The 144179-nt window shown below is 41.4% G+C and overlaps 1 protein-coding gene and 1 long non-coding RNA gene across 7 annotated transcripts; one reads left to right on the forward strand and one right to left on the reverse strand.

Moving 5' to 3' along the window:
- The first annotated feature begins 41450 nt into the window (after positions 1 to 41450).
- On the forward strand, positions 41451 to 119682 carry ntng2b (netrin g2b). Of its 6 annotated transcripts, none has more exons than XM_023155198.3 (25): positions 41451 to 42270; positions 43574 to 44332; positions 59395 to 60038; positions 88291 to 88469; positions 89537 to 89566; positions 90496 to 90684; positions 99266 to 99379; positions 99553 to 99675; positions 99992 to 100087; positions 100260 to 100373; positions 100508 to 100612; positions 100800 to 100904; positions 101037 to 101129; positions 101219 to 101320; positions 102254 to 102334; positions 102439 to 103683; positions 104863 to 104943; positions 105128 to 105223; positions 105384 to 105461; positions 105579 to 105674; positions 107990 to 108082; positions 109222 to 109296; positions 114007 to 114174; positions 117902 to 118036; positions 119139 to 119682. In XM_023155198.3, exons 2-25 carry the CDS (start codon positions 44114 to 44116, stop codon positions 119360 to 119362), a joined length of 4485 nt encoding a protein of 1494 aa, XP_023010966.3. In that variant the 5' UTR covers positions 41451 to 42270; positions 43574 to 44113; the 3' UTR covers positions 119363 to 119682. The 6 variants fall into 6 exon arrangements, with proteins under 6 accessions (XP_023010966.3, XP_014269038.3, XP_014269039.3 ...); XM_014413552.3 differs by having other exon boundaries at positions 41452 to 42270; positions 101034 to 101129; XM_014413553.3 differs by having other exon boundaries at positions 41452 to 42167; positions 101034 to 101129.
- A 22763-nt stretch (positions 119683 to 142445) lies between these two features.
- Positions 142446 to 142974, reverse strand: LOC143419720 (uncharacterized). The gene is made up of 3 exons (XR_013099733.1): positions 142822 to 142974; positions 142595 to 142744; positions 142446 to 142513 (listed from the first exon to the last, which is right to left on the reverse strand). It is a non-coding gene; the product is annotated as an uncharacterized LOC143419720 (long non-coding RNA).
- Between the last annotated feature and the right edge of the window lie 1205 nt (positions 142975 to 144179).

Consider the following 144179-nt stretch of genomic DNA (forward strand, 5'->3'; position numbering starts at 1 on the left):
ACGAAGGAAGATCTGAGGTGGAGAAATGTCTTGCGTTTGATTAAAGAAGAGGGGGATACACAAAGGATAGGGTTGATCAAAAAAAATGGGCTGCTAGTTCCTCGTAGAATTAACCTGATAAACATACTCTTGAAAGTCTTGAAAGCTCTCCAAAGAAATGTTACCCAGAGACACGATCCTTTGAGAAGTACCCAGGGAAGCATAATTGAAAGTTTGCCTTTGTCTTTTTCTTCATAATCACCACTGCAGCTATATCAAATTTTGTGGCCATAGCTTTGGGCGACACTTGAGAGACCTCCAGTGCCCCGGCATTACCGCCCGACCCTGTCACAGTCAGCGCTTCTGCATAGAGCACTGCTCAGCATGTCACATAACCTGCAGTTCACCGTGTATTTGTTTTTTTGCATGCTCATGTAGATAGATAAGAATATATCGCCAAAAGTATTCACTCATCTGCCTTCACACGAATATGAACTACAGTGACATTCTTAATCCATACAGTTTAATATAATGTCAGCCCACCCTTTGTAGCTGTAACTGCTTCAGCTTTTCCGGGAAAATCACATTTGTGAGGTCGGACACTGATGTTGAATGAGAAACCCTAGCTTGCATTCTCTGCTCTAATTTATCCTAGAGATGTTGTGTCGGGTTGAGGTCAGGACCAGTCAGGTTCTTCCACCCCAAATTCGCTCATCCGTGTCTTTATGGACCTTCTTTCGTGCACTAGTGTGGAGTCATATTGCAAGAGGAAAGGGCCATCTTCAAGGTGCTTCCACAACGCTGGGAGCGTGAAATTTTCCAAAATATCTTGGTATACTGAAGCATTAAGATTTCCTTTCACTGGAACCAAGGGGCCGAGTCCAACTCCTGAAAAACAACCCCACACAATAATCCCAGCACCACCAAACTCTACACTTGGCACAGTACAGTCAGACAAGTACCATTTTCTTGGCAAGTGCCAAACCCGGACTCATCCATCAGATTACCAGATGGAGAACTGTGATTTGTCACTCCAGAGAACACGTCTCTACTGCTCCAGAGTCCAGCGGTAGTATGCTTTAAACCAATACATCCAATACTTTGCATTGTACTTGGTAATGCAAGGCTTGGATGTGACTGCTTTGCCATGGAAACACACCCCATGAAGCTCTCTATGCACTGTTTTTGTGTTAATCTGAAGACCACATGAAGTTTGGTGGTCTCTGCAGAAAGTTGGCGGGCATTGCTCAATATGCCCCTCTGACCCCACTGTGATTTTACGTGGCTTACTACTTTGTTACTGAGTTGCTGCTGTTCCCAATTTTTACCACTTTGTTATAATACCACTAACAGCTGACAGTGGAATATTTGGTAGTGGGAAAATCTTCCGATTGGTTTAGCTGGACAGCTGGCATCCTATCACACAAATGTTTGTAGAAGCAGTCTGCATGCCTAGGTGCTTCATTTTGCGCACCTGTGGCAATCCAGTCTCACATTAAAAAAAAGAACTGATGATGATGGTGCTTGATGTGATCGATAGAAAGACAAGCAGATAGATTGATAGATTTAATAATATGTCGTCGATACTACTGTTTGTACCACCACCTTAAAAAACCTTGAATGTCGGGCACCAGATGCTGCCACAGATTCACTGGCCTTGCAAGATAATAAGGCCCAAACTCAAGCTGACTGAATCGGGGGAATGGCATTTATAAATTACTATAAGACCTGAATTTCAAAATGAATCCTGAAAGTATTCGATTTAAGATCAAAAACATCAGCATGGATACAAAAAAAGGTAAAACTGTAGCCTTTTAAAATGTTTATATTGCATAACCAGTGAGATGATCAATTTAAAGTCAAACGACATTACTAATCTACAGTGCAATAAGCGTCAAGGCACCTGCCAGAAAGTGTAGCTGGTAACCAGTGAGCACTGTGTCCCACATTATGCTTTGTATCATTATTGAAACAGCATCAGGGGCGGTGGGTGATAGGTGGAAGCTGTGCTCATGTAGTCCTCACCATCCTTTGTGTGGCTCTGTGAAACTCTACGCCAGTTTAAACTGTTCACAGTCTGACCGAGCCAAAAGTGAAAAAAAAGAAAAAGAAAAGAAAAACGAAAGAAACAGTTGCTACAGCACCACATTGGCTTTGAAACACACCCCTGTCATCAGCCATTACGAGGAAATGCACCAGCAAAGGAAGCATCAGACTTCAAACAGAGGAACTGTGATCAATACACAACAGCGTGACAAAGATATTTTTCTTTCCCAGAGAGAGCTGATAAAAAAGACACACAGATATGATTCAATCTCCTCAGCACATTTTGCAAGTCCAATGAATTATACAAACCAAAAATAATTTGTTTCTCCATGAAAGTCCTAGAACGACACACATGAGAGTTTTGTTTTTGTTTTGTTTTTAATTTGGTGACACTATCTGCAGAATTTACTTTCCAAAACAGCTACAATCCTTATTGCAATTTTTTAAAGCTTTGGCTAAGATTTGGTCTAGTATAGTAAAAGACCACTGAGTTGCCTTTTGGGATCGGCTGGGACAGACCGTGAATTTGAGGAGCGGTTAAGAAAATGATGACTTTAGTTAGATTTAGGTCAGAAAACATTGTGACTTTTGTGTTAACAACAACTGTGAATCAGTATCAAAATCATGTCTGTTTTGCTGATAGTATGTAGCAGCATGTGGTTAAACTTATCTCACACTATATTTTGGGGATGGGGAGGGGCTAACAACTTGAGACTTTACATAGAGCAGGGCGATATGACCAAAAATATTTATCATGATATACATTTGAAAATTTGCGATAACGATATAACTGACGATATAATTGACACCAGACAAAATACTTTACAACTCCTCAACTTTATTAGTGCAAAAAAAAAAACCATCAATGTATTTTCACTTAAACAAGCAGCTGTTTTTATATGTGCATTAAAGTTATATAAAAATGTAACATGTATGTATTTATAAATGTATTTATATTTAAAAGTGTAATACTGTAATTTTCTGCTGCTCATTCCTGTGCAATATCCCATCTGCCCTCCCGTCATATTTCTTGTCAAGATTTTCTTATTTAATCACTAGTGTACATATATTTATATTTATAGATACATATATATTTAGTCATCTTTTCTCTTTTACCACGTCTCTCTAATTTTTGCTCCTTACTATTTTTCTATTTTTTTATTATATTTTCTTCTACTGTATCATGCTGCTGCGTGAACTGCTGCTCGTCAAACACATTTCATTGCAATGTTGACCCTGTGCTAACTTGCATATGACAAATAAACTGAAAACTAAAAACTAAACTAACAGTGCAAATGCAAATTCCTCGCTGACAGTTTAACCAAAAGGCATTTCCAGTGTTAATTGGCCAAAATATCCTCAGCACAACCATGTATAATAGCCACAAAACTTAAAAAGAGGTTATACACACACAATACGGTAACATTATGTTGAAGCACAGTACGTATCACTCCGCGAGGCTCCGCCTACGATAGCCGTAATGCTCCGACAATCCATCAAGCGGTGCGGCTTCGTAGCTTAGCTAGAGCTGGGCGATATGAGATTTTTTCATATCACGATATGTTTTTTTCATTTCAGGTGATAACGATATCTATCACGATATAAGCCAAATAACAATATTTGTAAGATTTAAATGTGCCGTTGCTCACAAGTAAAATGTGAAATAATCAGCAGCTTGTTTTTATTTAAATATTTATTTCCCATAATAAGTTCAACAGGGTAGATGTACTTAAGGAACATGAGACTTTTTCAGATAGATAAAGGCAAATATTGCAAACTACACAAAAGGCAGCCGCTAAAGCGTTTAAGTTTCAAAATAGAACAAACGAAACAGACTAAATTGTCAATTCCACTTAGAAACAAAATATTAATTCTAAAAATAAATCTTAGTTTGTTTTACAGAAGAACAGACAAAACTGACTAACTTTTGTCAATATCAAATAAACTGAGAACTAAAAGGAAATTCTCAATCTCTCCTTGTTGTATAGCTGAGCTTTTCAAACAGTTTTAACAGTTACTTTAGTCTGACAAAAGCCGAATGACGAATTAGCGCTTCCAGTCAGAGACTGAGGCTACGTCCACACGTACACGGGTGTTTTTGAAAACGGAGATTTTCCGTTTTCGTTTTAAAAATAATCCCGTCCACACATAAAGGCAGAAATGAAGGAAAACGCTGCTATGAACATGCCAAAGCAGCAGGTGGCGCTAGATTCCTAACCGTGCAGAAATGTTGGCCAATCAGAAGTCTAGAAGCCTCGGTGGGAAAAAGTAAACAAAGCTGGGGCATAGAAGCAGAACCGAGTCGTATGTGTGGAGGGACAGTAACTGTGTGTATATGTAAGCATTTAAACACTGCAGAGAGTAGAATTAACAGTAACAGTATTGTAGAAATTCATTTCACCGAAACAATAACGTGGCGCACAGTGTGACGCATGCACCAGTTTATTGTATTTCCAGACTTGCTTTCGGCACAATTTACAGTGCACGCTACTCTGTTTTTTGTCAGACTTGAAATAGCCGAAATACCTTCACACTACGGAACTTCTATGGCTCTTCCGTTCGACAATCTCTCCGGCATTGGAACCATCATCTGTTTTCTCTTCGGTCACGCTCGTTTGATTTTTCTAGTCGGCACACTCATTTCCTCCATTACCCGCTGGCTGCTTCCCAAACAAACACACGTGCGGCTTGGCACTTGTGCTGTAACAAGTCACGCCACGTGACGCTGCGGCTGTGATTGGTTCGGCTCTGCGCTACTTAATTTGGATTGGCTGACCTTTTTTTTTTTTTTTTTTTTTTTTTTAAGAGGACAAGAGCGGCGAGGTCTATCGCGATAGCTTAATTTCTCTATCGAGTAAAAGTTATATCGCGATACATATCGTTATCGTTCTATCGCCCAGCTCTAACTTTACAGATACCTTCCTAGGCAAAGTATGGGTATGCTACACAGATCTCTGGTTCAGAGCCCCTCTTTGCTTTGGTTTTTGCTCATATTTTCTCCAGACAGAACGGCCTCCTGCCCAGCTGAAGGGAAACTACATAAAAAGCCAATTATCCAAGAGAGTCAAATTCCCATAGTCTCCTTTTTTGATACCCTGAAGTAAGCCCCACCTGTGGAAGCCCCCACACTCCTCTCTGTCCCAGCTACAAGAAAGAGACAAAGGGCCCTTTAGCTAAGATGGCAATATGTATAATGGGAATAAACAAACATGACAGGAAATGATCTGAGAGTATAATTATTACCATGTTGTACATTCTGCAAAAATAAAGACAAGCTGCTGGTTAGGACCAACACTGGCACTGAATCCGCTGCAGCTGCACCCCCTGCTCTCCTCTCCCCTAGCTCTCCCTTCTTCTTCCTCCACCTCTTTCTTTATACTTGGTATGAGGCATCCCTACAGGATTTCTGTGCTTTCCTCTCAGCCTGTTTTGTTTGTTTGCTCTTATTTCTTAAAACACACTGCCAGACTCTACAAGACAAGCCAAAGACTCGGACACTGTGATCTGAAGTCTGGTGGCTGAGTCCAAGGACCAGTGGAAGACTGAGCCGGAACAAAGCTGACCACAGATCTGAGTAATGGAGCATTTAAAGGTGGTACAACAGTTTCGTTCCAGGATTAACTGGCCAACTTGTGGAGGTCACACTTGGAAAGATGGTGGAGACATGAGTTTAGTGTGGTTTTCTATGTTAAAAGCGATTAGGCCAAAATACACAGCAGCCATACAAATATCTACGCATAGATATGTGGGACTAAATTTGCCTGCGTATATTTTTTTATATGTAGTATGGGACTGTGTGAGTGAGACAAGGGGGAGGGGCGGATGTGTAGGGGAGTGCAATGGTGCACTTGATGTCTTTATTATGTGACGTGGGGGGGGATAAAGCAGGTGCTTACACGGCTCAGCACTTCCCCACAACCGTGCCAGCACCGGGAGCAACCACACATCCAGTCCAGTGTTAATCACCATGTTCCCTGCCATTTCACTTGCAAGCATGCCTGCTCTCACACACGCACACACAGGCACACACAATGAAAAATACAGACACACTTGGGGCGCCCCAGTAGCCTGCAGGGAAATCGGGGGCTAATCCGACAGTGATCTAGTGACTCTGGAGAGAAACCTCTTGCACACAGGAAAGTTGCTGGCTTAGGGCTGAGGAGCGTGTATGTGTGTTTCTGTTTTAGACGGCAACTGGGGACAAGACGTGGACTTGGAACCTTTGACTGGGGATAGCTTTATATTTGCACTGCTGTTGGGATTGTTGTATGGACGGTAATTAACTATGAACTGGGTTCGAATGATTTAAAAAGAGGATAAAATATGTTAACTAACAAAAGTTTACAGTATAGCAATGCTAGTTTTTTCCCGGTGGTCACACCTGGCAATACAACAAGTTTTATCATTTCAAGCTTGAAAGTCAGCCTCAGCCTGAACTCTTTTAGGCAAGTTTTCTTGTAGTTTCTTGAAGTAGTCTTCGGGAGCAGTTCTCCGGGCTTCATGAAGAACATTCAAAGCTCTTCTTTGGATTTTTGTTGCCTTTTGTTTCAATCTCTGTTAAGACAATCTCACACTCCTATAATGTTGAGGTTTGGGCTCTGGGGAGGCCAATCAATGACTGATAGAGTTTCATTCTGTGTTTTTCTGCCAAACAAATCCTTTCAAGACGTTGTTGCATTTAGGGATTATTCATAAATCCACCAATTATGACAAGATTCTCAACACCTCTGGCTGAAATGCAGCCCCAAACCATGACAGAGCCTCGGTCGTGTTTTACAAATGGCTGTAGACCCTCGCTATTGTACCTGCCTTCTGAACTCTCCGCATACAAACTGATGATGATTTCAACCCAGTTTCAAATTTGGAATCATCACTTCACAAGAGCCACTGATTTTCAGGCCAGTTGTTGTAATTTGGGATACTTCAGCCTTCCTGAACAGACACCGTTTCCACTGAGATGTCTTATAAAGCTTGTCCACCACTTTTTCAGGTTTCACGATGTTTTTAAGGATGCACTGCACACCATGTTGAGAATTGCCAAGTTTTCATCTAATAGTTCTCTAAATCGTTGATGTAAAAATGCTTATTTTTTCTGTCAAACTGCGTTATCTTTGGATTTTTACGGGAATCAACTAAAGAAATTTTGGGTTTTGCGACAAGTAACAAAGTGCTTATAGATAAAATGTAAGATAAGATAAGATAACCTTTATTAGTCCCACATGTGGGAAATTTGTTTGCTGTTTGCTATCTTTAGAGAAAACAGTAACTGATCTTTTACTGATCTTTTTAGGTTTTTATACTTTAATGATTCATACTGTAGGGCAGTGTTAAGTGGATTAACAAACAAACTAAAAAATGCTGTGGAAATGTTTTTGTTTGTTTGTTTTTTAAAACAAGGACCAATACAAAGACTGGATTGAAAATAAATGAAAAAGCAGCTAATGTCTAAAGAAGAGCATTGAAAGACCTTCAGAAAGCCTGCAGAACTTGACAGCAAAATATAAATTATTGATGGGTGACTCAAGACTTTTGCATCATACTCTAAGCAAAATGACTGAATGTTTAATTCATGGAGGGAGACATTCTGTAAATCCCAAGAAACAGCAGGATCGGTGGGTGAAACAGGAAACGAGTGCACAACTGTCTATAACTGAAGTTCCTTTAATGGTCACTTGAAGCTTGCTCCAAAAGCACGTCAGTCTCTGTAAAGTCATATGAAAATTCTCATTTTTATAGAAGAAGTAAACTTCCAAAATCTCAAACTTGAGGATTTAAACCTGTAGTAAACAATCCCAAAGATGAGGTCAAAGTACGTATCACTTAGGGACTTAGGAAGATGTATTCTTCCTAACTTCTTATCAGTGTAACATATGATCTGGGGGAAATAGTAATATTTGAAATGTGATCACCCCGTTTGTGAAAGTAAACCCTCAAGAATGATTTTATTGGCACATTTATCATATAAGCACATCATTCAAATCAACTAGTTTTGTAGTTAAGCAGTCAGTTCATCTTATACATAAACCCATGGGTAGCTCATCAGGACTACTGATAAATTAAAGCTGCTGGATAATGCCAATAGTTTTATGCTATTATTACTAAAATCTTAACTCTAAACTGATGATGGGGATAAATTAAGTTAGTGAATCATGAAAGTAATTTCGATATACCATCTGGGAACCATGAATATTTGCACAAAAAGCTGGGTGGATCCAGAAGATATCAAGGTATTTCACCTTATCAAGTGGCAACTGATCTGTCAGTGGTAGTTTATATTCTAGGGACCTTCAATGAATGTTGTCACAGTGATGACATAAATGACCCCAATGAACAGGAACAGCCAGGGGACCATCACAATCAGGGATTCATCTATCTGAGACCACGAATGTGTGTATAAAATTGAATGGAGATTCAGTCAACAGTTTAATATTTCAGTCTGGATCAAAAAGGAAGATTTCAACAGATTTCAACACTCCTTCATAAAAGCAGCGACTTCTGCGTATGTCTATGTTGTGCGTGCGTGTGTTTCTGTACATAGACGGCTCGCATTACTGGCAAACATTACTGTAATCACAGGAAGTGAAAAGAGAGTCGGGTAACAGGGGGGGAAAAGCAAACTCAAACAAAATAGAAATAGACAAAAGATTATAGAGATCAACCAGATATAAAACAATAAGAATGCTGGCAAAAAAGAGAAAAGGATGGCAATAAGAATGAAGCAGATATGTGGAGAGAGCTGAAGCAAACAAACAGTTTGGACTCTCCTGGGAAGGATCTGTTCATCCCACACATATCGAGGGATGAAAGAGAACAAATGTTCTGGGGCCCACATGTCACATAACAAAGATCGGACCGTGCCACTGCTCCATCGGATCCCTCTGAGCTTCTATTGTTAGAGCACAATTCCCACGGGATCCCGAGGAGAACGATCACGAATAAGCCACTCAACATTTAGAAGGTACAGCGTGAGAGACTCCAGAAATCTACTGGCAGAATATATTTTCACCTGGCTCAGAAGGAGAAGAACAGGTGGAAGTTATTAGAATTACTGGAGATGTTCCAGTGAGCCATAACATTAATTGTATCTTCATCTGTTTTCAGACACATTTTGAGTTTTCACATAAAAACAAAGCTTTAAACATGGTACATTTGAGGAAAATGGGCTTATGGTTAGATTAAAAAGTTATGGGTACCCAAGAAGAGGACCTGCAGCTCAAGAACTTAACTGGGTAAGTTGAGCCATCTGAAAAAAAAAGGTTAAGAATTTGAATGAACTAGATCTGATAGTATTAAAATAGTCTGTGGATTTTACAACTTGTGTAACGTGAATAAATATGAGAATGTTGTGACAAGCCAGACATGGAAACCTTAAACTAAAACAATATTCTACACTTTTTGATGACCACGAACTTAGATTGTTTTTTAGCCAACAAATATTACATTGAATACTGAACACTTTGTAGAAAATGGCTATTTAAATTAGCAAAACAAGAGTGATGTTTCAAGGAGGCAAACAAAAACTAGAGCTATAAGCATGTCTCTGTCCAAAACTGGAGCAACAGTGGAGCCGTTCTCCATTTTTCTTGTATAATCATGTGGATTAATAGCTCTTAACTTCATATCTATGAAATATTATGTCTATGATTCATGGATAAGTGTGTTCACATGCAGTGGCACACTCTACTGCTTTGCTAGCGGTTCTGAACAAACTTAAGGCATAGTTGTTCATGCATCCCTTTAAGCAATCAGAATGTCAGAGAAGTAATGGTAGCTCATTGGCTTGTGATTTGTCACAATTCATAGGTAAGTGCCTGTAAAATAACAGATATAACCTTAACCTTGACATAAAATTGGATGATGACCATATCAGTGTCAAAGTTTGACTAAATTCTGATTGATGCTATAGGAGGAGTAGCAATTCTTGTAAATTCTGAGACGTTGTTGGATGGATGGATGCCTCGTCATGGCATGTGCTCACTGGTTCTACACTTAAATGAGGAAACTATAGAAAAGATAAGCCTCTTAAAGTCACTGTGAAAACTTATCAAAGATCAGTACAACACGTTAAGTCCTTCAGTATGTGTCAGTTGCATTATTTCCACTTGGTAATGCCCTATGACGTCATAGTGCATGATTTTTTTATAGGTCGGCAACTCAAGTTGCGCAAGCAATCATGCAGAGTAAGACACAGAACAGTACTGTTCTCTGCAAAAGAACATATTGCATAAACTTCAACAAGCTATTCATAGTTTTCAGTCTAAGACTGACACAGGGATCAGAAGGGAAAGGCGCTGTTGCATCAGGGCTAACACCAAATGCACCAAAGAAAGGCAGCACAGGCCTGTGACGTCTATTTGATCATCTTTGTCTTCTTCCTGTGGCTGTTCCTTTCTCTTAGGGTTCGCCACAGAAGAGGATGCTATGCCTAGGATCTGATTCTGTGATGGAAACTCTCTGCATGCCCTCCTCCACTACATCCATGAATCTTCTCTATGGTGTTCCCCTTTTTTCCTTCTTTCGAAATCTTTTGTCCAATATATCCACTATGTCTCATCTGCACTTCTCAGCCTTGCTCTAATGTTGTCTTCAAAACAATCAGCCTGAGCTGTACCTCTGATGTACTCATTTGTAATCTTTTGTGAGTTGTCTGTTGACCCCAGGTATTTAAACTCATCTACCATCACCTTGTAGACAACCTGTCTCACATGTATTCAGTCTTGCTTCTCATGACTTTTATTCCTCTTCTCTCCAGAGCATACCTCAGTCTCTTGTGACCAGGAGATATTTTATTTTGTATTCTTATGATCACAGTTATAATCAGAAGTATCAATCATTAATCATTTACCATTGTTGAACCAGTTGACAGAATAATCTTTGAACCATATCTATGTTAACATTAATCTACACAGATTATCAGTACTTTAATCAGTCTATTGTTGTTCTGTACTATTCATGTTATTTGCTTAAAGCTGTTTCACAGTTCTGTAACCACTCAGAAGCCTGTGGGTCCTGCTGGACCCTGCCTTAGTTCTATGTTCAGTTCTGCACGTACACAGGCCTTTAAAGTACATGCACGCTCTTATATAACACATGCATGTGTACACACACACTTAGTAAGAATAGGAGGGTCGTCTGAGGACAGTTTTCTGATAGATATACTTTCACAATAGACACGAATAGATATACACACCACACGCACTGGTTTTCTCTGAGTGCTGGGCTGAGTGGAAACATCTGGAGGCCTTATAAGGAGAACTTGTGGAGTGAGGGGAACTTCCTGAGTTCTGAGAACTGACTGATACTTATCATGTGACTTGACGTCATCATTGTAATAAAAGCCTTGTGAGATGCTTGTTCGGGGGAGATCGGCTCTAAAAGGCTTGTGATGCTCATCTTCCCCATATGTACATATGTATAATAAAAATCACTATTCTGACATCTACTGAGACCATGCAGTCGTTTGTCTTCTCCTCAAAACTCGAATCATGACACTCTCCAGGCTCTCATATACCTGCTCCTTATTCTCACTACAGATCACAGAGTCATCTGCAAACAACGTAGTCCACAGAGACTCCTGCTTGACCTCGTCTGTCAGCCTGTCTATCACCACCGCAAACAAGAAGGGACTCAGAGCCAATCCCTGATGTAATTCCATCTGGTAATATCTTAAAAGAAAAACACCAAAGGCAGCTGAACTTGTAAAATGAAAACAGCAAAGTCCCTGCCAGAAATCCCTTTGCATTCCAAATATCTCGTGGAGAATTCTTCCTTGTACCAATACTTGAATAAAAGCAAAACTAAATAAATAAATAAAGATACATTTTAATGTATTCCTGACTTGGCTGGGTCACTAATGCTGCTGTTTAGAAGGCTTAGTATTGCCAAAGTGTACTAATTAGTTCATATAAGCTAGATACCTAATGTTGAGCCACTGGGCATAACTTTTAGAGTAACTGTAACTGCAGTTGTGATAAGGTGGTAAGAATTTAGTTAGAACCATAGAAGATAGATGCTAAAAAAATATCTTGTAACACACCAAATTAAAATTACAAATAATTTCCAGTGTCAGTTCAAATTCCCCAAACATGCCAATAAACCGAAGTGGACAACGAAGCATTGGTACCATTTCCAGGCAGGTCAGGAAAATGTTGTTAATATGCAATGCCACTAACTTTACACTTTGCTGGAAGGGTAGAAGCTGTAAGTTAATGTATCCACATACTGGGTAGTGTGGTGACTGTCATGAACTTGATGATTTTAAACAGAACATGATGAACAAAAACTGAATATTGTCAAGTAACCAAGGGCCACTTCAAACACGCGTCTTAGCAACACGATAGTCAAAAGGTGGCCGATCATAAAAGCATTATCATTGATCATCCTTTGAAATGTGAGAATTATTTTCACTTAGAGTGACTGAATAGAGTCCTGCTCATTGATACCCAGGATTATACGAGATCACTAAAGAACATTAATTTAGGCTGGTAAAGAGAGTTAAGAGTTACAAAAGAATTTGGCAAATTAGTTACAGAGACGTCAATAAAGCACAATCTACAAAGAACTGTGTGGATGTGAACAATTTACACACCCACACAGCCCTTTAAAAATTCTCCCTGTAGGTGCATTAAAACATTCTCCTGAGATTTAAGTGTTAGCTAAAGTTAACTTTCATGTTTGCCTATCGTTTGTCTCCCACACGTTTTCTGACTACAAAGTTAATCAACAAGGTGTTTTCACCACGGAGATTCTGACAAAGCAGAGAGACCACAAGCCAATCTTATATTAACGATAGCTGCAATCCATTTAAGAGTTCAGTTTCAGCACTCTGCTATTATTCACAAATAATTACTATACTGACTTATTTTAAATTAAATCATGTAAAGCTTTTAATAATGCTTACTGACCCTTTGTCTGAGGTCTGTATAAATAATGTCGCTATTGAGTATCCATTCTTTTATATCAGTGGCTAGATGAAGCCACCAAGTCCAGTATCATCTGATAATAATAGATAATAAGTAATATTAAGTTGGACTGTGGTTGTGGTGACTCAGTTTCATAGTCAGCAAACCAGGATCAGGATACCTGAACTATACCTGAACAGCTACATGCATTATTTACTAATGAGTGATAGCTTGAAATGTCTGGAAAAGGTCTGCCATTTTCTTCTTTACTACTCTTTAAAAAAGCAATAATAATAGGACTAATGATAAAACTAACAATATGTTGATAATTTTATTTTAAACCCAGATGTACAAACCCAAAATGAAGATCTGATGGGTCTAAGATGCTGAAAAGTAGGACATTTTCTATTAAACACAAAAAAACATGAATGCATGCATGCATATAGACTTCCTGTTTAAAAGGAGTTTTTCCTTTCCACTCTCGCCAAATGCTTGCTCATAGACAGTTAAAATTGATCTGAAAATGTCTTTATTCTATCATAGTGTGTCTTCAGTTTAGGTTCAAGAGGTGGACCCTACAACAGAGCAATGTTTATCTATATTTTCTATATCTTTAGTACAACAGCCTGCGAGCTGCAGTATTCATCCATAGTTTATGGTTCTATACTTCACTGAGTGTGTAGTGTTTTTTTCTAGTGACAGCAGATGAGACAACACATCATTCAAAAAGGAGCTGAGGAGGATTTTAGATGTGCAAACACAAAGTCTTTCCAGGTATGATTAAAGATAAACATTGAAAAAAAAAGATTAATGTTTGGGGGGGAAAATGCAGATGAACTGATTATGGATGTGAATGACAAGTGGTGGACAGGTGAGGAACAGCAGAGACAGAAAAAAACAACCAGTAAAGCCGGAATCATGATAACTAAATGATTTCACTTTGGTACAGATCAGTGAGAAAGTTTCTATTTTTAAAAGCAAATTGCTTCAACCTACCAGTGTGCTATTCAGAAAACAATGACTAGGCTCAAAAGCTGTCAAAAGTCAACAAAACCAGAATAGATTTATCAGAAAATCCTTTTGCCTTTTTTGACACTGAAAGGAGAGAGAATATTAAGATTCATACAGAAACTTCCTGAATAATACCAAATCTAACATTGCAGAGGCTCCTAACCTTCAAAAACCTTCTTAAAAAAAAAAGAAGAACAAACAAACTGTGAACTTGAACACAGAGCACAGAGTGACACAAAATTTAAATGCTTATGAAATATCAACCGCAGTCTCCGTTGATGACCAAACTCAACGGTGGAAGGTTAAATACCTAACCTGTAATAAATAATAGCACATAATTAATACAAAAAAATATTTCATAAACTTAGAAACGTTTAAAGGATATTTATATAACTGCACTTAAAATAGGTTTTCACATCCTGAAAGAATAAAGAAATGCTATAACATGTCAGAAATACAGTGGAGATTTGAGCAGATGTACAGACGAGCTGAGGATAACATCATTATCACTTACAGGATTCTGAAGGGAGTTATCTAAATGCTGGAGGTTGAACAACAACCTGCAGCCATCTATTCAGGTGTTTGGAGCTAGAAAAACAGTGTAAAGACAGACTGGGGCAAATAACAAGAAAAAAAAAGAAAGCAACCTGAGTGATATAGGTGAAGATGCCTATCAGTCAAACAGACTCCCATTTTAACAATTCCCACACTGATATGGAATACTATATTATTGATGGTGTGCTTGAATTTGAGTTTTGCACACTGAAATCCTGCATAACAGTCGTGTGTATATGCAACTGTGCTCGATGGATTGATATTATAAGTCTGAGCATTCAGGTCACTGTCTGTGCTTTCAGTTCTGTTCCTGCAAACACTCACAAGCTGTAAGGCAGAAAAGTACATGCACGAGTGTGTGTGTGTGTGTGTGTGTGTGTGTGTGTGTGTGTGTGTGTGTGTGTGTGTGTGTGTGTGTGTGTGTGTGTGTATTCTCAGACAGGTTTACTCCATGGTAGAGTCTTGTCCTGAGCTTTGCACACACACAAAAAAGTCAATATACTTTGAAGTGACTACAAACGTTGCAATTGGCTGTACGCTTCAGAATGGTGTGATGTGGCTGTGAAACAGCCAGCCTGCTGCTACCTACAGATCTTGGCTCGATCACAGACTTCACACTAATAACATAACTGAGCGAGATAAAATGACCCAACCAGTTAAATCTCATGTTATGTATAAGTCTCTAGACCGATGTGAAATTGGACAAAATTAACAGTTTTTTTTTTTTTTTTTTTTTGCTTGTTCGTTTGTTTTCCCAGAAGTCCTAAAATATCACATTAAATGTTAATGGGAGACAGAAGGATGAAGAACATCATAAATATGACATCAAAACTGGTACGGACCACACCGTGACTGCACAAAACATCGGCACATCTGTAACACTAGTATTCCACAGGTTTGGTATTGAATGTACGTTTAAATTTTTCAGCTCTTGGAGTTACGGATTACATGGAGTCAGTGTGGAGACTAAACACTAACAAAGCTGAATAATGAAGAAGGAGAGCAACATATTCCTGTTCTCAGTAGAGTGTTGCCAGGACGGTTGGAATATGAAACCACTTGCAGCCAGTACAAAATGTGGTAGAGTATACAATGCTTTGCTACAACATTTGGATTGAGAACCTTTATACTTGCAAAAACTCCATCGTGTCTGTTGTTGTTTCTGAGGATAAAACACAAAGGAAGTTGAGCCAATAACATGACCGAGAGCGCTGTAGAAGAGACAGCAGAGGAGTCATTGGTGTTGTAAGAGGGAAAAAGATACAAGGAGCCTTTGATTGGAAGAGTCACATCATTGCCATTCACTCTACAGCAATGGAGCCTCACAAACATTCAGAAAGTTAGCAATATAGCTGTGCCATAGAGATTTAGCAGTACAGAAGTTTGAAATGCATTTTTAAAAGGTAAGATGTTAAAAAAGAGGGCTGTCTGTTATCAGCACACAATCCAACTGCCCGCTGGCAGGTTCTAGCAAAGTCTGACAGGACTCTGACTCACTTGAGGTAGCTGGCTAAAAGTAGTTTTAGCCAGAGCCCTCGAGTAAGTCAGAGACACAAAGTACATTCAAGTGCAGTCAAGAGAACAAGGACATTTAAATATGATGGCTTACAGAAAGATGGTGAGAATGAGGGAGGACTCCGACCTCATGGTTCTGTGGTTTCACTCTCTCCTTTTAGCTGTGCAGGTCTCACAACAAACATATTGATCGTGTTTACATTAATGGCTACGTGGGGAGCAGCAGAGGAGAGGCCGGCCCTGCCTTTGCTGCAGTCGAGGAGGGCTAATCTTACGGCCAGACCTCCACCCACTGTCTGCTTTATTCCCATACTAAGTGGACAGGAAAGGTACACCAACAAACACCATCGCCTCGCATCTGCATGCTGTGGGAAAAAGATAAATCCATGCATGCAGTACTGTACACATGCTACACGTACACAGAGACAGAACAGAAAGATGAATGAAAAAAAGACGAGCCCATACTCATGAGAAGAACAGCAGGAGAAGTGCTGCACACATGCTCATTCAAGCACAGGTAAATTACAGCACATAGTCTGGTAAACTGTGACCCAAGCAGACAGGCTTAAAAGCATGAAGGAAATCATCCAGTTGTGGTGGAGCGGAAAAAATAATTGCACGAGAATCAATGTTCTTTGTCTCGGTCTAATAAGGGAAACATCAGGGAGTGAGGGAAGAAATGCTTTAAAATCCTGAAAAAGGCATACACTGAACCCCCGCAGCGTGCAGCTACTGTAGGGCGTTGGCTCTGACGGTAATTAACAGAGTTTCCATCCGATGGCACTGGGTCCTGATGAGCTGTAGCTCACATAAAGGGCTTTTGATGCAGAAAAAAAAAGGCAACAAGTTCCCCACCCAATAAAATAGTCAGAGGTTTGATGCATGGTTACCAGTTAGTGAAAACACAGCTTCCAACTAAATGATCTGATCAGTCAGATGTTTCATATGTCCAAAAATCACCAAACAGAGCTTTACTGGTTTTAATGGGCTTAAAAGGAATTCTGGTAGACTTAATGGATGTTCAGCTGTGATATATATTTTAAAGCCTATTAGGCTAACATGCAAGCTAATGATCATATGCTTAGCCATGCAGCAGGCATGGAGGAGCAATAATTTGTGTGTGAAATATCTGACTCTTTAATAATGACTAAACACTTTTCCTGTGTTAAAGCACACCAAGTCAGTAAAATCACAGGCTCCACACACTGAGCTGAAAGACTTGTCAATGCTCTTTAAAGGCGAGAGGAGCTCCGGAGTTTGGGTGGTAAGTTTCACTGCATTTCTCCCTGCGAGTGATACATTTCACATTACACACTAATTTAATCCACTGATAATTAGCTGGTCTTCCAACCCAGAACCCAAACAGCACTGGGAGACCCTGAGTGATATACAGAGGAAAAAAATATATTGTGCAGTGCAGTAATTATATGGAGCGATTGATATATTGTATATGATACCTTTTGGGCTGGTGTTTGCAATATGCTAAGAAGGTCCAATAAGCAAGCAGCAAAATAAGCCACATTAAAATTCACTGAAACTGAAACCAAAGCCATCAAAGTTGGAAAATTCAGCAAAGTTTTTCATGAAAGTTTCTGCTGAAATGAGAATGTTAGATGAGCTGCTTGGAGAGTAAAACTGCAGTAAGATGAAGAGTTGTTTACATCCTGTTTTGACTGAGGGATTGATTATGCTTGCTTTTCCTCTAATTTCCTCTAACGTTTTTCTTCTTAATCAAATTCTTCTCGTCTTAGGCAACAACAACTTCGAGAAATTGTTTGGGGATGAATCTGTTACCAAAATATCTTAAATATACATTTATTATTATTGTTTACTCAGATAGGTATATAGATATATACTTCTAAATAATCCTTACATTTAGGAAATATCGAGCAAAAACGTTACCTTTGCTTTACTTTTTTAATGTATTTAAATTTTTTACATGATCGGTTTTGCTGTTTTTTTGTCTTGTTGTGTCTTAACTCTTTTGAGCCTCTTGATTTGTAATGTTTTGTGTTTTCGATGCATTGATTAATATGACAACGGTTGTGGGTAGCAGTGCAGGACATAGTGGGAAAGCGCATAAATACACATAGAAATATAGCATAAATAGTTTCCTCCAGCCTCATATCCATTTCCCTTGGATCGCCACTGCTGACCTCATGACCTGTTAGATGTAGAGCTTCCAAAGACGCAAGCCTCATTACCCAGACTCCTCTCTGGCGGAGCGGGGTCTTATTTACCCCCGAGGAAGGACAGAAATAAACAAAGACCACCACTGATTGAGTGATGGAAACAAAACACCACTGCAGTAAAAGGTTACGATGCCCGACATCCTGTTCAGTGCCCACTGGCTTTCAATCATAAAAAAAGAAACACAATGTCGCTGACACTGTCTCAATTCTGACAAAAATGTCAGCCATAAACAACATTTACACATGTTAATTATCACAACAGCCATGTTAGAGTGTTAGTTATGGGTTACTGACTGGTTATAGACAAGCCGTCATTAGCAGTGAAAATGCACAATGTTCCAGCTATCAGTGTGCCATGTGCTACATCGGTAAATCAGTAGAACATTGGTAATAATTAAGACAAGTACTTTAAAAAGGCATACAGGCTCATGATATGGTGAATGCTTTTCCATTAGAAGACAAAGAGAAAGTTTGTGATGTTGCTCTTAGAGTCCACAGAGGGAGGAGGTCAGGGTGGTTGATGGGTCAACGAAGCGATCACCTTTAATGCAGGAATGCACTTAATAGTTTCCTGTTTCTGTCACTTTTGCTTTCTTTTGACAATTACCAAAGAACCAAAAACCCAAACGGCTCAAGCCTTTCCCCAACTTTGTCTGAAGCAGTGGTGGAAAACTAAAATTTTGAAACTCAGGAAATATTATACAGCTGCTCAAAGGTTAGCAGTCACTTTGACATGTCCTTGTACTTTTTGTGAAATTGAACAGAAATATTATAAATGATGGTTAATGATTAACTGGATCACTCACCATCAATCATTTATACAGGCACACAAAAGCCAACAACCACCGATCCTAAGTTCAACAATGTGTTTCCTCTGATAGTTTAGCATGTTTAAAAGTCCCTCAAAAAGAATTCCAGTTTAGTTGGAAGATGTAAATATGGTTCTTCCAATTAAAGAAGTCCCAAATAAATTTCACACCTGACCTGTTTAAAATGATTTCTGTTTCATTTTCCCACTGATTTCTTGCTCATTTAGAGCTCCCTTAGAGTTTTCTTTGTTTAAAAACAAATAAAACCACCAGACAAAGTTAAAAGTTGACAAACTCATCATCTAATTCAGACCATGGTAAACAAACTAGGTGTGAAAATGCTATAAGAAATTAGGCCTGTTACACGCGGCAAAGTGGAAAAAAGGATCTCACTGAACGGTGTATCTAAATCCCATCACAGAACATCAAAAACTGACTTTAACCAGAAAAGAAGAAAGACGTGTGAGATTCCAGAGAACAAACAAATAAAAGGAAAAGCACATCAGAGCCTCAAAGGTCCTCCGGTGGCAGCCTCGTTGATAATACCTTTGTGGGTCATCGTGGGACAAAAGCTGATGCTACAGGCATTCAGCTGGTCACATTTATAGTTTTTTATGTCTGTTTGAGGTCTACGTCCTGATCTGTGATCAGCCCGACCCTAAACTAGCCCTGATGCTATTGAAATACATGCTTTATTTTCATACTTACATTTCACCCTCCCCCAAAAAAGTCCTTTTTGTCTAGGCCTTTAGTAATCATCAGTGAGGTCTTAGATCTCACACGGTTAATTGGTGTAATTGTACATAATCGGAAAGACCTTCAACATAATAGACTTGTGTAGGGTAATACCAAAACACAGGCATTGTTGTTGCTGAGAGCTGGCCTTTGTGCAATAAAAATCCTCATTGAATAATGATGTTTATGTTGATGTGTCCATAAATCAGAAATGATCATGTACAATATTTTGGATCAATTAGCATAAATAGTCCACAAGTGTGAGTCTAAGTTTTCTTTGGATTTCTTTGTTTGTGGCTTTGTTGAGAATCTGTTCATACTCAGAGATTTGCCAGCAGACAGAAATTAAATCTCACCAATCACTGTTAGGGATAGTTTCTTTCCTGTTTTAAAAGATGATATTGTGAGATCTCTAAGAGCTGCTGTCACTAAACAAAGGCACCATCTCCTGCTGGTGAAATTGATAGGCACTATTTGTAGCTATATGAATGAAGAAGAGCATCCACAGGTGACATCAGGGGTCAGCGTGGCAGGAAAAACCTCCGGGTGTGACGAGGGCGAGGTTGGGTGAGCAAATCAATGAGACGAGAAGCTGGTATTGATCCTGCTTGGATTTATCCCCCACGCCCCTCCAATGTCAACATGGAGCGTCAGTATGAAGAGGAGACTGCACCCTGTTTGCCCTGAGAGCACCGGGATAAATCTCGGTCTTTCTTCTGCAGCTCATTTAGTGAAGGATATAATGGTGTGAGTAGGCTGAGAGACTGTTAGCAAACCATTCTGTTGAACAGACTGTAAATCTTTTGTCCTGCTCTAGATCCGGCATCTATTTGCTGAAAATAAAAATCTGAGTTATGAATTTGAAGTGGGCACACGAGCGGCTGTAGCGCATGCCAAATAATTTGTTCGCCGTTGGTTACATGAAATTTGCACATTCATTACCTCCAGCGCCACGTAGAAACCACTGTTAGTGCGAAACCACTTCATAAAACACTGATGTAACAACCATTAGGATCAATCAATAACCATCACCATTAAAAGGAACAACTCAATAAGGAATCGCAGTGTTAAATGAGGAGTGCTCAATCTTGTCTGATATAAATAGAAAATATAAACATAAATAAATCAGTTGGTAGTAATTCCCATGACATCAAGAGAGTAGAATCGCAACCTGTAAGATGAGAAGCCCCTCTTTAAAGGGGCACTACGCTGTTTTTTTACATATCAAAGTCCTCAAAAATATTCTGAATATGAGGAGAACTCACTGAAGGAGGCCACGAAGGAGCTCTGAAAGGACAAATTTAACCAGATGAAAGCGTCAAGGTTATGTCAACTTTCAATGCTTCAAGAATGAAAGCCTGCATTATAAAATGGTGTGTGGATTTACAAAGAAGATAATGTTTTGTGGGTGGACAGGCTTTTTTTTTTTTTTTTCAATGTACAAATTTGACAGATGCGAATCTGGAGAATGAATCATACTGAGGATTAAAGGTCCAGATGTCAAAGCGTCTGCACATGCTACTACCTCTCACAAGCCTTTCCAGACTTGAATTGCAATATTAAACTTGTTAAAGCAGGAGTGTCAATCATATCTGGCCCACTGAACGGCTTTGGACAATGTGAAGGAGGACTTTTAACTGTAGACTTTTAACTGTATTTTAAGTTTTACAGCTTTTTGTATTGATCAAGATCTCACCGATGGCAGTAAATAAAGAGTTTCCATTTTATAATTATAGGGCAAACAAAGGGCTAACAGAATCTTTTCTGGAATTTTACACATTTATTTCTTACCGTTTAAGATGTAGTGTTGAAATCGCACTTCTTTTTGTTATTTTTAAACATTGCAGTGATTAAATCTGTCGTTAAACTTCTTTACACAGACAGAAAGGACAGCTTCGCTGGTCCGTTTATCATACAGAAAACACTGTATCGCTTCATCAGCTTCAGTGCAGTTGTCATGTCTTTAACCAGTCCTTTTGATTTATTTATTTATTTTAATCACTACGCCTTTGATTCTTACATCTTCTTTATCAGTATTTGAAGGTTGCTGCTGTAAGCTACCACCCCCAGTTTTTAATTTAATTTTCCTGACATGTTTTGCTACACCTTATCAGTAGGGGGTGCCGCAGCACCCTCTGCACCCCACTTCCTGTAGCCATGCATGACTGTGCAAAAGACTGACGAACTTTGATTTTTGTGTCTTTTGTGATGCGCTCAACTCAAAGTGAATTACTTTTTAAAGCACCCTGAAAACACTTGTGTTACATACAATACATGGTGTTGTGTATCAGTAGATCCCTTGCAGCAGATCAATATACAACAAGAACATTAATGACATAGTAGCTCATTTGCCACACAGTCCATAAATGTTACCCTGACCTTGACCTTGTGTACAATTTGGGTGGAGCTAAGATAGGTCCCAGTGCTCCCATGACCCGGAAATAAATAGACGGGAAAAAAATGGCTGGTTGGCTGGAACTATTGGATGGATGGACTCATTAGATGATCATTGCATGTAAGTTTTATAATTTTCATACTGTAATAGCAGTCCTTTGGTCAGATGAGCTTATGTCATTTTCAGATCCAAAGTGTTTTAATCAGGTGGCGTGGTGGTACAGTGCTTAGTTCTTGCCTCACACCAATGAGGTCCTGGGTTTGAATCCAGTCTTTGTGGAGTTTGCACTCTCTCCCTGTGTCTCCATGCATTCACTCCAGGTACTGTTGCTTCCTCCCACAGTTAAAGGACAGACATGGCCCTTGAAATCTTCAGAAAGAAAGTGTCCTTTTCCACTCATATATGTGAAACCCAAATCCATTGGGGAGTGTCATGAGAATGACAGCAACAAGGCAGGCTCAGCAGTGTGTGACTGAGTCAGTAAACAATGAGATCAGCCTAAAGTGTGAGAGAGTACGTGAGCACTGCTCGAGTGTCTGCTTTGGTCATGTCAGTGAGATTTACCAGCAGGGCAAAATCCTGGCAAGAGCCAGTACACCTCTACATTTGTTGAGGTCGCCTTGTTGACAGATAGGCGAGCAAACAAGTGAGTAAGGAGGAATGAGGACGCGAATGACTAATCAAATAATCCAGTGAGTAAAAAAGGTGACAGAGAGGTCGTCTTTGTAACTGTAACCTTGAGTGGCGACAGACACTTGCGGTGTTGAAGAGTGGAGTGAGGAGTGTGTGAAAGGCACCTCCAGAAGTTCTCATCGATCACTGGATCATATGGGAGCTCTGAGGAGGTTCAGTCGAGCTGCAGCTGACGAGCAGAAAAGAGGCCACTCACTGTAAAGCACCTGCACAAATGCACAAATGCAGTGCATCTCACAGATGGATACAGCTTTAACACCCCTGTACTGCTGCATACACACAAAAAACAGAAAAATAGACAGTGACCAGGTCCTTCCACACACAAATCCAAACACACACTCACTACAGCAGAATGTGTCTGCTGTCGGCCCAGTGTGGGACAGGACACCAACCGGGCCCTCCACAAATGCTGTTAATCTCAGACACAGCACCTTGTCATTGCGTGTTGCAAAGAGAGGATGTGTGATGTAGAAAGACGAGCGCCTGTGTGTGTCACAGCGCTTCATTTGCATCTTTAAGCGCTACCTCTCATCAGACTTCCTAGGACTAAATTACACAGAGGTCTACATCTACAACTGTTTATGTTAGGAGTAAAAGAAATAAAAATAAAGCTATAGTACAAAGAGGTAGATGTAGTGCTGATACCTCTTTAATAGTACCTCGGTATATGGTGGTTTCTGGGAATGATGTGAAATACATTTCAGGGTCACTCCAAGGTTATATCTGGTTTCCCTGGTGGGCAAACACCAGATGTAAGTGAAAAGAGCATCTTTCCCCAAGGTAGGATGACTAACTAGGAGTTGCTAGGAGACCATGATTGGTGTGTGTGCGTGTGTATGTGTGTGTCTGTGTGTGAGCGACACAAGTGTGCATGCTTGTGTGTGTATGTCTTCATTCATTGTCTGGAAGGCCCATCTGTTTTTTTTGTTTTTTGTTTTTTTTTTCCTTGAAGAAGGAAATGTGTTCATAGTGACAGGTGTTTTGTAGTCGGACAGAACATATGGGGCTCACTGGTGAAAATGCCACGAAGTACATTCATCTAAACTTTTAAACAACACATGAAAGAAGAGCAAAACAATCAACAGTATTTATAAAAATGTCAAAAAACACAGTTAGTTAAACATTTGGCTGTGTAGAGTGGCAGATTATATCCAGGAGAAGGCAAATAGTCAATGTGTTAGATCCAAACTCAAACCAGATCAAGACACAGCGGACTGACTGTACAAACAATACAGGTGGGCTCAGGGCACAGTTAGGAAAGGCAAATCAGCAAATCAGAGGACATCCAAAGACAGGAAACACATAAGGAAAAGCAATTATCAACTTAAAACAGGAAGTTGAAACAAGGAAGACAGGAGGTACTAACAAAACAGAGGCAGAAAAAAGCTCGGAAACACTGGGAATACTAGGAAAAATAATAACATTACAAACACAAGAAAGAACATCATCAAAATCAAAGCAGTGACAAAAACTCAGTAATCAATAACAAAAAAACCCAAAATATATGGATGTGATTGGTGAACTGTCTCTTTAAGGGAAAAACCTCCATCTATATTCTTATCACTGTTTGTCCCTGTGTGCTAGTGATTTTAAATATCTTCTTATAAGTTATGTAGTTATATATCTTATAAGATATTAGCCAGCTGAAGAAACCTAATGCACAAGCAGCAAAAGAAGATGAACATGAGCACTGGGCTACCTTCACCAACAGGAGTTGCTTGGCTATGGAGACCCATGGTATGAAGCTCGCGGCTCACACCGTTTGTACTGATGTTAATGTCAGAGGAGGTTTGGCCGGTTAGGCGACAACACTCTGTAACTTATCGAGGTCTGAGTTGCTATGGTTCCTAAATGCTCCTGCTTTGCAATAATACCACTTAGAGCTGATCATGGAACATCTAGGTGTAAAGAGACAAGCTGTCTGATTGTTAGCTTTCTATCACAGCACCACACTTGAAATCAGTGAGCACTCTCGAACGACCCATTCTTTCATGAATGGATGTAAAAGCAGACTGCATAGTTAGGTGCTTGAGTTTATGCACCTGTAGCAAAGGGACCGAAAACTGATTATGGGCTTTGCTAAAGTTTGCCAAGGATGCATAAATGTGAGTCTTGCACAAGCAGGTTTTTACAGAGAGAGAGAGCGACAGAGCGAGAGATGAGGCCTTTCCTGAACCTTTTCCAAACTCCACAGGCTGCCACGATCAAGGGTGTATATTTTATCAAGGTCTGCCAGCTAGGCTACTCTCACAGCCCTATCCTCTGCCAAAACACAAATATGGAGGGAGTGAGAGTGAAAGACTGGGAGAGTGTAGAGAAAGTTGGGGAGACACAAAATAGAAACAGAGGATGGAGGAGAGTATGATTTGACACCGTTCATTTGTGCGGTTCACACAGCAGATTTCAATCCAAACCGATTGCAGATTAAGTGCTTTTTTTTTTTTTAAAGGATGGCACGTCATGTCAGCAGCACCCCTTTGAACACTGCGTGGTCATGGACTAACATTGTTGCAGGAAATGAATACGGCAGCGTCGCTTGCTGTGCTACATGCTGTTATGTGCGCGAGTCTATTAGCCAGGACAGCCTGTGCTATTGTTATTGATGCTCCTATTTAGGTAGACATAATTGAATTCCAAAATACAATATCAGTCATTCATCACATTGAGGGTTGACATTTCGATCAGATTATTGATGCCCATTCAAGTGAATTAAGAAAAGTGGGGGGAAAAAATCAAACGTACATATCGAAAATGGCTAAAAACACGATTAGGATTTCTGTTAGAAGCGATAAGCGGTAAATGACGTCAGTTGCCTGACCGGCTTCACTGCCTACACCCGTAATCTGCATCCGTTTGTGAAATAAATGTTTGGAGCTTATTCACACTAAGTCACATTTCAAGCACGGCTGACGCGCTCTGGCCATTGCTGAATCAGTGATGAACTCTGACTTCAAATCAGTCACACCAGGAAAACAGAGGAGCGGAAGAAAAAGTAGGAGGGTCAGTTGCTCAAAGTTTCAAATTCAAACTAGTAAAAATCTGATGACCTTTGGAAGTCTAATACTGAAAGTGAAATATAGGCTGCTACATAGTTTTTTCGCAGCCTCTGACAAATGCTACACTGTTCGTCTTTCATCTTTGACTCCGAGGCGGTTTGATAAATTGAGTGGGGCCTTTTTTCTTCTCTTATAGTGCAGTGTCGATTAAAGGTCTATGTTTTTTCTATATCGATAGCCTCTTATAACGGTGAATGCCATATTTGAGATGCCCTATTGATTGCAGAAGGAGGGATTTGTCTTTCAGCTTGGCCCTGCTTAAACTAGTTAGAAAAATGGTCTTTGCCTCTAAAATGCTCTGGGAGTTTAAAAAAAAAAGGGTTAAAACTCATCTCAAAGACACGAAAAGAGAGGGAAGGCCTGGCAAGGACAAAGTATTGATCCTCTCCTGGGTTTACTGCCGGCGTTTCATACAGAGGTTCATAATTTCCTTTCAATTGTACATCTCTTTCTCTGTCCCACCCCCTGCGTCTTCTGGCCTCTTTCTACTTCTGTTTGTCCTAAAATGTGACCGGAGGTGTGAATTATGTAATCCCAAATGCTTGTTGTTCACCTCTTAAGTGTGAATTAGTGTTCTGGCCCAGTATGAACTGATTACACATCTGTTCTTGTGTTTTGGCACCACGACAGCGTTACTTATGCAGCTTGGTGTCATGAACTGGCACACGAATGACACACCAAGTCATTTTGTGTGTTACAGCTTAGTCACACTAGTGTAAAAATAGTAACCTCCTTGCAACTAGGAAAAGATGGTTGTCTGGCAAATGTCTTTAATTTTTCTTTTTGCATTCAGCAACCAATTGCAACACGATGATTGCGCAGGTCAGCGGGAGGGAACAACCAGTCTCTAACCAGCGCAAATAATCGGAGTCAGTCTGAGCTGATGAGCACAACCTGTTGGTTTCTTTGCAATTGAGGACTTGACTCAACTAGTTTCCAGCTGGTTATATTCTATTTATATTACTACAGGGAGTGCAGAATTATTAGGCAAATGAGTATTTTGTCCACTTCATCCTCTTCATGCATGTTGTCTTACTCCAGGCTGTATAGGCTCAAAAGCCTACTACCAATTAAGCATATTAGGTGATGTGCATCTCTGTAATGAGAAGGGGTGTGGTCTAATGACATCAACACCCTATATCAGGTGTGCATAATTATTAGGCAACGTCCTTTCCTTTGGCAAAATGGGTCAAAAGAAGGACTTGACAGGCTCAGAAAAGTCAAAAATAGTGAGATATCTTGCAGAGGGATGCAGCAGTGTCAAAATTGCAAAGCTTCTGAAGCGTGATCGTCGAACAATCAAGCGTTTCATTCAAAATAGTCAACAGGGTCGCAAGAAGCATGTGGAAAAACCAAGGCGCAAAATAACTGCCCATGAACTGAGAAAAGTCAAGCGTGCAGCTGCCAAGATGCCACTTGCCACCAGTTTGGCCATATTTCAGAGCTGCAACATCACTGGAGTGCCCAAAAGCACAAGGTGTGCAATACTCAGAGACATGGCCAACGTAAGAAAGGCTGAAAGACGACCACCACTGAACAAGACACACAAGCTGAAACGTCAAGACTGGGCCAAGAAATATCTCAAGACTGATTTTTCTAAGGTTTTATGGACTGATGAAATGAGAGTGAGTCTTGATGGGCCAGACGGATGGGCCCGTGGCTGGATTGGTAAAGGGCATAGAGCTCCAGTCCGACTCAGACGCCAGCAAGGTGGAGGTGGAGTACTGGTTTGGGCTGGTATCATCAAAGATGAGCTTGTGGGGCCTTTTCGGGTTGAGGATGGAGTCAAGCTCAACTCCCAGTCCTACTGCCTGTTTCTGGAAGACACCTTCTTCAAGCAGTGGTACAGGAAGAAGTCTGCATCCTTCAAGAAAAACATGATTTTCATGCAGGACAATGCTCCATCACACGCGTCCAAGTACTCCACAGCGTGGGTGGCAAGAAAGGGTATAAAAGAAGAAAAACTAATGACATGGCCACCTTGTTCACCTGATCTGAACCCCATTGAGAACCTGTGGTCCATCATCAAATGTGAGATTTACAAGGAGGGAAAACAGTACACCTCTCTGAACAGTGTCTGGGAGGCTGTGGTTGCTGCTGCACGCAATGTTGATGGTGAACAGATCAAAACACTGACAGAATCCATGGATGGCAGGCTTTTGAGTGTCCTTGCAAAGAAAGGTGGCTATATTGGTCGCTGATTTGTTTTTGTTTTGTTTTTGAATGTCAGAAATGTATATTTGTGAATGTGGAGATGTTATATTGGTTTCACTGGTAAAAATAAATAATTGAAATGGGTATATATTTGTTTTTTGTTAAGTTGCCTAATAATTATGCACAGTAATAGTCACCTGCACACACAGATATCCCCCTAAAATAGCTAAAACTAAAAACAAACTAAAAACTACTTCCAAAAACATTCAGCTTTGATATTAATGAGTTTTTTTGGGTTCATTGAGAACATGGTTGTTGTTCAATAATAAAATTATTCCTCAAAAATACAACTTGCCTAATAATTCTGCACTCCCTGTATATAGAGTGCCGAATTTCTTTGTCGGACCTATGACGGTCCAGCTGAACTCTGAATGTAAGTACTAAATATAAATTTCTGTCTAAATGCCAACAGATTCACAACAAGTAGCAACAGATTTTGCAATTTTTGCTGATTTTTCACAGTTCATTGCCAAACTACTGCAAACAGAATTCATGCAATTGCCAACTTGACCTCATTCAATCTCAAATCAAACAATCTCACACTTATGAAAGACTGATTCCTTTTTGTATTGCTATTTTATGTCCATTTTGTTGCAGTCTCTTTAGAGACAGTAGCTGACTGTGAGTGATCGCAGACCTGCTCCCATCTGTTGTGTTCCGTAATGTTTATATCATATTGCACCACTAGAGGGTGGTGTCGCAAAATAAGAGGTAAAGCGGAGCCGGAAAAGGTTTAGAGAATAGAAAGAGATAGAATACAGTTAGGTGGCTAGCTGATAGCCGATGTGTGTCACTGCTATCCCTTGGATGTTAGTCTGTGCTGAATTCATTAAAGAGCACTGTTCTTCATGAGGACTGGTTATTACCGCCCACCATTACATTTTGGCGACGAGTAACCCTGCGTGTTTTTTTTTCTCTGCTTTGAGTTTTTTTGCCGAGTCATCATGACTGCAAACGTCCATCCGCCACCGATGTTTTTGCCTTGCCCTGGAGACCCTCCTTTGCCATTCAACATGTGGATGCGTATGTTCAACAATTATTTGCTTGTGATCAATGCAACAGGGAATGCTTGGCCTGAAGCACGAAGAAGAGCTACTTTACTTCACTGCTTAGGAACTGAGGGACAAAGGATTTTCTACTCACTGCCAAATACAGGTGACACTTTCGCCTCTGCTGTTACTGCCCTAGAGCAATACTTTTCACCCAAGGTAAATGTTGTTGTGGAAAGACATGCTTTCAGACAGCGAACACAAGCTTCACATGAGACTGTTATCCAGTATGTGGCCAGCTTGCGTGACCTTGCTTCTAAATGTGAGTTTGATGACAGGACAGAAGAAATGATCCGTGATCAGCTAGTTGAACATGTGTCTAGCCCCAGCATAAGAGAAAGACTCTTGCTGGAACCTGATTTGACACTAGATAAAGCTGTTACACTGGCAACACAAATGGAATCTGCAGTTCAACAAGCTAAATCCATAGCTGCAGACAGTAGTACCCCAGTCCAAGCTGTGCAGTCTCACTCGCACTCCATGCAGAGGAAACATAAGTACAATGCTCACCCTGCAAAGCCATCTCATGCAACAAAAACATCTAAGAACTGTTTTAGATGTGGTTCAAACAGTCATTTAGCCAACTTTCGTCAGTGTCCTGCTGCTAAAGCTACTTGTAAACTGTGTCATAAAATTGGACATTTTGCTCGTGTCTGCTGCTCATCCAAGACAAGAGATGTACGGGAAGTCCATTTACCAAAACTCACAGTCCTTTACTTAACAGATCCTTCTCATGCATCAAAAGGATTGCAATGCAGCATAAATGTGAGCACACCTACGTCATCAGCTAAGGATATTGAACTGATTGTGGACACAGGTTCTGCAGTTTCTATCCTGCCTAACCACATCTACGAAGAGCACTTCAGTGGTACGCCACTAAAACCACCTGACCTTCAACTAGTTACATACACAAAGAAAACAATCCCTGTGTTAGGCTGCCTGCAAGTCACAGTGAGCAGAGGAAATGCATCTGCCTCAGCTGTGTTCTTTGTTGTAAGGAAAGGAACTCCTCTTCTTGGAAGAGATCTGATGGAAGCGCTGAATGTCAGCATTGCAGGCAATACTATTCTACCTCCATGTACTGATCCTACTGCTTCTGTGATGTCTACAAATCCATCACCTGCTTCTTGCATCCCTGCTGCCCCAGATATTGGCTGTGTGCGTGCCTTTGTGCATAAAGTGAAAGTTGACCCAACAGTCAAACCTGTGCGTCAGAAGCTGCGACGTCTCCCGTTTGCTGTGAGGGCTTCAGTTTCAGCAGAACTGGATCGTTTACTCAAAGCTGGTGTCATTGAACGGATTGATGCATCACCATGGGTATCCCCAATTGTTGTGACAGGATGGAAAACTGGTGGAATAAGGCTGTGTGCAGACCTCCGTGAACCAAACAAAGCTGTGATCACTGATTGCTGCCCCTTACCACATGTGGATGAATTGTTTGCCAGCTTACAGGGTGCAAAAGTGTTTTCTACAATTGATCTTGCAAATGCATACTACCAGCTGCCCCTGCATGAAGATAGCAGAGATTTGAGAGCATTCATTACACATGATGGACTCTTCAGATTCTGTAGAGTACCTTATGGACTGGCCTCTGCCCCCTCAGCTTTTCAGAAAATGATGGCTGAAATTCTTAAAGACCTCCCAGGTGTCCAAAACTACCTGGATGACCTTATTGTCTACAGTAAAAGTGCAGCTGAGCATGACCAAAACCTTAGCACTGTCCTGCAGAAGCTCAAAGATGCTGGACTTGTGCTTAACGAAAACAAATGCCATTTTAGGAAGACATCGCTACGCTTCCTAGGTCATGTTGTCACTGCTGATGGCATTCTTCCTGATGAGGAGCATATGGATGCTGTTTTGAGAGCCCCTCCCCCATCTGATGCTGTTGCTCTGAGATCCTTCCTGGGCTTGGTGTCATGGTACTCCAAGTTCTTGCCAAACTTTGCAACTGTTGTAGCCCCTATGCGTGCCTGTGCTAACGACAAGAACACCTTCACATGGACTTTAGATGCACAAGCGAGCTTTGAAGAAGTAAAAAAACTCCTGGTGAATAGTTCTGCACTGGCACTGTTTGACCCTGCCTTGCGTGTCGTGATCTCTACTGATGCAAGTGACTATGGGCTTGGTGCTGTATTTGCTCAAGTGCAACCTGATGGCACAGAAAAACCTGTGGCGTTTGCTTCCCGCACACTGTCTGCAACAGAACAAAAGTACTCAACTGTTGAAAAAGAAGCTTATGCTTGTGTGTGGGCTGCAGAGAAATGGAGAACGTATTTGTGGGGCCGACGTTTTACTCTGCGGACAGACCACCAAGCTCTGACAACACTGCTGAGCACCAAAGGGATTAATAGGGCTGGAATGCGCATCGCTCGCTGGTCTGCCCGCCTCCTGTGTTTTGACTATGATGTTATTTACCACCCAGGTTCTCAGAACTATACAGCTGACTGTCTCTCTCGCCTGCCCCTGCCTGTTTCTTCCCATCCTACATCGGATGCAGATCATGAAATGGTAGCCCAAGTTTCCGCTGCCATGTCCTCTCTTCCTGTTGCGGACTTTGACTCTGCCTGTTCAACTTGCCCTGAACTGGTTGCTTTGCGTTCACAAATACAAAGCGGCTGGCCTGCCTCAATCAAAGCACTTGATGTCACGCTTGCACCTTACTACAAAATCCGTAATGAACTTTCAACCCCAAGTGATTATGTTCTCAGAGGCTCAAGGCTCATTGCACCACTTTCAGTGAGACTTAAACTGATTGCACTGGCACATGAAAGTCATCAAGGGATTGTGCGCACAAAACAAAGACTACGAGACCTCTACTGGTGGCCAAAAATGGACTCACAAGTTCAGTCTGCCATAACCTCATGCCTCCTCTGTCAGTCCAATGACAAAACTGCACATACTAACTAGAGATGGACCGATCCGATATTACGTATCGGTATCGGTCCGATACTGACCTAAATTACTGGATCGGATATCGGAGAAAAATAAAAAATGTAATCCGATCCATTAAATATCACGAAAGCACCTCACAAAACTTGCAACAAGCTGTAACTCACCTCAGAACGTTAGCAGTCGGAGCAGTATGCATCACGTGATAGAGCGGCTGTGGCATGCGGGACCTGTCAGTGGTCTGGATAGCATTTGGAGCTTCGCTAGCAACCCGGCATTTCATCTCCGACAAAGTTATCCCCGAGAGAAGTAAAGCAAGTGTGTAAGTCCATCTCTGAATGTTTGTAAAGCATTCCTGCGTTAAGCTTAACGAGCGACTGCCTCTCGCTCTCCGGCTGCTACTTCAATCATGAAACTGCTTAATGATCAGCTGATCGGCTTTTCTGTCACGAGTCCGTGTCTCTTGTTTGCTTTTGGCCCACTTTGCACCAGAAAGAGGAAACCAGCGGCTGAACAACAGCAGCACGTTTAAGCTTGATCAGCTGTTGTTAGAATTTATTTAATATTACTTTCTACACCAGGATCCTTTTCTACGCAGCTGACGGCTGTAACTGTGCAGGGGCGGATCTAGCAAAGTTTAGCCAGGGGGGCCGATAGGGCATTAACAGGGAAAAGGGGGCACAAAGACATACTTTTCTTTCTTATTCTCATTTAAAATGTCGAGCTTTTAATTATTTAATATTTATCTGAATCTTACACCCAAAGTTTTAATCTGATGTAAAATGTATAGAAGTCCATTATTGTATATAGTAACTGTTAAATCTAATATACCCTAGTAAGCTATAGTACTTTTTCCTTTGGGAAGGTACCATCTGTGCAGTCTGCAATTTTGTTGAAGAAAGATGTTGAATCTATTTAATATTTCTTGAAAAAGAATTGATTTCTGTGTATTTTTTTTCACACTGCATCAAATTAAGGTTGATTACGTCGATTAAGCATCATGAGGTGGAGTGTGAGGGGTGGTTCCCTATTTTTTATTTATTTATTTTTGTTGTTGCTGGGAGTTGGAACCCTATTAGTTAGGTTGCTTAATATTTATGCTAAGTACTTTTTAAAATACCAGAACTGGGAGGATGGTGTAGGTTTAAGTTTATTAGATTGATCAGTATTGCTGAACTATGAAATTTTTTTTTGCATACAGGTATAACAGAATAGCTTTAGTGTAGTTGTTGTTTTAAACTTGAGTATGAACTTATACAAAATGCAGCAAGATATTTAAAAAACAGTTTTGTTGATTAAAAAACACTATATCGGATTCATATCGGTATCGGCAGATATCCAAATTTATGATATCGGTATCGGACATAAAAAAGTGGTATCGTGCCATCTCTAATACTAACCCTGCTCCTCTCCAACCCGTCCCACTGCCTGATGGACCGTGGAAAAAACTTGGTCTTGACATTGTTGGGCCTTTTGATACTGCTATACCTGCTTGTAGATATGTCATAACATTGACTGACTACTACTCCAAATGGCCTGAGCTTGCCTTTTCACCTTCTGCTACTCCTGATGATGTCATTCAGTTTCTCTCATCTGTCTTTAGTCGTCATGGCAACCCAGAGAACATCGTGACTGACAATGGTACACAGTTCACCTCTGTAATGTTCACCTCATTCCTCCAGAATAGAGGCATCTCCCACAGCAGAACATCTGTCTACTACCCAGCTTCAAACCGAGCAATCGAACGGTTTCATCGTGCCCTCCGCACCTGTATCCAGACAGCAATCCAGCAGTCAAAACCATGGAAGGCGACTGTGCTGGATTGGCTTCAAGTTTACCGTGCAACACAGCATGCAACTACTTCCCTCTCTCCCTATGAACTCCTGTATGGCAGGAAGATGCGTACTAAACTGGATGTCCTCCCTTTGCCTCCTGCTGTGTCTCCACTGGATGACGTTGCACATCACTCAGTTCAGAAATATCAGTTGAAAATGCAACGTTACACTGATGGTAGGCGTCACGCACGGAAACCTTCTTTTCTACCAGGAGAGAGTGTGAGGATAAGGAAACCCCACCATGTTCCCAAAGGACATCCCAGATTTACCCCTCCTGCAACAGTAACAAAAGCCAAAGGCTCGAATGCCTTCTTGCTGAGTGATGGGAAGATTTGGAATGCCACTCATCTAGCACGCTGTCGCCCAGTGACTGAAAAGAACGCTGACACTGCTAGGTTGCACCACACCCAGACTGGCTCACCTACTGCCAGAAGACTGCCACGCGTCAAGTACAAGCCTCGTTGGCACAAAGACTATATTGTACCATAATAGGTTGCTTGAAAAGGACATTAGAGAAATGTCATTACTTGTTCTATTTTGGGTTTAAGAACTGATTTCCTGTCACCAATGCACTAGAGAAAAATATTGTAATGGAAAAACTGGAATAATTTCTTTTCATTTTACAATGTCAGGCTTATTTAGCTTTTCTAGCTGTAGTATTCTGATGTTATAACTATTGCGACATTTAAGTTCACCAGTGTATGTTTGGTTTGCTAAACAGTGAATTACTTTATTTCTGTACTATGCTATTTGGTGAACTCGTTTTATAAAGAGAGAGGAGATGTTGTGTTCCGTAATGTTTATATCATATTGCACCACTAGAGGGTGGTGTCGCAAAATAAGAGGTAAAGCGGAGCCGGAAAAGGTTTAGAGAATAGAAAGAGATAGAATACAGTTAGGTGGCTAGCTGATAGTGATGGGATTTCCGGCTCTTTTTAGAGATCCGGCTCTTTCGGTTCGGCTCACTAAAAAGAGCCGGCTCTTTCGGCTCCGAACCGGCTCTTCAGGTTGTTTTGTTGCTTTAATTAATTTATTATTAACAATAATATAAAATTATGCACAAAAGGAATTACTAACGTAAAAACAAGTGGTTTTATTTATATATGTTTATATATAAATATATGCGGTGGCCCCTAGAGACAAAACACGTACAAACTCCAAAACACATTTCTAGCATGAACTGAACTTCCAAAGCAGAGCTACTAGATCACTTAAATTACACAATTGAAAGCATGTGTGTATTGTTTGTGTATTTATACACAGGCACTCATATATATATTCAAATAATTTAAAAAAAAGTTCATTTACCTGTTATTACCACACACCAAATCCGGTCGTTGGTACTTGCTGGCTTGTGTAGCCACAAGATAACAAAGGCTCAACACTGCGCCCAGCATCCTGGAGCACTTCTGTTGTCTTTTGTACGTGTTTTGAGTTTTTATGTGCTTCTGAGTTTTTACGTGCTTCGGAGTTTGTACGTGTTTTTACGTGTTTTGGAGTTTGTACGTGTTTTTACGTGTTTTGGAGTTTGTACATGCTTCAGAGTTCGTACGTGATTTGAAGTTTGTATGTGCTTTGTCTCTAGGGGCCACCGTAAATATACTTTTATTTATTCACTCCACATAAAATGTAATAAATAAATCATATAATACAAAAATCAACTATTCACATTTCAAGTTTTAACTATTTAAATTTTCAGCTTTTTCCTTTCACAAATTTAAAGTGAAAAGAACACCTGCAAACCACAACACAATTAAATATAAATTATAATATGAAAACTAAAAGAACATGCATATTCTCTGTCATATGGACCTGCATGAATAAACTTTCTCAATCCTTTATCATCTGCAACCGAAAATAGTTGTGGATGATTACTATACCTTTCTAATGTTGTTGTCCCTGCCTCTCTTTCTCTCTCTCTGGCTCTGTTCCTGTGCTACTGAGTGTAACTACCGCCCCTCCCCCCTCTGCCCAGCGTAAAGCACAAGGCTCGCGTGCAGAGTGAAGCGGAAAAAAAGTGCGAGAGAGAGGCTGAGAGAAAGGAAAAAAAAAAAAAAAAAAAACACGTGACGGCTCGCGATAAGGAGCCGGCTCGCGTCGTTCACGTCAAAGAACCGGCTCCAAGAGCCATTTCGTTCGCGAACGACCCATCACTACTAGTTGATAGCCGATGTGTGTCACTGCTATCCCTTGGATGTTAGTCTGTGCTGAATTCATTAAAGAGCACTGTTCTTCATGAGGACTGGTTATTACCGCCCACCATTACACCATCTTATAAGCTACCATTAAAAGAGAACAAGATTGCAGGTTTGTAGCATGCAACAGCAGTAATTGCGGCCATGTCTTGGTTAACAACCACTGCTTTCCCTAGTAAGCAATATTGAGGGTCATTTTTCTGCTTTTGGAGTCATTTTTTTTTTTATCTGCATGAATGGCACATTAAAGTGCATTCAGGTGACTATTGTTGTGATTTGGTGCTATGCATATTGAATTGAATTGAATTGAATTGAAGCAAACCCTAACTTTAACCACAAGCCATTTAATTTGTTAAAATGATAAAAGAACAAGGACAGACAACTTAGGTTAATCGCAGTTACCTTTTTGCATAACAACTGCGGGGGAAAGTCAAAAAAGGACACTTTAAAAAAAAAATCTTTTTGCTCATCAGTTAAAATGATTATTTTGCACGGAATGGACCACCAGTAGTTGGCACCAGTTACATTTCACTGTTATTGTCGTTGTTCTTTACATCCACAAAATCAAACTGATGCTAATTCTGCCGTCTCCCCAAACTGAGCTACATAAGTGCACTGACATAAAAGAAGGCAGATGTTTAGCCACCGTGACATAGCCCGTTGACTTAGGTACCTGCATTTTCAAGGTTCAATGTAGTGTTTAGTTTAGTGTTTTGGCTGTCACAGTGTTGCCTTTTTTCAGTTAGACATTATTGTTTTTTGGAGGTTAGCAAGCTCTGTTAGCAAGCTGCATCCGCACAAGTAAACAGACTAATAAAATCACTAGAATTTCATCCACCAAAACTAAATGCACAAACTTTTGTGTAAAGCAAGCCATAATATTTGCCAGAAACGCCCATTAAAATGCTTGGAAAGACACCAAAAATAAATATACTGGTTGCTCCAATAAGCGGATTTCATCTGCTATTCCCAAAATCCAGCATTCAGGTGAAAGAATACTGGAGCATGACAACTTCTCACCCGCTGAGGAGTTGTCATGAAGGTTGGGGACTTACCCATTAAGGCCAAGAACATTTTAGTATCTAGTAAACAAGCGTTTAATGCTATAAAGTTGGGCATCTTATCATGGAGCTAGCCCCAAGTGTCCACTAGAGGAACTAAAGTTTTTGGCACTTCTGGGTTGGCTCTCATTTTGCAGCCCTGGAGGTTGCTGCTTGCCTGACAGTTGTATTTGCTTCAGAAGCATGACAGTAAGATTTTTAAGTATAGTTTTTAAGTATAGTTTCTAAACAATGGTAATGTTAATCATAACAAAGTGCACAATTAACAAAAAACAAAGAAGTAACCTGAGTACTATAACAAGTGATTATTGTATGGCTCCAAAAGTTGATTCTGTTCATCTGGACGTAGCGTTTTGTGGGAGAAACGTTTCTTCACTCATCCAAGTGACTTCTTCAGTCTCAGCTGACTGCAGGTTTCCCCCAACCTTATAAAGAGTACATTTGCATAACTGGGTGTCATCAGGACGCTACAACACAGAGCGAACACCATCCCCACTGACACAGCGGCCAGGGAGGCAGAAGAACAGCACATCAAGAAGGCCCAGAGTAAATGTGGTGACCAAAAGAAAGCTCCAGCCGATCCAGGAGAGAAGGACAACCGCTGCCTAAGCGAAAACCTGTAGTGATCCCGTACGTGTCAGGAGTATCGGAGCATTTGAGATGCATTTTTTCTAAACACCGGGTCTCTGTGGCTTCAAAACAGGCTGCGCCAAAAACTGGTCCACCCCAAGGATCGGGTCCCCCGACACAAACAGAGTAACATAGTGTACGCTGTTAAGTGCCAGGAGGATTGCCAGGATTTATACATCGGGGAAACCAAACAACCTCTGGCTAAATGGATGGCACAACACAGAAGAGCCACCTCATCAGACCAGGACTCTGCAGTCTGTTTACACCTACAGGCCAGTGGACACTCTTTCAAGGATGAGGATGAACACATCCTGGACAGGGAGGAACGCTGGTTTGAGCGTGGAGTCAAGGAGGCCATTTACGTGAAAAGGGAAAGACCATCTCTGGATCGAGGAGGGGGCCTAAGGGTACATCTGTCACCATCTTACAATGCTGTGATAGCTGCCATTCCCCAGCTCTCTGTGAATGGTACTCATGGCCAGTGATCAGTGGGCTTTGATCAATGGTCATGAGAATTTGCATAATTAAGATTAAGGATCTGACCTCCCAGCCCATTGTTCCTTCAGTGGGCTGGTTTCACTCATTATGCAAATGTACTGTTTATAAGATTGGGGAAACCTGCAGTCATGATTGAGCATGCATCAAGACATTACCTCCAATGCATCACACAAGAAGTTTAAATGTGTGGATCTAAAACATTATATCATGATATCACGTTGATGTTTGTGGTTTCCAGATGCACGGACCTTTAGGCTTATGCCAAATAAACCGTTTGCATATGTTAGAATGAATTATGAGGTACATCCCGATCTATCAAACAACACTGAGTGGAATAAGACCAAAGAAAAGTCACTAAATCACCTTAGTGGAGGGTTCTGTTTTGCTACATTTGGCACTGCTGTGCTGTGTAAAATATGGAGAAATGCTACGTGAGCTAAAAATGGCACCACAGCAAACCTGTCCCAACAGCAGTGTCTCTGTTTGAGATTTGAATATGTCACATCACAGTATTTGCCTCTGTTACACACCAGCTCCCCAAGTTTCACTGCTCTTGACATTTTTTGGCCTAATCTCCCAGTCCAGTTTCAACTTTCTTAAAGTCAGAGGCTTTTGGTTGCACTTCTGCTATCCACGGTCAGAGTGTTTCTGACCTGTAAACCCACTTGAATAAAAAATAAATAAACTACTGATGCTGGGTGTGACCACTCTTGAACTTTCACATCTTGCCAAGATATAAACATTCTGAGCTTGGCAATCAGCGCTAGCAGGAGAAGCTGATAATCGCTTTCACTGATAAGCAAGTTGTTTATGTCTAACCCTGAAGATGACAGATTTTGTAACCTAGGAACAGAGATGGGCAGTAACGCGTTACTTGTAACGCGTTACTGTAATCTGATTACTTTTTTCAAGTAACGAGTAAAGTAAGGGATTACTATTGCAAAATCGGTAATTAGATTACCGTTACTTTCCCGTAGGAACGCTGCGTTACTGCGTTACTAAAACCGTGATTTTTTTTGCGAGAATGTCTCATGACAGTGACGTAAGCAAGTGCGACGTTGGTGACAGCAGCTGTGTGCAGATCAACAATGGATAATATATCGAGTGCGGGAGAGAGTATGAGCGTGCAGCGTTTAAAGTGTGGAAGTACTGACCTTACTTTGAGTTTGATTCCATAAAAAGTGACAAAAACATTAGCGTCCATCGTGCGTGGGAAGAAAACTTCTTTTTACAGCGAAAAAAACCCCTAAACTTCCGAGCAAGCACCGAGTAGCTACGACGTGATGGGAAACTCATAGAGACACTCACGCGGATTCTTCAACTGACCGCAGCACACCTGCACCAGGGTAACCCTCCGCCTACCCTGCTCCTGCTTTACAGGTGAAAATAGAGCAAAAGGACCGCTGAGTCTTTGACTTTATTTATTTTCTGCTGTGTTTTACTTGCATCTGTTTGAAAGAGTGAGTGAAAACACAAAAAATATTTTATTTTATGTGCTGGAATGTGTAGAAAATAGGTTTAAATGTTAAACTAATTTATTCAAGTCAGAAAATGTTGCATATAATTAAATGTTTTGCTTGATGCATAAAGTTAAAAGATTAAAACTGATAAAACAAGTTAAAAAAAGAGACTTTTCCATTTGATTACATTTTGTATGATGGATTATGTAGAAAAAGTAGAATTGGGCTGAAAGATCTATCACTTTATCACCTCTTCAGGTTGTAAATCGTGTTTTTAAAAAGTAACTAAGTAACTAAGTAACTAAGTAATTAATTACTTTTGAAAATAAGTAATCAGTAAAGTAACGGGATTACTTTTTGGGGGGAGTAATCAGTAATTAGTTACTGATTACTTTTTTCAAGTAACTTGACCAACACTGCCTAGGAATAACACGGTCAACAACAAAAAAAAGTCCTGACCACAACCCGATAAAACGCCTTTGTAATGATGTCTTGATGCATTCTCAATCATCCAGGAAAGTAAATCTCCAGAAAGTTGATTCTGTTCATCTGGACGTAGCGTTTTGTGGGAGAAACGTTTCGTCACTCATCCAAGTGACTTCTTCAGTCTCAGCTGACTGCAGGTTTCCCCAATCTTATAAACAGTACATTTGCATAATGACTGATCAAAGCCCCTCCTCGATTCAGAGATGGTCTTTCCCTTTTCACATAAATGACTTCCTTGACTCCGCGCTCAAACCAGCGTTCCTCCCTGTCCAGGATTTGTACATCCTCATCCTTGAAAGAGTGTCCACTGGCCTGTAGGTGTAAATAGACTGCAGTCCTGGCCTGATGAGGTGGCTCTTCTGTGTTGTGCCGTCCGTTTCGCCAGAGGTTGTTTGGTTTCCCCGATGTATAAATCCTGGCAATCCTCCTGGCACTTAACAGCGTACACTATGTTACTCTGTTTGTGTCGGAGGACCCGATCCTTGGGGTGGACCGATTTTTGGCGCAGCGTGTTTTGGGGTTTAAAAGCCACAGAGACTTGGTGTTTAGAAAAAACAAGGAAATACTTTTGATAATTAGTGTAGCACCATAGTTGTTCTTCACATTCTGATGATATTTTTTTTAGTCAACTTTCAAATGTTTTAAACTGCTTTGAAGAAAAAAAAAACACATTGCTCCTTTAATGGATGCCATGCTGTGTAAGTGGGTGCACAGTTATGATTATGAGAACTGGATTCGTTTTGTTTCTGTACTGATGTGTTTTTTTTTCTATACTGTTGATTGACTCAAGTCTAACAGCATACATCAGGTGAAAGTCACACAACCTTGAGTCAAAAAAACACATTCACTGCTTGAAAAGTTAAAGAGTCTGTTTCACAGTAGGACCATGGACAGGACAAAAGCACTACACATCACTGCGCGGGCGCGCACACACGCGCAGCAGTGTAAGGAAACTAACTACATGTACCTCACGTTTATCAAAGTACTTCGATGCAGTGCACACAGGCACCACATGCTGCAGTTACTGCAGACACATGCAGAAGTCATCCTAATATCTTTGCAAAACATTAAAATTAAAATTGCTGTTACTGAACCTCACAAGTAAATTTAAGGCGATTTTGCGGTTCAGGAATAATGATAAATAATTCAACAAAGTGGGATAGGGTCACAACGTTCTCCGGCACTACAAGTCCCGTCAGGAGTACTGCGGGAATACCTATTTTTGAAGGGAAGGGGGAGATTATTTTGAATAAACTGATAAACAGCGCGGGCAGAAGAATAGATGACGTTATCTTCACAAATCTGGACGGATAAGGTCGGAGGTAAAGGCTACGGTACCACCGGGACCCCCACCTCTCTCTCCGGCTGCTCCTTTAAAGCCGAGCGGAGTGCTGATCAGAGCTGACGGGGAACAGTTTGGAGCTGGAGCGGATAGGAGAAGTTGCACCGCCCCGGTTCAGGCAGCAGGGCTGGAGCAGATAAAAGCTCAGATAGTGATTGAAAGTGATGGTAAAAGGATTTAGCCCAGGCATTAACCGAGGGAGAGAGAGGGAGAGAGAGAGAGAGGAGGGAGGGAGATATTTTCCATAAAGCCTTTTTTTTCCTCCTCTCTTTCTTTCTGCCCTTGAGCATCCCGGGTAAACCCGAGCTTTGTAAAAGTGGGAAAAGGAAGTGGAGAGGAGGGGAAGAAGGGCGGGCACAAGCCTTTTTTTCACAAACTCAATATTTTATACTTTTGATACTCCTTGACGCTGGATTTCAGTCCTGTTTTCGCAGCCGTTTCCAGATCTAGGACACCGATCTACCGTGCGCAGCCATCTACGCTGTGATCAAAAAGTATCCGTCGGACGGCAAAAAAAGGGGAAAAAAAGAAATAAAACAGAAAAAGAAACCAAACAAACAGCGAGCCGGCTGATAACGGGAGTACAGTGAGGACCGCGGCGGGGGACGAGTACACTGGATGGTAAAGGGGATTTTTTTTTTTTTTTTTTTTGGCCAAACAGGGGGGGTGGACGTGCACGCACTCCGAGCAAAGTGCTGACCTGCCCGACAGATGCATGTCAGAAGTAAGTGTTTTATCTGATTAAAGCATTTCACAGCGGGATGCGTTTGTTGCGAAAGCTCTGCGAAGTCAGACAAGCACCGGAGAGCTGCTGATGAGTTGTAGCCTCCACAATATCCGGAGCACTTCAGGATGTTCGGGGGGACTGGCAGCATAATTCATTCTGCTTTAGACAAACGCGCTGATGCATTCATTCTTGAGCGTGCATTATAGCCCGCACACATACATATATATGTAAAATTGGAGTGATGCTCCACGGAAGGATGCACTACTGTAGAAACTGACACACCCCTGCGAGACTGCCAGTGCCGGGCCGGGAAACAGCTTTGGCGACTTCACTTGACAAGTGAAGTAAGTCACCGGGTGTGCATGGGATAGGCTGTTTAAGCACCAGACTTCCTTTGGTGTGGGATGACGGGCGGATTATAAGCAGTGAGTCCACGCTGCAAAAAGGGGGGGGAAATCATCATGAGTAGCTATTCATTTACTCGGCCTAAAATGGAAACATAGTTAATACAAATAATATTAGTTTATTTATTTATATTAGCGAATAACTCAATTAGCAGTTTGTTTCTCCGGAACTTTATTATCACACCAGTTACTGATGTGCTGAAGCAAAGCTGAATTTTGGATAGGCCCGAGGTTGATGAAGTATAAATGAAATGACACTACGCTGAAGAACGTTCTTGAACTAGACTGTGGATGAGTCACTCTTTATTTTTTGCACCATTTGCCGGGTCATAAAGTAAACAGATTATATTGGGCTATTAAATACCTCTTGCCGACGGATATTTCTTGCAGTGCAGTTATTACCATCTGTATAGTCCACTCTCTGTCGCCGGTATTGGAGCAAAAACAACTCTTACACACATACAAAAAAACACACACGCACAGGCGGCACCCGGCAGCAGCACGTGTTTTTACGCATAAGGTTATCCACGCGGTGTGGCGTTTTTTTTCTGTTCTTTCTTTTATTTTAACACTCAGATATTCTGGCTGTATGTAAAACAAACTCCTTGTAACTAACTGTTCGTGGCATATATTCACTTTAAATGTTTTCATAGTTTGGGGGCAGTTGTGATGTTTTCCAGAGTAAATCAGTGGGATTTGTTGCATTTTTAATCTGACACCGCGAATTAAAAGCTCAACGTTACTATAAAAATGACATTTCGAAGACGGGCACTTAAGTTTTATCGAGCATAGTCCTGTCAAATGCCACGTGTATTTATTTGCAGTGAAATTAAGAATGCGAAAAATTGCGGACACAGGTATTAACCTATTATTTATGCCCCCCATTTCACCTCCAGGACAATCGGAAGAGCTCAACAAATCTGAAATGTCCAATGGATACATCTGGAGACGCATCAACTTCTCCTCCATCCTCTCCAACTAGCTCCGCCGTTTCCCTGAAGGACACCGCTCTGTGAGACATGGATCCGCGCAAACATCTCCCACCCAACTCCCTGCAACACTATGGTTAGAGTGCATGCCGAGACTCCTCTCCGTAACATTATCCACCCCCACGCCCACTGCCCATCTTCCTCAGGAAATCAGCCATCAAAACAGTGAAGTGTCCTGCTTTCCTTTCCTCTTTGGGGCTGCCAATAACTGACGAGAAACGCTGAGAGAAAGCTGCCGATTCAGTGTTTCGTTTTGGGGAATTAATAAACCTGGAGGCAGGTGATGTCAATTTACCCTGACCTCTCCATTCCAAACACAGCAGTATGGTGGTAGGGATGTGCACTCGTTCCCTATGATTATCGCTCCATGCTCGTAACCTGTCCTCTGAGCTCCGTGGCCCCCTCACCCTGTGCCGGACCCCTCTCCAAATACCCCCCCAGCCTGCCATGCTCCTTCAGGCTGTGTTGCTGCTGCTGCTGCGCTGCTTGGCCTCCACTCTGGGCCAGTACGAACTGTGCAAATCCCTGGTGAGCACGGACGAGGGCTCGGTGTGGGAGCATTACGCCTGCCAGCCAAAACCTAGGTCCATGAAAGACTTTATGCGGATCAAGGTGGATCCGCCTGGGATCACATGTGGAAGGCCACCGGAGAGGTTCTGCACTCTGGTGAGTCCATGTCAGGGCTTGTATCATATATGTTTCACTTTTATTAGTGACTTTAAAATGTAGGATATCGTAATAATAATGTTTCAAAGTGGTAAAAAAAATAGTGACCAGGAACACATGGGCCACATGCACAGTAGCCTTGGTCTTGAATGAAATGCACCTAAAAGTGTTGAAATAAAAGTTGAAACTATTAGTTTGGAAATCACCAGCTCACAGGGCTGAAGCGTAAAAGAGTAATGACAGGCATTTCTAACTAAGGTCAGAGCAGGATTCACACTGTAAAAGCCCCAGGGACCCGAAAGGAACGACACAAGTGCAATGACTGGGGACTGACCTAAAGGTGTTGTTTACATTAGTATGGACTTGCCAGCCTGGTGTCCGGTTTAATTTAGGGCTTCTAGAGGGGCTCGCATTTCCTGTGGTAAAATGCATACACTGGGACCTTAGTTCCAAGGACACTAAAGGGTGAGCTGCAGGAAAACTCGTTAAAATGTCTGCTACAGCAGTATTTAACACACTTTAGCCTGGAGGCTACTCCCAACTAATGTAGGTGTAATAATTAGAAATAAGGGTTATAAAATCGTACGAATGAAATTAAGCTTCCTCCCGCCTCTTCCGTGGAAAGTTTTATATCTGAGGTTTGACTCATGATTTGACTCACAGCACGTGTATGTATGTCTGTGTGTGTGTGTGTGTGTGTGTGTGTGTGTGTGTGTGTGTGTGTATTGAGTGCGTGTGTGAGACAAGTTCACCCTCTTGATGATCAGCCCTGCTGTCGCTGAGTGTCCACTCACTGGCAGGGCCAGTACCGGGGGTGCCAGACCCGTCTCAACAGCCCTGAGTCAATCTCACAACAAGTGTCTCCGCAGAGCGTTGGTCGGCCGACAACACATTATAAAATCATGTCATGCTGTTAATTAGGTGTTTATATTCTGAGTGACTGGAGACTTGTTAGTTGTTAAGACGATTTTGCAAACAGCCCTCCACTCTTGTCTGCCTCCCTTCCTCCCACATAGGCTGGCATTTGGGGGGTGGAGGGGTCATTTGACAGGAGCAGCAGAGGATACTGTGGTTTTCGGATACCTAATGGTTAATGATTTGTTTAACAGCGGAAACCACTGTTGTCTTGAGAGAAGCCTCTCATGTGACTTATCCTGAGAGGGGAGATGGACATAGCTAGTGGAAAGAGTGTGGCGGGGGGGGGAAAGAGAGAAGTCAGGAGAACTGCTCGCTGCCATAACGTATTGACGTCTGCCCCCTAATGGCCTCAGCCTGGAAACTTCTATAACTATGTTTCTGAGTGAGCAATGATGAAATATTGATGGACGCCTTAATGGGCTTCCTTACAAGGACTGGCCCGTGTCTCTCGTTCTCGGGGATCCAGAGTGGTGTTGCTTGGTAGATGAGACAGAAAGAGAAAGAGGAATGGAGGGCGGGACAGGAAGGAGTCTGGCCTTAGTCAGCAGTTTCACATCGGATTGGGTCTTTAGAGCAGAAAGTTCTTGTTCTTCTCAGGTCGTCGGTGGTTGTGGGGGGATTTAGAAGCAGCGCTCCCCTCTAAGTGCATTAGATGGGGATTTAGTGAGTGGGGAAGCTGTCAGATAAAAGTTTACTTAAGAAGCAAGGGATGTCAGAACAGCGGGTTTAATTCTGTACCGTGACTATATTCTTGTCATCACTTTAAGTCCTCATTCTGATTTGTAATGACCCATGAAATCTGTTCATTTTCGCTACAGAATCACTGAGCACTGAGGTCAGGATGCGATCGTGGTTAGGGTTAGGCTTACAGGGCTTTAGTTAAGGGGTTAGGGTCTGGCGTGATGGTGTTTCCACATCACAAAACAATGACATCACAACAATGTGATTGGTCGCTTGCAATGCTGAACCTTAATTTTAATAATCCAGGAACAGCACCAACACGGGGATATCATATTGTGCTTCTTTCTGCTGCACATGCCAAACAGGTATTGGTTGAGTGATATTAGGATACAGATCATTTATTTTCAAGCAAGTGCTATATTTTTCTTCCCCCTCTTCCTCTTCCTCTTTCTCCCCTCCCACCCTTCCAGATTTGGCAGCTTTACAGAAAAGCCAGTTTCTTATCTAATTGGTGTACATTTACATTCACTCATTCAGCAGTCCCACAAGTCAAGAGAAAGTCAGGGCACTCTGGAAAAAAAAAAGAAAAAGCATCACCCAAAGCGCAGAGCTGCTCACTCTAGTGATGGGATTTCCGGCTCTTTTTAGAGATCCGGCTCTTTCGGTTCGGCTCACTAAAAAGAGCCGGCTCTTTCGGCTCCGAACCGGCTCTTCAGGTTGTTTTGTTGCTTTAATTAATTTATTATTAACAATAATATAAAATTATGCACAAAAGGAATTACTAACGTAAAAACAAGTGGTTTTATTTATATATGTTTATATATAAATATATGCGGTGGCCCCTAGAGACAAAACACGTACAAACTCCAAAACACATTTCTAGCATGAACTGAACTTCCAAAGCAGAGCTACTAGATCACTTAAATTACACAATTGAAAGCATGTGTGTATTGTTTGTGTATTTATACACAGGCACTCATATATATATTCAAATAATTTAAAAAAAAGTTCATTTACCTGTTATTACCACACACCACCCATATGGAAAAGATATATATAAATCTTAGAAAGTTTGTATCTGTCTTGTGTGAAACTTGTATGAAAAGCATATAAGTGTGAAAACAGATATAAGATCCCTTGAAAAATTATATAATGAAACTTGTATGTTTTGGATACTTACTAAAACAATGTATGAAAGTAATGCGAAAGTGGCCACTTTCATGAGTAAATCATGTAAGCCTTATATGATTTACTCATGAAAGTGGCCACTTTCATGAGTAATCACATATAAGTTTTTACTATTTCTTTTCTGTATGGGCAAATCCGGTCGTTGGTACTTGCTGGCTTGTGTAGCCACAAGATAACAAAGGCTCAACACTGCGCCCAGCATCCTGGAGCACTTCTGTTGTCTTTTGTACGTGTTTTGAGTTTTTATGTGCTTCTGAGTTTTTACGTGCTTCGGAGTTTGTACGTGTTTTTACGTGCTTTGGAGTTTTTACGTGTTTTTACGTGTTTTGGAGTTTGTACATGCTTCAGAGTTCGTACGTGATTTGAAGTTTGTATGTGCTTTGTCTCTAGGGGCCACTGTAAATATACTTTTATTTATTCACTCCACATAAAATGTAATAAATAAATCATATAATACAAAAATCAACTATTCACATTTCAAGTTTTAACTATTAAAATTTTCAGCTTTTTCCTTTCACAAATTTAAAGTGAAAAGAACACCTGCAAACCACAACACAATTAAATATAAATTATAATATGAAAACTAAAAGAACATGCATATTCTCTGTCATATGGACCTGCATGAATAAACTTTCTCAATCCTTTATCATCTGCAACCGAAAATAGTTGTGGATGATTACTATACCTTTCTAATGTTGTTGTCCCTGCCTCTCTTTCTCTCTCTCTGGCTCTGTTCCTGTGCTACTGAGTTTAATTACCGCCCCTTCCCCCTCTGCCCAGCGTAAAGCACAAGGCTCGCGTGCAGAGTGAAGCGGAAAAAAAGTGCGAGAGAGAGGCTGAGAGAAAGGAAAAAAAAAAAAAAAAAAACACGTGACGGCTCGCGATAAGGAGCCGGCTCGCGTCGTTCACGTCAAAGAACCGGCTCCAAGAGCCATTTCGTTCGCGAACGACCCATCACTAGCTCACTCTTAATAAGACTACAGACATACTGCGGAAGATGTAAAATAATTTTTCCCCCCTCCACTTCTCTCACTCTACGACTGCTATGTAGCAGTCGTAGTAAAAGAACAAAAGCTGGGGGAGAATTTACTTTTGGGGTTTTGATGTGGAGGCATGCTGTAGCTCCGTCCACCCCCTCCCGCTCACATTGGTTTACAGTAGTTTTTTTTTGCTCCCTCCATCTCCACAGGGATGCATTTTTTCTACTCTATTTATCTCTCTTGTTCCCTGGGAATGCAGCATCCTTTCTCCTTCGCCAAACAGGCCAGCATGTTGGCTTCTTTCAACATGACGGGCTTCCAAGTACTTTGACAAAGATGCTACTGTCACTAGTGCTGTGTTAGGAGCTTCAGTAGTCTCTTTGTAGCTTCTCTGTACGGCAGCTGCTATGGAGTTGTAGCTTGCAGTCGAGGGGCGATGGTCTAAGGAGATTTGAGGCAGCACGGTGTACTGGTGGATAGGTAATAATGAAGAAGAAGTAATAATGATCCAAGCTTAGCTAAGCAGATAGATGAAATCAACACTAAATGCACACGGTGTTGATATATATTAAAAAACAATGTAGCATTCAAAGAGGTCTCACCGTACTGTTGTTTGTTATTTTGTCTCTCGGTTTTGAACCAAAACCTTCAATCAACGCTCTCCCTCGGGGCGGAGAACATAGAGCAGCTGAATGCAAATGGGTAGCGTGCATGTGTACTGGAATGTACAGTGAACCAGCAGGGCTGCATGAAACGTGCACGAGTTGGCCAACAGTGCACACTAGTATGTCTAAGAAAGACACACACAAAAAACATGCGCGCACAGACGCACACACACCTTCCTGTTTCAAAACACATTTGCCCATTTTAGAAGGTAGAAATCTGCCAGCTCTAAAAATAGACATGATAAGAGAGAGAAGCCGCGCAGCAGCGGAAAGGGAGCATGCAGGAAGGGGAGGAAGATGGCAGCTGGTAGCGTGGATCAGTGCATCCCAGACTGGGCCTATGGCCATACTTCATACTCCCTGCCCAGTGTAGCCATGCCAGGCCCGGCTGGCTTGCCCTGCCCAGCAGCGGGACTTCAAGGCTGCGCAAAAGGGCCACCCACATCCAGCAGTGGGCCATCGTCAGTCAGCCTCCCTGGGGGTGAAAGATAGCTCAGGTGGCCACTGTCCTAATAATACACCCATGGAGGTGAATTTGGGCACAGCATGAGCAGCTTTGACAGCGCAGGGGCATAATTATCGAAGGGAAAAGAGAGAGAGAAGGGAGCGGACAGCTAAAGAGAATGACAGAGTGTGACTATACAAACAAGGCAGGAGGGGGAGGGTGCGGTGATGTAATGGCATGGCTTGCTTCCCCCATTAGGACACAGTTGAAAGTGATCAGAGAGTGTTTAGATGTGTTGGCAGAACGGGAGGATAGTTATAAGTGAGATTTATCCCTGACTGAGGTGAAACTAAGAGGGATTGGCTGCAGGGCTTAGACAGTCTGAGGTGAACTTAGCAAAACACCTTGTTTAACCTATCAGGATGTGTGGAGAGGAGTAATGCTTAGTACTGAGGGATGTGTTGAGTGGGGATACTACTACGAATGCAAGAAGCTTTCATGTATCCGTCCAGTGTACAAGAGATTGAGTGGCAACAGTGTAAGGAGGATCCTTTAAAAGTCTGGGTTAGAAAATTCAAACAAGGGCAAGGATGCAGCATCCTGCAGCTGTCCAAACGCTTCAGTGTATCAGAATCTATCAGAACAGACAGAGAAAATACAGATATCCCCTGGAACAGCCTATTGACAAGTACTTGGTATGATTTCCTTTGATTTGAAGAGTTTTTGGCCCCCCGGCTCTCACTACAATCCACATGTTCTTACACTAAGGCAAAGCACCCTTCCCCCCCCCCCCCCCCCCCCCCCAAAAAAAAAACAAACAAATAGTTTGATGTCAACTTCCTAAAAGCCTTTAAAATCAAAAGCAACCCTCCACTCTCCTGCATCGCTTTCCCGCACTTGCACACGAGCATACTTCCTGTGCTAACTTTCAGGATGATTTGAGGTGCATATAAGAAGTTTTCAGATTAAGGTTTTCAGTGAAGCTGTGAACACGGATCATCTTGGTTTACCAAAAAATCTATAAGGGAGAAGTAGTGACTAAAGTGTTTTCAAAAGCAAAGATTGAAAGTATGAGGACGCCCAGGCTTACAAATACCAGAGTTTGACATTTATTTCTCTTAGCGCAGCTCCTCAGTTCAAAAAGTGTGCAGAAGAAAAAGATGCACAGTTCTGCTCAAAAAGATTAAAAAAAAAAACAGACATTTTTTAAATCTGGCTGATGTCCCCTTCAAGGCAGTCTTCTTGGGTAGCAGTTCACTGTTTTCTATTTTTAGATCACTCCAGTGTGTCAAAAAGGTTGTCTTTAAAGTCACAGGACATAGGACTGGTGGTGAGCAAACTTTATGTTATTGCTGCCTAAAAGATTTGATGGAAGGATGGCACATGCAGTTCAGGTCGCTTCTGCCTAATGTTCTCTGTCAGATGCCTACATTAGTCTTGACAGTCTGACTCTCGGGGTTGACTTCACAAAGAACGACCCATGAATTTTTAAAAAAACATAACATCAACAACAGCAACGAGTTCCAGGAAGTGATTTAAATATAGCAACAAGGAAGCAGTGCAGATGTGCACAAGAAGAAGGAGGGATAAGCCAACTTTAAATTAGGTGTAAAAGTCAGTTTAAAGGACTTAAAGGTACAGTTTGTAAAATTCGACCACCAGTTGTCAGTAGATTTCAATTCAAGTGTATCATTCTAGCTACAGTGGCTGCTGTAGGACAAACATGTTTTAGGCAAGCAAGCGAGATAAGAAATATTTAATTTTGATTCCATCCCATAACAGATAGATTCACTATATTACTGTTTGTGTAAAAAAACAATTTTTCTAAACATTATATTTTAAAAATGGATATGTGTCAATTAAATACTTTGCTATATTTTCAGTTTTTACCCTCAAGTCTTCTCGAAAACTCTGGCTGCTTTTCATCTGTAGAACCGAGATAGCAAAGTAAGTTCAGACTTGATCTGAGTTTTTTGCATTCTGGCTATGCTGTCAGGCTGTTTACCTCACAAAGTTTACTTGTCAATATCGTGGGTGAAAACATCCATGTCTATTTACCCTGGAAGAGAAGAAGAAACTTTGTGAAAGCAGTCCAATACTCTCCAATGACATTGATATTGAGGTGAGGGGTGAGGATGTCTTGAATTTTATGCTGGTAAGCGGTGCTGTTTTTGCTGCGCTAATGAAACTTTGTTGGACTCAGACACTTAGAGAACAAATTCTCATAAAAGATGAGAAATTATTCAAACTGTGCATTGGAGTGAGAGTGTGATTCTTAGGACACTCAAGCCTAACGTTAGCTGGCGTAATGTTAGCTTATAACCAGCTGTTGTTGTTTAGTTGGCGCGTTGTCATCTGTCCAGAAATAGCAGGGTTGCATGTCCAATTTTAATGTGTAATTAAAATTTTCCTCCACTTTTTGGCATACTACAAATGTGGCCGATCTCTAGCCACAGACATAAAACACAATCAGACAGAATTGCATTTTCTATATCAGCCTCTGTAGTTTGTTGCCCCATCATCTACAATACAATGTATTTTTAATGGATTCATTCTCAGTTCCTAACAAAGCATACAAGTGCAAGTACAATATTATCTTTGTCTTTTAAACAAAATCTACAAACAACTGTCTGCATCTTTAAAATAAAACTTCATGCAGCTTAAGAGGGATCCGAGAAAGAAGCGGGGACCTACCTCAAGTGATCCGTCAGTGTCAGTTGCAGTGGGCCAAAGATTGTAAAGCTGTCATGACAAAATACTTGGAGGTGTGACATAAAAGCTTGCCACACTTCTATATCCCACCCCTCATCCCCACTTGAGGTTAGCCACCATTAGCATAACCGGTGCGCCAACTCTCAACTCATAGCTGTCAGTGTAGGCAAGTTAGACATGATCAGAGATGGTCAGTAACGCGTTACAAGTAACTTTTTTTTACAGCGAAAAAACCCCCCTAAACTTCCAAGCAAGCACCGAGTGCGCAACGACATAATGGGAAATTCACAGAGAAACTCGCGGATTCTTCAACTGACCACGGCACACCTGCACCAGGGTAAACCTCCGCCTACCGCAGTCCTGCTTTACAGGTGAAAATAGAGCAATAGGACCGCTAGTCTTTGACTTTATTTATTTTCTGCTGTGTTTTACTTGCATCTATTTGAAAGAGTGAGTGTAAACACAAAAAATATTTTATTTTATGTGCTGGAATGTGTAGAAAATAGGTTTAAATGTTAAACTAATTTATTCAAGTCAGACAATGTTGCATATAATTAAATTTTTGCTTGATGCATAAAGTTAAAAGATTAAAACTGATAAAACAAGTTAAAAAAAAGAGACTTTTCCATTTGATTACATTTTGTATGATGGATTATGTAGAAAAAGTAGAATTGGGCTGAAAGATCTATCACTTTATCACCTCTTCAGGTTGTAAATCGTGTTTTTAAAAAGTAACTAAGTAACTAAGTAATTAATTACTTTTGAAAATAAGTAATCAGTAAAGTAACGGGATTACTTTTTTGGGGAAGTAATCAGTAATTAGTTACTGATTACTTTTTTCAAGTAACTTGACCAACACTGGACATGATATGTCTGATTCTGTTATATGAGTTTTAATGCTTTTCTTAAATTGTCAACTGTGAATTCAGCTGTGTTTGCAGACTGCATTTGAGATAAACTGCTAGTGCAATATTTAAAAAATACAAAAAGGTAAAGAAAATGATATAAAGATCTCTGTTGCACAGTTCACATCTCATCTCTTCTGCCTTACCTTACCTACATCTCAACTACCATTGGTTTAGATTTTACAACGGACCCTGAATCCATCTAATCGCTACACTTGGAGACAACAGTAACTCTGCCAGATATTTTGGATCTGCTATAAGCACTGCCTGAATTCTAAGATAAGTTGCTAATAAAACTCGTGCTGGTTCAACTGCGGTAATTTGAACAGGAAAAGCTCTGCTGCTGCTTCAGATCAGCGTGGTGTCGCCGCTTGGTCCTTCTTATTCTCTCCTCCTCCTCATGCACAATCACACATGCCTACAGTAAACATTTACTTTTTCCTGCCTGCGCACACACATGCACACGAATACACGCACACAGACATAAACAACACCCGCCCACACAAACACACACCTAAGACACTTTTACACTTGCCAACTGCTGTTTTGCACCCAGCATGACATTTTCCAGCAAGCGGATAATCACTTTTTCAGGTAAAGTAAAAGGTTTGTAATCCTTTACATGTACAAATACACAGTTACGTACGCTCGCTGGCAACACACACACACAAATACTGATGTACTGTCTCCATCCAGGGTAACAAGAACTTGCAGCATGATGGAAAAGCTTCCAACAAAATAAAAGATTACGTTATAAGTGAAAAAGCAATATCTCTTTCTCTTCCCCTCTGTGCCCTTTTTAATGGGGAGGGCCATTTCATTTGATGTTTCTCCAAAATAAAATAAATTGCGTTCTCTGAGTGAGGGTCGGTACCTCTATTCCCCTCGCTAGCAATGTATTGTGGAAACCTCTATAAGTGGAGGTAGAAATAAAGCAGACAGCGTGATAGAGAAAGGTGGCAACAGAAAATATTTCTTGGGAACACAACTAGTCATAAGAGCAAAGGAAGGGACAGAAATGTAAAGGAAAATTTTTTGCATACTTCTTTGTGAATGGATGGTGGACTTTTTCTTTTTCTTTACAGAACAAGAGTTGTTTCGTCGCTCCTGATGTGTTCAAAAACAAGGCACACAGCCGTAGCATGAGCCACATTTTTAGCACTTGAGGTATTTCTAATGATCATTTAGGATCTCACTGTATTCCTGTGAGTGAAAACAAGAAAGCCACTGACGGCAGGGGCATCATGGCGGCTGTTGTCGTGGAGACGGGATCCCGGTAAGGATAATTGCTGGAGGGGCTTAGCAGTGCGGGCCACCTGCCGCAGCATTTGGCTGGGATCTGTGTGTCTGTGTGCTTCTGTGAGGGAAAAGATTGTGTTTGCTGGTGTGTGTGTGTGTATCCTGGAATATAGTGATATATATACATGTATGTATGTATGTTGAGCCTGGCTGGGGAATAAGGAGGTGGAATAAGGAGGACACGGGCAGACAAAGGGCTTAAACATAACCTCATGTAAGTCTCTCACGGGGGATAAAATCTTCCAGCTTATTACAGTACATATCACCTCCAGACTAGTTAATCCTAAAGGGCCGGCTGAGGTCGGAGGAGGTTGGCGAACGCTTTCGACCTGATGCTGTAAAATACTGTAATGACTCCCTCATGTTGTCTGGTACTCACATGCTTTCTGTGTCAGACAAAACAGGAAATGCTATCACCGGTACACTTCAGGAGCTAACCTATATGTGCTCTATCTGGGACTGTGTGACAGTGCGATCATTTTCAATCGGATTTGTAGGTCAAGGGTCATCTCAGAACAACAGGCGTACTAATCTTACTTTGAGTGTGTGTAAACACGTGTGTGGACGGGTCTGGATTGAAGGTCACAGAAGCAGCTGATCCACCACGGAGCTGCTACTCTCACTCCGAGGCTCGCTATAACCCTCTTCATCTGATCCTAATTACTTTTTCTGGTTGCAGTTGTTTATGAGCATTGTAGATGATCATCTTAAGTGTGTTTGCGCTGACAGCGATCTTGATGTGAGTCAGTGCAAAGAGAGATAATTGGGTTATCAGATGGGGAACAATGCTGCTATGTTGCTCCAGTGAGCAGAGAGATAGATTATCTGCAGTTTCTGGTATAAAGATACCACTGCTGTGTCTTCACATGCATTATGATCCCGCACAGTGTCTTTTGTGCCATACAGCTTCTCTCAGCACCAGCTCAGCGTTTGCTTATGTTTGGAGTTTTCCCCACTCTGCACTGTCACCATAAATCAGATGATTTATAATCTCAGCCTCGCAGGATTGTAACTTTTGCTTTTGTTATCAGGCCACTAGAGTGAGCTTGAGTGACTGCTCACTTTTCTGTAGCGCAGTCCAATGACTTTATTCAAGAGGGCTTGGCAATAGATGCAAAGAAGCAGCGACACGTGATACGCACTTGCAAGGTTCATCAATATTGTGCAGTACTGCTTTCACAGAAAGAAGAAACTGCTGTTTCATGTGATACTCCACCCAAAATCTTTATGGAACTGAAAGGTGGCTGTAGAAAGCTTGATTTCTTTTTAGTAGGGGGGGGGGGGGAACCAAAGGAGCTTCTCTGACCGCTTCTCCTACTCTCCATCTGTATTCTCAATATATTACAAATACTCAGATATCCATGAAACGTTTGCACCTCAGACCCAACTCTGTCAAGCTTGTTAGCAGCTGTGTCATCTTGATGTTCAAGCGCCCCTTCAAATTCTATACAACCAACTTTTAAACCCTGCAGGGTCAGTGTTTGATCGTCGAAACACAAATTTGTGGTGAAATCATCAGGCGACCAAATTTAGCCTTGTTAAAATTTAAGCAGCAGCACCATTACATTACTCTACATTAAGGCTTCTATCCATGGTGTAATACACTTTTTCAGTTCAACATGTAGCCATGACTACAATTTGATAAATGGCTACACCAAAAGTAATTAGATCTCAATTGATCGAATGACTACTATATTTGCATAAATAAATTCATTACATTTTGACAATATTTTAACAACACACATTATATGTGCATTGAATTTTAGCCAGGACCAAGAAATTGGTATTATCAAGAGAAAAATGTTTTTTTCTTTCTTTCTTTTGGTCTAATTAATACAAGAATAAACAATATGGCAGATCCTTGTGATAAATTGTTAAAACATCTCATTGGTTGTTAAGGCTCATGATATGTGATGTTACAGGTCCAAGTAGGAAACTGTTCTTCTTCCCCACCTTCCACTAAACGCAACAACCCCCAGGGACCCATATCAGGTCCTCTTCTCTTCTCAGTATACATGCTCTAGCTTTCAGAAACACAATATTCCCTTATACCTGGATGATACTGAACTTTATCTACTTGCCACACTTGAAAATATCTTCTCAGTGAAAAAAGTCTTTGTCTCAAATTGTGGACCCTCCTTCAACTAAATGATACCAAAACCAAAACTATTGAGTTTGGTCCATCAAACTCCACAAATATCTTAACAAACACACCTGGTGCTCCTGGTTGAAAATCTTGGTGTTTCTATGGAAAGTTCCTTTATTAATCAAATCAGCAAACTCAGCTTTCACTAATTGAGAAGCATCACTTAATTAGAGCTGGTTTAGGCTCTAAAGGATATGGAAACATAAATCCACAGCTTTATCACCTCACAGCTGGACTCTAACTGGTACAAATAAAAGATAACATGTCACTTCTGTTTTGGCTTGGCTGTCCTGGCTAAATACAAAATTAATTTTAAAAAGGTTATAGGTTGTCTTTCAAGCCTCCCTGTGGATCAACTCTATTAATTTCAATCCATATTTTGCCTCTGGGTCCCTGAGGTCATTTTGTCAACAACTTCTCTCATTGGCCCCATTTTCACCTAAAAACGACTAAAGGTCATTTAAGGTAATTGAGCCTTTGCATTTATTGCACCGAGACTCTTGTACAGTTTGCCAACTCACATAAAAACCTGTCCAACAACTTAAAATTTGAAATAATTTTTAAAAACCTACCAGTTTTGGGATCTCACTTGCAGGTCAAATGCTAAAGAATCAGTACCTTGCTGAAGAATTTTCTATATGGTGTAAATATGAAAGCTTACTTTGTCTGCTTTACAACAGCCCATCTTTACTGCATAATAATTGAAAATCTTCAAACTAATTATTTAACTAAACATGTTTTTTTTCTCCCTGTAGTAGTTATTTTCAGCCTAATTACTATTATTTTACCAAATGACATTTCAAGTTGAGCTGGTGCATTCTTAAACACTACAATTAGAAACAGCACAAACGCTAAAAGTAAAAATAATATGGGAGGATGAAAAAAGAGAAGAAGAAAGGGGAGGAAGCAGCGGAGAAGCAGGGGCGGTAGAGGTGGAAGAAAAAAAGAGGGATATTTATACTCTCTAGTCCATCAAGAGCTTGTTAAGCACGCAGCGGTAAAACACAGAACGACAGCCAGATTTCAAATAAATAAAAGAATAAGGATGACATCAGCTGTAGAACTGCAATCAGTTACTACGAGTGGAGAAAACCAGAGAGGAGGATGAAAACACAGCTGAAGATTCATTATTGTAATTATGCAAACATAACGCTGTTATGGGAATCCTTTTTCACAAGGTACATAAAAACTTAAATAACAAATAAATATACTGACATAAATTTAAACACACATTCAATATATAAATACAATATACTGACATGTATTGTTTGTGACATGTTGAATTTTAAATGTGAAGTGATGTGTAATGAAAGAAGACAGTATATGAGGGCAATAGAGTGAATGCTTGGTCAAATAATACAAAGATATTTGTATTTGATGCAATTAGTGACTTCAGCTAAATATTGTAGAAAATCATAACTCTAACAGTCTAATTAGTGCATCTTGGGGGCATGGTTAGCCTTCTGAATGTAAAACAATCCAAACAGCACGAGAGCTGAGCTTTGCAAATTAAGCACCAAGAGAGATGGCTGCGGATCTGTGGGATTTCCTTATGTAAATATTTTTACTTGGGTGGTGATGGGGATGTCAGACAGCTGGCTTAAAACAGTCAGCTGCATCAATTTCACTGAAACCTCTGCAGTGGTTTTAATATGACGAGCCAGCATCTGTGGAATTAAAGATGTATAAAACTTATTTGAAAAGTTGGTGGAGTTGCGACAACTCTTAATGTTAGTTGATGCTAACTTAGGCTCCTAGAAATTACATTTATCACACCATGTTTTTTGTTAATTAACATATTTGGCAAGTTACTAAAATGATTAAAGCCAAGCTATTTTATTTGCTTTTCGCTGGAATATCAGATCATGCAGAACATTGGTGTAATGACTATAGCACTGATATATTTTATAGTTATGTGTAGACAGTCAGAAATTGGGCTAGGAAAGGACTGTGGTCTGGTTTAATATATAAAATGTCTTGATACAAAATGAACTGAAGGCACAGCCTTGTCGCCTAAATCTACATAGAGATGGGAATCACTTGTCAGGAGCTGCAGCCCACCCTTTACCCTCCTCTCTGTGACTGTGCTGCAGTACATACACTAAATATAGCACTTCATTCACTCAACCCTGATCCCAAACATAATCCAGCCAAAGATTACATTTGTCAATGCTGAGAAAGCCGTGCTGTATCACGTATATAAAGTAGTAATGGACCTGATGTTTTTTGTTGGAGTTTTTTTCATTATGTTTTGTTTTTTGGGGGGTTGTTTCAGAATTTGCAAGCCTAAACAAGTGGAAGATGAATTTGTCTTACTGGTATCAAGGGAAGATGAGATGTATGAGATATTCTTACAGAAGCATTTCTCGTTGCAGGTGTAAAGAGGCTTGTAGCTCTCTGTGAGCAGCGTGACTAATCCTGTTGACTTTTAGTTGTGTAGAGGGGCAGCAACTTGAAAGTCTTGGCATCACTAGAAGAGGAGGATCAATTCTCTGGAGTTAAAAGTGCAGCAGCACTCTGCTGTCTATGCAAAGACAGTGATGATGCACGATCCTCTTGACCTTCACACTTCCTGTTGTGTTGTTTGGCAAGTTTACTTTTAAGCTCTCTGTCCCTTGGTGCATTGGAAAGGCCCTCCATACACGTCTCTTTTTGTCTTTTTTGGGAGGATAATATGGAAGATTTTGGTGTTGAGCTGTGGATATTGTGGGAATAAATAAATATCTTTTGAATCAGCATTTGTACTGGGAACAAAGGAACATCCTGATGATTGTGAATAGAATTTGTAAATCCGTAGCTTAACATAATTTTCCGTTGCAGTAATGATGGCTGCAGCTACTGCAGGGACCACAAATCCATTTTTAAAGCAAAGACATTTTGTTGTCTTGTCAATTGAGAATTTGCTGAGCCTATTTAGGGCTGGATGACCAGAAGAGAAAAGCAGACAACTGCCCAAGGGACTCAAAGGGCCCCAGTGTCAATGTGAATTTGCAGTAATCTAATAAAAATGCAATTTTCGGGAATATGCACTGTATTATCAAGTATTCATTACTGTTCCTCTTGTTAGAGTCATTCCCGAACCCCGAATGAAATCCTTTCTGTCTGTCTTTATCTCTCTTTTAGGAGAACCCATACCTATGTAGTGACGAGTGCGATGCCTTAAATCCAGACCTTGCCCACCCTCCTCAGCTGATGCAGGACAATGAGCGCAACGGCCTACTTACCTACTGGCAGACAGTAACATGGCGAAACCACCCACTGCCCCTGCTGGCCAACGTCACCATGTCCTGGAACAAGAGTCTGGAGCTCACAGACGATATCCAGATCTCCTTTGAATATGGCCGCCCTACGATCATGGCTCTGGATAAGTCCATGGACCACGGACGCTCCTGGCAGCCCTACCAGTTCTATGCCGACGACTGTCTGGATGCATTCAACATGCCACCCAAACAAGTGCGCGATCTCTCACCTGCTAACATCACACGGGTCATCTGCACTGAGCAGTACTCGCGCTGGGTTGGCTCCAAGGCTGAAAAGAATGTGAAGTTTGAGGTGCGGGCACGATTTGCTGTGTTTGCTGGACCTCGGCTACAGAACATGGACAACCTGTACGCCCGAATGGAAAGTATGAAGGGACTGAAGGACTTCTTCACCTTCACCAACCTTAGGTTGAGGCTGCTCAGGCCTGCCCTCGGAGGTACCTATGTCCAGAGAGACAACCTACTCAAGTACTTCTACGCCATCTCCAACATCGAGGTACCTGCCAGGTGAGAGCCACTTTTGACTACATCTTGATACAAATTCACACCTTTGAATGTAAATCTGATTATGAACATAAGAAATTCTTTGGTGAGAAGAATACAAAACATGAAACTATTAAGAACTCCGTACAGGACAAAATAAATAAATAAATAAATAAATAAATAAAACTATTAAAAACATATGTGTTAAACTGAAGTTCACTAAGAGGAACATTTGCAAAGTATTAAAACTCAGACAGATTTATATATTTATAAAATGGGAGCCATTTTATTCGGTTTATCCAGTTATAATATCTTGATAAAATACCAGCATCCTTTTTAAAATCAAACATTACTCTTAATAAGAATAGCTTAACAAGGGTTAAAGGGTTTTGTCAAGGGCACAAATAAATGTTTGAGGATAGGAGCAGAAATCTCAAAGATGCTCAGCTGCTAAATTTCTGTAAAACACATTAAAGGCCTAGACCAGTCAGCAAACACCTGACAACCTCCAGCTGCTAATGAGAAATGTGTTCAAAATCCTGTGTTCAACAGCCAGCAACAAACAAACCCATCAGGGAAGACATGTTTTATGTATGCTAGCTACTTCTAGCTACTTCCTAGAAGTAGCTAGAAGTAGCTAGCAATGACTAAAGGTAAGCTGCAAAATATTGATATCATAATTTAAATAATATTAAACTTTGTTTTAATTGAAAACCATTTTAACAATGACTTACATAGTCTCCAATCGAAATATTAAATACCAAAGCAAAACCACAACAGTTCAATTACATCAGTAACAGTTTTCCATTTCATATAACTTGGTAAGGGTCCAAATGCCACTGAATCTTTTATCAATTCTTGAATGTAGCTTTGTATTTTTTAAGTAACTAAAACTAGAAATATAAACTTATTCAATGAAGTTGAATGATGTTACATAATTTTATTTTGGTACAAGAAGCTAGAAATGACTCTTGCTGGGAATGTTATTGTATTTGCTTGATTTTTTTAGTAATTAATTGTTGCTTTATAAGCTGTATGTTGTCTGTAAACTTTGGATGTTTTCAGTCCAGTTGCTATAGGTGTACGAAATGAAGCACTTAGCCATGCATTTTGTCTTTACAAGCATTTGTGAAAGAATGAGTTGTTCTAAAGAGCGCCGTGAATTCAAGCGCCATAGTGTAATAGGATCCCACCATTGCTGCAAATAAGTTTGTGAAATTTCTTTCTAGGTGTTCAACAATCAAGAGTGGGTGGTATTATTGCAAAGTTAACATGTTTAGGAACCCCAGCAATTCAGCCACAAAGTATGAAAGTTAAAGGTTCGTCGGTTTAGTTTTAGTTTTTTAGCTTTGAGAATGATTTCCGTGTTTGAGTTTCGTTGTTAGTGAAAATGTTTTGTTTTTATTAATTTCAATGGAAATTTGAAATTTTTTAAGTGAGAGGCGTATTTTTTGACATTGATTGTTCGGACACATTGACATTACATTCACACAACTCGACCAAAATAATGAAGGTCTTGATTCAGAGCGGCGAGGTTAATTAGTTCAAAATATTGATCTTATGTATGAAAATTTTAACTGGAGCCTTCTGTATGCATCACAGTAACGATCAACTAGACCATTTCTCTGCAGAACAGTCAGCACTCTGTTTAACTTAAAAAAAAAACACTGTACGCTTGCAGTCGTTGACGATATAGTGGGATGTTTCTCTGTACTCACACTATTTGGCAGAGTACAGTCAACGGCTTGGAGAGAAGCCGCTTGGACCGATAGACCAGTTTTTCAGGGTAGCTGATACAGAATTAACTGGCACTGCAGCCACAGAATGCAACATCCAGCACCAGCTATAAAAGTGAAAGTGTTAATTTTACATGCGTACACTGTTTAATATGAGATTAGTGAATCTTCGCAGACCAGATCCAATATGGAACTGATCATATTTATGCTTGTAGTTCAGTATTACTTTTCCTGCACTCAGACATGACAGATAAGGTATGTTCACCTGCCAGTGAATGTACCCTCTGTTCTGACATTCAGCCACACACTTTCACACACAGCTACTGTGATCTGAGGGCATTTCAAATGACACCCCCCCACCAACCCCCACACCTCCACACATACTCTCTCTCAGCCTGAGTCCTGGTCTGGCTGTCACTGGCCTGTGAAGACAATGATTAATGACAGAAACACGTGGCCTCGGTGGTCGAACGTAAACCGCCATCCACATTCTGCCAGAGGAGCCGGGAACCCTTACATGGCAACTTTGTGACAGTGAATGATGCCCGGGCCGTCATGCTGCTGCTTAGCATCAACAAGCCATCTTTCCTGCCTTTCAGAATTCTTCCAGAATTATTATTCCAATCAATACAGCAGGCTGACATTTGAATGGTATTTAACATCCTTGTTGGGATGGCATGGACTCAGAAGAAGAAGGCATAATTTGTGCGTGTGTGTGTGTGTGTGTGTGTGTGTGTGTGTGTGTGTGTGTGTGTGTGTGTGTGTGTGTGTGTGTGTGTGTGTGTGAGAGAGAGAGAGAGAGAAGCAGACAGGGGTTGAGAGTGAGATGGGGAAAGTGAAAATGAGCTACTGTTTGAGTGAGGCGTTGACCGATGGGGCCTTTGTGTGTGCGTGTTTGTGTGTTTGTGCGTGTGTGTGTTGAGTCAAGGTATGGGGGTGGGGGGTGGGATGTCTGATAAAGTCCTGAGTGGATGCTGACACAGCACACGCACACAAACACAAACAGCCCTCTGGCAGTGGTGAAAGGGCCTGCAGGTATTGATCACAGCCACTTTTCAGGCTCAGCATAGCATCAGAGAGAGCAAGGGATCGACCCCTGGCTGCAACAGTCCCTCGCCAAACCAGAGCCGCAACCAAACTCCGAAAATGTAACAATCAACCATTTCTGGCTTTGATATATTCGAGCAAACGCTTTATTTAGTGGCCTACAAGCGCGCAGCATCTAAGAATTCATCATCACACATGAAATCCCCGCTGTGCCACTCTGCTTGAAACAGCTACACTTACACTGTTAGCTCGGGGGAAATTTCTCTTTGTGTACGTCTCTTAACTTCTCTCCTCATCCTCAGAGCCTGGCCAGTGGCAGCTGGTGATAGTGTCAGCGTGTGTTGGATCTGGTGACAGAGGAGCCAAATTTAGCTCTGTGGAGATGACTGAGGCCAGTCCGTCTTCCGCCCTGGCCACCCACACCTCCCGTAACATAATCAGTAATCAATAAGTTATTCTGGGCAGCCAGGAGGAGTATTAGGTGATAGTGGTGGGGGGTCCTCAACAGTACAGTACAATCAGGAGTGTCTGATGCTTACGGCTGGGAAATTGATTTTAGGGGAGCGAGACGATTAGTCAATGTTCCCTGGACAAAAGGCTAAGCCATTCCATCTCATCTCATCTGGCCTTAGTAACATATTAGGATTTCCAATGCTTAAAATTTGAATAATGAATATTCCACTCTGCTGGAGCTCCGCCGGGGACAGCGCGCTGAAATGGGTTTTATATGATCAAGCCCGAGTGGCAGTGTACCACAGGTCGCAGCAGTAATGAGATATGCTGGTGTTATCGATGGAGAGAGGCTTGTAGTCACTTCCTGACCGTATTGTATGTCCCCGGGCCTCTAGCTGTGGCTCTCTGACTGAACCCAGTTAAAAGTAATTATTATTGGTTAACTCTTTTTAAAAACCCAAACTGACCGCGGACAGAGACAGCAGAGCAAGCTGTTTTCCCATCAAACGGTGTAAGATGTTACCTCTGTGGAAAGCGTTTCACTTTTATCTGACGCTGCATTGTCAGAGTGACTGGTCAGGCTCTAAAAAGCTGGCACAGGTATGCGGGAAGTCAGGTACTTGGGGGAGGATGGGGGCAAATGTTGCTGCTTTATCAATAAATAGGTAACCTGACAGGCCAATAAGTGCAAACGCAGGCAAGTTGGATTTGATGAGAGTGAGGTTGTAAATTTAGATTTGTGGACGCGATGAAAACACTCAGCAAACCGGATCTCAGGCGAGCGGCGAGAGGGCGTCTGGGGTAGAGGACAGCCAGAGGTGGGGCGGGGGGTTTTGAAGTGGGCAGAGTGGAGAGAAGGTCAAACAGAGGCAGCGTGGGGAAAGTTAAATTGGATCGGGTTGATAGAATATTATCATAGGATTCAGCGTCACTCACTTTGTGTTGCAAAGTTCTCCCAAGGTTAACTGTAATGAGCAAAAGTACTGACTACAATTGAAACTCTAAGCCAAGGTGTTTGGGGTTTTAAAAGCCCTGGGCTGTATGTTCATTTTGCAGGCTATATTCAAACCCCAGATCTGGCCATTTCCATATCATTGATGGGCCATGTGAAAGCCATCTCCAACCATCAAAGGCAGAGTAGCACAGCCTCAGCTCTATCATCATTTACATCATTGAAATCACATTCACCGGGAAGCTTCACTCATAAGCGGAGCTCTCAAATTCTCCCTCATTCATTGGGCCTCCTTCTCTCCATCCCTGTTCCCGGTGTTCCATCTGTCAGCTGGAACGTGGCGTGGACTATAGCAGGCCGTGCCTGGCCCGTAGTCTACATTATGGATTAGACATAGGGTCATGGATAGGGCCTTTTTAATGAAATAAGCAGCAGGTCGTACAGTGGGTCTTTATAATGGAATAAGGGAAAGGCTCTAAGCTCAGGAAAGAGGCAACTAAGTGGATTAGGGGCCAAGACAGAGAGGAGGAGATGGAGCAGGATGAGGAGTCTGCAGCGTTTCTCTCCCCTCGCTCATAATCGCTGCAGTGTCGAGTTCGCTTCTGCCTAACTTCTCAATTTGATTTGATTGGCTTATGGAAGAAGATGACATTTAAGAGAAGCCAAGTAGTCTGAGTGTCTCTTACTTCTCATTGTCAGTGAGCTGAGTAATGGGTGCGATTTGCGCAGGTACATTACAGCACTGATTATGTTTCTAGAAAACATTAATGATCCTGGTATGCAGCTGGGGATATAAATTCAGATTTTAAATATTTGTGTGCACATAATTTGTATCAATGTTTGTAAAATAAACCCATCACTGACACCTCTATCATTTTTATTCAATCGGTATTTTTTTAAAATCTATAGGCTTCTGCAAACTACAGAACAAATGGTGAGGGGAGACGTGTCACAGTCATAGACTGTATCCAAAAGATGACCTTAGCCACCATGACATCACCTAGTCAGATAGTGGGTCTCAGTGAGAGGTAAATCCACCTGGGAAACAAAGGGAAGCTCCACACTTATACAGTTTAGTGAGTCCACAGCCACAAGGCAGCTATGTGTTAATGCTTACCCTGTGTTACTGGTCATTATTTACAAATAAACATCATATTATTAAAAAAAAAAAAAAAAGAATTGCAATAAACTTGCAGTTGGGACCAAAAAGTAATCTGGGAAATGTTTATTGAACTAATAAATCAAGGGAGTAGAGGTGTAATTTCCTCATAGACAAACTTGTTTCTGCAACCAGAGAAGTTGCCCCCTGGTGGCGATTGCAGAGACTGCGTGTTCATTATTATTTATTATATTCATTTTAACACAAAAGAGTAATCAACTAGACAAAGGCCAAACAAAGTTTGAAACATCATTTTGTCAAATACTGTCAACTACTAATTGTTTAATAATTAGCAATATGTTAACAGCCTTTTATCTCAAATAAGGAGGCCCTTGGGCAGCTAAAATATGTAAAGAGTATTAATATCAATACCACTGAAAATACATCTGCAGGCAGAGGAACACAAAGAACGTTCTCTGGGCTTTAAACACTAATTACAGCTGGTAGGCCCAGTCTTGTCTGAAAGGCCCATCTTTTACCAACAACTAATTATTCTCCAATAGTGAAAATGAGTTAAGAGCTGACCAGGCAGGAAACAAGGCACATGAATGCTAATGATATTCAGAGTGTTTTTACACGGTCATGCCGTTTCATGTCTGCTCGACTCATTTATCCGTCGTGTGTTTGTGTTTGTCTCAGTGCCGGCCCCATGCTGACAGCTAATGTGCTGAGAGGTTTAAGCTCTCCATCTCCTCACAGACTGGAACAAGCTGGCACAGAAAACTTTCCTGGTGTTTGTTAACATGTTGCAGAGGGAAAGAGCAGGAAAAGGAGTTTTGTGTGAATTCTTTCATGTACTCGTACATCTTCTTCTTTTGTGGTTTTATCAAAACAGCCGTTGCAGCAGAAGTCCTTTGTAATTCTCCAACAAATGGCTTTACTTCTGTTAAGTAAAATGCTGTAGTCGTGAATATTATCTATAATGAGATGTGTTTCAACTTTGAGAAAAAAAATAGAGGAAATTTAAAGACTTTTTTTTAGGAACGTTAGTTTTTTAATGTAAATTATTTTATTGCGCCGCGTTAGGTACGCTATTCATCACCTACGAGGAAACGTGCTGATTCTACCAGAGTCCAACATTCAAAATCAGTGTGTGTGTGTTTACACTTTGCACTGACAGATTTCCATTGTACTGATGGGATATCCACAGGCAGCTAGTGTGTTAATGCCATCAGTCAGTGACGTGAAGGGGGAACATTTCTGTTGCCAAATCTTTAGATTCTTTATGAAGACGTTTTAATTTAATCTAATTAAATAACACCGCAAAACCCAAAACGAAACACGACATGGGCAACACGCATTGTGAACGAGTCCACGCTGTCTGGAGCAGAGGCTCCTATCTGGGCTCCCTTTCCTCGGAGGATTGTATAATATCTGAGGGGTTGCAGAATGAACAAAAAAATTCATTAACAATAAAGAGCACTTCTCCATCCATTAAACCTTAAAATCAGTTAATCTGTCACTTTAATGCCCCACTTTAATTTCTCTTTGGTACCTTTGAATACAACAGACTGCAGCTCCTTTTATTGATCTAAAGTTTAAATGTTGTTTTTATGTTGTTGTTTTTTTAAATAAAATTGCATTTTATGGAGGACTGCTTCAAAGAAAAGTTGTTTTAATTTAATCCTTTATTGTTGCTTTTTTTAGCAGCTCTGACAGTGACGTGAATTACAATGCTAAGAAGTTGTAACTCATTAAAACCTGGAAGTCACGATCCTTAAGTAACCCTGATTAAGTAACCCTGCAGTTGCACTCCATCCTACAGGAAGGACTAATTAGACCCCGAAAGGCTCTCAGTGCTTAATCCAATTGTTACAAAGCTCTATCGTTGTAGTAGAAACATGAATGAGGATGACGGGGCAGGTAGCGGGAGATCTCGGAGGCCTCGGCGTGTGTCCGTTTCCCTCACCGGAGAGCAGATGCCTCTGCTCTGCTCTCTCTTTTTTGGAGCCTCCGGTCTTTTTCATGTCTTGATTATCTTCCAAGGGTGACTTTGACTTTGGAGACTGTCACGCTATTTTTGAATCACACCAAAGTTTCCTTTCGTGTCCTTTGCAAGAGTGAAGGTGAGAGGATGGGAGGTATAAGCCTGGATCAGGTGGGGGAGAGGGGAGAGGGAGAAAAGAGGGAGGCAGATGATGGATTAACTCCTAGTTTCATGGGACTAGCTGGGGTGCGTGATTCTGTGATGAATGATGCGAGGTGCGATGCTCTGTAAATATTATTCTCCAGTTCACACACAGCCACCGCCGCGGTGCACATCATAGTCTCGCATAGTGTCACAGTCTCGCCACATACTCGCCGCATTTCCCAACTACAGTTGAAAACTTCCGCATTTATTCTGTTTGATGAGGAAAACTGCTTTGTGCTTGAATACTGCCACCTTTCACCACCCTTCATGAATGAAATACACAGTCTGTGCTTGATGTGCGATGAGGAGAACATAAAGGTGGTGGCTCGTATGTTCGGGGAACCTTCATGCGTGGCCCACCCTTCCTTCGCCCAGACTCCTCCCCTCCGAGTTATCTCCCTCCGAGGCAGCCGAGGCTCCGAAACGGATCACTTTTTAAATCATTCATGAGCACTCCCCCAGAAAAGAAAGGCATGCAGAAAGCTGAGGGACCGGAATGAGGAATGTGTCATTGCTCCCCTCATATGCGATGATTTATGACACAATGGTTGTAACTGATTTGATAATCACAGTTTATTTCCCCTCCAAAGGGAAGAAAGTTATAGTCAGCGATTTTGCCTGTTTTCCCTTTATTCCACGTCTTTTTTTGTTTTGTTTCACAGATTAATTTTTTTTCTTTAATCCCCGCCCTCTTCGATTGATTTCTCTTTTCTTCTTAAACGCCCTCGCCCGCGCTCGCCAACTCATCCCATAACCATCCTTTTAAATTCACAAATACAATAAAGAATACTCCCCACCATGCGCCAGCATCACGCCCTACCCAGCATCTGGTGAGGGGGGAATCTCTTGATACCGCAAGCGTGCTTTAAAGCTGAAAAGCATGCTGGGAATTGTAAGTGGGAGAACATGAGGTAGAGGGAGGGTGTCCTTGGAAAGATGGCTTGTTCTCAGTCGGCCACATTAATTAGCATCGCATTATTACAGGCGTGCTCAAAAGCACACAGCATCTTCGCTCCTGGAAGGCGTCTGTCATTACTAACATGTAGACAGGTAAACAACTCGTCAACTGGCGCCTCAACGTGAGAGACAATGTGTGTTTGTCTGCGAGGAACACAACGGCTCACACTGTGATCAGCCGCCGTTTGATGTCGGAGACTTTCGCTCTTACAGCCGCATCGTCCCATCATGTGCCGTGGAGTCTCAAAGTTTTCAAACCAGCAAAACAAGGCAGCAGAAAAAAAGAGACTAGAGAATAAGAAAAATATTGAGTTGTTACAGCTATTAATGATAATTAACACCTTCCACAACCGTCAGGCCAATACTGTTGATCACATTAAGTGATTAAGTGAGAACATCCATTCATTTTCTTAATTGCTTATTCAGTTCAGGGTCTCCAGGGGAGGATGGAGCCGGTCTCAGTTGTTACAGGCTGAAAGGAGGGGACACACATGCTGGACAGGTTGTCTAGTGCAGGGTTTGGGGAAATCCATTGTATAGAAATAGACCTGAAATGGCTCTAAACCGCTACCTCCGGACCTTTCAGCTGTACTGCAGTCTGCAAGTTTTCGCCTTCTCAATAATTCTCAGCACTTTTCTGACTTTTTTGTCATCTGCTGAAGACTCATCTTTATCTGCTGATGTAGCCCAGCCAAAAACTCTATAACAAGATATTGTTCTGTCAACTGTGCTTTTCAAGGTCAAGAACTTGCTGCAACTTCCTGCTATGGTAGTGAAGGAGTACAGTTTAGTAAATAGCTCAGTTTACTGACCAGTTTCTCCTATATTCCTTGTAAGTTTTAATTAGCTGCTAAATACACGAAGAATAAAGAATTAACACCTTTTTTTCATTTATCACATTATGAAAAAGCTAAATTATTAATCATAACGTCAGTTTAGTTGGCTGTGTACTTTTGTGTTTCTCAGCTAACCAGCAATCTGATATTAAGTCTCCAAAAATAAATGAGAGAATATTAACAAAGTTATATATGCTGCATAGTGTATTAGGGTTAATTAATGCAATTTGTACTAAAAGTAACAAATAAACACAAGCTTCTTTCAGCTACTCTCTCGATTTGGCCAAGAGTTTTACACCAAATTCTCTTCCTGACGCAACAGTACCAAGGAGTCTTCCCATACTCAGTTAAGGAATCTTTCGCGGTAGCTCGTTAACAGAGATTTGCCGTGTTGTGGCGTTAACGTCATTTCAGATTAACGCTGACAGCACTAGTGGGAACACAACGAATATGACTGCACATTTACGCCGACATCACCCTAGTGCAAAGACAAGTGGAGGCAGACAAAAACAACAAGCATGCTACAAACTTTACCCGAGTCATTTAGACAGCCGTTAGCACATGATTCTCCTTATGGGGACCTGATATGTTTAATATGCTGCTGAGAATATAGCCCAGAAGAAGCGTAAAGTATAGCTTTTATTTTGGAAAGAGCCATTTCTCTGTAATAAACTCTCTTTTCCAAAGACGAGTGATTTCTCGATCAGATAGATTAATTTTTTTATTACTTTGTTATTTCAGCAACATTAAATTTAAAAACTGTACTTTTGAGTTAAAATATATTTTTATAATTTTAATAAATGACAAATTAAAAAGGCATGAACAATTTTTTTGTATTGAAAAAATATCGAACCGTGACACCAAAGTATCGAACCGAACCGTGAATTTTGTGTATCGTTGCACCCCTAGTAAATAACAGCTTAAGTTTAAAAGCAACATTTAACAGATTAAATTTTAAAAGATTAAAGTAATAGATTAGACAATTGTTGTAATTGACAGCCATGCTTATTTTTCAAGCATTAAAAAAAATCATGCCACTTTTTTGCGTGGCTAGAAAAATGTACAGCATTCATAAAGCACTTGATATGGTTTATTTCTAATCATTATCTCTATTAATAAGAATCTTATTATAATGATTGTAGGAAGTGTATGCATTCATTTCTGGCTCTCTTCCACAGAGTCTTATAATCCGTCCCCCTCCACTCACATCCAACCGGTCGTGGCAGATGACTGCCCTCCCTAAGCCTGGTTTTGCTAGAAGTTATTTCCTGTTAAAAGAGAGTTTTTCCTCCCCACTGTTGCCAAATTCTTCCTGACAGGGAATTGTCTGGTTGTTGGGGTTTTCTCTGCATTATTGTAGCATCTTTACAATATAAACACCTTTAGAGACTACTATTTGGATTTGGGCCTGTATATATCAAATTGAATTGAAAGTTTTCTGGTGATTATCGCCACCCATATATATCATTCTGTTATGTTATGTGTTCATAAACAACCCAGTTTCTGTCATTTGGCTACATACAGTGGGCTAGCAAAACCTTAACTTCGCCAGTAGGGTTTAGGGTGGGGTTTCTTTTCTTTTTTTTTTTTGCATTAATAATAGGAACAAGTCACCTGTGCATCTTTCAGCGCTACAAACTCACGGAGAGTTGCAAGGTCGGTCAAAGAGTCGTTGTTTGTTGAAAGAGTCGTAACAGCAAACGTGACTCCTTCTCCCTGAACTTTAACAAATCATGTTTTCAGAGGTGCTTGGGTCTTATTAAGACAACCCACGCGGGCTCCCCTGTAGTTTGTACGCTGCTCCCCATCCCTTTCAATATTTCATACAAAGTCACCCCCACCACACAAGTTATGCCCACCATCCTCACATATTTCACCTGAAGTGACAAGAGGAGGACTGATCAGTGAATTCACCTGCTCCAAGTGAATCTTTGAGGTCTTTATTATGCTTATGAATAGAAAATACTGTGCCCTTCGATAAAAACGGCTTCATGTTAAACCTCCTTAAAGCAGAGTTCATTCCATTTATTGCAAAATTATGCTGAGAATTTGCCTCAAAAGAGCATCATTATGTATATAGTTTAAATATGACTGTAATTTCATTCAATTCATTTTTTTCCTCCAGTAATTCATTTATAGAGAGATTATTAAGCAGAATATAACAATTACTGAATAAGCGACACAGTTTCAGCCACTGCTTAGAGTGCTATTAAACACTGTCCTTTCTTCTTCTTTTTTTAACAAGGACCCCCAAGTTTTACTCTTTGTGCTAATTGTCTTGCTAACTGCACTGGTGGGGTTTTGAAGCTCTGCTTTCCTATTTCCCCTTTCTCCTCCTCTGTTCCTCTCTCCTCATCTCCTCTGGCCTGCGGCTTGGGTAGCTCTCTTCTTGCTATGACTAATGATGTTCTTTCAGTCTCAAGGTTTTAGCAGGATAATTATATTAACCCTTGTCCTCTGGATGATCCCAGCTCAGCTCCTCTTCCCCAGGCATTCTCCCCTCTACGGTCTCTCCGGAATTAGACTTTAACACATACGCACACACACACACGCACGCACAGAAACACAAATTGCGCTGTAATACAAAAACTGTTTGCATTCGCGCGTATATGTTTGCGTCTGGTGTGAATGCACATGTTCAAGTTTTAGTGACTTTTGGGAGACTTTTTACAAACTAGTTTTTTTTTCTGCTTAAATGAAAGGACATGCACCTAACAAAAAGAAAGCATGTATAGTAAAGTAATTAGATGAGTGGCTAAACACGGGTAAAAGCCTGAGGGCGTAGGTTTGCAAATGTGTTTGCACAATGCTAATTTCTGAAAACAGATTTGTAAGTGCATTCATGGTTCAAATTTCAAGTTCATACAGCGGGTATATGCCATCAGAGAGAAGAGATCCACATATGAGTTTTGTGATATACGCAACAGCTTAAAAAGCCTAAAAAACAACTTAAAGATCCTGCAAAGATCTATATCGCCCTTGGGGGTTTCAGGACTCTGCGGGGGACCACACAACAGGAAGAACCTTGCATATTGTCCCGGAGTTTCTATTTCTTCATCACTTTTTCACCCCCCTGCCTCCCCACGAACGTACACACACCCAGCTGCCTCCCTTCATCTATTAGGCCATCTTCCTTGTTTATATCTTAAATAAAGGAGGATGTATAACGACTCCCTCCCTCCAACTCACACCCAATTTCCTCTCTCCCCAGGTGTTAGTCTTTGCTGTAGTGTTCATTAAAACACATTCAGCAGCAGTAAGGACTCTGCAGGGAGGCTGCACTCTAATATCCAGCACAGTCACACGGTGAGCTCAAGACAACCGGGGGCCGGCTGGAGCAAAAGGCTGGACTCTCTCTTTAGTGAAAGAGGGCTTAAGATGCAGTGACATGTCTGCCTCAGTACGACAGTGTCAGCCAGCCTGCATCATTCATGCTGCATCATGCATCATGAATATTACAATGCTGGCATGCAGGCTCTTAAATTACCACCTGCCAAGTGCCAAATGCCAGTAAAATATGTCTTGTGTGTACGAATTAATAAGGGTCACCCATCACAGTGGTCACTGACTTTTGAGGGTGCATCTATTCATGGGTGATAACATTCAGCATATGTTATTTATAGTGCAATAACTTTTCATCAGAATCATGTAGAGACGACCAAACAAAGAAAACAAAACAAAAAAGAAAGTAAATGGTCTGTATTTGTATAGCGCTTTACTAGTCCCTAAGGACCCCAAAGCTCTTTACACAACCAGTCACCCACCCATTCACACACACTGGTGATGGCAAGCTACATTGTAGCCACAGCCACCCTGGGGTGCACTGACAGAGGCGAGGCTGCCGAACACTGGCGCCACCGGGCCCTCTGACCACCACCAGTAGGCAACGGGTGAAGTGTCTTGCCCAAGGACACAACGACCGAGACTGTCCAAGCCGGGGCTCGAACTGGCAACCTTCCGATTACAAGGCGAACTCCCAACTCTTGAGCCACGATCGCCCAAGCAAAAACGTCGATGTGGGGCTTTCTCATTTCTGTCTCTATACTAAACACAGAGATTAGTTTAACTGTAACTAAAGCGCATAAAGAATGAATGACAGTTTCTGGCTGCATGAGAGGTTTTCTAATTGTTTTTGATGCAGAATCAAAAAATCTAAGATTCTACTCAGCAGCTTCAAATACAAATGCTATTAATGACTTTTAATGATGTCACATATTTTAAGCTTTTTTTAATGTTATCATTTTGATTCATTGTCTAAAGGGGTTGATCAGTCAGCACGGTTGGTTGATGGTTCTCATCTCAGTGTGTCTGGCTTTACTGTTCGGTCACACGTCCCATGGCGCTGCACTAAAAAACACAAGGTTTTCCTTTTCATCAGTGCCGTCACCCACTGGCCCAACTGGTCACGGCAGGTGTCTGCCTCTCTATGAGTCTGGAGGTTTCTTTCTGTTAAAAGGGAGTTTTTCCTTTCCGCCGTCAGCAAGTCCTTGGTTGATTGTTGAGGTTTCCTCTCTATTATTATATAAAAGGCCTTAAGGCAACTCCTCTTGTGATTTGGTGTTGTAGAAATTGAACTGAACTGAATTCAATTAAGCAGTGTAAGGGGTGGCAGTGGAGTGACAACTTCATCAGCCATGACACTGCAGTTCCTGTTGGGAGCTTTGCATTTTAAAACTTTGGTTCACTTCTGATTCTGCTTTTGTTTTCTCTTGTTCGGGTGCTTTGTGAGGTTTAGGAAAAGACTGTTGCTTGAGTTAAGACATTTCTGTCCACAACATTAACCCTACATGACTGAAAGGAAGCTCACGTATACCAGTGCATTTAAATCTGATGTCAGATGTGTTAGGAGATAGATTTATCTCGGTGTTGCCATTATAAGGTTTCAAGGTGTGTCATGATACCAGTGCCTATGAAAACATCTGCAAGACGCTGGCAGATTTGACAAAGTGGCAGTATTTGATGCCTGGTGAATGACTGATGTATTTAGGGCAGAGGCAGGCAAAACATGAAGGTGTCAAAAATGCCAGAAATGATCATGAATATAGCAAGAAAAACCAAAACCAATTATTATTTTATCTTCTACCACACAATTTTCTTCATTTGTTAATAAAAAAAGGGCCAAAGTTTAATTTAAATGAAATTTTGAAAAGACGAAGAAGAAGAAGAAAAACCAGCACACCAGCATCAGCAAATTTAATTTGTTTCCTCACTTGCTCTTTACTCCATATCCTTCCCCTGGATATCTACATCCCACTTGTAGAGGCTCCATGGGGACCCTGCTCCTGTTTTGGAGCTATGGATGTAGTCTAGGGTCTGCTATATTCATGGCTTTACTAACACTTTTTTTTTTCTAATACGCAAAATCAAAAACCCGAAACGATTACAGGGGGTTGCCAGGGTAACAACTAAGAGCCTGTACAGTTTATAGATGTACAGTATAATGAGTATTGCTTACATGCCCATTAAAGCAAACTGCATGTTAAAGAGGGGAACTGAACATTGGCAGCGTAAATGATTTTCTTACAGACCACAAATTTTAAGAAACCAGACAATCTCCTCCTGGAACCAACTCTTAAAGCAAGTTATATATTCAGTGTTTAACTGAGTAAGAAAGTCATTTACAAATTGTGACCACATAAAGTATCACAGGAAACAGCAAAGGAAATAAAAAGCAGCATATTAATTACCTCTGCGGAGTGAAAGGCCAGCTAAAATGGTAAACATTGGAACCTGAATTGTTCCAATGTATATCTCTGTCACTCCTGGCAGGTCCCGACTGGAGAACAGGATGTGCTAAGGCTCCCTTATTTAGATGTTTGATGCTGTGCATATAGTACATACTTCAGAGAGCAGGTACCTCAAAGTGGAGCTGGAGTTAGACTGCTGTACTTTACATGGCCAAACCTGACCAACTGCAGGGCTGCTCTCAGGTCCGAGCACCAGCTAGGGATGCATGCAATAGCTATTTACTGTATGCTGTGTTAATAATTTACATGCAGGCCTATTCCCAAGCAATCTCTCCCTGTCTAACTATCCCACTGTCTAGTGCATAATCACTTGTTTTTTGTTTTTTTAAAATTTAGAGCAAACTGTGCTAAAATAATGAATCACCCCACAAACGCACCAAGGAGGTCACACGTCCCAAAACACTCCACTGCAGAAACACACACAAACACACAGTGTACAAATTCACACAGGGTGTGGATTGCAAAGACAACCAAGGTCATTCCTTTGAATTTGAATTTTTGCCGGACTGTTCACTTCAGTTTTTTCCCAGTGCCGAAAACATGCAGTGACCCCTCAACAGTGAACATATTTAGAAAGTGGTGTGTGTGTGTGTGTGTGTGTGTGTGTGTGTGTGTGTGTGTGTGTGTGTGTGTGTGTGCGTGTGTGTGTGTGTGTGTGTGTGTGTGTGTGCGTGTGTGTGTGTGTGTGTGTTACAACGAATGGTAGCCCATAAACACATAGTTCCCGAGGCCTTCCCCTTGTTCGAGTAGATGTTCTTTTTAAAAGCCTTTCTACAAAAAAACCCCAAGAACAAAGCAAAAAGTTCAAACTAAAAAAATGGAAGGCAGGGAAGGAAGGATTGATTCCGAAAATATATCTAAAGCATCTGTGTTTTTTCTGCTGTCAACAGTTTACATTAGATAATGACCGATAAAGTGCTTGGGAGGAATGATTTGTTTAAAAAGATATCATCAGCTCTGCTATTAATGTGAAAGAGTGGGAGGGACTGAGAGAAAACATGTGAAAGAACTGCTGTGGTTGTGAAAAGAGGCAAACTGTAATTCCTGCTCACCATCCAATAGCAGGGGTGGTCAGTTATAGATTACCTGTTTAGTCTGGAGCGAAAGTGGGAGTACACGTGAGTGGATGGATGGATAGCTGAGCGGGAGGGAAAAAAAAGATAAGGTGTGGTAGAGAGGAGAGGGAACGTTTGAAGAAGCTCGTGCTGCTACGGAAGGTTGCACTCGAGGAAAATCGATCCTCTCCCTTCAGAGAAAGAAATTTATGAAGCTGGAACATAAACGGAGTCATGTCCAATTAGCTGCTCTGAATTTACAAGCCGAGGCAGGGGAGGAAGTGGGAGGGGACGTGGTGATAAAGACTTCAGCAGAAGCCAATAAGGCGTGCTGTTGATCAATGATCTACGCTTCATGGAACTCCCACTTCATACTCGGTTGCTTTCTCGTATGCTTGGGATGCACTGTGCCGTAGGACTTTCCTGCAGCTGTCATCGTCTAGCCAGGGGAAGGACGTATACGACGTGTATGCAAATACGGTTTTCCACAAAGTCATTGGTATTTAGAGATAAACACAGCTGAGTACAATCAAGAAAACAACCAACAGGAAGTAACACTGGAGACAAGATACAAGGGACAGAAGGCTTGAAAATGTAACAGGAAATGAATACCTGAACCACTGAATAACTTAAAGGAAACAAACTGTAACACAGAAAAAAAGTGAAAATACTGCCCTTATCTGCCCGTGTGAATGCAAACAGTTTAGAAAAAGCACACTTTTATGCATGTGATCATGATAAGAACTGTTTAGAGAACTAAAAAATGTGTGATGTGCTACGAATTTACATTTGATAAGGTTCTTGCATAGAAAGTTGAATTAGCCAGTTAAAATTTGAAGGTACATCTATTACCTCTGCCTATAAATTAACATTTCAATGATTTCATTGTTTTTCTTTAATTTCTAAGTTAGACTGACGATGCCCTTCACTCTTCCGTTTTTATACTCAATCCAATCGGTCTTCCAAACTATTTGTGATCTAACAAAAAATATATATATTCAGAACATGTTTTGAACTCTGATTCAAGGGGCACAGAAAAAACAATTTGTAGACTCAAACCCATCAAATATGCATCATTCTGCACAGAGAAGGTCAAACATTTAGACACAATTGACAAAATATAAATTACAAAAAGTTTCTGGACCAAACTACGAGCTCAAAACCACAGAAACTAAATCGAATCTGTACAAAATCTGGCATTGTAGACAAACTGCTGGACTATTGCATTCGTTATGATTATAGTGCACTTCTCTGCCTCTTTTATCAGCCCTGTCACAGAAATTGTGTTTATGTAATATCAGGATTACACTTTTTAATCAACATAATGAGGAAATCTGGCGAGCTGCAAACTATCAGTTCACTGAAAATGTGTTTCATTTGTTGGATGCCAAAATATCCAACACTGCAATACAAACACAGTTTGAACAGTAGCATAAGTGTACCACGTAGTATAATTACACTGTTTTATGGGCACAGCACATAAAACACTTGCTTGAGGTTACTGAAATGTGCTTTTCTTTCTACAATTTAGCTAAAACCACAATCATAATTGTTAGATTTGTATTGTTGATTGTCATTTATGCTTAGAAATATTTACTCATATATGCTTAGAAGTGTATATAATCATTGGTGGATTGAAAGGATGTTTCATCCTAAAGTAACAGCTCTGTGTAGCATGAAGGGGGAGTGCGTTCACTCCCTCTACAGAGTGTTCCGGCATAGATTACACACCTCCTAGGAAAGGCCGTATCTTCTCTTGCTGATATATGGTATAGCAAACACACGTATATCTGTTTAAGTATAAGAGCCTTTTGTTCAGATGGACCGCTAGACTCCTGGCACCAGCTTTGGGGAGTCTTCACAGGGTCACATCTGGACCTCACACACACACACACACACACACACACACACACACACACACACACACACACACACACACACAGTATTCTTTGTTCACATGTATACCTATGTAAGATGTCATATGTTAATGACCCTATGCATATTCATGTAACCACAATAAAAGGAGTGCTATGGGGAGCCTGGCTGAGAGTCTGACGGAGGCTAGGTGGTGGGACGACACTTGGCTCCAGGCAGATTTCCCTCATGCATGAGTAAACCAGCCTGCTTGTGTCTTGCTTTGCAGTGTAATTATATTGTCTTCAACGTTCCAGCGGATAGGTACAAGCTACAAACCTATCAATAATACAAATGTAATTTATTATAATACTTAATACAGCCACACATTATGTATATCCATCTACCTCATTCCTGTGTGGTATAGAAATAAACAGATTCATAAAGCAGTCATGTTAAGGCTTTCTGTCTCTGGCAAACAGGCCCTGACACACAATGCCTATTAGCCTCTCTCTCTACTATTACTACGCAGGTTGTTTAGCCAGTTGTGAGTTTTCCGGTTTCCAGAGAGGGAATAGTTGCAAGTGTCGAGTGGGCCTTCTCAGTGACGGTTGATCGAACAGAGAGTGGAGAAGGAGGGAGTCCTCCTGCTGGGTCAGAGCCGCATCAATGCGGTCTGTCATCACAGGTTAGAGCACGTCAATGCAGACCCTCCCTCTACTCCTCCTCCAACTCTCACCGCTGTAGTCGGAGAGGCAGGCAGACTGTCAGGGCTTTGACACAACTGCCCTACTCCCTGCTGTACTGACTGCTCAGCCCCCCACATGGTCTAAATCCCCTCTATTTTCTCCTCAACCCACTCCTCTCAAACACATGTCCGCAACCCAATTTAGTCAATGCACTCTTCGGTGAACACTGATGCGACTGGCCAAAAGGGGAACATACGTAAACTGACAGAAGGGGGAAAGAGATGGAGGATAAAATGAGAAAACAGAGATCAAGAGCCAAAGGAAAGGGTGGAGGAGATGGATTTTTTTTTTTTTTTTGGAGGGGGGGGGGGGGGGGGGGGTGGGGTAGCAACAGATACAGTGGGAGAAGAGTGCAAAACGGAAAATAGGAGAGAGGGAGTGATAGCAGTGTCCCTAGAGAGGAATAGAGGAATATGCTTCAACTAAAGTAAAGAGACAGATAAAGCCCCATTAACTGCTGCTTCCAGCTGCTTTCTCAGGCTCTGCCACCACATGACTCCCCCTTGATGTTTGTTTATCTTTCGTCTTATTTATTCCCCTAATTGCTGCGTCTCTGCTGTCTAAAACAGGCAGTCTTCATATCATTAAATACACATGGCCGACATGACTTCAGACAGACACGCTGCGGGGAGAATGGACAAAGACAAAGGCAGACAGGGCTGGACACAGATGCACATAGAGAGATATAATAATTATATGCCCTATAATAACCACCAATCTGCAATATGTCTGAAAATTGTTTCAGGGTAACCTGAAAATACCCTGCTCAAAAAAATTAAAGGCACATCAGATCTCAATGGGAAAAGAAACATGTTGGATATCGACACTGATATGGACTGGGTAATGTGTTAGGAACCAAAGGATGCCACGTCGTTTGATGGAAATGAAAATTAGCAACCCACTGATGCGGCAGGTTAGTCCATTTTATGAAATGTTATAGTTTTTACAGCCCCCACGTGCTCGTATGCATGTCTGACAACGTCAGGACATGGTCCTAATGAGAAGACTGTTGGTCTTCTCCAGACCCTGCCAATACTCGTATTCCACCAGCTCCACGGTGCTGAGGACAACATCATGAAGTCTGCCTTTGATTGTTTGGTCAGAGACATTCCCTGCTGGTCACTTTGTAGCTCTGGCAGTGCTCATCCTGTTTATCCTTACACAAAAGCGCAGACAGTGGTCTTGCTGATGGGTTAATGACCTTCTACGGTCCTGTCCAGCTCTCCAGAATCTCCTCCATTCTCTGTGCTGGGAGACACAGCTGGCAATGGCACACATGCCATCCCGGAGGTGTTGGACAACATGTGCAACCTCTGTAGGGTCCAGGTATCGCCTCATGGTAGTGTAGGTTAATGGAGTGTATGTAGATCGCTCCCATGATATGACATTAGCTGATATTTAATAACCGCAATTCTACAAAATACGTTTAAATCCAACTAAATAGATTTTCATTTCCTGTTTTCATGGCCAGGATGTAGTTAGGTTGTGTTATTTGGAACTTTGGAGATATATTTATAAAAGGGAAAGTCTGGACAAATAAGTGGACACATATGAATCAAAAGCTTAAACTCTGCTGTAATTATTTTATACTGCAGAGCTTAATGTATATAAATTGGATGAGTTTGTCACTAACAATTCAAACTGTAAAGCACCAATTTGCAGGAATTTGGAAAGTTAGTACATCGTGCACTTCAGGTGGTGCAGAAGAAGTCACAGCTAGTTCATCAAGCATTTTCTTAACTAAAAACAGTGTCACACAGCCCATGGTTTGTTGGGCAATACATTTTCTGCTCACGGTGTGTTAACATCCTGCAGCAGTCAGTGAACTTCACTTAACATAACACCAATTTTGTTTATATCCTGTATTCTCACCAAACACAAGAGAAGTCTAAAAAAAAGTGTGTTTGTTCATGTTCATTAGTAGGCAGTCGTCTACTTTCTGCTTTAGCTGGCACACTGCTGCCTAACTGGTGCATTATGGCCTCATGTAGATCAGCAGAGTTGTGTAAAATTATTGGCAGAAATATGCATTATGTCACTCGTGTCGATGCATGTGTGAGAGAGAAGAACAAACATGCAAGGGATCACATAAGCATCAAAGAAACCAAGACTACCTTTAAGGCAAAATATCCTTAGATATCATAGCAGCCAATTAAATGTATGGTTTCTTGTATAGACCGGAATTCATTTGCATTCTTTATTTTTCCCCTGTTCCTAGACACTCTTATTACCCTGCTTTCTCTTGCCCTTCCCACTCTCCTCCTCCGCTCACCTTCTCTAATTTCGTCTCCCCTGTCTCTCCCACTCCAAGCAAATAGACTGTTGTGATGGATCCAGCTGTCCCATCTTAACTTCCTTCAGCTCAGAGCTGATTCTCCCACTTTGATGACTTTGCAGCGAAGGCAGACATCTTGCACATTAACATATGATTGTGCCCATGTATTATTTGTGTGCGGGGGGACTGGAGACAGGGATCGGGAAAAATCCCAGTGCAAGCTGTCATCCGAAAGAGAGACAGAGAGAGCTACAGGAACACTGCACTTGAAAAGTCAAGAGTGTCAACATCATTCATGCGGAAAGAGTGCAAGGCTAGATGTACTCCGAGTCTTCCTGGGTTGTCCTGTGTGGAAGGAGTCAGAAAAGGAGGTCAAGGAGATGAAGCGTCCGAGAAAAAGTTTCAGCCTGTGAGACTCTGAGGCTTCCTGAACGCGAGTTAATTAACAGAGAATTTTGTTAAGATGAGAAAGCAAGTGATATTTCACAACTCGAAACACAGACCCACACAAACACACACGCAGGTTTTTGTGCTCTCCAGCTAAGTGACAGAAAGAAGGCCATTTCTGATGGCATGAAGCCCGTGAGCCTGAAAATGCACAGCAGCATACCTAGAAACCGCTCGCTCTTCCTCAGCATTGTGTTTAATCTCCAGCTTCTAGGTTTTGGACTCAGCCCGCTTACATTTTCAAGATGAGACAGATGAGATTTATCACTGAAGATACAGGAGATGAGAAGTAGTGATATGTTCGGCGCTGTCAGTCACTCAGTGCCGGCATTAGTCACCGCGCCTCAGCTTCTCTGATCTGTTGTCTGTCATCGACGCTCGCAGGCAAATGCATCACACGAAGCAGAAACACACACACAAACGCGCACGCACACACTCGTCTCATTTGAAACACGTTCGCTCTCGCGCACGCACCGTTCTCTCCATGAAAAAGAGATGTTCAATTTCAGTCTTTGCTAAGTGGACAGCTCGTGTCCTTCAGGAAGCAGGCAGTAAACAAGGCCTTGTTGGTGGATGGATTCTCTGTGGCACATCCTGTCAACTCCTCCAGTGATCGGAGAGAAACTGAGGTAATCTGCGCGACTCTGTGTAAGACTCATGGTGCAGATCAACTGTCTCGATTTCTTTCCGTTTTAAGTTTTAGTCATCATAATTCATATTTTTGAAAGTCCCCCCCACCCCAAAAAAAAAAAAAAAAGGATGCAAAAGGAAGATTGAAGTAGTCATCTTGTCAGAATACAGAGGCCATTCTTTGAATATTTGATGCAGACGGATAGGTGTTCACTCCAGTGGAACAAACTAGATTGGAGTCCAGTCGCTCATCTGGAAAAGGCTGTAATTTAAAGTCATAGCTGCCGAGTGTCCTTAAGATCCTCATTTCCTTTTTTTGGCAGAACTTCAGCCTCTGGATCAGCCCACCTGGGCCCTGTCCTCTGCTGAGGTCAATTGCCCAAAGGTGCGCACACACACACACAACCACAGAAGCACCTACGCTCAGATGCTTGAATTTCACCGGCACTAATTGCAAACAATAATTTGCTCAGAAATGACGGTGTCAGAAAGCAAGTGGATAAATGGATTATCAACAGTTGTGGCACCTTCAGTGTACTCTGATTTGTTTTCTCTTTAAAGTCCAGACTTAGTTGGGGGGGGGGGGGGGGGGGGGGGGGTGAGAAGGGAAGAACAACATTAACATATACTTTGACTCACAAATAAATAAGCTGATAAAATTACACTATGCAGATCTCATAGTACCATATCACTCAAATAGAGTACGCCACTCTCGGACTGCAGGCTTGCTTGTGGTTCTTTAGCTGTGTTTTATGGAACCAGCTCCCAGTTTGACTTCGGCTGTGGCAGATGGCTGCTCTTCCCTGAGTCTGACGTTTCTTCCTGTTAAAGGGAGTTTTTCCTTCCCACTGTCACAAAGTGCTTGCTCATAGGGAGTTGTCTTGTCGTTGGGTTTTCCTTTCTAGTATTGTAAACAAATGTTGTTGCAAATAACATTGAATTAAACTGAATTCAGTCATTGTTTTTGATTTTAATTAATTTATGATTAAACTAATCAGCTGATTCCACTGTTACTATAGTTACATATTAATATTGGCAATAATAATTTGTGTAATGATCGCAGCGTAGTAATATCTTTACAATATGTTTTGAAAGATATTAAAAATATGGTAACATACTTTTGATTAAACAATTTAATGAGTGCATTATTTAAATTAAAAGGGGGTACTGTATGTTCATTTTACAAACGTCATGGGCTACTAGCAGTCTAATATAGAGGGCCATTACTAACACGAATGATGTCATGAAGTGAAGATCCACACACTCCAAATAACTTCTAAATAACATTAAAATTGTAAATTATGTTCAAATTCCCAATGAAAATATTAGTAACAATAAAATAAATCGACATAGATGCCATACTAACATTCACCTAGGTCTCACCAGTAGTTTGATATGCACCAGTGATCCATGTCAGACTACTGGCTACAGACTACTGCTGCATATCAGATTACTATCAGTGATGCATCACTCTGTACTGGAATTCATTTAAATAGCAGTACAGTCCCACTGCTTTTTTCTTTGTTTGTTCATTTTTTTAAATTGCCTGGCAGCGGTTTTGTGCAGATATCAGGTGTGGTGTACGGGGGTCCTTAATAGACCAAACTGAGGTGATCTGTATTTTATCTAGGTGTGCTCTAACACTATATCACCGGTAATTAATACTGAAATACCTTCAGGCATTATGTTCCATACAGGGCTCCCTTGTTTCAAGACAATACAGTAAAAAATGTTATGTTTGTTGTTGTGATTTGTGTGTTTGCTACCTACTCTCGGTATTCCCTCTGGTACGGAGTCAGAGGGAATACCGAGAGTGTAGCCTGATGTGTTTCACCGAATCATGGCTGCACCAGGTCATTCCCGATGAGAATGCTTCCGTGGAAGGCTTCCACACTGTTCGGGCGGACAGGGACAGCATCGCTAGCGGTAAGCGTAAAGGAGGTGGGCTTGCTGTTTTAGTTAACAACCGGTGGTGTAACCCTGCCAACATAACAATCAAAGAAAGGATTTGTTGCCCGGACACTGAACTGTGTGCTGTTGGACTCAGGCCGTATTATTTACCCAGGGAATTCTCTCACGTCATCTTGGTGGCTGTTTATGTTCCCCCCTCTGCTAACCCCACAGCTGCATGTGACACTATCCACTCTGCCATAGCTCGGCTACAGACTCAGCACCCGAGTGCCTTTATTGTGATCTCGGGTGACTTCAACCATGTATCACTGGACAATACACTACCAACATTCAAACAATATGTGGACTGTCCCACCAGGGGAGAGAAAACTTTAGACTTACTGTATGCTAACGTCAAGGATGCATACAGCTCCTCCTCCCTCCCCCCACTTGGTAGGTCAGATCATAACCTGATTCACCTCACCCCCCGCTATGTGCCAATTGTGAGGAGGGAACCTGTGACCACCAGGACTGTTAGGAGGTGGTCAGAGGAGGCAATAGCGGAACTACAGGGCTGTTTCGAGGTGACCGACTGGGAAACACTCTGTGAGCCTCACGCCGAGGACATCAATGGGCTTACTGAGTGTATCACAGACTACATAACTTTCTGCACCGACTCCATTGTTCCAGCTCAGACTGTTCATTGTTACCCAAATAACAAGCCGTGGGTGACTAAGGACATCAAAGCCCTCCTCAACAACAAGAAGAGGGCTTTCAGAGGGGGCAACAAAGAGGAGGTGAGGAAGGTCCAGGTGTTACTAAAGGACAAGATCAGAGAGGCTAAGGACAATTACAGGAGGAAGCTGGAGTGGAAACTCCAGCAGAACAGCATGAGAGAGGTGTGGAGGGGCATGAAGACCATCACTGGATTCAGGCCAACCAACAGCAGGGGAGCTGAGGGAGGTGAGAATAGAGCCGACGAGTTGAATCTGTTTTTCAATAGATTCGACACCACAGTGTCTGCTCCCACCCCCACAACCTCACCTGCAGTCAGCCTGGAATCCAGAGCCACACCGCTGTGCCAGCCTCTCTCTTCACATGTTGCCTCCTGTGAGATTCCTGACACCCCTCCCCCACCCATCACCTTCACTCAATACCAGGTTGAGATGCAAATGAGGAGACTTCACTCAGGCAAGTCTGCTGGACCAGACGGAGTGAGTCCCCTTGTCCTCAAGGCCTGTGCCCCCCAGCTGTGTGGAGTCTTTCATAAACTGTTTATGCTGAGTCTGAGTCTGCAGAGGGTCCCGGTGATGTGGAAGACATCATGCCTCGTCCCTGTACCAAAGACGCCTCGTCCCAGTGGCCCCCAGGATTACAGGCCCGTGGCACTGACCTCCCACATCATGAAGACCCTGGAAAGGCTCATCCTGGACCAGCTGCGACCCATAGTAAGACCACATCTGGATCCCCTTCAGTTCGCTTATCAGCCTCGTCTCGGAACAGAGGACGCCATCATCTACCTGCTCAATCGTGTCTACACCCATCTGGACCAGCCGGCGAGCACTGTGAGGGTCATGTTTTTTGACTTTTCCAGTGCTTTCAACACCATCAGGCCGACCCTCCTGGGTGATAAGTTAGCAGCAATGCAGGTGGATGCTTCTCTGGTGTCCTGGATTGTTGATTACCTGACAGGAAGACCACAATATGTACGTCTCCCACAGTGTGTGTCTGACAAGGTGATTAGCAACACAGGGGCACCACAGGGGACTGTCCTCTCCCCCTTCCTCTTCACCCTCTACACCACAGACTTCAGCCACTGCACAGAGACATGCCATCTTCAGAAGTTTTCTGATGACTCTGCGGTGGTTGGATGCATCAGCAGGGATGATGAGACAGAGTACCGGGCTGTGGTCAACTCCTTTGTCACGTGGTGTGAGCAGAATCATCTGCAGCTCAACGTGGCAAAGACCAAGGAACTGATCGTGGACTTCAGGAAGACCAGGAAACACTTGACCCCTGTTTCAATCCAGGGGGTCAGTGTTGACATTGTGGAGGACTATAAATACCTTGGAGTACACATTGACAATAAACTGGACTGGGCTAAAAACACCACAGCACTTTACAGGAAGGGCCAGAGTCGTCTCTATTTTTTGAGGCGACTGAGGTCCTTCAACATCTGCCAGAAAATGCTGAGGATTTTCTATGAGTCTGTGGTGGCCAGTGCGATCCTCTATGCTGTTGCATGCTGGGGGAGCAGGCTGAGGGTCGCAGATGCCAACAGACTTAATAAACTGATCCGTAAGGCCAGCAATGTTGTGGGGATGGAGCTGGACTCCCTCAAGGTGGTGTCGGAGAGGCGGATGCTGTCCAAGATAAAGACAATGTTGGATAACACCTCCCACCCACTCCATGACATGCTGGTCAGTCACAGGAGCTCGTTCAGTGAGAGACTGAGATTACCGAAAAGCACCACTGAACGACACAGGAAATCATTCCTGCCTGTGGCCATCTCCCTGTACAACGCATCCACTTAACACACTGTTTGCTGCTACAACTACACATGTTTCTTTTCCAAATATTTATTTATAAGTGACTTATGTATGTATGTATGTATATATATGTATATATTGTACTATTCTTAGTTAGCGTATTGTCTGTCTTGTCTTAATGTTGGTTTAAAATGGAGCACTGTAACAAAAAATAATTTCCCCCAGGGATCAATAAAGTATTCTGATTCTGATTCTGATTCTGAAGACCCTTGTAAAGTTCAGTAAAAGTTCTGATGACTGCTGGCTGCTAAACGCTACCAGTTTCTATTTCATTTCATGTTATTATTATGGTAAAGGACCTTTACCCTGTTCCAACATACACAGTTATACTGAGAGTAATCACAAAATTTTTAAAAAGGGATTAGTTAGTTAGTCCAGCTATTACACTGATGTGCTGGCAGATTATCCCATTGTTACCAACATATTAAACATACTACTACGATCACTGTTCATTGATATGTTTAAATGTGGAAAAAAAATCATGAGTCAAATAAATAAAATGTAAAAAAAAAATCATATGAGAATTTATTACTCATATCTCATGTGTTCTACTGTCAGTTACTTCTCTATTTCATATACTATTATACTACTGGCTATTATAATCATATTAATGCTCAGATGTCCTATAAAGTGGTAGTACTAAATATTGTACAATGTGTGACAAAGGGCTAATAAAATTTCCAGGAGTACAGATCGACCTTTTTAAGTTGCCCCACAAGCCAAATATATTTAGTTTAATATTATATGTGATTAAAAGAAAAACCTCACCTATGACTTCTTGCACCCAAAAAATTTGAAATAATGTTCTGAGAAGATTATCAAAATAGCTGCTGATTTATTTTCTATCACCTGACAAACTGATGAATTAAGTGTTTTTGACTCAGTTGGGACTTTTGTTACCCGGCAAGGTTTTTTTTAAGCAGTTTAATTCATTGCTGTCACTTTAGACTGTCAGTGTGAGTACAGCTGCCAGTAAAATACAAAAAAACAGAATCAGATGGACTGGCAACTGTACAAACTTTACCAGCAAACATCAAAATAGAAATGGGCGCTGAAGTTCTGCCAGTACTTTCTGAGAAAGCACTGAATACATTTGAGAGCAAAAACAGAGTTAAGTAATAAACCTATCACAGTGACAAGTCTCAAGGGCATCGCGATTTTTTAACTATGATTCTGCTCGTCTCGTTTGCTTGGTACAAGTGCGCCGGCGAGGCCACACTTAGTTGACTCTTTGTGACGTGCTGTAATTTAGAGCAGCGGTCTCCAACCTTTTTTGCGCCACGGACCGGTTTATGCCCGGCAATATTTTCCCGGACCGGCCTTTAAGGTGTCGCGGATAAATACTACAAAATAAAACCAGTACCGGTACCGAAAAACAGAAGATTTATTCATAACACACGTGAAAAGACCCAGGAAAACCGAGTTAAAAACGATAACAAAATAACGCTGAAAAACGATAAAAACCCTGAAAACTATACATTTCACACCTGAGCCTCATCTCTCGCGGCCCGGTACCAAACAACTCACGGACCGGTACCAGTCCGAGGCCCGGGGGTTGGGGACCGCTGATTTAGAGTATTCGCTAAAGAATTAAACACAAGAACAAGAAGTGTGCGGCATGTCTGTGCACAGGGAACTCAGCAGTCCACAGCTGCACTTTGGTGAACATGGAAAATACAGAGTATGATTAACACTGTAACTGTAACCTGGGTGTGATTACAGCTTATTCCCGCAGCTTTATACACAGTCAGCTCTCACACATCGCATGAACATTTTGTCTTACGGGCGTCCGTTCTATTTCTGTTTAAGGTGTAAGTGTAACCTCCACGCCTCCCAGTGCCTGCCAGATGAGGATGGCGGGAACCTCCAGTGCCAGTGTGAACACAACACCACAGGCCAGGACTGCCAGCGCTGCAAGAAGGGCTTCAAAGCCAAGTCCTGGAAAGCAGGTTCCTACCTGCCGGCACCCAACGGAACCCCCAACACGTGTAAGTTAGAAATAACATCACTGACTCTTTTTAATAACACCTATCAGCCTTCTTTATTATAATAGAGCTGCACAACTGTAAGACTACTTTTTGCGGAAGCAATCTGAACCGTGGCTTCCATCGTTGCCGACTTATGAAAGAGGTTTTCTATCACTCTGACGTCCTGCATAAAAGCAGGCTGGAAAAGAAAGAAAAGGGTGAAGAGGCTGAGTTGTTGTCACCTCTGTGCAGAGAGCACATCAGAGCCGTGTCATGACGTGGGAGTGTGTGGGGAGGAAATCCTCTCAGTAGCCAGCTACAGTAGCTAGATATGATAAAATAATAATCTAGGGCAGCCCCTCCCTAGCCTTTCTCCTTCCAAACAGACACTGAGACACTTAGGAGCACAAGAGATGCACACAGAAACCCGCAACTGCACACCTGTACTTGTGCACTCACACACACACACAAACACACTGCAGAGAATGGCTCTATTGTTAGCCTTTTGTTTTAAATCTGCCTGACATTTCCGACCCAGTTCTAATGGTACCGACGCAACTCCCGAGCCCACCGCCCATTTTTTCTTTTTTTTTTTAAACTGAATCCCATTAGTGGAATTTTAAAAATTCAAATGTTTGCAGCTCGCTCCGTCGAAATGCTACACAAAACGGCCACGGCTCACGAAAGAGCCTCTACAGATTGCATTATGCATGCTCGGGCTAGGCTAACTGTTAGTACAATCTCGGGGAAAAAAAAATATGCAAGAGAGGCGAAAGTTTTGATGCGAGTGTAGCAAAGTGGTAGTGCTCTCTTAAAACATCCATATGTGATGAGCGCCCGTGAATATGGGGATTAGAGAGAGAGCAGCAAGATAAAATTAGGAAGAATGGAGGAGGCGGGTTCAGTAATTACTTCAGGACTTTGAGAGGTAGTCCAAAACAAGCCTTTATTTTTGCAGAGCAGCTCTTTAGCTCTCTCTGCCACCTGAGTCTGATGAATGAGGCAGAGTCAAGTCTTTAGGCAAACTGAATGCATAAATAAACAAGCTCTCATCTCATATCCTCTTCCCTTTTCTTATTCTCTTTCAGGTACAATTGCTGGTTCCCCCTCTGGTTCTAGTAAGTAATAATGCAAAGCGAAGCAGAAGAAGTGCTATTCTACTCTGCTTCTCTCCCTGTCTCGTCTCGGTCCCCTTTTTGTTGCATTGTTTTAACCCCACACCTCGCCATCTGGATCTCCTAAACCCCACCCTGCTCTCTCTCTTTGTGATGTTCAGCTGGCTCTCGACTCAGTCATTCCTCTTCCCCCCCTCTGCATCTCCTCTCCTCACTTGCTCCAGCTCAAGCCCCGCGTGCTTCATTATTAATAGGCCTCTCTGTCGCCCATGTCCTTTCATCCCAACACATCACACTAACCTGCACAGGAGGATTTCTTCCACAGTTCTGCTGTTTTTTTTATTTAGACTAAAGACAGTTCTGTTGATGGATTGAAGAAAAGGGGCGATGAGAGAGGGCTGAGTGAGAGAACGGCGGGTGGATGGAGCAGAAAAGGGAGCTGAGCGAGGGAGAGAGAGAACGAAAAGGGAGAGAAGGATGTGGGCATATGTTAGTGTGTTGTAATGCAGTGTGATTCCGGGTGAGGAGCGTGGGGAGGCAGGAATAAAAGGGAATTTGATTAGGGATTCTCTCTGTGGAGAGACTCGCAGCCTCCGAGCTGTTAGACAGAAACGATCGGCAAAGTGGCAACATCAACCCTGACAGCACTGGGCTTTTCTCCACATGGCCCAACAGTAAAGGCTGATGCATGGATAGACTGAGCAATTGGACTGCACTGCAGAAGCCTTCTTTTTTAAATGGTCTCCTCTGACAGTTAGACACAACTGTCTGCTTATTTAGAGAATGAAAAGAAAAAAATTGGTGTTATTTATCAAAGAAAATAATGATTCTAGCTAATGGGATGATTACGGGTTCGGTTTTCCAGTTTCAGCCTACCCACACATTTAGCTTCTGTTTATTAATGGAGATCTGTACTTGTTGTTGCCAAATAGCCACAACAGGAACTTCATCTAGGACGTTTACCGCTCCCAAAGCTGATGACGGGACAGAGGTGAAAGCTGGAGTTGAAACTAAGGGTGAAACTGAAGGTGAGGGCGGGCCCGAGGGCGACGTGGAAACAACCACAACCATCTCTGAAGCTGAACGGTCTCCCGCTGTTACCCACAAACCACTTCAGGAAGGTGCGACAAAGTAGATTAGGAATAGGTAGATTGAAAGTTGATGCTTTATACTTTTTCAGTATGTCCTCAATATGATGCAAAAGCAGTTCTGATGAGCAACGTGCCTCTGTGGTGTTAATGCTCGGCCTGTCTCTAATGGTAATGTTAAAAGCTGGTTGTCTTATCTTGAGAGCAAGGTCATCAAGGTCATTCAGAGTTTATTCATTCAGATTGAATGATTTTTGAGCAGTCCGGGATAGATGTGAACATTTCGGTCAGCCGCCTCGATATACTGTACGGTAAAGTGGCCTGTAAAGCGCGGCTTGCTTTCATACTAAATTAAATCCTGCTATTTTGGTAAGCAGCAGACCTCTCATGTTGTACCAGGAAAGCACTTAGAAAGTGGGAGGAGCTGTGATAGTTTTTTTTTGGTCTTAAGGAAATCCATTAAGAGCATGTTTTGAACAGCGCAGCAGTTTTGTTGTTTGGCTGACGACAGGAACTCAAAGAACCCACTCATTTGCTTTGATTTAGGTGAGCCTGACAGGAGCTTTAACATTACATAAACAGGACTACAACCCTCAGAGAGCCTTTTAAAGTCCTGTTTGAAGGACACAAACTTTACAGAATATCTCACGTAGACTTTTAAATTTAGTCATAATGCTACAATAAAGCAATACAATACATTCCCAATGGGGCCTCAACCTACAGCTTCTTTTATTATCATTTACTTCATTCTTTTTCTTTCATTAATCAGACAAAACGCAAAATACTGAATTAACAATTGGAGAAATGTTTTGCAAAAAAAAACACGGAACTGAGGGATTGAACCAGTGTTATCAGTGTGTTGTGTTACAGACTTTGTTTGTAGCAGCCTGTTGCAAGAACATAAAATGTGATGTAATACACGGTGGAGGCTGTGTCATGGTTTGGGGCTGCGGTGAAATCAGAGGTGTTGAAGATCTTGTCAATAATGATGGAATTATGAATGCAAAAAAATACTTTCAGCTTGTGATTCACCATGCAAAACAATCCTGAAAAAGTTCCGAATATCAAGAACTGAGGAGTGGCTCAAGTTTTAATACATAAAAGTTGTTTCTGCTTGACTTCTATCTGTACATACCAGATATAAATGTACAATATGCAGCAATATTAAAAAATATACAACACTGCTCTGTTACACTTCTGGTAGACCAACGTGAAAGATCATCCTATTGTAGAATTGTATTCTTGCCTATTTTTAATCTCAGCTTTAGAGAAATGTATTTGGCTTGAATCTGACCCCGATGTGAGCAAACCTCTGTTATCTGTGTGTGTGTGCGTGTGTGTAAGTGCATGTGAATGTGTGTTTGTGAGCAGGTGTGTTTAGATTTATGGCGAGCATATGGTGCAGTTCAGTAAAACCCATAAATCATCTTCATCCCCTCCTTCACCTCCCAGGGATCTCAGGTCTTAGGTTCCATTCTCACAGAGTGTTCGCCACTACTGTTTGTACATGCACACACTGATGCACACACACACACACACACACACACACACACACACACACACACACACACACACACACACACACACACACACAGGTTTTATCATATCATGTAACTGAAGGTCCTGACTTTAATATCTAGATCAAATAACACCATTAGTCTTGAATAATACAGCATAAACTGTTATTTCATTTATCTTATTTAAGTGTATCTTAAGAACCTTTTTAAAACCTCCAGGTTAGAAGTAACAATACATACTTTAACTTTTTCCCACTTATAATGCTTGATTTTTTTTATATCCACATAAAAAGCCGGTTATATAAACAATATTTTCAATACTATTACCGTTTCCAGGAATATAAAAATGAAAATCCAGGCTTAGTTATTCATTGATTTTGATGTAAAATCAAACAATGATAAGTTGTATTTTTAATATGTTCTGTGCTTCCCGAGCAGATGTACCTTTTAAAAAACATTACAGCAGCTTATGCTTGGACAGGATGTTATAGTAGTCGCAGCCTTTGTCGTGCCTCTGCCCCAGTTAAGTCAGTGAGCATGCTCAGATAAGGATTAGCGATGCATTGGCAAGAGGCTCTGATCCAATGAGCCTGTTGCCTATTGGTCAGCTGGACAGATGGGTGTTTGGTGAGTGGGGAGGGCTGGTGGGAGAAACCAAAATCCCCAAACCCTGTCGTACATCTACCTATCCAGACGCATGACCCCTCGTGACCCATGACTTCATCGTTTATCCAAAACCAGATCCTCTGGGCTGAAAAAGAGCCATACAAGCATAACCTGTCACATGCTGAACCGCACATGCAGATGACCATGTGTGCACACACACACTGATGATGCATTACTCTACTGAATTACTTGCATTTTTTGAAAAGATTGAACTTGGCCTTGGTCTTGGAGAGATTGGATCATGTCTGGAAAATCATGTGACATATTAATAACATCCATGCGCTCTGCCACCGTCAGGTGTTCGGGCAAAATGTTAACCGCCTATGAATCCCAATGTATTCATTAGTGTGACTCTAAATCAATGTTTAACACTCCGGTAATAAATGATGAGAATGCTAAGACTGACAGGTGGCATTAAAAATTATTGTTATACTTTTTTCCCGGGCTACATTAATTGAAGTGACAAATGATCTCATTACATGCAAATGCATAAAAATGCCAGTGCGCGCCAGCAGACACTACATGCTCGCTTCAGCACGCGCGCTGAGGCGAGGTGTGTGCATGGAAGAGTGTGTCATGGGACAGTTAGTGAGTCCATTTGCGCAGACAGACAGGCACATATTAAGGGATTTAAAAATGAATCAGCTTAGACTGCCAATGCATTATGTGTGAGAGTGGTGGCACTGTTGCATGGCTGGAAATGATACAAAGACTTATTTTTTTATTTTTTAACCCTTTTTCTGTATATACAGAGTCTATTACATTCCACAGCTCTGTTTCTGGGGTCGGAAAATCACATTTCAGCTCTCTAAACCCCCCATTATTTCAATACAAGTGAAGGTAGGCGCCGTGTGAGACTCACTTAATGTAGTTTAGTTTCGATTGCAGTAGAGTGATATTAGGATTGATAGCTATGAATGCGATGGTTAAAATGCCTTCCTTTACATCTGATTCAGAGTTTTCAAAACCCTCATACTCAAAATCCACTGCTAGCCCGAGTTTAAAACCTACCAGATTCCTCTTCTCCATTCCTTTCCCGGTTCTGCTTTCAAACCTCTCTGTGGAACTGGACAGCCTACTGTCCTTCCAGAAATAGATTTGTTACATTGTTGTAGAATGTAGAATGAGTTTTATGATGTACTTTTCACCAAACATCTTACAAAGAAGCTTTGATCTTGTTCTCATCATACAGGAAGTTTAAAGTATCTGACTGTTCTGGATCTGTAAGGGGAATAATCCTGTATTTACATGTATTACATTCTACAAACACACAATAAGCCCAGAGACAGACTGGTGACCTGTCCAGGGGTGTATCCGCCTCTTGCCCCGTGGTAGCTGGGATAGGCTCCAATCCCCACCCACCCCCCACATGACCCTGAACTGGATAAGCGGAGAAAATGAATGGATGGATGGATGGCTCAATGGAAACATACACAATATATGTCTTAATTAAATTATTATAAATAAACCAACTGCAAAATAAATATATTAACGATGCAATAAAGTGAAGTGTAGAGGAACCGCGCAGCTAGTATTACCACTCAGTTATTCTCTCTCATTAACTGCTTACTGATGATTCACTTAAGTGGAAAATAGCATGACGATCAACCCGGACATTTCCGCGGTTTCAATGCAGTTTCGTATAATTAGATTATGTGGCAATCTGGTGCACCTCTGTGCAGCTGTGTTACATTTATAGTGATCCAGCAACTGATTTGTAGCTGTTTTGAAGGTGAGAGATAAGCGTTGCCATTATTTGTCATTGTTTTTGTCTGACGACAAAGCTGAGTGTGTGCAAACACATACGGACACATCCATGTAAGTGCAAAGAAAACGGCGTAATACACTTTGACAAACACTGTGTGATTTCATTTTACAACCGCATTAACAATAGTCACACCTTTTAGCAGTCACAGCGTTTTCCAGAAAGGACACAATTTTCAGCACAGAAAGGGTTTGTGGAACAGCTTTTTGAGTTTAGCCTGTCTCAGCAGTGTGAAATCGCACTTTCATTGCAGGTTCTCACTTCCGTTCGTGTGTGAACGTGCGCATACTTGTGTGTGAGTGTGTGTGCGCGTATATGTGCTCATTTGAAGGGAAAAAAGGGGGGGAGCGCTAGGCTTTCTTTGGATAAACAATCTGAGGCAGCATCTCTTATGCTAATGCCATAGCCTGCACATTCCTCATTGCATTTACATTCTCCGTCCTCATGCAACTGATGCAACAGACAGCAGAGCTCCACCAGCAGAAACCCGAGTTACAGAGAGCTCAGCCCCGCTAACACACAATGTGTTACCCACCAGCGCTGCGCCTAAGCCTCTACTGATACCCACGGGAGAATCTGACACACTTCATATTACAACAAAGGTTCACCCTCCATCACCATCCTCTCTGCCAGAGCAGCGCAGAGTTCCCCTGACACCAGAGGAGTTTACGCCTTCAGAAACAATCCCCGAACACTTGCATCTGTCGCATCTAGTCCTGAAGAACTCTGCACATGGCTCAGCGGTCGATCAACATCATCGCCACCACCGACAAAAGATCACAGAGGAGCCCGATGTCCATCTGCTGACACACCATCACACGAGCTGTGTTAAAACTGGGGATAAATGCTCAGAGCTAAGGCACAGTAAGACATAGATAGCAGTAGATACAGAGTAGAATGGAGGCCCACAGAAATGAGAGTAATCTAATTTAGAATGAGATCGTTTTACAGCCAGCGTGATGGGGTTTACAGGGTGTCAAAGTCTTTTAAAATGGGCAATTTTCAGGCCTAACATGCTTTTATACACAAGCTACCATCACTTTTACGCTCACCATTATATCATATGTCTGAAGCCTTGCTCAGTTTAGGTGCTGCCAGTGAAATCCACTTAATGTGGGTGAATGAGCGTGTGAGAAGCTACAGAAAGAAACAGAAAGTTGGATTAGTTCGGCCGACATCGTCTTTGCATCATTTAAAGTCACAGAGAGAACTGCAGAGCATCAGAGGATCGGAGACTGAGCCCAAATTTATGTGAACTCACTGCAGCACATTTTTCTTTAAAAAGACTGCCGGAAGCATTGTGCGTAGTGCCGAGATGAAAACGATCCCGTGTCGTTTGGGGTCATTTTCTGCTGGTTTTGGCACAGCGTCAACCTGCCGGTGAGGAAGCAAATGAAGAGCTCCATCACTGTCATGGTTTACTAAGCCCAACTGACTCTTACACATGCCCTTCTTTCAGTCAGCGCGGAGCAAAGGGGGAACACCGAAGGCTCCGGCTGCCAGCGTCTCCTGTCAGATGGTTCGAACTGAGCTGATTGAGATTAATGCCAAGAATGGTTCGGATCACTCCTACCCCCCCAAGGCAGCGCGGGTTACTGAGATTAAATGCGTTTATGCTCACCGCTGTGCTACATCAGCCAGTTGAAACAACTGTGATTCAGAATCCTGCTTTCCCACAAGAGAGTTCATCAGCCGGTGTGTGCGCTCTCTCTCACTCACTCACACAGCTGTGACAGATGTGGGGCCAGAGTAGGACATGAGTAGAGGTAGGCAGGGGTTACTATGATGAGATGTAATGATGGCGCAGTGCCAGTTGTGTGAAACGATCCCGGGTGCTCTGAGAACAGCTGCTGGCGTCCCGTCTCCCTGGAGGCCCTTGGGAGAGGGAGGGATGAAGAGGAGGAGCGATGTGGGCGGGAGATTGCCTGAAGGGGGATGCTCCGCAGGGGAGCGGGGGACGCTTGCAGGATGCCCCTCTCTCTGGGCAAGAACAACTGGAGACGTACATTGCTTGCATGAAAAACACCTCAAGGGGGGGAACACAGATGGAGGCATGCAGGAGAAATGTATTCTCTAGCGGTCTAGTGATCATTAGTCCCTCGATGACGTGCACGGTGTGGTCACATTATGGGATTGGCTATCTGTATTTTTAACCATCTCTGTGGTGGATTTTTTTTTTTTTTTTTAATTTATTGAACTGTGCCGCTCTGTGGTGCAGTTAACGGAAAAGGTGTAAGCTGGAGGTGGTTTGATCCACAAACTGAACTAGTTTTACATCTCTCTTCTCTAGCCCTAAGAACTTGAAGCAAAGGATTCTGGGTATGGCATAAACCCCTCTGGGAAAGTGGAATATACAAAGGAAAATGCTCGAAAAAGGAAAAGCAGGAGCGAGTGACAATTATAAATGCAGCAAAAGTGGAATGTGTCTCTGGTATTGATTTGAGATGTTTTGTGTGACTGTGGCAACAGAGAGCACGTTAGATCTAAAAACCAAGGAAATCCACCCATAAGAAGAATTTGCTCCGATATCCATAGCGTCTCATGAATATTCATAGTTCTAGTTTAATATGATAAAAAGACAACAAGAGCAGAGGTGGATCATCCTCCTCCATTATGCGAGGGAACAAAGTGAACGAGTGCAAAAGCAGTCAGAACATTTCATGACATTCAGATAAAAGGAAGTGCATGTCATTTCTTTCACACCCAGAGTGAAAATGTAGTGATGAAGGAGTTTCTCAAGCCTCTCTGACTCTCACAGCTTTTTCCCAAGCCCAGGGCTGAGGCCCCTGATGGGCCAATCCGCTATCTGACAGAGAGAAAGGCAGAGAAGAGGAAAACAAGGTCTCGGAGGAAGAGGGGAAAGCAGGCAGACGATATCAGAAATCTTTACCCACTGCAGTATCAGCCTAATTATAAAGCTCTTATTGTTCAGGTTGTCGAGGATAGGTGCCTGTAAAATAGCTTAACAAGAATGGGCATCCTGTGAGGTAACTGTGTTTGCGGCGTGCCAGTCTCCCACAAGTCTTTCCATGAGACACAAAGCAACAACGTCCTCTGAGCATGGGCAGAAAAGGGAGGAAGAGGAGGAGGAAACAGAGAGAATATTTGAAAAGACGGGTATTTCTTTAACTAAGTGGAGTAAATTACTCGATTTCTTTGAGTGTTCGGTTTTGTGATAGAAATGTGACAGCTCATGATTCTTAACTGAAGCAGAAATATATCTAAATGTCGCTTCTCGCTGACAGGCTGTCATTAAGCTTATCCAAAATGTTGGCTCCAGTACATTTATTTGGTTTTAGGCTTAAAAAGAAACACAATTTAAACCCAAATGCATTATGCAATTAAACAGATTAACTAGCGCTAGCTTAAATTTGCTCAAAGAATTCAAATACTGTAATGTACTTTCGAGTTATATAAATAAAACTGAATTTAATTGAACATGTTTGTTACATTATGTTTAGATTTAGGTTGCATTTGATTTAATATAGAAGGCTGATTCAATAAAAAGTGTTGTAGGTAGGTTTCTGACGATTATTGTGTGAAACTCTTTCAATCAGCTAAAAAATACCTGCGCACCAGCATAGACGGCAGGTGCATTGGCGGAAAACTTCTGCAACATGTTAATTAAAACTCAGTAGGAAGTCACTTTATGAACAAGTTGGTAATTATTTGTACTACTTGATATTTGTATTTCGTCTTCATCGGTTTATATATTTGAATATGTGGGAAAAAACTGTGTAAATTTGTGAAAGATCTTTGCCATGGTGTTGTTGCTAATGAGTATAGGCTATTTTGGTGATGTTTTCTGTGCAGGTAAGAAAAGGGTTGGATAGATGTTATTTATGGTTAGCTTCAGTCTAATGCTTTGGGTTTTTTTTAAATAATATTCTGATTAATGGCACATACATGTGAAATGTGCTAATCACACTTTAAGTTCTGACTGGATGATTGAAACATTTCAGGAGGATGTGTGTGTGTGTTTGTGTGTGTGTGTGTGGTGTTAGTGAAAGTATGGACATTAACTATATACCTGATAAAGGTCAACCAGCCAAAAACCTTGTGTATGGTAGTTATATTTAAATTATAAAAGAAAGTCGTTAAAATGAACATTTAGGTAGCTTTGTTGGATTTCTCAAAAGTGAAATATAGATTAGGTTTCACAGATTGATAAGATAAGACTGTGTTTTTATTAGGTCCTGTGGACTTAATCCCATTGGAAAAGTAAATGAAAACTAACTCAGGCTGATTTTACACTGGGACAGTACAAAAGATGGACATAGTTAGGAAGACGTCACTCTATTTATTTGTGTCCCGTTTTGAAGATTTTTCTTGTAGTCGATAACTTGACGTTTTGACGTTTGTTGGCTTCACTTTCCAGACTAGAAAGCTATATTTCCTTTTACATAATCTGTAACCCAACCGGTAATCCAACCAACCAAATCCAGAAGATTACTTTTAAGTTCATCAGGTGGAATTAAACGAGGGCAATCAGATGCCTTCATTTCTTCTTTTAGTTCTTTCATCTTTTAAGAGGCAACAGAGAAACAGGCTGAATCAAGATGTGACTCTTTATGTATGTTAATTTGATAATTTGGAATAGATCAAATTAATAACTACATCTTGCATTGTTGCTTTTTCTGCAAATGAATATTTTGGATTATGTCAGAAACCCACAAGTCAGAGGAACAGCTGCATGAGACTCATGGCCACAAAGCTACATCTTTGTTTGAGCATGGGGAGAAAACGGAGGAGCATTCAGGAGGAGAAACGGAAAGAAAAGGTATCCCTTGTGTATGAAGTGTAGCGACTGTAGTTAGTAGCTCAGTGTAGTTAGTGGTGTGCATGGTAAGTAGATTGCACTTTGTAACTTAAAGCAAAAAACAAAAACTGTAAACAGTAGAACTGTATTTAAATTTTTGTTTCTTATGTTAATCGTGGTTGTGATGTGTTAAGTCTCCCATGAGTCTGAAAAACATTCACATGAGATTCGTGGCCACAAAACTACTTCCTTGTCTGAACACGGAGCAGGAAGGGAGGAGGAAGATGAGGAAGAAGAAAGAAAATCCAAAGAGACAGGTATCTAGTGGTGGAAAGTACGAAAATCTACAGCATATGTAGATTTATGTACCTTACTTTACTTGTTGTGCAGATGTGCTGTAGACTTAAATGAAACTTGGCAATCCCTAGGTCCCCTAATACATTGGAAATGACAGAGTATTTATCATAAATTCTCCTCATTATTTCAATCACAGCTGTGGCGTTTCAGACCACCACCAGTCTTAGGGACACATACGTGACAACCAGAGCTGTAGTTAAAGTGTATAATAGTAGTAGTGTTCGCCATGTGTTACACATCTTCCCGTTAAGTTGATAAAAATATGTGGTGTTTCAGTCTCTCACAAGTCTGAGGAGCTCGTACAGGAAACTCACGGACACGCATCCACAACCCAATCTCAGCACGGGGAAGAGAAGCATGCAGAAAGCAAAGGTACTGCGTTTTGTGCACAGTGGTCCAAATGATGTCATAGTGTTCACAATTCGATTTGGAGATCATAAACAGAAGACTTTTAGCTTCTTTTAAGCAACTTTTACAGTTAAATACTAACATGTTATAGAGGCTTTTGAGGGACGTTTTGTGAATAAAAGCTGTGGTATAACAGTTTCCCACGCATTTGAGGAACACGACGCTCACGGCCACAAAACAACAGCCTCATCTGAGCACGGTGAAAATTCACATGAGGTGGTGCATCGAGAACGAGGAGAAGAACGGAAAGGTGACAGTTCTATATGCACTGTAGTGGCAACTCTGTAGCTAACTGTAGTAAACTTGTAGTGTCCTGACGCAAAACCGCAGAGATGCATTTTTATTTTTATATTTAAACACACATTCATGCCTGTCTTGTGACAGTTTCCCACATGTTTGACGGGCACACACGTGAGACTCACGGCCACAAAACAACAACCTTACCTGAGCATGGCGACGGGCATGAAGAAAGAAAAGCTGAAGGGAAAGGTATACAAATGCACTCTTCCTGCTCATGCTAAACAAATGCACTGTAGAATTATATAGCAGTGGGCATAGGCGAGTAAGGAAATATGCAGGTGATAAATGAAAACATGATTTATTTACTACAGAAGCCAGACATGGAAATGTGTCTCAGTTTTGGCTTGTTATGTCAGTGACAATTGTGGTGTTTCAGCTCCCCACAATTTTGTGGAACACGTACACGAGATTCACAGCCGCAAACCAACAACCTCATCTGAGCATGGGGTGGAAAGAAAGGAGGAGGAGAGTGAAAGTAAAGGTATTTTTAGAGCATAGTGGAGACAAAGTCTTTATAGATTTAACATGGGCTTTATTAATAAATAAAGCAGAAGAAATTAATGTTTGCCCAGTGAGATTTTTTTCTGGTTCTGACTGAAAATTGTGTCAGGAGAACACACACACGAGACTCATGGCCACAGAACAACCTCGCATGTGCATGGATGGAGACACGAGGAGAATAATGAAATACATCCTGAAACAACAGGTACTTTATCTTTTATGTTGTAGTGTCACGCGAAACACAGCACACAGAAGAAATACAACTTGTTAACAATAATGACTGTGTTGTGTCAGACCCCCACACATTGGAGGGGCATGTACATGGGGCCCACGGTCACACAACAACAACCTCACCTGAGCACAGACAGCAGGAGCATATGGAAAGAAAACCTGAAGGTAAAGGTATTGTTGAAATCTAGTAGTAGCAGGGGGTTTTTTTTAGATTTAATATAGCATTTTAGCTTAATTTTAGTACTAGTAGCAGTATTTGTATTTATTTATTATAGTTTTTATTATTCTGAAATCAAACCCAATAGCCCGATCATGAATCGAAGCTGTTCTGAAGGTGACTTTTAACCACAAGTTAAAAGTCTCCTTCAGAATAAATATGGCAACTTGCTTTTTTCTTCTGTTCAAGGCAATTGTGGGTTGCCAGTTCCCGTTAGTATGTTGAGCTCCAATGTGGGACTCATGGTCATAAAACATCACATGGACATGGGGAGGAGGAGCATGTGGGAAGCAAAGCTGAAAGTCTCTCAGTTTAATACACAGTAGTAACAAGTTTCTTTTTAAAACTCAAAAACCTCCTAAAAATTGGGGCCTGGAAGGACTGTATTAAGAAAAATAATTTGAATTTAATGTCTCAGCAGTTAGATTGTGTATTGGTTCATTTAAGATATAGTGCTAAATTTTAAATATAACAGCATAAAAAAAATACAAAACAAACTAAATTGGCATTTCAGTTTCCCACCATAATGAGGAACACTTGCATGGGACTCGTGGCCACCAAACCGTATTTGAGCACAGGCATCAGGACAGGAGGTGTATCCACTTTACAGTATATTTAGTGGGAACATGCAGGAAGCAAAGCTGAAAGGACTGGCATTTGGAACTGGGAGGATCATATTCAGAACAATAATTTCAATTTGATGTTTCAGCAGCTGGATTCACAGCAATTAGGTTAAGATAGCTATTCTCCTGAATTTAATATGAATTTATTATACATATTATATACATTATACCAACGTATATTCAGATATAATACATTATCTGAATATTAGAAAAAAAACAACAGAAATGTTTCCTGATTATATAAATGTGTTTTGTCAGGCCAACACAAGTCTGAGGAACACATACATGAGGCCCAGAGCCACAATATACCACCTGAGCACAGAACAGCTGAAATTACAGGTACCATATGAATAATCTTCTGCATTATATTTTTGCTAAACAATGGCTAGACTGTTCCCCCGACTTGAAATTCCCAGCTACTATTAATTGTTGTGGTGTTTAAGCCTCCCACAACCCTGATGGATATGTGCATGGTGGACATGCAGAAGAAGCTCATGGCCATAGAGCATCTGAACATGGACATCACAAGCCTGAGGGACATGTGCATGGTGGACCTGCAGAAGAAGCACATGGCCAAAGATCTGCATCTGAACATGGACATCACAAGCCTGAGGGACATGTGCATGGAGGACATGTAGAAGAAGCTCATGGCCATAGTGCATCTGAACATGGACAACACAAGCCTGAGGGGCATGTGCATGGAGGACATGTAGAAGAAGCTCATGGCCATAGTGCATCTGAACATGGGCATCACAAGCCTGAGGGACATGTGCATGGGGGACATGTAGAAGAAGCTCATGGCCATAGTGCATCTGAACATGGACATCACAAGCCTGAGGGACATGTGCATGGTGGACATGTAGAAGAAGCTCATGGCCATAGAGCATCTGAACATGGGCATCACAAGCCTGAGGGACATGTGCATGGGGGACATGTAGAAGAAGCTCACGGCCATAGAGCATCTGAAAATGGACAACACAAGCCTGAGGGGCATGTGCATGGAGGACATGTAGAAGAAGCTCATGGCCATAGTGCATCTGAACATGGACAACACAAGCCTGAGGGGCATGTGCATGGAGGACATGTAGAAGAAGCTCATGGCCATAGTGCATCTGAACATGGAGACCACAAGCCTGAGGGACATGTGCATGTTGGACATGTAGAAGAAGCTCATGACCACAAACCTACAACTGAACATGGACATCACAAGCCTGAGGGCCATGTGCATGGAGGACATGTAGAAGAAGCTCATGGCCATAGTGCATCTGAACATGGACATCACAAGCCTGAGGGGCATGTGCATGGTGGACAGGTAGAAAAAGCTCATGGCCATAGTGCATCTGAACATGGAGACCACAAGCCTGAGAGACATGTGCATGTTGGACATGTAGAAGAAGCTCATGACCACAAACCTACAACTGAACATGGACATCACAAGCCTGAGGGCCATGTGCGTGGGGGACATTTAGTAGAAGCTATTGGCCACAAACCAACAACTGAACATGGACATCATAACCATGATGGACATGAGCATGGGGGACATGTAGAAGAAGCTCATGGCCATAGAGCATCTGAACATGGACACAACAAGCCTGAGGGACATGTGCATGAAACTCATGGCCACAGAATAACAACCTCATCTGAACATAGACATGGAAGGGAGGAAAGGGGACATACAGAAAGAAAAGGTATCTGATATATTAGGTATGATTAGCAGTGTATTTAATAGTTTAATGTACACTCATTGGACACTTTGTTAGGTACACATTGCAAGTATTGGATTGAACTCCATTTTGCTGTCAGAACTGTATTAATTTTTCCAAGTGCTAAGAGATGTTAGTTCTTATTGACGTGATAGCTTGGAAGCCATTTCAGTGCAGTGTTGTCACAACCAAAAATATCTATCTATCAAACCAGAAAGAGATAATTTGAGCTTCTTGACACTGTTTTCCTTCTGGAGGCAGCCATCAGAAGATAGGTACACTATAGTCAAGTCCATGGATGGTACTCATTTGGAACTGCTGGAACCCTAGGTGTGCCAAGAAAATATCCACTATACCATTAGGTTGAACAGCCTGAACCATTGGTTAAGAAGGATGGATGCATGGTTTCATGTTTCTGTCATGTGAACATTGCAGCAGAAATCAAGACTCATCAGACCAGGCAACATTTTTCCAAACTTCTGTTGGCTAGTTTTGGTGGGCCCTTGTAAAATCAAGCCTCAGTTTCTTGTTTTCAGCTTGCAACGGTTGATTGCTGTGTGGTCTTCTACTGTTGAAGCCAACCAGTTTCAAGCTTTCAAAGTTTTTCTGCTTTCCTTGGTTTTAACAAGTGGTTATTTGAGTTAATGCTGTTCCTATTAGCCCAGGGCAGTCTGGCCATTCTCCTCTGATCTCACCAACAATGTATTTTAGCCCAGAGAACTGTTGCTCTCTGGATAGTTTGGCTTTCTTTGGAACCATTCTCCTGGATTCTCTCCATAAAATCCAGAGATGATTGTGTGACAAAATCCCAGCCGTTTCTGAAATACTCAGGCATCAACAAACATAACTGTCACTTAAATTGCCTTTCTTTCACATTCTGACGCTTGGTTTGAATTTCAGCAGGTCATTTCGATCATGTCTATGTGTTTAAATACATAGAGTTTCTACCATGTGATTGGCTGATCAGATATTTCCATTATTAACAAACAACTCAATGGGTGTAACTAATGAAGTGGCTGGTGAGTGTATATTATTGTACACCTGTACTGTCAGATGATCTTTCTCCATAAATAAAGCATAGCAACCCTTAGAAGAAAATTCCACCTGAATACTGAAAACAGCAGAAATGTTTTTGTCTAATACCAATGGCAATTATTTTGTCAGACTCACACAACTCTGGGGGACACATGTATGGCCACAAAGCTTCATCTGAGCATGGAGAGGTGGAACATACAGACAGACAAGGTATATCTTTTTTAGATATAGGGGTAGTGGTAGTGATCACCCATGTGATGGAAATACGCAGTAGATATACTTTAATTACATTTTTTTTTATGTCAAAAGAGAGAAATGGGGTCTCAGATGTGAGACGAATGTTCCCAAGCTTTAGTTGTTAAACTGTTTGCGTTAATAACAACTGCTGTTTCAGACCACCACGAGTCTCATGGACATGTGCATGAGGCCCATGGCCACATAACAACACATGGACATGGAAGGGAGGAAGAGAGGCATACAGAAAGAAGAGGTATCTGTGACTGGGATTGTTTTACTGCAGTTATAGTTCCTTGTGTAGTACACCTGTACTAACAGTCTTTCTCTATAAAGAAACCTTAGCTAATCTGCTACTGCATATTGGAAATTGTAGAAATGTTTGCATCTAATGTTGATAACAATTATTTTGCCAGTCTCGCACAGCTCTGAGGGACACACACATGGCCACAGAACCTCATCTGAGCATGGCGAGGAGCATACACCCAGGCAAGGTATATAATTTAGATATAGTGGTAGATGTGTTTGGGTAGCTAGTGAGTGAAATATGCAATGGATAAACTTTAATGTTTCCAAGTTTTAGTTATTAAAAGTGACAACGGCTGTTTCAGACCACCACAAGTCTGCCGGACATGTTCATGAGAGTCATGGGCACATGACATTAACAACCTCGGGCATGGGGGAAGAAAGTCATAGAGAAGGAAAAGGTATTTGATGGTGGTCAGTTTGTTAGTTATATAATAAAACATACAGCAGAAAACTTTTCTTACAAGTTAACAATATCACTTGACAAGTATTAAAAATTGGGCAACTTTAAACAGAAGAAATGTATCAAAATTCAAACTAATGGCAGCATCATATTAACTGAGATGACAGAAACTGCAGTAGGACCAAGTAAAGGAACAGAGATCGACATTGTTCAATTAGTATTTTTTTTAGTTGAGGAAAGAGCTATTTTCTTATCCCTTTTTTGGTTTTGATATGACTGTCAACCACATGTGTGACGTGCACTGCACAAAAAGTTAAGGGAACACTGAAAACATGTGAGACGTCAATGGGAAAAAAATCATTCTGGATATCTATACTGATATGGACTGGACTGGGCTGAATTCAAAGACACCCTGACGTCAGATGCATAACATAATGTCCCAGAGATGTTCTATTGGATTTAGATCAGGTGAACGTGGGAGTCAGTCAGTGGTATCAATTCCTTCCTCCTCTAGGAACTGTCTGCATTCTATGTCGGGCATTGTTGTGCACCAGGAGTAATCCAGGACCCACTGCGATAGTGTAGGCTCTGAGAAGGATTGGCAGTCAGAGTGCCATTGCCCGTCCTGTATAGGTCTGTGCGTCACTCCATGGATATCCCTCCCCAAATCGCTCATGCTGAACAATGTTACAGAGTATAACGTTCTCCACAGCTTCTCCAGACCATTTCATGTTTTTCCACATGTGCTCAGGGTGAACCTACTCTTATCCGTAAAAGGGACGGGGCGCTAGTGGTGGAATTGCCAAATCTGCAATTCTGTGGCAAATCCCTGTCAGACTCCACTGTGCCCGTGAGAACAGGGTCCACTAGATGATGTCGGACACCCATGACGTCTGTTTCTGACATCTTCACCAAGGCCTGCTGGGGGTCATATTGTAGGGCACCGGCAATGCTCATCCTGGTAGTCATTGCATAAAGGCGTAGATACTAGTCTTACTGATGGTTTAAGGGCCTTATAGCTAGGCCCTTATCTGCTAGAGTCATGCCCCCCCCTTCAAGGAATCTCCTGAATGCTCCTCAGACTGTGCTGGGAGACAGCAAACAGCTACCTGTGCAACTTCTGTAGGGTCCAGTTATCGCCTCATGCTACCAGTAGTGACACTGACCTAGTCAAATGCAAAACTAATGAGAAAACAGACAGAAAAGATAAGGAGGGAAAATATGTCAATATCTCCACCTGTAAACCATTTCTGTGTTGCTGGGTTGTCTCTGGGTTTCCCCTCTAGTGAACTTGTTAATTTTATTATAACCAAAACAGCTGAAGCTGATTAACAACCCCCTCTGCTACTTAACTCACCAGATCAATATCCCAGAAGTTTACTTAGCTGAGTCTACACTCTGGTTAAAAAGTGTTCCTTTACATTTTGTGAACAGTAAACATGTACATGAGACTTGTGACCACAAAGCCTCCAGCCTCACATGAACAACAGCCGAAAGGAAAGCTATCTATGCTATATGTTGTGCTAGGAATTTCATCATGAAATGTAGCTCATTTTTTCTTGATGTGTCATTCACTCTCCCATAAATTTGAGGGACATGTATGCGAGACTCATGGTCAAAAACAAAAATTTAATTTTACCACGGTCAAGAGAATGAGCATAGCGAAATAAAATTTGAAAAGACATTTTGTTAATATGTAGCCCTTTTGACGTTCACTTGAGTTACACAAGCTAGAAAGAGTATATTACTTGTGATGCAGGCAGTAGAAGAAACTTTCACCATCACTTAACCTTGGCAGCCTAAGGTGAAAAATGAAAACTGGAAAAAATAACTAAATATATGTCTTCAGCTACATGATGGCCTGTCTGTCAACATGAACCATAAGGCTAAATTTAAGTCTGTTAGCAAAAGCAGAGCCATTTTTTAATCATTTTTTTTATCTAAGACAATGAATGATGCAGAAGGGCTGGACAGAAAAAGCAAATAGCATAAAGGATGGCACAGAAATAAATGGGCAGAGTAGAAAAGGAAGATGAATTTCACACTGAAGATGCTCCTGAAAAAAAGAAAGTGCTGTTTCTGTGTTTTTCCCACATTTTAAACACCGTCATGTTCTGTCTGATCAACACATTATAATGCAGAAAGAACACATATCGTATTACATTAGAATGCATGAATGGAATCTGCATTAGCAAAGGCTTTTTCCACAAATCTTTTTTTGATTTTTGTAGTCTCTCTGTTTCTTTACAAAAACCTGAGATAATCTGTGCAGCATCAATATAGATTGATTTCTGAGTTGTTGCTCATTTGTAGCACACCATGGCATTGAAAAAGCAGAATGGGAAGTAGTCGGTCGTGAGGAGGACGAAGACAGAGAAGAGGAGAAGCAAAAAGGGAAAAGGCGAGGTGGGATTTTAAATGTGAAATAATCACTCAGTGATTCATCTCTGGTCAGACAAATTTATCGTGATGAGATTAACAGGGGACAATGTCCTGAATTTATAAAAACGTTATAAAAAGCCAGCATGGAAGATACCCCGTGAAATGTAATGACTTTATTCATTTGAGCTCCCTAACAGATTTCATTATCTACATATGAAAATAAAATTATGTGCAATGTTTCATTCGGTCCCTGTCTGGACACAAGATTTGCTAAATATGTCGCAATGTTGTGGATTTTATTCTCTGCCTCTAGTAACTGAAACAGGGTTGTCACCAATTTTCTGCATAGCTTTAAATTTGTTAATACAATATTTACCATAAGGTTACCCAGTTATCTGTTAAAATTTCTATATTAATGTGTATGAAATCGCCCTTGTCCTTTCTTTACTTTGGACCACCAAAGTCTCACCACAGTCTCACTGCAGCACTGTGGTGGGATTAGTGGCTTGTCTTTAGCCTCTGGTATAATGCGAATTTGAATATGATCATTTATTGTGTAACTTTTGTGCACATTTGTTTATAATTAATTGGCAGTGTTTCAGGACCAGATATTAATCTTAAAAGCTAAAAATATGCTTTTAAAAAAAGAACTAAAAGATGATTACCTAAAATGAAAGTTTTTTTTAATTTCAAGTTATTAAACAATAAGGAAATATGCTTGATATATACTGAATATATCCAGTCAGTGTATCCAGTCAATTGCATTTATGTTGGACCAATTCCACAAGATTTTACATTTTGCATTGTACTTATGCAACAAAATTACATGTAAAAGTCAGCTATACCAAGCTGAAGCCAAGTGTGGCATACCTGTACTTTCTTTACTGCATATAAATGCTTGTAAAATCTGCGGTCTGACCAGTGAAGAAACACTGCACTAGTTAAAGATTTTGTCAGCTTTATAGAACAAAGCAATCCCCTTTTTTAAGGTAGGATCTAGTGGGAATCCCTGCCACCTCCTCCAATAAGCACCTCTATAGTACTGACACTGACCTTTAGGGTATACTAGCTCCTGCTGTGTGAAGCTATGGTGCTGTAGATGGCTATAGCACAGTGAATGATCTGGAGCTGACTTTTGAAGAGAGATTGCTTCATCCCTCAAGGGCTGCTGAAACTTTTGATCTCAGGAGAGCCCCAGGCCAAACAGTTGTTTGGGATCATATACGATGATTTCAAAGGTAAGAGACCAACACAAACACAAGGAAAATCTGAGCTTAATTAAATCCTGTGGATTTTGGGTCAGTGAATTGTAAAGTGTTTCTTTGTCATTTCACTAAACTGTTGATGATGCTTTTCAAGTAGAAAACCTGTGGAAGAATTCCCTCCTTTGTATTTTGTCTGGGTTTTTTTTTTTCATTTCACTCATTCTTTCTCTATGCATCTCCTTCGTGGTTGTGTTTATGTGCATGATCAAGGTAAGAATTTGGATTTAAATGTACCATTATTCCACCAATCTTGAAGCTTCTCTGATGCAGGTTGTTTCCTCTCAGTCTTGCAATATAACTGTCGTTTAATGTTAACGGTTCACAATTGATAAATACCTATAAAGCAGCATCTTGACTCATAACGTTCATTTGTGGAACAATGTCCCATTGCCTCTCTAGTCTGTGGAGTAATTGGCCATTTATATTTAATTAGGCAGTTCTTCCTCCCACTGCTAGCATGGTTCCCTCAGTGCTGAGAGAGGCACTTTACTGTGCTCCTCTCGCTGGCTTCCTTTAAACCAGCTCATTAATATTTCAGCTGGCATCATCAACCAAACAATAATAAAATAATAATGTGACGGCTGATTAAACAGCTAAACTCCGACTTTTTAATGTGCATTTAAATGTGTATTTGCATAAACATGCCTGGTAAACGCCTCTTTAGAGGACAGTGATGCCTTGCAGCACACCACTGCAGCCAACTTCTAAAGCTTAATAAAACCTTAATTAGGTACGAGTCTCAGCCAAGATAATCGTAAAGAGACTGTCGAGCAACCTCTCCTCTCTTACACCCTTCTGCACAACACAGATCCTACACTAGGTTATAACCGGCTTTTTTTTTTTCTCTCTCTGTGGAAAAATTATCCAGAGATCTTAAACCATTCTCCACATTATCACTTTTTTTCTTCGTTTTGGTTTTAGGGTGCAAAACTTGTAACAAGTCTTAACTTATCAAGTGTACAAGCAAAGGGAGTAAAAACCTGAAATCAAATCCGCTCGAATAATTCATGAATTACAAAGAGAAATTTTAATTAAGATCTCTGATTACGCAGCACTTTATAAAAGGGAATTTAAAACAGTGTGAATGGAAAAACCAACAGTGAAAAGAGGGGGAAGCTGGGCTGCAGTGTAGGACCAAAAATACTCACAACATTTTTTGTTATATTGATTTATATTTACAATATAGAATAATGAAGGAGGAAACGGCATCTGCACATTTATGCACAGCTTGTCCTGGTGTCCACATTGATATAAACATATGATTTTTTTAAGAAGAACAATTAGAAAAATTACACAAATTCAAAACAAAAAAACTTAACTCGAAGTTTAATTAAGAGATCTGAAATCTGTAGACAGCACCTTTCTGCTGGTAGTGCAGGTAGGTAACTTGCACACCTGTGAGGACACAGTTATTGCTGAACAACATAAAAGCTTTGTTGCCAGCCAGACATTTTGCAAGGTCCTGATTATTTAAATAAAGAAAGAAGTTGTCAACTACCTGATTACTACAGTGTTGGGTAATGCAGTAATGTAACAAGTTACTGTACATAATTCAGTGATTGTTGTACATTATGTTGTTACTCAGGTTGTAAAGGTTCTTAAGTTATCTGCACGCCGGGAACATGGAAAGACAAAAAAAAAAGCACAAACAAACTTGTGTTTTGTTCCCAATTTTTGGTCACATGCAGGAAATTTGGCATTGAGGTGTGCAACTTTTGAGCATTGGAGAGATCAGCATTACTTTTATAATTACTGCTGAAGTGCAAACTGCATGCAGGATAGAAACAGATGGAATATGCTGAGAAGTATCAGACAGGGTCCTAATGCAAAGCTGGCAAAAAACTCAGATTGATGTTAAAGTTGAGTGCATTTTGACCCGAGCCCAGCAGCCAGACCCTGAACTTTAACAAGCAACAAAGACAGTGATGAGCAGTCAGGCTTTTAGCGTTATTGCCTCCATTTCTACAGGAGAATCACCATGGCAATCATTTTAAGGTCTCTTTGTGCCAGTTTTCATCTTTGCTTTGTCTTTTTGTCTTGTGCTCGTACATAAACACTAAAAGAAAGGTCTTATATGTGTCCTCAGTAGTTACCTGGTAATTACAGTGACAGTATGTTTCAAGTCCTTTACTGGGTAACAGCGAAAGTACTGTAACGAGTAGTTCCCCACAACCACTTGCTAACGAGTAGTTAGCAAGTGGTTGTGGGACTGTTGTTGCAAAGTAAAACTGGTTGCAAAGAGCTACATGGTGCTGCACTGAAAACCTTGCAACTCCTCTGCAAACACTCAACAATTACTCACTTGCACATTATTAAGTTTTGCTCCTGCCCGAGTGTGCTTGGGACCAGCCTGTTTGGCGCCCCGGGCTAACACTCCCTCTGCCCCCCCCTCACACACACACACACACACACACACACACACACACACACACACACACACACACACACACATAAAGCATATTAAGGATTGTACATTAACATAAGACTGTTGTCGAAATTCACCAGAGAAACACAAACACACACACATATGAAGAGAGAGAGAATATGCATAGTATGCAAACAGCCATAATTCGTCATACAATGAGAACAGGACAAATCAACAATTGACACTGACAAATTAATATTAAAATCTGTAACATAATATATTGTTTGGAGTTTAGTCTGTTACTGTTACTATTTTTACCATTTCTTTTTGGAGCAACTGTAACCCACGTTATTTCCTTAGGGATTAATAAAGTATTCTGATTCTGATTGTTTCAGGATGACCTGCCATTATCCAGTGACACATCTGCTTACCTGTATCTTTTGCTCATTTCTCCTCCTCTTCTTTTCTATTTTTTCTAAACCGAGGACCTGATGGCTTTGAACTTTTCTTGTCCATCTTCCATTGGTTTTCATTTTGCATTCCAGTATGAACACCCATCCCCCAACCCGAGGTCACCACAACATAACCTAACACACCTACACCTTAGTTCACAGATTCGCTTTGTCAAGGGTTTATTTCTGGGATTTCACACAACCCAGGATTCAAATCATGAATACATAATGGGCTTGGATTTACAGCATTATGAATGAAATGTGCTCTATTTGGAAGCAGCTGCCCTCCTCCCCTTTCGACGGCTTGTGTGTGAGACTTTAAATCATCAAACTGTAAATTATAAATTTTAAATTGTTATTGATCCCTTTACCTCCTAAAGTGTATATTTATTTTCTTACTGTTCTTATATTTATTGTTTGTTCACTTGCACTGCTGTAACTGCAGCCTCGTCGTCTCGTCTCTCTATATCCAATCCAATCCAATTTTATCTATAAAGCACCTTAAAATACCCAGCACAGGAACAAAGTGCTGTACAGAAAATAAGTTAAAACAATAGAAAAACAGAAAACACCAAAAATAAATAAATAAAACACATAAAACATAAAATAAAAACAGCCCAATATTAAAACAACAACAAGATAAAACAATATATACTGGACTGTATGTAGCAGAGATGACAATCAAGTTTACTTTGACTTCAGCAGCAAGCAGGTGCACCGATGGCTCTCGCGCTCACTTTTTGCGTATAGAATTTTGAAAAAACATCGGTGCAAATTATGAGTCTGTATCATAATATTGTTGGTTATTAGATGCTGCTCCAGCTAGCCAGAGAATCCTCTCCTGCCAGCGCCGCAAGCAGCAGGCGCACCTCGCAAACAAGGGCACCCTTACTCCCAGCAAATGGGCGATAGAAAACCGATCGGTGCTTATGCCATTCCCAATATGCGCTGGTTGATGTCGGGGCAGCATGAGTACGAGCAATTCTTTATTTTTATTTTTTTTGCCGATGCCCGTGATGCCGCCCCGGGCAACCGCCCGTGTCGCCCATATCAAAAACCGCTACTGCTTGGGACCAGTCGGCATCTTACATTCAAACAGTCCTGATGCAACATGGGGCAAACCTGACCTTGGTGGGAATTTACACATCGCTGCGTTAAAATTAAAAAAAAATCATCACATTTTAAAAATAAAGAAACAAAGTTTACTGTTCCTATAACGACTTTTTGGTATTTTACACATGCTCCAATAGTTATTCAGATTGACTCGTTGCCGAGGCGTGAACAAAGGCCAGTTTTCCATCAGCCTAACCAGGGTCAGACCATTTTCATATTGTCAAGCGCAGTCTCCAAACACTCACTGTACCACTCACCTCAAACTAATTCCCTTAGTTACTATTCTACAGCTTATAATCTGCTCATTCTGTAACACAATTAAATTCCCAGAGACAATTACCATGCTTGTATTCACACAGCTGCACACATAGCCACAAACACGTGCACACTCACACACACACCCATAGCCAGGATAGTGCAATTCCCATCAGTAATCAGTGCAGCGCAGTGAAGCAGACTCAGCAAACCTGTGAGTGTAGTAATGGAGAGGGAGTGGTCTGTCTTTATTGAACCAATATAGAGTGAGAAAGGAAAGCCATAAAACACACACGGCATCATTTGTTTCTCCACTGACATCTAAAAGTAAAACTTTCAGACATTTTATATAAGCTCAGCTCATTTATCATTTCCTTGTGTCACCCAAAAACACCTCCAAGACTGCAACACCCCCCACCCTCTATCCCATTTCATTCATGAATCTTTTTTTTTCCTACACCTGAGAAGAAATTTGAAATCCACCACTTTTTCTTTCAGACTGCGAGTGCTACGGCCACTCCAATCGCTGCAGCTACATCGACTACCTGAACATCGTCACATGCGTCAGCTGCAAGCACAACACCAGGGGCCAGAACTGCCAACACTGCAGACTGGGATTCTACCGCAATGCCTCTGCCGAACTGGATGATGAGAGCGTCTGCATCGGTGAGTCTGCTGGGAAACGGGGAGAATATGTGGAGGGGGGGGGCGCATCGGTACGACAGCAGTGGGTGTGTGTGTGTGTGTGTGTGTGTGTGTGTGTGTGACTGACAGTGAAACAGGTAAGAAGATCCATTAGGCGCGTTTAAATTTTCAAACAACAAGATGATGCATCTTAAGTTAAAAACAAAGTTACCAACACTTGGTGGTGTAGCAGTGAAATTTTAATGCGTAGTGTTTAATGCAAATGTTTTTTCAGCGGCACTTTTATAAAACATATTTGCCTATGTTTGCTTTGAATTTAGATAGGACACGATAATTACGGGATTATAGTGCTGTCAGATTCAAGCCGTGTGCGTTTACATCCATATCAGAGAAAAAGTGAAGAAATAGCCTTGTTTTAGACACTTATTCTCAAACTGCAGGGAACATACAGTTCTAACAAAATCTTAAAGCCACTCTAATTGATAGGAACAAACAAAGCAAAGGATGATACGACTACTTGTGATGAAATCTCTGCTTGTTTCAGGGCTTTCTTGCCTTTCAGCGCGGTCTTAAGTAAGTGGAACAGTATACACAGGTGACTGATGTGGCCACTCAAGAAGTTTTTATTGCTTGGAAATCAAAGCTTTGTGAGTTTCTAAGGGCTTTTTCGCTACTATCTTAAAGCTTGGCGGACTACAGTTTGAATAAAAGAAGTCAGACACTGTTCAGCCAGTACTAATGCGAACACCCTCAGGCATCCTTTGAGCTAGAAGCCAACTCTTTAAACTCATATCATGTCTTCTGTTCTACCATGCAAAGCCAAAACAATGAAGAACAGAAACTGTGGGATTATTTTATAACTGTACTGTAAAAAAAGAATAGTTTTGTATTGTTATTTGCAGTGATATGCAGGATAATGTGTGTTTGTTTTAAAGTCAGTCACATTAAGGGCACGTCCTGATAAGAGGTCACTCTGTTTGCATAGCTGTGGAGCGGAAAATCTGGTGTTGATTTGGATCCATCTCTAGGTGAACTGCAGGGGGTTGGAGGGTAAACTCACTGCGGTCAGGGCACACACAGGGCCAGGCCTTGGAGTCAGCACAAATAAGGTCCCATTAGCTTATCTGCCAGCACACTGGCACACCAAGTGTGGCAACAGAAATCAGTTCAAACTAGCATCTCTAGAGCAAGAAGCCAAACACTGTAAAATACAAATGTGTTTGCACTCAGTCTCCCCACACACATTCACAGATAAAAGCTCCCATACGTCAACCAATACTGATGCACATGACCCACAAACACAGGAATGCCAACCACAGCGCTGTGGTTGTCTTAATCTCAGACTTTTTCCCACTTCTATTAATTTTTAATGCTAAATTTTATAATAAATTACTAAAGGCGATCTCGGGTTTTCTCAAAAGACAAGCTATTGACTTACATCAAATTATGATAGAATCATCAGTTCATCATCAACTCACTGACAAATGTATCCTAAATACGCAGCTCTGCAGTTTGTGAGCCTTTTATCTGCTGCCAGCTGTCACTGATCTCAATATTATTCAAGGATATATGGATTTGGAATCCTAATGACTAGTGGAAATAAAGCAATTTATTAAGAAAAAATAGTATTATGTTTAGTCTATACATATTAATATAGGGCGCCTGTGCACTGACTGACAGCTCTCACATCAGCTCAAGTGAAATGCATTAAATAGACAAATGAACTGAGAGTGTTTTAATCAAACTACAGCAGGCAGGGGAGACTTCACAGCACACTGTGTATATGGAGTATTTTTGTGACTTTGCAGCTGTTTCTCCAGCACAGGCAGTTTGTAACCCAATTTAAAAACTACCTGATAATGGCATTGGGATACATCCATCTTCTTCGGTTCATCTAATTCAGGGTCATAACTGGACTGGAGCCCAGCTGTCATAGGGCAAGAGGTGGGCTATACCCTGGACAGATTGCCAGTCTATCCCACAGAGGGAGAGACACAACAGCTATAGCCAATTTACAATTACCAGTTAACTTAATGTGCATGTCTTTGAACTATGGGAGGAAGCTGGATCACAGCCTGTAGATTTGAACCCAGGACCTTTTAGCTATGAGGCAGTGGTGCTAACCACCACACTACCATGCTCCCCGCGTTAAAAACTCACACTTTAAGAAGGCTTCTAAAGTTGTTGAAAAATGCTTACCTGCAAGGGTCTTGTGCCATCCTTCAGTTCTTGATATTTTGCTTTCAAGGAGCCAGACATTCTTGTATTTCTTAAAGGTGTCTTCAGCACTAGTTCTCCAGGTTTTCTCACCCATTCGAGCATTTAAAAAGTTACCTAATTCAAGGGAAGAACCAGTGTAGTGTCTACACACAAAAGTTAGCAAAGAACCAAAAGAAACCATTTTAAATTGTATGTTTAGGCACTTTGTTACTAGCAGCCTGTCACAAAACCCCATCATTTGCTCCCATTACTTTAGTTAAATCTACAAATAATGCCAAAAATAATTTTTTTAAAAATATGCAAATAGATGAACACTTGGCATTTTTCAGCATGGTATGCAGTGTGTCTTTAAAAAGAATTGAGGAAACTGGACAAGTGGAGGCTAGAAGTAGAAGTGCCAGGCCTAAAAAAACGATCTATAACAGATGAACAATATCTGAAAATCTTGTCTCTAACAAGTGGGGGGGTGGGGATCCAGTAAAGACCTGACGCAGGACCTGAGAGCTACATCTGGCCCCTCAGTTCATCCATCTACTGTTCAATGAAGCCTCATCAGAAATGGTCTCAGTGGAAGCTGTTAAGAAGCCATTCTTAAGGAAGAGAAACAGGGAGAAAAAGCTGAGGCATGTGTAATTACACAAGAACCATTGAGAGGAGAGAAGAGAGGTGTAACAGTGAGTGTCTACAGCAACCTGCGAAACACAGTGGACGACCTGTCCTGGTTTCAGGCTGCTTTTCAGCCAGTGATGTTGAGGGTCTTGTCAAAATTGCTGGAATTATGAACACAAAAAAAGTACAGCGAACATCCAAAGGAGAGCTTTGAATGTCCTTCAAGAAGCCTGGAGAACTATTCCTGAAGACTACTACTAAGTACAGGAAAGCTGTCTGAGAGAGCTCAGGCTATTTAGAGAGTAAAGGCGGCTGTACCAAATGTTGACATTTAGTCTCATTAGAATCGTACAAACTCTGTTTCTTCCTTCTATACTCATAATTATATACTGTGCATGTTAGCATATGCATTGAATTTGGAGACAAATCAGAAAATTTGTCTCCAAATTCAATTTGTGCTCTGCTGTTTTAGAATAAATGTTACCTGTGAGATGCCTTTGAAATCATAACAGTTTGGTAGCCCAGACAGGACTACATTGATCACATAATCATGGAGTTTTGCATGAAAAAAGAAAGTAAAGAAAAAACTACACTGAATGTTCAACAAGGTGATACACTGCAGGCTAAACACTAATATATTTCTGGCTGAAAAATTGCCTCAAATTCAGCCCTGAATGTCTTCAACGCTTGGACGCCTTTAGAGAAACTTCACCTCACATGCACAGAACCAGAGCTCTGAAGATGTTGAACATCAAACACAACTCAGTGGTCTGAATACAAATGTGTAGATTTTGAGCCAAACTCATTTCAAGTCTAGATTAACCCCGCCCCCACCCAAAAAGCAGAAAAAAAATGAAATGAGACAAGCATTTATAACTGACTCGTTCTGTTCTTCTTCTCCACCCTTCTCTTCTTCCAGAGTGTAACTGCAACCAGATGGGCTCTGTTCATGACCGGTGTAACGGCACAGGTTTCTGTCAGTGTAAAGACGGGGCCACGGGGGCCAAATGTGACGACTGTCTGCCAGGATACTACTGGAAGCAAGGCTGTTACCGTGAGTATGGGGATACTGACTTTTGGTGGTTTAAAAAAATTTCGAGTTGAGGAAACGTTGCAGTCTTTCCAGGGCCTTTGCAAGTGCACCATCCATTTAGCTCGTGCAGCTCTGGATGTTGTCCGTTCTCACAGAGGAATAGATCACGTAGCTCATTAGTGACATCAGCCTCTTATTTAATTGATGACCCTGTCGCACCTTAACCCTATTATGGGGAAACGCCTTCCTTATGCCATCTACCATCGAGCCATTGGTCTCAGTCTCAAGTAGACCCAACTACCCACACACACACAAAAACAAATGCATCTGTCTGTGAGTTTTTTATTACAATATGGAACATGCTGCACTAAAAGGCCGTGCAGTTTGTTTTAGCCGTGACATCTTACTCCAGATACTCCCAGGCAACAGAACCAATTATCTTTGGTGTAGTAAAAAAATGTTAGCACATGTAATTACTTCTTGTCACGGAAGCTGGATCCCGTTTCCCCTCAGAACATTTTTAGGTCAAGTATGTTATGTGGTACAGTTACCCAAGTACCTATGGTTCCCGACGATGCTCATTCTTCCAAAAGACTCCTGAACAAATAAAACACATGTTGTGTATTTTCTGCTGGATTTGATACAGTGATTCTGACCTCACCCTGAAAAAGTGCATGCTCAAGAAAAACAGTCAAAGAAAAGGGCTGCAATAACGAAAGAAAAAAAAAGACAGGTGTTACCTGTTGTAGTCCCCGAGGCAAAGACTGGAGAATTTATCTCGGCTCTTTCCTTCCTGCTCTTTCTTTTCTACTTTGTTCTTTCTGCCCTGGATTCCTCTCCTCCTCCCCATTTCTGTTTCTTATCATGTTTTGTCTAACATTGCCCCTTCTATCATCCCCCACCTGTCTCCCTCTTTGCCATACATCTTTCCTTCGTCTTTGTGCTCTTTACTCCCCCACTATCCTTTTACCGCCTGTCATTCTGTCACTTCCCCGCATGCTCTTTATTCACAACTCGTCTCTCCCGTTCACCTTACCTCTGCAAATCCTTCACCCTCCATCCTCTACGCCACTTCCTCCCTATGCTGCACTTTCTATTCTCACCTTTCTTTTCTTTTCTGCAGCTAACGTTTGTGACGAGGAAATGCTCCTGTGCCAGAACGGAGGAACGTGCTACCAGAACCTGAAGTGCATCTGTCCTCCAGAGTTCAAGGGGGTACTGTGCCAACATTCGCGCTGTGAGGCGGGCAAGGACTGCAGCGGCGCTTCTTTGCCGCACCCTTCCACGGCCACCCTGCTGCTCGGCACTCTGCTAACCTACCTGCTGGCCACATTAACGCCCCATTGAGCCACAAAAATCCTCCTCACCCCCCAACTCCGCCCACCCCCCTGCCTCACACCTAAAACATGTGTATATGAGCGTATTTGTGAGGCGACGGGTGACCCAAAATGGGAAGGGGTCGTCCCTGTAATGGACCCAACACTGCAGCACTCTTAAAAGCGCACACGCTCACCGATCACTACTCGACTCCCGTTCCCGTTTCAAACACACATGCGCACTTCACAGGACTGTAATGGCACTGGGTGTACACTCAGGTGTGCGAAGGACAAACAGAGAATAAATATGAGCAACCTCACAGAAAAAAGATGCAGGGGGGGGAAGAAAAATCATACCAACCACTGTTCCCTTTATTCCTAAGCTGGAGCAATGTGCATCAAACCAAAAAGCATAGACAAAAACTTAATCACCACTGTTTCACATCAAAGGGAATGGCTGTTGTTATCACAAGACTTTTCTTTTCTTTTTTTAAATTTCTTCTCTTTCTCGGTTGACTTGCGGATCTCACTTGCAACTGACGTCGAGGGCGTGCGGTCGGGCTCAGAGTGAGGACAAGGCATGTTGACAAGGGTCGAGCGGAGAGGCGCTTGTTTGATCCTATTGCTGAGGCCTACGTAGTATATTAACCAGGTTTCATTTTTTTCTCTTAATCTGAGACTTGATTTTACATTTATTCTATTCCTGCTGCATTTTTTTTTCTAAAAAAAATATATATATATCTTCAGTCATTGTATCTAATGTGCCCACTAGCAGTTGCTGAGATTATACATATTATATAATATCCAGGGGGTTATGAATTATAATACATTAGTCACTATTATGGTTGTTATAGGAATGAGTGATTGTTGCCACACTTAGCGAGATTTAATCTTCACACAGTATTCAGGAAGAAGAATTTAACTAATCAGAAGTCTAAAAGAGAGAGAAAAGATATGAACCACGTATCGATATTATATGACATTATTTGAATATTTTTTGTAGAAATTATTTTTGTTTGGAGTTACAATAAATTATAAAAAAAAAAAGAAATACATTTACATCTATTCCAAAAAGAGCATTTTATTACACTGAGTCTAAACCTTGCAGTAAATATGACTGTTAATTTGCCTTCTTGATTGTACTTTTTTTCATTCAGTCGGTGTCCACAGTTACTTGCTATTAATCATCTTCTTTTTCGGGGGGGGGGGGGGGTTAGCAGGCGGAGAGGGGGTGTTACCAAAAAAAAAAAAAAAAAGAAAGAAAGAAAAAAGGCATCATTGCAAGTCATTCATTTTATCTATTTTATTCTCTTTGGACATAGTGTTGAATGCTTATTACTACGAACGGATTATTCCGATTTATCCACCGACAGTCTGTCTGACAATCACAAAGAACTGTTTCCTGTCAAGAGAATATAAATTATTTTATTCTGATAAAAGTTGCAAAAGAGTTTTTATATCTGGAAATGCCACTTGCAGATGCAGTGAAAATAAGGGGCTAATTAAAAATCTTTTCCACAGTATAAACACGGTGATTCACGTCAGCCCTGAGTGACCAAGGGACTGACCCTGACGCCAGATCTTCCACTCTTCTCTACTTTCAAGGCTACGAGACCTTCATGCGAAAATGTCTTTAAAGCTTCTATTTTATGCAAAACTACAGTTTAATTACACTTATCCCATTGCTGAGTCAGCCGAAGTACAAAGTGGATCAAGATACATGAATGCTGCATTACATTAGGATACAGTGTACATCAAAGATGAAAGCGGGACTAAGCCTGTGAGAAATGACAAGACGGGGATTCTGGTATTACTCCCCTCTGTCTGAGCTGCTGGTAGCTGTATTAGCTATTCTGTGTGTAGGGCTCATCCCCTCAGAGCCTGAACGGTGTCAAGAACTGAGACTTGGGAAGGAATAGTTTATGAATGTAGAACACTGAGAAATGATGTAAGCCCACATTTCATTGTGGATCAAAGACCAGGTAATAGTCATGCTGAGAAAAAAATGCATTATTGACTGAGTGTACTAGACGCAGTACAAATATCCACCTTGTGAACAAGGAAAACGTGATTAAGTCTGGTTGATAATAAGGTCGGTGATTTGAAACGATAAAGAAGTGCATGACCTTACTAAGTTACTTCGTGAAGTTCAGGACTGTAAAGACAGCGCACGGTATTTTAAATTAAAGAAATACTTTTACATTTTGGAAATAAGCAGATTTGATTTATTAAGAATATATATATCAGCTTCATACTGAAAATACACAGAAAGGTTACAGAGAGAAGGTAGTTAGGTTGGCTTATTAGGCACGTTTGAAGCGCAAGGAAATAGCAAGCCATTGTAAAATAATACATAGGCCACGACATTGAATACTACTGATCATCTGGTTGCAACACAATGTTATGTTGGGACACACTGGCTTATGGCATTTCTGTTTCTGACCACCCACCAAAAGGTTGTTGCTGTGGGCTCCCACAGTAGAAGCACTCTCATCAACGCATTGCCAACTTCCCATTCCAATCAAGTATCCGTGGGATGTGCTGGTAAAAGATTAATCCATCGAGGCTTCACTTGTATCCCACAGGACCCGAAGGATCCACTGCCAATGTCCTGGTGCCAGACTTCCCCAGAGCTCCTGTACTCATATCCCACCCGGCCAGCGCTGTTATGGGTGAAAGGGAAATACACAGTTTTACCAGATGGTTTTAATGGTTTAATTGGTTTACAGGAATTTTTTTTAAAAAACACACATTTACTATATATATATAAGTTCCATGCAGTGACTTTTGTAGAGCGCTAATGAGAGAAGACATCCCCTGACTACACACATTTAACGCACTAATGATGAGACAAAACGTCCAGATTTATGATTATGTGATAAATGACTTCTAGTCTTTTATATGTCCTGACAGTTTTGAGTATTTTCTGCACTCCTTCCTGGCCTGGCTGAAAAAGGTTATTACCTCCATGCTTACCATCAAATATTTACCATTAGATGACAATGAGCAATGGTGGAGGACTTTTCAAGAACTGTTCCCTTAGTAAAAGTAGCAACACTACACTACGAAAACACATGACTCCTGTGTATTACTAGCAAACTTTAAATATCAAATGTAAAGGTTCTCATTCTCCAGAAAATGATTCCCCATCAGTGTTATTTGGGTTATTATTATGGCTATAGATGGTTACGTTTGAGCTAATTTTTAATACATTGCTTTGTGTACACTTTAATCTAAGGTAATAAATCGTAATCTAAAGCACTGTCATAAGTTAGTAGCAGGGGTGTTCTGTAAGCTCAGAAAAACAATCCTACACCTTAATTAAAATTAAAATGTATTCATATAATATAAAAAAAAACCATCACAGCTGAATTAGAAGTCTTGAGCAATGTGTAACAGACTTAACAGTCAGTATACTGTATACAGGGAAATAAAAATACTAGTTCAACTTGGTCCATCTGGTCCACCAAGCTGATTTCTGCACCTGTTAGAGTTGATAGGCTAGGTAATGATGTTACTTCTTTACAGTCTGAGTTTTGTTGCTATCATGTTTAAAAGTCTCTCTTTCTAATAATAGGTAATTATAGCAGAACATATCTTTAAAGATAAGAAATCACATTAGAGTAATTTGATTGTTCACTTGCTAACGTTTACTCTGCTTTCACACGTCAGGAATTACAGATCAGAACTAAAGCAGAGTCAGGAGTAGCAAGCAAGCTAGTCACCCTTCAGCCTCGAGCCAGACAGCTCAGGTTTATCCACAATGTGTATGTGCAAAGAGCTAAAAAAGCCTCTGTTAATGGGATATAAACATACCCATGAAAATGACAAAGTATGAAAACCAATAGCTCCGAGTCAACCGAGCTTCCACATACAACTGATAACTGCAGTCGCAAGATAGCTTTAATTTAGAAGATAGATGTAAAGAGGCAACATGAGATCATTTGTGGGACACAACACTGTCTGAGACGCAAGTCTGAAGGTTTGTTTCATTTTTTTACAAACTTGAAAAAGCAACAAGTTGTCATTTTACCTAAAGACTCACTCATGATTATAATAAGTGATCGACACATATACTGGATTAAACATAATAAGCAAGAAAATAAAAAACAAGCAACAAAAGACAAAAACTGAAATAACTAGTGTTTGAGTACAAAGATGAATGCTAAAACAAATGGCTGTAATCTGTGGGCCTTCACACACCTCTGAATTTAAAACCAGATAAGCTAGCTTACTGGTATTAGATCTCAAATTTTCTTATGTTTCAAAGAAAAATATGGTTCCTCACTTTTGCTGTGTTACCTTTACAGACAATTTTTACCATAACCCAACTTTTTTCTGGAAACAGGGCTGTAGTTCATCAAAACAAATAGTGCACTTCCCTTTTTTGTGATTAGAAACAGACAAATAAGTTTGGAACTGACAAAAGATGCCACTATTCAAGGCAAAACTGAGCACTTTTAACACCAGGGTTTATTATAGACATTAATGAATATTCAAATTAACCTACCCAATTAAATTAAAACAGAGCAACACTGTGTTTTGCTAGTCTGAGCTGAACCCAGAGATCTATAAAAAAATGAATGAGAGCAAACTCTTTGATCAGCAGACGGCTCATCTTTTCACTTCACCTCTTAATAGTTGAATATTTAGTGAAAACGAAACAAATCTTTTAATTTATGCTAATGCTTTATATGTTTTAATAGAGAATGGGTCTGTGTAAAATCAGATTTCAATTTCAACAGCCAACCATTAGATAAAGGAATGAATACATGGTGCCACATACATTCCACCGACATCACTACCACGCTATGATCTTATAGATGGGCTGGTGTGTGTGTGTATTTTTAAGATCAGAGACAAAGAACGACAGCTGAAGTTTGTCTTTATCGCCTTGAATGTAACTCCTGAATCTGACTCAGTTTGCTGAAAACCGTCTCTATTTGCCCACGTCATCTCGACACTGTCGTCCCAGCTGTAACACTGACTCCTGTTTAAATTTTCAGCTTCTTAGATTTCCATTGGGTCCTTGAGGCTTCTACGTCTTTATTGCCCTAATATTTCCTTTTCTAAACGTCTTTTGTTTTGCGGATACAATTGTCGATTACCTTCCCCCTGGCTGGTGCCCAGGGATCTCTGCCAGTCATTCTTTACACAGCCTACCATCTCTTGTACATGACCTGATTTCTCTTCTAGGGCCAGTTGTTTCTCTGAAGTTTTACTCATGTTTCATCATCTTTTGCAAAAATGGTTAGCAAAGCATTGCTCGATACAATCCCCGTGGAAAAAGCCTGACAGAACACCTCATGTTTTGGGGGTTTTTGGAGTTTGTTTAACTTGCACAGACTTGACATGACTTGACAACTCTATGTATTTCTGTTCATACTGTGATATCTGTTTACATCACTTGATAGGAAAAAAGGGATAGACCAGTAATAACATCCGTAACGTAAGTCCGTAGTATCTCAACTTAACGTAGGTAACATAAGTTGAGATACTAGCTACACAAAAACCCAATACCACAGAAGACGTATCACTACTGGCCACATCAATCCATGAAAATAATCCATTCAGTCAGGGTACATTAAGTGATTGATACAGTACATAAGGATTTATTAGCATGGCAATCATTTTGATAGTCCTGTTGTTAATTAAAGAGGCAACACTGTAAAAGAAAGTATATGGTGTCCATAGATGGTTTAGTAAACACTAGGAAGTGACTCGGATTATTAAACTTACTTCTTAAACTGTGAATTTAAGCAAAGTAGCTCATAAAATGGATTTGCTTATTATCTGTTTATTGTAAGCAATTAATGAGACTGACACTGTTTTCATGGATTAGCCTGTGATAAACTCAGAGGAGAGACTACCACAAACAACAGAGACAGCGTTAGAGTGGGCATCCTTCATTTGTTATCATGGTACTGCTTTTTTGGAATATTCTTTAAATACATGTCTTTTTGTGAGCTAAGCAACTCACAAAAATACACCACAGGCATGCACACTCAAATGTTTTTGTGTCTATGCTTTAATGTAACTGCGTGCATTCAATCCAATCCAACTTTATTTAGAGGGCACTTTAAAAACAACATCGTTGACCAAATGTCAAGGGTAGTGTCGTGGATGAGAGAAGGAGGACCCAAACGCTGGACTCACGGGCAGGTAGGTGAAGGTGGATGTTTATTGCCGAAGGAGTGAGCAAACAGTACAGAGGGAGGAAATGGCTGGCTGACTGAATGAATGAACTAAGGACTGACTGACTGACTGACTGACTGACTGGACATACAGACGACATCAGACATACATCATTAACATCAATGACACGACAGAGAACTGGTGAAACCGAGGAACTTAAATACACAGGTTGACTGATGACAATGATTGGAAACAGGTGAGTACAGGGCTGAACATAATCTGACTAATGACACGGGAGACAAGCTGACACGGGAAAAAACAGGAAGTGAGAACATTAATGTGGCGAACCAAACTGAACATGAACAAACTGAAATCACTGGGTCAACGACCCAGGAACCCTGACAGTACCCCCCCCTCCAAAGGCCGGCACCCGACGGCCAAAAGAGAAAGAAAAAAAAACCAGAACAGGGTGGGCGGAGGGGGCCCAGGACGGAGGGACGGAGTCCACACCAAGACAGTTCAGGAGGGCACCCCCGTGGCCGAGACGAGACAGTTCAGGTGGGTGTCCACGCGGCCCGTGGCCGAGACGAGACAGTTCAGGGGGCCGACCGTGCGGACGGCAACGGCGACAGCACTGGTCCGGGGGCCGACCGCGTGGAAGGCAACGGCGGCGACGTGGACACAGTTCGGGGGGCCGGCCGCGCGGAAGGCAACGGCGGCGACGTGGACACAGTTCGGGGGGCCGGCCGTGCGGAAGGCGACGGCGGCCACTCAGGCGAAGGCGGTCCGGGGGCCGGCCGTGCGGAAGGCGACGGCGGCCACTCAGGCGAAGGCGGTCCGGGGGCCGGCCGTGCGGAAGGCGACGGCGGCCACTCAGGCGAAGGCAGTCCGGGGGCCGGCCGTGCGGAAGGCGACGGCGGCCACCCAGGCGAAGAGGGTCTGTGGGCCGCCCACGACGGCGATGGCGCCCGGCCAGTGGCCTAGCCAGCGGTCTAGAAAATGGCCGTTTAGCTCCAGACCCAAACGAGGCTGGGCCAGGCGAGGCTGAAGGCTCTGAGGCTGAAGGCTCTGAGGACGAAGGCTCTGAGGACGAAGGCTCTGAGGACGAAGGCTCTGAGGCTGCGGCGGACGAAGGCTCTGAGGCTGCGGCGGACGAAGGCTCTGAGGCTGCGGCGGACGACGGCTCTGAGGCTGCGGCGGACGACGGCTCTGAGGCAGAGGCCGGGCCGGGCGTGGGTGCAGCTGAGGCAGAGGCCGGGCCGGGCGTGGGTGCAGCTGAGGCAGAGGCCTGACCGGGCGTGGGTGCAGCTGAGGCAGAGGCCTGACCAGGCGATGCAGGCGCGGAGGCCTCTGGTCGGAGACAGGCAGGGCCAGTAGGCGCGGAGGCCCCTGGCTGAGGAGCGGCCGGGCCAGCGGGTGCGGAAACCCCTGGCTGAGGAGCGGCCGGGCCAGCGGGTGCGGAAACCCCTGGCTGAGGAGCGGCCGGACCAGCGGGTGCGGAAACCCCTGGCTGAGGAGCAGGAAGGCTCACAGCTGGCTCTGGGTGCTGTGGCTGCAGGTCCGGGAACTGGACGGGATGGTGGACAGGTGACTGGGAAACAGGAGGCGACTGGACTACAGGGCACTGGGCGGCAGACTGGACTACAGAAGAGTGGAGGACAGGTGGAGACTGGACTACAGGTGACTGGAGGACAGGTGGAGACTGGGCTACAGGTGACTGGAGGACAGGTGGAGACTGAGCTACAGGTGACTGGAGGACAGGTGGAGACTGGGCTACAGGTGACTGGAGGACAGGTGGAGACTGAGCTACAGGTGACTGGACAGCAGGTGAGGGAACTGATTGGACTAAGGAGACTGACGGATAAACAGAGGCCGGTGAGGCTAATGGCTGAGCTAAAGAGTGAGCTAGTGACGGAGATAAAATTACGGCTTGGGCTCGTAAGGCTGGTGCCTGGGCAGGGGACAGTTCAGCTAGTCTAACCAGTGATACTGCGAGGGCGTGAAAAGCTGGATCAGGAGGTGGATGAAAGGGTGAAGTAGTAGGTGGACCGGTTAGCTCTTCCAAGCCTCCAGGGAGGTCAGGCTGGGTTCTGGCTGCCCTCAGCCTGGGCGCTGGGACAGGCACAGAAGGTGGCTGGACACCAGTCACCCCCACCCGAGAAACAGGAGCGGGTGTGGAGGTAGACTGGGTCGCAGCTGCCCTCCTCCTGGGAGCTGGCACTGGAGTGGGTGTAGGCTGACTGATAGGAGTGGAAATAACGACGGGGTGAGTGACACTGACAGGTCTATCGGGTTGTATTCTGGTCTTTCTGCCACCACTATTTACAGTTTTTGACTGAACAGTCTTTGGGGAGCCAGAGCAGAAAAAATCTTCCCAGTCCACATCATCCTCAAGGAGGGAAACTCCCCATGAATCAGAAAAGAGTCTGTTGTGTGTTTTAAGTGGATAATCAGATGAGGGGTGTGGAAAACAGTCACTGGAACTCACCACCGGGAGTTGCTGAACAGAGTCCGTTTTATGGCGGCGTGTGCGCCGCTTTCCCCGGGAAGAGGAAGCGGGCCGGGTAAACGGCTGAACCGCTGGCGCGGTAGCCTCCGCTGAGCCGAGATGGGAGGTGTAGCCGCTGTGCCGTGGCGAGGCGGAAAGGCTGGAGAGTGAAAAGGCTGGCGGGCGAGCGAGGAGCGAAGCGGCGGGAGAGCGAGCGGCCGAAGCTTGGGCTGTGACGCCCACTCTCCGCGGCGAATGCTCCGGTGCAGCTGAGGCAGCAGGTGGGGGAACGTGGCGTCTCCGAGGCCCGCCCAGAGCCAGGCGAGTCCCCTCGAAGACGTGCTCTCTCTCCGCGAAGAGCCGCTGTTTTCCCCGAAGCCCCTCCGTCCAGCGAAGGAGCGCTGCCTCCTGCCGCTCGAAAAGTTCAGGGTCCGCTGGGTCCACAACGCGGGGTCGTGTCATTCTGTCAAGGGTAGTGTCGTGGATGAGAGAAGGAGGACCCAAACGCTGGACTCACGGGCAGGTAGGTGAAGGTGGATGTTTATTGCCGAAGGAGTGAGCAAACAGTACAGAGGGAGGAAATGGCTGGCTGACTGAATGAATGAACTAAGGACTGACTGACTGACTGGACATACAGACGACATCAGACATACATCATTAACATCAATGACACGACAGAGAACTGGTGAAACCGAGGAACTTAAATACACAGGTTGACTGATGACAATGATTGGAAACAGGTGAGTACAGGGCTGAACATAATCTGACTAATGACACGGGAGACAAGCTGACACGGGAAAAAACAGGAAGTGAGAACATTAATGTGGCGAACCAAACTGAACATGAACAAACTGAAATCACTGGGTCAACGACCCAGGAACCCTGACACCAAAGTGCTTTCCAGTAATAAAAAAAACAAAACAGAGATGACAGTTAGAAACCATACATTAAGCAGACAAAGAAATATATATAAAAATAAGAATAAAATAAATACATACAATGAAAAAAGAAAAGATGAAAATAATGAATATATATTAAATATTAAAACATGAGTAAAATGTTTTAATATTTAAAAGAATAAACAATAAAATAAGCAATAAAATATACAATGAATAAAATTAACAAAATAAAAAGATTAAGACCAAAAACGGACTAAAACTGTTTACTGTTCAGACAAGTCTAGTAAGTCACATAAAAAGTCTGTGAGACCAGGTTCAATCTGGTATTTTGCTATTGCAATATTTGTGAAAACGTGTTCAAATCTTGCAGATGTTTTATTGAATTTCGTCCGATATGTACTAGAAGTTAGTAACCTCCATAAAATTGAAGGACTCCAATTCACTGATTGCAAGTACATGAAGAAAGGATAAAAACTGAAAGCACCAAGGCAAGAATACCGCAAAAGAGTTTTGTATTTTCTTTAGTCGTAAGAATTTTGCTTTAGAAATAGTCACTTAATAGCTAAACCGCTACAGCAGCAGAAGTTCTTTTAACTGTTAAGCAACCTACAAAAGCAGATAGGGTTAGCAAGAAGTAACAATTCTTACGAATATATGTTCTAAATGTATGGAAGCCCGTTTCCGCCACTAAATAAAAACAAAAAAGCTAGTATCCTAACTCGAAATTTCGAGTTATTTTCTCGAAATTTTGAGTTAGCTCTGCCAATCAAAAATATATGTGAATGAGGTCGCTTTCTTGTTACCCGGAAGCATATGGCGCAGAGGAACGCGCACTCAAAAACGGATCCCAACAAATTGGCGCTTTCGCGAATACGTTTGCTGATAGTAACACCATGTGATTCAGCTAATAACACAGGGATTTCATCATTTGTGAAGCCAGGCTGAAAACACTCAGCAATCTGTGCATTCACGGCTGGATGTAATACCGGTAGCTTAGCTGTAGCATTTGTAGCTGACGGCTTCAGCTTCCAGGTAACGAGGAAATGACGTCATTCACGTAGATTACTGATTGGCAGCGCTAACTTGAAATTTCGAGTTACTTTTCTCAAAATTTTGAGTTAATAAATCGAAATTTCGAGTTAATATGTCGAAATTTCGAGAAAGTAACTCGAAATTTTGAGAAAGTAACTCGGAATTTTGAGAAAATAACTCGAAATTTTGAGTTATGGATCCTTTTTTTTTTAGTGGCGGAAACGGGCTTCCATATAAATGTATCGAACATATTTCATCGAGATACCTTAATTAACAAATGGCAAACAAACTAAACCACCTATGGTCATGTGGGTATACTATAAGTTCTACATTAACATTCAGAATTAGCATACTGGTACTCATTTTATTCAACATTATTTCTAATCCTTAGCAATTCTTACCAGAGATGATGAAGAGTGACCAACCGAAATAAATGCTGAAATAAACGTATCTTCAACACTCTGAAGTCCACATGTTGGATTGTAGTTAAGAAGAAACGAGTTGGATCAAGATGTACGGTGGAGGTGAGTGATGCTAATGACAGGTCAAAACTGAAACAGCCCATATACTGCTACACTACAGTTTTGAGGGCAAAATATTTATATATATATTTAAGAAGGTAAAAAATCTGTTGGGTACAAAATCCAACACAAATATTTAAAAATAAATGAAAAAAATTAACCGGTCAAATTAACAGGTTCACAGATGCATTACAGAGAAAGAGCATGCTAAAATTCTGCACATGAAATAGTTCAGTGAGGTGTCTAGGCACTACTCCTATGTAAGACTACGACACACCGGCTATGTGAGTTTGTGAGAGCGACTTATTTGCTGAGCAGAGCAAATTTACCGTAAAAAAAAGAAAAAAGACAAAAAGCGCTGAGAGGAGTGGCCGGTCCAAAAGAATCTACTAACAATGTACAACTTCATGAACACAGGAGCAGCCAGTTCATGTCAGCAATAATGAAATCTACCTAAAGAGGAAATCAAATTAGTGCTGGGTCACAAAGAAGCATCCCTAATGACAGCAGGGATAAAATACTAATAATGTTCTTATAACGGAGCTTATTACTTGTATATGGCATAAATGATACAGAATCAGTATTGATTTTAAGCATGCAAAGTTTATGCTGTATAGGGTTTCTGACTTTAGCAGGGCCCTTTTTCATACCTTAATACTTTTTGGGGATTTCACCACAGTATAGAGAATTTCTCTAGTAAATACTAGTTTATTGAAATAATTATTAGTGTCATAAATGTAGAACATCAGTTGGCTGCTGGGTTACACAGCCACTCGTCTCCACCTGGGGCTGCAGTCTCTGCTGCTGTGCACCCCCTGATGTCAAGCACTAATACCCATAATGGATATTTTAAAAGTGTAGGAGCAGGAAGGCTGACATGTCTCAGTGGTGTATTCTCATACAGAAAATGAATGACTGTATTTATGGATGTACAGATGAGGACATAATTATTAGTCCCCCTATATATATTTTTTAAGTACTGGGCCAGAGATTGTTCACAGAAAACAATAAAACTTGTCTGTTCACACGTCATCGTATCCTAACAACCTCACGGATCCCTGCACAGGTGTAACATCTGCAAAAGATGCAACATTACCATCTTTATTATCTCTATAAAGGTAAACGCCCAGTGATGCCCACTGAATGACACATTACAGTGTGTTAAATATGAAGCTACACACTCTAGTTGTCCTAGATCCTTAAGTGGCAATGCTTTTGCCACCTAAAATGAAATGTTTAACCTTGTTGTCACAACCTGCTGAAACATTCAAGGTGATGGTTTTATTGTCTGTTGACTGTTTGACGAATAAGCAAGTGGGAAGAGCTTACAATGGCCCTTAGACTGGCTGTCTTCCCTATTCTTATTTCTCACACTGTCCTTTAGTAGCACTCGCACTTCTGAAGTATCAGTGTCCCATATTTCAAATGTGTTGGCATATGTCTGAGAAATGGCTGCTGCTGTGCAGCATGTAACCCTCAAACTGTCGGTGCTTCAGGCCAGAAAATAAAGTCTTTGTCAATTCACTGAGCTGTCAGGCTCAGGGTAGCAGTGGTTCTGACACCAACGCTCCAGAATACCAGTTGTAAAACTTAAGGGCTCAGATGTCTGGCCTTTATGCTGCTTCTGCAAATGTACATTAATGTGGAAATGTACAACTTGATGTCTGTGAACTTCATAAACTAACACTTTACATACTTGTTGTTAGTAACTACAGAAAAATTGAAAACAAATTTAGGGGAAAAAAACTTTCTAGTCTAATTTCTTTGCATTATAATCCCTACTACTGCTGGTCACAGTTTGGAGTGCCTTTTAAGGAACAGGGTTAATCTGTATATGCATCTTAAGTAAAATGCATATAAACAGCACATTTATACCGACACACAGATGGTACTTTGAAATATACTCAAAGAAAGTCAAAAACGAACTTGTGCTATATTAATGCAATAATAAAATAATATTAGTAGAGAGACTAAAATAAAGTTTGTATTCCTAATTTTTTATTCTAATTGTAATCAGCTTGAATCACTGAAGTAGAACACAAGCAAAGAAAAGACGGGAAAACATTATCTCTCTTTTCTGTTGCCGACATTGTAGGGAGTGACTTTACCTCTAAACAGCAAGATGAGTGGGAACGAGGTTAAAGTGGGATTCAGCATTTGGGGGAACCCTGAAATCGGTTGTAGTGACTCAACACGGGGAAACAACTCACAATAATTGCTATTAAGAGCTCCAGAGAGACTTTGTTGATATAAAGGCTATGATCAGCTGATGTGTGCTATATTAATCTCTGCTACACTTCATGTAACCTAACTCCAACCATAAGAACCACAGCCACTGTGCACCATGCATTGCATTTCATACAAGCTTTAAATAACACAGTTAGTGTACCTTAGTTTGTTTTGCAGCATGTTTCACAATATAAAAAACATAATGTCACATGTACAGACCCAATCTCTGATTTAAAAACATGAACATCTAACCTTTACATTTCCAGTTTATCAAATCCTACTGAGCCGTTCTTATCTTTAAATCTAACCTCTCTTCTTCCTCTCCTGCCCTGTCTTTCTTATCTTTCTCCATCTCTGAGTGAAGTTAGCTCTCGTTCTGTTCTCTCCCTGTGAAATACAGCTGCTGGACCTTTAGCCAGTAACAAGGCCCCTGACTATGGCATGAGGTTTCATCTGTTTTTAAGCTACATGCCCTGGCGATTAATACACAAACAGGACTGCCTTTCATGTGTCTCTGTTTAGACTTAAATTGGTTTGATATTTGAAGGCTTGCACTGACCAGAAATAATAACCAAAACCAAAAGTAACAAGCCTGAAGATGTAAGGAGTAGGAAGTACAGGTATTTGTGTGAAAAAGTAGAAAATGTGGGGAGTAAAAGTAAAAAGTTCAGCAGCAAAGTGTTGTACTTCATTACTTCCCACCTCCACTGACACAATTATATTCCTTGAAAAATTATATTCTGACATTTTAAGAATTTTACTAGAATATCTGCAACCTTCCCACATTAAAAAACAAACAAACAAAAAAGAGTCACATGAGAGGGAGAGAGAGATAAAGGGAAATGAAGGCACCAAAGTACACACAAGGCTTGAGGTGAAAAAGGAAGGGGGTTGTTTTCTGTTGCTGAAGCAGCATTTTAGTTTGTACTCACACTAGGCCACCTGTACGGTACCCAAGAGTGACTGATTGAGTGCGAAGTCCAGTTTGTTTGACTGGTTGACATGATTGCTGCATGTCATGCCCAGGCACAGATCCCCAATGCTTCCTCGGTGACAGCAGCGTCTGAAATAAAAATCAATCAAATCCACCAATCAAATTTTGCTAATACGTGAGAGGACAGTGTGTCACTGCAAATGCATAAAATCTTGAAATGTGAGCTCTGCTGGAGTGCATTTCAAAAGCCCTGCTGTGCATGAAAGACAGAGATAGCGAGGGTGAGAGAGGAGTTAAGATGCTGAGACAAACTGTACTCTGGCCTGGACAGTCAAGGGCACTGTGAGCGCAGGCTAGATAGATGAGTAAATCATCATGAATAAGACTGATTCCAATGCACCACTGCTGGCAATCAGCTTTTTGGCGTATGCTGACTTCATCGCTTTCTCGAGCAACACACAATATAGAAAAATAGGAGACAATTAGGAAGGCAGAGGACGGATGAGAAAGCATGTCCTGCAGACAAGACGCTTTGTTTCATTGCAAAAGGAGCCTTTGTCACACCACAGCAGCAGAGGCCACGAGAGCAGGGTGGGTCACAGATTAAGTGAATCAAAGCACTCACAATATTAAGTCTAATATCTTGCAATACTACATTAACATCATCATCATCAGGTTTCTTATTTCTTCTCAGAATTTTCATTTGTGCTGCTGAAAATAAAAATGAGAGTGAGTTTGAACGAGAACTCAAACCGTACACTGATGAAGGTTCAGCTTTAAATACTAATATTTCCTGACTTCTTATATAAGCTCCTGACTCATACTGAAACACAACTTACAAAACATAAATGGATAAATTAGGACTTTTTTTTAAGCCTTTTTGCACATTTTATAAATCATCACAAAGACAACAGGTGACTGAATGAACATCACACTGGGAAAACTATGAATGCCTGATTTCCCAGGCCTGTGAAAAACCTCCGCAGGAACTTCACTGCAGGTAGTTAAATACTGTGCAAACAGCGATGGCACGACATTTAACCACGAATAATGAAAGCGTGTGAGAAACAGGAAAAACAAGGCAAACGAGGTGTGAATTGGACTCACTTTTTCGTGGAAGTCCACGCTTGTTTATTTCGTGGAGATAGTCCTTTAATCTAGTATGCCCTATTTGTTGCTGTCATCTCACAGCAGTGGCTTATTTCCTACACAAACACTGCAGCTAGCCAAAACGAGGAGGTCAGAAAAACAGCAGTAACAAGCTAACTCCATCGTGTTTTTCATTACTAAATGTGCTAACTACTTTTTTTCACGGATATGCAAATTTAACACTGTTTGCCTCTCAGTTTGTAATGAAAAAATGAGAAAAAGAAATTCTGCAAAACTTTGTAAAACTATCCAAATCAAAAATGTAAAAACAAAACAAAGACTTTTGTGTGACAAGGAAACCGATCGGGATGATGTAAAGTCACACAAAGTGACACAGCAATATATCTGATCTGAAACTGGTTCCACACCAGTGTCAACATTATGGACGGGCTCAGAGGTCCAGGTCCACCCAATAAAATCACCCTTCCCCCACAGCTGAATTCTGCTATTACACTTTGCTTAGGTTATAATAATGCATACCATTTGGTGATGTAAACTTAAACATCCGTATTACTGATGGTTCACTGTAGTTTGGTGCTTTTGCAGCAATCCTGTAGTGGTAACTAGCATGACTGAGGAGGACACTGTGCAGGTCAGACTTTGGGAAGTACCTCATGTCTCTTTGAAACTAAAAAGAGGACATTCATGAGCTAATACAGCTATTTTAAAGCATGACCCTACTTGAAAATTGCAAAACAAATGGAATAGAAATGTGCTGAGAATATTGCACGCTCGCAGTCTGTTGTAGCGTGTGGTGAGTTCATTGATCCAATTCTACACATGGAGAAAATGTCTCCACTGTTTGTCATCTGCATTGTCTCTGCAATGTAAGACAGAAGTTCTGCACTTGATAAAATGGTTCTAAGGAGAATGTTTGAAGCTCTACAGCGGGATTTCAACGTTTGCATGAAATGTTGAGCATGAATATTTTTGCATTTTTATCACTGATACATCTGGTATGCGTTTTGGCAATGATATGCCAAAATCACAGGTGCAGGGTGCCGCCATCTGCAGACTAGACACTTTTATTCATATGAGGGAACTTTAGCCATTAAGGGACACCAGGGACCTGACTGTCATTCCCCATCATCCACATTCAAGTTCCAGAGTCCATGTACTTTAATGTTTACAGCTAGACAGCGGCACAATTTTTTGTAATTATACCTTTGCAGATAGACGCAGAGCCTTTAAATCAGATGTACAAGATGTGACTGGTGACTTATCAAGAGTTTAGACAATAAGGGTCATAGATGGTAAGGCCTGTCTTTTTATTATACCATGACAAATTAAGCAGAAAGCGCTGTACAAGATACCAAAGGGAAAGTGTCGAACTGTTAACACAAGTGAATCAGCCCATTATTGGGCTTAAAAAGCCAAATAAACTTTAGACATGCTAGGTGTGGCCTAATCTACAATCTTTCACATCCTCAAAGCTAATTCACTGGCCAGCTCAGCAACATCAAAAGGTGGGGAAAACCACAGAAAACAGCTACAGTAGACGACTGCAAAATTGTTTCCTTGGTTAAGAAAAACAACATCACAACTCAAGGATACTGTTAAGTAGACAGATGTGCAATGCCAAAGTCCATAACCAAGAGATGTTTTAATTTCTATATTAAAGGTTTGCATCAAGGTGCACTCAACTGGTTACACTGAAGAAGAGGAAGGCGACATTTCTGAAAAAAAATGCAATATTAACTTGCACTAGAGTGATGGGAAGATAAAAGTATTGCAAAAGCATACCTCATCGTCTGTTAAACATGGTGGCATGTATCACCGCCATTTCGCTGGTGTCTACTGATGATGTCACAGCTAATAGAAGTATCAGAAGGAATTGTGAAGTGTACACATCTGTAGTCTCTGCTCAAATTCAGTCAAATGCTGCAAACCCGATCAGACAGTTCTTCGTCTTTGACTGCAAAAGATCTTCGTTCGAGTATTAAAAGTAACCCTTATATTTAAAAGGATGTCAGTTTGTCGCCTTACTTTTGAAACTTTGAAAATGTGTGAGCTGTGTATAAAAATGGCTGTAATTCCTAAACAGTTAATGAGATAATTTTGCGATACCATTTTCAATTAAAGCTGAAAGTCTGCGCTTCGATCACATCTTGACTGTCTTATTTAAAATCCTCTGTGATGGCTTACAGAGGCTTACAAAAATGTGCCAGAAAAAATGAACTGACTTCACTCTGTCACGAAACAAAAAAGACAAATTGAGATTTTATTGCAGAAAATAAGAAATATTCTGTGAAGAATAGAGATACATATTTAACGCTCTTATTTTAAAAATCTCACGCCTAAGGCTGGCAGTAAAGAATTGGATTTTCTATTTTTATCTCTCTCTGGTGTCCCGTGTTTGGGTCCTCTTCCGCTGAACCATCACACATCAAGGCAGTTAGGTTTACACATTTATTCAGTGCAAGCACCGAGAGGGAATTCACAAACCTGCTTCTCTGATTTCAGCCTGTCCAACTGAGCCGATTAAAAATGAGATCCGAGAGGACTGCGCCACTCAGCAATATGGAGGTCAAAACAAAGCACAGCAAGAACTATACTGTAAAAGAAACAGACACAAGAGAGACAACGTGGCAGCTAAATAAGCTTGGTACATGAGCAAAGTATTACCAGGATTTAAGAAAAGCATATCTGCAGAGTAAACATCATCGCTACCTGTCGTTTAGGTCACCTGAAGACTGAGAATTTTGCCTTAAATACAAAACAGCTCGGTCTCTTCTCAGTGAAACTGTCAGCATAAACTGGAGAAGGCATGCAAAAAGTCAGTAAAAGTGATGCTGTGAAAATATTTGACCAGGGTAACATATATGCTTCCACTGTTTTAATGCAGTATTTTTTTGTTTGCTTATTTCTTTATTTTTCTTTAACCTGTGGGTGTTAAATACTATATTAAATCTTGAGTGCACATTGCCCTCCTGTATCTCTTCAAGAAAAGACTCCTTTTTTCAATGTATTTGTTTTCTTTCCATTTTTAACAGTTTTTGAAAGGACGTCCCAAGTTGCCCTGCTTTTGTTGAACACTCTGTTAGGAAATATATTTCCATCCCTTTTGCGGTCTCTGCTCTTGCGTGCCTCTCTCAAACGCTCCTCTCACAGTCATCCCATTCTTGGAGCTTCTTCATGGATGGCAGAGCACTGTGTCAGCTACTGTCACACGTCTAAATGATCAAATGAAAGCTTCAGATGTGCATTTACTGTATACTGATGGGGAAAAAAGAAATACGTTTCTAAAATAAGAAAACAATAGTTGCAGGTTTTCAAAGTCCACACTGCTGTGCAGGAATAAACATGTGACTTGGATTTGAATTTGGCATTGGCGAAGCTGCTGTTATTTGACTTTACAGGAGACTTATATGTAAATTTCATGGTAATCCATCCCATACTTCTCAAGAGATTTCACTCTGAAGACACAAATCCTTCCAATAATATATGAGAGTTTTCAGTCCAAATCAAAGAGAGGAGGTGTGCTAATTGGGACCCATTATAATCCATAGAACAACCCCAAAAATGAGGAAACCAAGCAATCACAGTCATTTTCACTCTGCTAATGAGTTAACTTACAAGCCTTACTTTTATTTAGCCTTTCATCTGCATTTTTATTTTTGGCGTCTTAGAGCTCGCGTCACCACTGAACTCTCTAAATATCAAGACTGAAGAGGTTAGGAAAAGAAACGGAGGGACTTTAAAAATTCTGAGTAGTTCAACAACTTTTCAGTGTTGCTAAAGAGATGCAAAGCCTTGAGGAGATCTGCTATATACCTCTTTTAGATGTAAAGTCTAGCTTTAATGAGATCTGCCAAAAGCACTTTATCACAAGAAAGAGAGAGATGAAGTCAATAAGGTCAATTTAAAAAGAGCAAGAAAGGCAGCCTGTTCAGCGTCTCCCTGCAGACCTAGGAACCCGAACTCAGAACTAACACCAGGGAGTGCAATTATCTGTCGCGCGACCGGTTATCAACATCTTTGGATTTTACATAAAACTCTGCTTGTGTTTAAAATAGCTCTTCGGAAAAATCAACATAATTCAAAAATGTAAGATTTTCAATCTTGAGGATATGAGAAAATACTAATACACTCATCTGTGTGTCAAGCTTTTAAAATGTACTGCATACTGCTAGAATTTTGTTTTCTTTTTGCAGCATGCTGCAGCATATGTTTTGCAGATCTGATTTTAGCACGTTCAAAACAATTAGGGAAAGCAAGACTTCATTCACAACTGCTGTAAATCCACTGCATATCCACCGCTCTCAACACAAGAAAAAAAGAAAGAAAGAAAGACTGAGCTTTATGAAGAATCTGCCAGATACCCAAAGAGCATATCAGTGATATTTGTACAGGCGAGGACCTAACGAAGGTGTTTGGTCAGCGTGTCTGAAGCGGAAGCAGAACATAACAGTGTTTTCTTGTGTAATGTGTGTGTCCTGCCAGCAGGCAGCCTCTGGGGCGCCTAAGTGTACCATCTGTGACCAGGTCTGCCATGCCATCATATGCTGTACCACTGCCATTGACGATGGCGACGTACTGGAGCACATGACTTGTGCTTTCACAGCAGGAGAGCTGCAGATAAGAGCCAACAGGAAATAGCGTCATTTGTTTTTCTTTCTTTAAACACCCTGGTGGCCATGAGAAATGCTGTTTTCACACATATTGCTCTGCACACTTAAAATGTTTTTTGTTTTTGTTTTGTTTTTTTACCAAAATTCAGTGGCCCAAATTTAGTAAAGTGACATTTATTTTAGGAGCATTCTAGTTTTAGGCCAGTGCCTATTAAGTCATTTGTTTCCTTTTTCTTATTACCCAGCTCTGACAAAGGTAAGATAACAAATAAATAAATAAAGTCCCCTGTAAAACTGCAAGATATGCCGCAAAAACCCGATGTTGTACCTGCTGTTTAAAATGAACATTTACAACTGCTTGCACACCGTTATCAGATGGATTGAAGTGTTGCAAACTGGAAGCATTTCCTTAATGCATTTATAGAGCAGCAGTGCTCCATGCAGTTCTATACTGTTAAACCATTACTAATAGAAACTTTTTGACTTGTCAAAAAAGGAGTAACTAATCCTAGATAATGGCTCATTTAAAAATAATCATTATCATCACCATCCTCATTATTATCATATCTTTACTGTTGCTGCTTTGAATGTAAACACCTTAAAATGCTTAAAAATATGCCCATAAAAATATCAAAGTCTGTAAATATTACCATAAAAATTTCTAAAAAAAAATTATACATCATACTACACATACAAAAGTTCCTGCCAACACATGTAACAGTGTTATTGTTACGAGGTTAAATTTTGTAAACACAATAGCTTGAAAATGTTTTGATAAAACTTTGTAGGGGTGTAGAGTGTGCTCATGTTAACAGTCCGCAGCCAAGGTCAACGTAATCACTTATTGGTCAAAAATTGATAAAAAGCCTTACACCTTTGAAATTGTGGTGTAAGTACTGTATAAAGATTTAAAATATCATGTCATATTTGACATCAAGTTCAAGGTCAGGAGACTGAGATGTAGGTCAAAGCAGTAATAATAATATATAGATCTATATACACACACATTATATATATATATATTTACAAGAGTCAGACTGAAGCATAACAGAGCAACATTTATCTTACTAGCACTCTATTTCTGTTTTTTTAGGCTTTGCTGCGATTCTCCTTTAATCCCTCCTTCCAATAACTACCTTGTATTGAGCCTTGCGCTTGACCTCAAACTAGGGAATCGATAAATGTGTTGATTCAAATGACGATTTGATGTACAAAGGCAAATCCTCGAGGATAAACTGCTGCTCTGATTTTCACGGTGGAAAATTATTAATTGCTGGCCTGCTGCTGTTAAAAATAAATAAACAAATAACTAGAGCTTGCCTAAAAGCTGCACACCCTGTGGTGTTTGAAAATTTAACGAGATTCAGGAAACATTCAGAAACGTTGCAGTGGTGAAGGGTGTCGATACGGGCAAATATTCATGATGCTGTCAGAAAGCTCAAGAAATCAGAAAAGCATGTGAACTAAGCTCCCCGCAGCTCTCAGATGGATCTCTGCTGTCCATCACTGCACACTTTGTGACACGTACCATCAGTTAAACACAAAGCATGACAAGGAGCTTCTCAGGAATAACTTACTGTTTAACTCAGTGCAGTATTCAGAAGTACTGCAGTGAAAAACAACAAAACCGAGCCACCAAATCACACGCGCAGAAAATTCATGTCACTGTTTTGGTAAATTCATACGCCAATGCATGAAAAATACTATGGATGATGAGAACGTAAGAAATATGGACGTCAATAGAGTTCAGCTTCTTTTCCACAACTGGATATCCGGACATGCAACGGCCAGCCCCAGTCGTGCAGGTGACAGGGATCCCAGGACCTGCCCAACCGGGCTACAGCACTGCTTGGCTGCAACGAGACATTTTTCTGGAGAGGCAACAGTCAGTGCTGCACTTCACAAATCTGGACTGTGTGGGAGAGTGGCCAGATGGCAGAAGACAGGAGTTTACAAAAAGGCACTGAAAGATTCTAAGTGCATGATGCAAAAGACTGTGGTCTGATAAAATGAGTGCCGGAGACTTGTAAACTGAGATTTTGGGGTATTTTTAGGGTATTGGCGGCATTGCCCTTAAAGTTGAGTAATCACACAGGCAGCATTCTGTTCAGGTTAACCTGCAAAGATCATGGCAAAAACCAAAAATGAGAACATTAGATTGCACAAAACTTTAACTTGAACCAAAGATTTGTCATATTTTAGATGTGAGACTGAAATCATCATAATAATTTTACATCTAGTAAAGTCCAGTGCTCACTATCTTGAAGCCTTCATCAGTTTGATTGGGCTGTTGAGTCGTTTAACATTACAAAGCCTATCTGAGTGATTCCTGTAAACAGTGGAAAACATAGGAGATGGATATAGGCAAAAAGTCTTGTCATATTTGAGTTATAAAGGACAAATCTGCCATGAGAGAGAAGAGAAAAACAAATCTGATGCATTCATTTATGGTTATTATATTACAATTTCCATTAATTTTTCTTTCTTGTGTATTACTGGATAGTGATTCACCTGCTGCTCCACATACAAATTACACAAATATAGCAGTTCAAATTTTTCCTGAATTGGATTACGCCAATTCTTGTCTTTGATTGGTTTTCACTCAAACTCCCTCGAAGACAACTTTTGTATCAGAGTGCTGTAGCAGCCCATCTACGGTACAGGATGATAATAAGAAGCTATAATGGGAAGCGTCAACATCCCTGTTAAGACACAACAGAAGTATGAACAGGTGACAACACACATAACCACAAGAAGGCTCACAAGCTATTCTTTCAGACTGTGAGGATTATGAAGATGCGGGAGGAATGCAGACAGATCCTGGCTGTAATCCTGAGCCTGATGTCTGCCTGATAACCTAATAGGAAAGGTGCTTAGAGTTTAAGAATTCACAAGGAGTACACACATCCAATGAGCACAAAAAAAGCTTAGTTTTACTTTAAATATAAATGTATATATTTCAAAAGTCAACATAGGATTAGCGACATGTAAAGAAGAAGGAAAGGTGTTTGGTCCATATGCCATATTTGTCAAGAACCGAAGTTCAACACACAAGCTGGACCCAGGAGCAGAACACACACACAGCGGTACGAGAGAAAAAATAAACTTTATTATAACTGAGAGTGTCCCGGGAGAGTAGAAGGGAGAAAACGCATGGAACCAGAGAAACCGAGGGACCGGGAGAAGAATCGCGCAGGAAACGCCGAGAGCGGGACCGTGGGAGGCTGAAACAGAAAAAGAAAAAAGGGTTATTGGGGTGCGGGTAAACCGGCAGCATACGAGGGGAGGTAGTGTACGCGTCTTACGATGATAGCGGGGCCAAGGGAACCGGAGGGAGGGGTGAGGGTCCGTGGGGAGAAGCTCCAGAAAGGGCGAGGCGGCTGGGGTTGATCGTGATCCAAATTCTGGACAGGCAGGTGGACAGGCTGGTGACTCAAAACACGCCGAGCAGTGATCTGGGTATACAAGGCAGAGTTAGTACTAGTTCACACGGATAGGATTGCCTAAGGACTTTCCCGTAGGTGTGCGTTACCGCTGAAGGACGATTACGGACTGGCGTGGAGCAGCAGGCTGGGCAGGATTAAATGGTCCACCTGGTGATCGCCTGGGATGGGATGCAGGTGTGGAGTCAGCGGCCACGCCCACGGGAGTGGGCATCCCATCAGCACCTCAGACGCCGGGCCGCGGACCATGACAATATTTGTGGAGGTATGGAGATGTCTGGGCGAGAGGGCACTGGACTTTTTATCCAGATTGTTTACCACAATTTTGGAGACTGAAAGGATGTCTGACAAAGAGAGAAGAAGTGTACTGGTACTGATTCTAAAGATCAAGGATAGCTTGATCTAGCTGTAGTAACTACAGATGCGATGTTTGCTATGAGAGTGTTGATGGAGAAGTACAGAAAGTCAGAAGGAGCTTCACCATGTTTTTGTCAGTTTAAAGAAAGTATATGATAGGGTGCCAAGAAAGGAACTGTGGTACTGCATAAGGAAATCAGGAGTGGGAGAGAAGTACAAGAGGGTCATGAAGGGCCTGTATGAGGACAGACAGGAGCGACAGATGGGTTCAAAGTAGGGGTGGGACTACATCAAGGATCAGCTCTGACAGAGGTCAGGCAGGTGTCTCCATCGATGAGATGTTCATAGATGACAGTGTGATCTGTAGTGAGCAGTGTTGGTCAAGTTACTTGAAAAAAGTAATCAGTAACTAATTACCGATTACTTCCCCCAAAAAAGTAATCCTGTTACTTTACTGATTACTTATGTTCAAAAGTAATTAATTACTTAGTTACTAAGTTACTTACTTTTTAAAAACACGATTTACAACCTGAATAGGTGATAAAGCGATAGATCTTTCAGCCCAATTCAACTTTTTCTACATAATCCATCATACAAAATGTAATCAAATGGAAAAGTCTCTTTTTAAAACTTGTTTTATTAGTTTTAATCTTTTAACTTTATGCATCAAGCAAAAATTTAATTAAATGCAACATTCTCTGACTGGAAGAAATTTGTTTAACATTTAAACCTATTTTCTGCACATTCCAGCACATAAAATATTTTTTTTGTGTGTGTGTTTACACTCACTCTTTCCAATAGATGCAAGTAAAACACAGAAGAAAATAAATAACATCAAAGACTAGCGGTCCTGTTGCTCTATTTTCACCTGTAAAGCAGGAGTGTGGTAGGCGGAGGTTTACCCTGGTGCAGGTGTGCCGCAGCGGTCAGTGGAAGAATCCGCAAGTTTCTCTGTGAGTTTCCCATTACGTGGTAGTGCACTCGTTTTTTTCGCTGTGAAAAGATGTTTTCTTCCCACATACAACGGACACTAATGTTTTTGTCACTTTTTATGGAATCAAACTCAAAATGAGGTCAGTACTTCCACGCT

This window comes from Maylandia zebra, linkage group LG7 (genome assembly GCF_041146795.1).
Source record: "Maylandia zebra isolate NMK-2024a linkage group LG7, Mzebra_GT3a, whole genome shotgun sequence".
Taxonomy (NCBI): Eukaryota; Metazoa; Chordata; class Actinopteri; order Cichliformes; family Cichlidae; genus Maylandia; species Maylandia zebra.

Bases quoted from the DNA above. Each gene is read 5' to 3' on its own strand.
- ntng2b (XM_014413552.3), top strand. From the start codon at position 44,114: ATGCTCCTTCAGGCTGTGTTGCTGCTGCTGCTGCGCTGCTTGGCCTCC. The intron at 89,567-90,495 runs GTAAGTAATAAT...GTTGCCAAATAG, and splicing joins TGGTTCCCCCTCTGGTTCTA to CCACAACAGGAACTTCATCT. The intron at 105,462-105,578 runs GTATATAATTTA...CGGCTGTTTCAG, and splicing joins GGAGCATACACCCAGGCAAG to ACCACCACAAGTCTGCCGGA.